General features: G+C 31.6%; 6 protein-coding genes across 10 annotated transcripts; 3 read left to right on the top strand and 3 right to left on the bottom strand.

The window, feature by feature from the left end:
• Positions 1–16710: 16710 nt before the first annotated feature.
• Positions 16711–18420, top strand: LOC139515160 (uncharacterized). The gene has a single exon (XM_071304723.1). The coding sequence runs from the start codon at positions 16711–16713 to the stop codon at positions 18418–18420; it is 1710 nt and encodes a 569-aa protein (XP_071160824.1).
• A 15718-nt stretch (positions 18421–34138) lies between these two features.
• Positions 34139–77975, bottom strand: LOC139515159 (protein O-mannosyl-transferase TMEM260-like). The gene is made up of 21 exons (XM_071304722.1): positions 77892–77975; positions 75845–75934; positions 74117–74232; positions 73635–73666; positions 73114–73265; positions 72140–72314; positions 71282–71395; positions 70186–70365; positions 68841–68881; positions 67816–67899; positions 66770–66887; positions 66495–66568; positions 61630–61711; positions 60602–60732; positions 59605–59659; positions 58774–58925; positions 57998–58177; positions 55099–55152; positions 45095–45182; positions 34680–34914; positions 34139–34212 (listed from the first exon to the last, which is right to left on the bottom strand). Exons 2-21 carry the CDS (start codon positions 75907–75909, stop codon positions 34139–34141), a joined length of 2202 nt encoding a protein of 733 aa, XP_071160823.1. The 5' UTR covers positions 75910–75934; positions 77892–77975.
• LOC139516165 (uncharacterized) lies at positions 63370–65639 on the bottom strand. Its single transcript, XM_071306065.1, has 2 exons — positions 65231–65639; positions 63370–64611 (listed from the first exon to the last, which is right to left on the bottom strand). The coding sequence occupies exons 1-2, from the start codon at positions 65541–65543 to the stop codon at positions 63452–63454; spliced, it is 1473 nt and encodes a 490-aa protein (XP_071162166.1). The 5' UTR covers positions 65544–65639; the 3' UTR covers positions 63370–63451.
• Positions 77976–78236: 261 nt separating the features above from the next.
• Positions 78237–85865, top strand: LOC139516164 (uncharacterized). Of its 2 annotated transcripts, none has more exons than XM_071306062.1 (6): positions 78237–78379; positions 80615–81279; positions 82069–82184; positions 82988–83127; positions 84324–84485; positions 85454–85865. In XM_071306062.1, exons 1-6 carry the CDS (start codon positions 78287–78289, stop codon positions 85487–85489), a joined length of 1212 nt encoding a protein of 403 aa, XP_071162163.1. In that variant the 5' UTR covers positions 78237–78286; the 3' UTR covers positions 85490–85865. The 2 variants fall into 2 exon arrangements, with proteins under 2 accessions (XP_071162163.1, XP_071162164.1); XM_071306063.1 differs by lacking the exon at positions 84324–84485 and adding an exon at positions 84250–84287.
• Positions 85866–89998: 4133 nt separating this feature from the next.
• LOC139516187 (uncharacterized) lies at positions 89999–110577 on the bottom strand. Of its 2 annotated transcripts, none has more exons than XM_071306096.1 (10): positions 110234–110576; positions 107433–107600; positions 105225–105289; positions 101620–101729; positions 101254–101369; positions 100777–100813; positions 97900–99599; positions 93603–93698; positions 92935–93096; positions 89999–91165 (listed from the first exon to the last, which is right to left on the bottom strand). In XM_071306096.1, exons 1-10 carry the CDS (start codon positions 110481–110483, stop codon positions 90510–90512), a joined length of 3360 nt encoding a protein of 1119 aa, XP_071162197.1. In that variant the 5' UTR covers positions 110484–110576; the 3' UTR covers positions 89999–90509. The 2 variants fall into 2 exon arrangements, with proteins under 2 accessions (XP_071162197.1, XP_071162196.1); XM_071306095.1 differs by having other exon boundaries at positions 90367–91165; positions 92134–93096; positions 110234–110577.
• Positions 110578–110587: 10 nt separating this feature from the next.
• LOC139516203 (peroxiredoxin-5, mitochondrial-like) lies at positions 110588–136545 on the top strand. Of its 3 annotated transcripts, XR_011662923.1 has the most exons (7): positions 110594–110752; positions 112018–112152; positions 113850–113981; positions 114637–114675; positions 125160–125215; positions 125650–125857; positions 135844–136023. XR_011662923.1 is itself a non-coding variant. In XM_071306137.1 (6 exons), the coding sequence occupies exons 1-6, from the start codon at positions 110648–110650 to the stop codon at positions 125753–125755; spliced, it is 573 nt and encodes a 190-aa protein (XP_071162238.1). In that variant the 5' UTR covers positions 110588–110647; the 3' UTR covers positions 125756–126572. The 3 variants fall into 3 exon arrangements, 2 of the variants coding, with proteins under 2 accessions (XP_071162238.1, XP_071162239.1); XM_071306137.1 differs by lacking the exon at positions 135844–136023 and having other exon boundaries at positions 110588–110752; positions 125650–126572; XM_071306138.1 differs by lacking the exons at positions 125160–125215; positions 125650–125857 and adding an exon at positions 135160–135215 and having other exon boundaries at positions 135635–136545.
• The last annotated feature ends 4943 nt before the right edge of the window (positions 136546–141488 follow it).

Below are 141488 nucleotides of genomic sequence, written 5' to 3'. Positions count from 1 at the left end.
ATGAGAGTTATTTCCCCTTTTGTATTTGAAATTTTGAAATGTATTTTAAACTGGAACACCATAAGTGATAGAGACCTAGGATCTTTTGATTTGAGGTCCTTGGTCCAAAAAATGAAAATTAGATCAAGGTCAAAGGTCAAGGTCATATTCTAATTTTTTGAATTAGGCTTATTTCCACTCATTTCCAGAAACCGTATAAGATATCGACGAATTATTTTGACTAAATTGTTAGTTGCGACATGTTGTTACTTAATAATTTTAGTTGAAAGGGTGCGTAGACAATGAATGGGAGTTTTTGCCCCTATCATATCTAAAATTATGTGTAAAGTGATATAACTTATTAACCATACATATTAGAGACCTAGGGTCTTTTGATTTGAAATCCTCAGTTTGTGACCTTGAAATTGAGGTCAAGATCATAGGTTAATTTGACGTTCTAGATTTTGACCTTTGCTTTAAATTCATATCTATACATCATAAAGCCATATGAACTGACATTTTAGACTGATTTTTAATATTTTAATATCAAAATAGATATTAACTGGTGGAAAGACCTTCAATTGTTCTCTGAACAATTGGTTTTTAATTTTGATTTATTGATTGTTCGACACTGGTTGCCGTGGCTAATTTGTATTTGTGAAAGAAGCTTCATTGCCTGAAGAGTAGCACCCTATCGAAGTAACCAATAAACACAAATATTTTCGTCAATGAATTATTCACATGTATGTTTTTTAAACATATTAAAACAAAGACCATTCTAAAAAATGGTCCATATGAAGAGGCTATGAAAGACAAGTCCAATAATACAAATCCCTAAGTACCAAACATTACAGTGTTGCTTCAATATGCAATATGTATGAAACGCATCTATACTCATAAATGTAATTGAGCCGCAACTTTTCTGATACTATACTACATAAATAAGGCCGTTAGTTTTCTCGTTTGAATTGTTTTACACTGTCATTTCGGGGTCTGTTACAGCTGACTACGCGGTATTGAGTTTGCTCATTGTTGAAGGCCGTACGGTGACCTATAGTTGTTAATTTCTGTGTCATTTTGGTCTCTCGTGGAGAGTTGACTCATTGACAATCATACCACATCTTTTTTTTGTATAAGTATGACATATTTTTGATGTATGTTTGATGTATTTGCCACAGGCTTTTTTCACAGAAAAACGCCAATTTTTGTGAAAATATCCAAATTCAGAGACCGTTATCGAAGCCTGTCTTATGCACTTTAGCATTCTCAATTGACGAATTGCCCGCGAAGTCCAAGTGAAAGGAAAAAAAGGATAGAAAATAGGACAGTTTTGTCTATAATGATCCTGTTTTGTACAGTCATTGGTCGTTTTGCTTAATTTCCCAAGTGCAGAACTGTCCAAAAAGGAAATGGACTTTTAAATATTCGGCTTTGAGCGTTCCTGATGAAGCCGGTAAATCAAACACTTCGGACGAAGGAAATTTATGCACGTGTTGTTTACATGTTTTGCGTTAACTGTAAGGTATAGGTTTAAGTGAGGCAGACTTGGGTCAATTACATTGGAATGTAATTAATTAAATTACACATTACATTGCAAAATGATCAATTACACTAATCACACATCACACAGTTTTCCAAATGTTATTAATTGAATTACAACTACTTTACTAAAGTAATTAATTAAATTACACATTACATATTACATATTACAATATATATCACGAATATACAACATGTGTAAAATATTCATAGATTTAGCATTGCATTTTAATAGTCATCATTAGTATTTTAAAGGGGCACTAGCTACGAGATATATAAAAAATCTAAAGTTTGATTTTTTTTTGTTCAATCAATAATGAAAGTGAAATAGTGAAATAACAATTCGCTTTTTGCAGCCAAAAAGGTTCAATTTTGTCAAATTACGCTAAGAAACATTGATAATTAGTTATTCACTTGCAAGTGAATGAGTCGACCTTTTTAAATCCGTATCCATGTGAACTTCAATTTAACCCCTAGCTAGAGATAGACAACGCATGCATTGTACGTGTACTGGTTATTTAAAGAAAAAGAATGTCAACAATGATAGTGAAACTACGGTAAATCATTTGATTACTAATTCGATGCACATAAAATCATTCTTATACGGTTAAAAACAACGAGAAACATCTATTTTTAATCTATAAAATAAAATCAAACAGACCTATAAAACTCCAATTGCACGTGTTGGTTTAATCTATTCATATCTTTATTTCTGTTTACATCGCTTATATGGTCATCTGAGGTCAAATCGATAGTTAATTAGAATGCGTCTGGACTAAAATACACACGAAACGAACCTATATATTATCTACCCCATGCTCTGTAAACTGTTTATTTTAGACTTTTGATAGTTTGGAATAATGTTTTACATTGTAATAAATCAAATATGAGAATTTGAGTCAAATCGGTGACCATGAATTTGACAGCTAGTGCCCCTTTAATGTTTTGTCATTTGGTCTGCATCTCTTTGGTCTGAACACTTTGTTCTTTTTCATGTTGATTGGCTGGGAAATTGATTTAAAAACTCTTTAAGTTTTTAGCTCACCTGGCCCACAGGTCCAAGTGAGCTTTTCTCATCACTTGGCGTCCGTCGTCCGTCGTCGTTAAATTTTACAATAATCTTCTCCTCTGAAACTACTAGGCCAAATTTAACCAAACTTGGCCACAATCATCATTGGGGTATCCAGTTAAAAAAATATGTCCGGTGACCCGGCCAACTAACCAAGATGGCCGCCATGGCTAAAACTAGAACATAGGGGTAAAATGTAGATTTTAGCTTATAACTCTGAAACCAAAGCTTTTAGAGCAAATCTTTAATCAAGTCACGATCTATCTGCCCTGAAATTTTCAAATGAAACGGACATCAGGTTGTTGGGTTACTGCCCCTGAATTGGTAATTTTAGGGAACATTTTTCGTTTTTGGTTATTTTCTTGAATATTATTATAGATAGAGATAAACTGTAAACAGCAATAATGTTCAGCAAAGAAAGATCTACAAATAATTCAGAATTACCAAAATGGTCAGTTGACCCCTTTAAGGAGTTTTAGCCCATTATAGTAATTTTTTACCAATTTTTCTTGAATTTTTGTAATCTTTTACAAAAATCTTCTCTTCTGAAACTACTGAGCCTAATTTAACCAAACTTAGCCATGATCATTATTAGGGTATCTAGATTAAAACAATGTGTGTGGTGACGCCCGACAACCAACCAAGATGGCCGCCATGTCAAAAAGAACATAGGGGTGAAATGTAGATGTTGGCTTTAACTCTGAAACCAAAGCATTTAGAGTGAATCTGACATTAGTTAATTTGTTTATCAAGTCAATATCTATCTGCCCTGAAATTTTTAGATCAATTGGACAACTTAATTGGTAATTTTAAGGAAATTTTGCCGATAATATTCAAGATAATAACCAAAAACAGTAAAATTTCCTTAAAATTACCAATTTAGGGGCAGCAACCCAACAACAGGTTGTCCGATTCATCTGAAAATTTCAGGGCAGATAGATCTTGACCTGATAAACAATTTTTCCCCATGTCAGATTTGCTCTAAATGCTTTGGTTTTTGAGTTATAAGCTAAAAACTGCATTTTACTCCTATGTTCTATTTTTAGCCATGGCGGCCATCTTGGTTGGTTGGCCGGGTCACGCCACACATTTTTTAGACTAGATACCCCAATGGTGATTGTGGCCAAGTTTGGTAAAATGTGGCCCAGTAGTTTCAGAGGAGAAGAATTTTGTAAAAGTTAACGACGACGGACGACGGACGCAAAGTGATGGGAAAAGCTCACTTGGGCCTTCGGGCCAGGTAAGCTAAAAAATCAAATGGCAAAAACAAAAAGCTGGAACATCAAACGAATGGATAAAAACTGTCATATTGATATTGTTTTGAAGTTTGGTTGTACCTGTAGAAAACTTATTTCAAACGGGATAGCACATCCTCATTTTTACGGAAATATTGTTAACCGTGCCCGGAAATTTAGAAATGATCCATGTAAACTTGTCGCTCTTTTAAATAAACTTATTCTAAAAGGTTACTTATTCAACACTGTAATAAGATCATTGAATATTGGTTTTATTGGTATAAATATTGATTTTGCTGTCAGTAAATTAAAAGCTAACTAAATATTACTAGTATGTTATATACATATTCATGGATCTACAATCTGTCGATACCTGTAACTTGGCATTGCACAAGGTCATGTTTTTCTCTGGCTGTTTATGACGTCTTTACACTAAATCCATTGGATGATGGATGTGTACGGATTGATTGTTAAGTCTTCGATGCATGATTTTTTTATTAGTTGTTAGTGGCTTTGAACTAGCTGTCAGATAACTGCGAGTACTCTCAGATCTGTTCATTGTGTCTTTTTGTGTCGGGATGTATAAGTACCCGGCCACGTCCACTTGTATGTTTGTCCATCTAATGAGTTAAGTCTTTTTCAACTGATTTTTATAGTTCGTACTTATGTTGTACTGTTATACCACTGTCCCTGGTTAGGGGGATGGTTGGGATCCCGCTAACATGTTTAACCCCGCAAAATTATTTATGTATGTGCCTGTCCCAAGTCAGGAGCCTGTAATTCAGTGGTTGTCGTTTGTTTATGTGTTACATATTTGTTTTTTTCTTTCATTTTTTTTACATAAATAAGGCCGTTAGTTTTCTCGTTTGAATTGTTTTACATTGTCTTATCGGGGCCTTTTATAGCTGACTATGTGGTACGGGCTTTGCTCATTGTTAAAGGCCGTACGGTGACCTATAGTTGTTAATGTCTGTGTCATTTTGGTCTTTTGTGGATAGTTGTTTCATTGGCAATCATACCACATCTTCTTTTTTATATTGATACAGACATTTTCTTATGTAGAAAATGGTGAAATGAACCTGGTTTTAATGCTGAGATAAACCTCTCACTTGCACGACAGTCGCATCAAATTCCATTATATTGACAACGACCTGTGAAAAAAAAACAGACATAAAAGGTAAAAATATCAAAAATAGAGGTACAGCAGTAAACACCGTTTTAAAATCTAAGTCACTAGCATAAAACAAACAAATATGTAACAAAAAAGCACAAAAAGGCATATATTTGCAAAAAATGAAAGGCAACGAGTTTATTTTTTACAATAGCACAACAACACAACGACGGGATGTTTAAGTACAGAGCCACGTCATGTGTATCAAAGAAACTTAAAAAGTCATATAGACAAAGCACATGTAAGACAAAAATACAAAATCATCATAGAATAATAACACAAATAAATACACATTGACGTCAATTGGATATCACCAAAACACAGACTAAACAGTAAAAGTAAAATAGCTCCAATTTAACAGTTAAAGTAAAACAGCCCAAATGTATGGCTTTGTTTTATCTAAAAGAGAGGCGAAAGATACCAGAGGGACATTCAAAAGTCGAAAATCAACTGACAACGCCATGGTTAAAAAGAAAATACCAACAGATAAACAATAGCCCTCAAGACACAACATCAAAAATGATGACTGAGCAACTCGAACTCCACAAAAAATAGGGATGATCTCAGGTGCTCCCGAAGAGATGCTCAACATGTTGCACCCGTCGTGTAGAATAATTATATGGTTTACATTTTTGAAAAAAGTGTACTTAAGTCAGGAATCTGATGTACAGTAGTTGTCGTTTGTTTATGTAATATATACGTGTTTCTCGTTTCTCGTTTTGTTTATATAGATTAGACCGTTGGTTTTCCCGTTTGAATGGTTTTACACTAGTAATTTTGGGGCCCTTTATAGCTTGTTGTTCGGTGTGAGCCAAGGCTCCGTGTTGAAGGCCGTACTTTAACCTATAATGGTTTACTTTTTAAATTGTTATTTGTATGGAGAGTTGTCTCATTGGCACTCACACCACATCTTCCTATATCTATTGATTACTCTTACCAATAGCTCATACTGGTGCTTCGAACTGAATATAAAGTTTAACTGGATATCTTTAATGTTAAAATTTTGATACAGTGTTATATCTTTATTAGGGATGGGGTAATTGAAATTGTAATATATTGTAAAATAGTATCAAGATAAATATTATTTATTTGACCGAAATGTTTGCTAAATATTCTTATAAAAAATCCGAGAATCATAATTATATTGGCGTTGTTAATTTTTAAACAAAGATCTTTATCTTAACAGATTGAAAACATGTATATGTACAAGTTGCGATTTTGTACAGGTTATAACATTTACAAAAATATTGTACATGTTATAACTTGTATAATGCAAAAATACAAGTTATAACATGTACAAAAGTACCTCATACATGTTATAACCTGTACAAAATATTGCTTAAAAATGGTTTTAACTTGTACAAAATCGAAAAATAAGGATATTTTTCTATTATCGCAACAGATGATATTGACCTCAATAACATTTTCATAACTTTTGAATTATTCCTTCATGTTAGTGTGTTTTGTCCTTTTTTTATACAGGTTATGTCCAGGGGTCGGTATTACGAAGCATTCCTAAGTCCTGTCATAAGATATATCGTAGGACATGTCTTATGATCCTCTTATGACTATCTATGGACATATCTTTATTTGATGAACTATAATTGTGGATGTTTACTTTGAAGGCAATAGTAAAATACTTTCTTTTTATTTGACACTAAAAGACATAAGAGGATAGCCAGGATAAAATAAATTCACACTTATTTAAGCCATGATGGACTGCATAAAACATACAATTACATGAAAACACATTTTGCCAAAATAAGTCATGAAACATATATTTCTGAAACTTTGTGATCATTGTCCTCTACAGAAAAAGACACGTTCTGGCCTATTTATTGTCGTTCTTTCTGCATTGGTGAATTTAAATGTATTATTTACTTCATTAACGTTTATTTTAAATTTTGTACAAGTTAAAACCATTTTTAAGCAGTATTTTGTACAGGTTATAACATGTATGAGGTACTTTTGTACATGTTATAACTTGTATTTTTGCATTATACAAGTTATAACATGTACAATGGTTAAACAAATCTGTAAATCTTCCTTAGACAGGTCATTTAGAATTTTAAATCACTGCACACAATCATTTTGTCAAATTAGTATACACAAAAGGATTATAGAAATAAAAGTTAACAGCTGTAAAAACAAATAGCAATTAATTAGACTAACCGTGTAATAAAACAGCATAGGGACAATGCATCTATTACGTGTATTTCATCTAATTAGCAAAATACTTCTTACATTAAGACATTATACATTGTTTGTGCGAAAAATAATTTCAATCTAGTGACAAGAATACTTTTGAATAGTCATGATAACTGTAAATTAAGAAAACATGGACAAATTTTTAATCAATTTATAATTTATTCATTTATATGAGCGTCACTGATGAGTCTTATGTAGACGAAAAGCGCGTCTGGCGTGCTTAATTATAATCCTTGTACCTTTGATAACCATTTACACCACTGGGTCGATGCCACTGCTGGTGGACGTATCGTTCCCGATGGTATCGCCAGCCCAGTAGTCAACATTTCGGTGATGACATGAATATCAATAATGTGGTCTTTTTTCTAAATTTCCTGTTAACAAAACTTTGAATTTTTCGAAAAACTAAGGATTTTCTTATCCCAGACATAGACTACCTTATGGATGTGAAGTTAGCAGCCGGTTCGTTATTCGATATGCAATATCCAACCGGCTGCTAGCAGTCGGTTTGATATTCAAATTTATTTGAAAATCATAAAAAAAAATATAGTATTTGATAACATTAAAAACATGACTTTCATAGATAAATGAGCAAAACGATACTTAGGAAACCGTTTTATGACACAATCAAGTTGTCTCTTAAACTCTTGTTGTCCTCGAATATAAACCCTTATCAATGCTTATGTAAGTAGCATATTTGTCTTTCTGATATAAAGGGTTTTATCAATAAAACGACATCAAAAATGATATTTTATATCTAATATTTCTTAAAACAAAAACAACCAGGTGCTCCGCAGGGCGCAGCTATATACGACCCCAGTGGTCGAATCCTGAACAGCTGGGGCAAATATGGTCACAATATTCAAGCTTGATACTGTCTGAATTTGGATTGTGATCAAATTATTTACATAATATGAGTTTTTGTCACAAAATAATGTGGTCAAAGATCTTACAAATCTATTGCACAATACTGTGCAATTGAATATTTCTTTTTGAAACTTTTCAAAATTTGAAATTTGAAAAATTTGAAAAAAAAGGAATCCCTTAAAAAGATGGTAAACAAAAAATCCCCCCCCCCCACTTTTTGAAACCCCCATTGGAGCAATAACCCTTAAACTCAATCCCATGCTTTCTTTTGTAGTATTGAACCTTGTAGTACAATTTCAGAGAGATCCATACACTTAAACACAAGTTATCATGATTGTTTAGAAACTAGAAACATGCTTCTTTTTGGCCCTTTTTAGGCCCCTAAATCCTACATATTTCGGGCAATTAACCAAAAACTTAATCCCAGCCTACCCTTTGTTATATGGTACGTTGTGGTACAATTTCAGAGAGATCCGTACAATTACACACAAGTTATTGTCTGGAAACTAGAAAAATGCTTGTTTTGGCCCCTTTTTGGTCCTTAATTCCTTAACTTTGACCCCATATCCCTGAAAATGAATCCAAACCTTCTACTTGTGGTTTTAAATATTGCGATATAATTTCAGAGCAATTGAAATACTTGTACACAAGTTATTATCCTGAAACTAGAAAAATGCTTGTTTTGGGCCCCTTTTGGGCCACTAATTCCTAAACGGTTGGGACCATCATCCCCAAAATTAATCCCAACCTTCATTTTGTGGTATTGAACCTTCTGAAAAAATTTCATAAAGATCTTTTCACTTAAATTAAAGTTATTATCCGGAAACCAATGTGTCTTCGGACGACGACGACGCAGACGACGAAGACGACGCAGACGACGCAGACGACGACATCATACTATTATAGAGGGGGGCAAGGGGGTTCCAATAACAGCAAAACAGCAAATTGATTTGGCTCATAACAGATAACAAGGAATTAAAATGGACAAAAACAGATAACAGTAAATGAAATATTAAAATAATTCGGTCTTTGACAAATCAGTATTTTTTATTACGGATATAATCCTTTGTAATGCATTCCATTTTCTATGACTATGTTTTTAGTATTAATTCATGTATCTAGAATGTGTTTAAATTGCTACTCAATATATTATAATATTTTTTATACGCTCGTTTACGGAACGTATTATGGTATACTGTTGTCCGTCTGTTGTCAACATGTCGGACATTAACTCAAAAACTCTTTAACCAATTTGCATTAAACTTTGGGAAATTGTTCATCTATTGACGTGAGCTACCTTTTTGGTTTTTTTTTTTTTATAAATTTTAGATTTTAAGTTTCTGGGTAATGGGTTTTTATTCAATAAAATTGGTGTTGTTTTTTTCAGTTCTCCTATTTATTTATATTGTAGTCCTGTAATGCTGTGTTGTCATTTTAATGTTATATTTCACATTGCCATAAAAGAGGGAGGTTTGGCATGCCACAAAACCAGGTTCAACCCACCATTTTTCCTTTAAAAATGTCCTGTACCAAGTCAGGAATATGGCCATTGTTATATTATAGTTCGTTTCTGTGTGCATTTTAAAGTTGTGTTTCCGTTTTGTCGTTTGTTTTCTCTTATTTTTTAGTGTAAATTCACATTACTATAAGACGTGTCACGGTACTTATCTATCCCAAATTCATGTATTTGGTTTTGATGTTATATTTGTTATTCTCATAGGATTTTGTCTAATGCTTTCTGTGTGTGTGTGTGTTTGTGTATTACATTTCAATGTTGTGTCGTTGATCTCTTCTTATATTTAATGCGTTTCCCTCAGTTTTAGTTTGTTACCCCGATTTTGTTTTTTGTCCATGGATTTATGAGTTTTGAACAGCGGTATAATACTGTTGCCTTTATTTAAGTAATTTATGGTAACAATATACCTGGTTTAATAATTTACCAGTAGTACATAGATTGCTTTAAAATCAAAAAAACGTCACAACAGACACGGGCATAGCGAACGAGCTGTGAAATATAAACACCGTAAGATGGTGCCAAAGGTACATCACCATCTAAAAATGGAAAATTAACAACAGGGAACAAAAAATCGTCTCTTTTGTCGTAAATTTTAGTGTGGATTTTCCCGTTTAAAACCGAAATATCTAAATCCAGGAAAGGACAGTTATTACCGAATAAATTTGATTTATTTGAAGTAATTTCCTTTGGGTAAATTTCAGCAGTATATTGAGAAAATTCTTGATTATTTAACAAACAAATATCATCAAGATAACGGTAAGTGTTGTTGAGTTTATCAATTTAATGCAATTTCGACGGGTCTTTACTGAGTTTAGTCATAAACTGTGATTCTTAACAGTACAAAAACAAGTCTGCTATTAAAGGGGCACAATAAGTGCCCATGGGGATACCTACAACCTGTCGATAAACTTTGTTGCCGAAACGAACATAAATATTATCAGGGAGAAAATTAACAGCTTCAATCATCTAATCACACCTCCAGTAAGTATATCTAGCATATTTACCTTTCTCATTAGAGAAGAAGGCTTTAAATGAGTTGCAGCAAATATATTTGCATTCAGCTTTACCAAACGACCATTTCATAAAATAGGAAAACTTTTGTTTAATAATATAGTGTGGGAGTGTAGTGTAAAGAGTAGAAAAATCAAAACTGTCAACAGACTCAAAAGGACCATCAAAAGCACGTAATTTATCTAAAACATCCAAAGAAATGTTTACACTCCAAAAATGGTTTATACCACTATGTTCATATATTTTATCACAATAGTATATGATAAGCTCTTTAATAGTAGTTAATGAACTAGTTAAGAGCACTGAGAGATTAGTTGTAGAACACTTACTAAAGGCCGAGATGAAACGATATTTAAATGGTTTTTTGTTTAGTTTAGGTAGCCAATACATAGTAGGGACCTTCCAATGTTCAGACGAAGCTTTAAGCTTTGATGTGGTTGTGATATGTTTGTTTACTATTTGACTCTCTGTGGAGCGGATGGACTTGAATGTAGATGAATTTAAAATTTCATTAAGCATTATTATAGAGATGTATGTATAAATACAATGATCCCTGTAAAATTTGACAATATAAAATTAGATAAACGTAGCATTATGTCAACGCTTACATTAACCAAAAAATGTAGATAAGATTAACAAAACATGTATGTTATGTATTACATTTTAAGGTACAAGTTTTATATCAGTAAACAATCATCTTTGAAATTAGAAGATTCCTAGTACTTGCATATAAGATTAAGGACAAGGTTTATTTTCATATTGGGAACATAATTGTTAATAAAAATGGTAAAGATAGCAAATCATTAATAAAATGATAGCAAATCCTAATAAAAGAGGGACGAAAGATACCAAAGGGACAGTCAAACTCATAAATCTAAAACAAACTGACAACGCCATGGCTAAAAATGAAAAAAGACAAACAGAAAAACAATAGTACATGACACAACATAATAATAAATGTTTCTTTTTACGGTTTCCACAATCATCGAAACAAATAAAATCAACAGATCATAAATGTTTCAATTGAATGTGCGTACTGAAGAAATTATTAAAAATAGATCTATCTTGATTTAAAAAAATGTTTGCATGTATTGTCACAGAAAATTTTATTGCGTTTTTTCTTTCCTTGTTCCCATTTTAATGAATCAATGCCAGTATGCTCCTGCTTCAATCCACTTTTGATAACTTTTACAAAATGTTACCATCAAAACCATTTAATTCTGTTTTCATGGAAACCAGAGCTTTCTGGATATCATCATTGTCTGCGTCACTAGGATCTTTCTTCAGAAACCGTACAAAGTGTTGAATAACTTTCTAAAGAATATCCTTCTTGTTGTATTTACTTTCTAGATGCATCATTCTTTCACAAACCAAGGCAAAGTTTTTGTGCCAGTAGCTTGAAACGTTAACATTTCTCTTGATTGCTGAATCATACAGCTAAAATATAAAAAGGTAATAACAATCATTTCAGTCGCTACAATTCATTATCAAATATACAAACAAACATTTGAGTTCTATAATAATTGATTATCATTCCATCACTATTATAGATAATAAGATTTAATCATTCGGCATTAAATCAATTTAATCAATTGAGAGTATCGTCTGCTAAACTAGAGTTAACTTTTCTTTAATTTTGACGGATTTAAGGTTGCACTTTGTAAATACAGCTGTTTCTGACAACACGCCTCTTTTGGGGAGAAATAGAATATTCATAGAAAATTAATTTTGTTTACATCCTGGTTCCCAGTTATGCTCTCTGTGTTCCATATCGCAGAGACAGAACTGGGGAATGTTACCAGTAAATAAACACGTGCATATTGTTTACATTGAAATCTGTGGTAACCTTTCATTCGAGGTAGGGGTAGTTAAGAAAATTAGTGTAAGTTTCAACTCTGAGAAGTTCGGGGCATATAAACGTTGAAAATATGCCGCACAGCCCTATATTTTGACCTTTGAAAAAAATTGTGGTGCAAATGAACTTTCAATTCTAGGATAAGATTTTTTTCAAAACTTCATAGTAAAAGTGGTACAGTTTTAGCCGTAAAAGGAGTTCCTATGGGAAATTGCATTGTCAATATTTACAGAAATGCAACCTATATAGGGTGAAAAAGGGGAACATTCAGAATTTAACCAAATTTGCTTTATTTCACAGATTTTAAAGAAATTAACTCAAATATGAAGTTTTATAAATATTTAATGAAGATTGATAGAATCCTGGGCCTTAGATATGATGACTCAGCATAAATTCACAGTTTACAGTATGCATAGTTTACTTAAAGTCCTGGATACAAAATTAATTCATAACATTTGCATATTTGTAAGTTAAATTGTTAAAAAGTGCTTATATTTACTCTTCGCAGTCATTGAAACTCATAGATCCTTCCTGAATATTATTTATGGAGTATTTGTGTCCTTTCGATAACCCAAAATTAAACTGCAACACCTAATTCTTCTTTTTTGTCACCACGGCATAACAAATACAAGCTAGACAAAAATATCTCAAGAAAACTTACAATAGTGTGTTCTATCCTGAATATGTACTAAATATTTCAAATTGCTAGAAACACCAGATTGATTTAGGAAATTTGAGGCCCAAGGGGCAAAAAACATAGAAAATTGCCTACCCCCTGGGTCATAAAACAAATAATTTAACTTGTAAATGCTATGATTTTCTGATTTTAAAGTTCTTGATATAGAAACAATAACTATGTTTGGAAGTTATGCAAAAATCAGATGTTAGCAGTCATCTCTACAACATTTCAAGTGAATTTATATCTCAGACTGGTATCTGCATACATACAACTATTGCAAATATGGCTTTGTTTGAACAATTCTAGTATATATAGTAGCTAAATTGTGTCAGATATATGGTTACAGATGATACTGTTGTGACAAGAATTCTAAATTGACCATTTGAGGCAGAAAATGTGTTCTTTAATTGACAAATAGGCATACAGTAACATGTGGACTGGAGAAAGAGGCTGTATTGGATACTTTATATAATCTTGAATGTTGTGATGATTGACTGCTAAACATTACATTTATAATATTCTGATATGCTTTCAATATGTTATCAAAACAGTTTTTAACAGGTTCTAGGCATTTTTTATCAGAAAATATGTAAATAGGGTAAGCTGGCAATAATTAAAGTCTTGTTTTCAAATTCTTTAAAAAATTGCAACAGGGGAGGGGGTATACAATGTATAGTAAAGAAAAACTTAGAGTATACACAGTGATTTCTTTAAGACTATAATTCTGATAAATGAGTCATAATGTGAGAAAAACTGATTTTAGAGAGCTTTTCTATTTGAATAAATGTCTGTATAGGTTGCACTTTGTAAATACAGCTGTTTCTGACAACACGCCTCTTTTGGGGAGAGATAGAATATTCATAGAAAATTAATTTTGTTTACATACTGGTTCCCAGTTATGCTCTCTGTGTTCCATATCGCAGAGACCGAACTGGGGAATGTTACCAGTAAATAAACACGTGCATATTGTTTACATTGAAATCTGTGGTAACCTTTCATTCGAGGTAGGGGTAGTTAAGAAAATTAGTGTAAGTTTCAACTCTGAGAAGTTAGGGGCATAAAAACGTTGAAAATAGGCCGCACAGCCCTATATTTTGACCTTTGAAAAAAATTGTGGTGCAAATGAACTTTCAATTCTAGGATAAGATTTTTTTCAAAACTTCATAGTAAAGGGGTACAGTTTTAGCCGTAAAAGGAGTTCCTATGGGAAATTGCATTGTCAATATTTACAGAAATGCAACCTTAAGCGTCTTTTGTTAACATTCATTTTTCATAAGCGGTTTTCCCGCTTTTATTTGGTATAAAATTGCATGCTCTTCGTGATTTTTTCATTGCGTGATTTGAACTCTGAAGGAACACAAAAAACCACCCTATCCCACCCTTTAGAATATTTTTTTGCTGTTTGTTGTATATTTTCAGATATTGTCAAAAGAAGCGTCATGGATTGTACAGAATGTTACCTGAATACATAAGTTTTACTGAAGGGCTGAATGTATCACAGCTGGCGTCTGGTAGCCCAGTTGCCATTTGGAGAAAACATTTGATGGTTACCCTTTTTTTTTTTTTTTATCTTGGACAAAAATGAGAAATTGCCGATGAATGCAAATTCATCGGCCGGTTGATACATAGTTGAACTGTCCTAATAAATCCATGACAAAAAATTTGGCAAAGTTCAAACTTACTATTTGTTGTTTTTTATTATGATCATATATTAGTTTGTCTTGCAATTTGTTTACATTTGTAATCTGGAGTCGTTGGAAATATTACGAAGGATTTCAACGAATTTGGATCTTTTATCTGGTATATCGTATTCCTAAATTGACTTCTGTTGGTTTCTTTCGAATATTTAATAATGGAGACAAACTTGAACACTTTCAATATCTTGACATCCTTGACATTTAGATGCATTTTAATATGTTTTTTTTATATTCAAATTGAAAACCAAATTAAATGGGGGAAGACACATTTTTTTTTTATTACAATGCAACTTTTAATAAAACTCTTATCCTTTTGAAACATTATTATATCAAATATGTTTAAGATAATGTATATTGTTTTATGTATACATGTAAGAGCAGAAGTTTGGGGCTCATCTATAAATATCACAATAAGAATATAATCGAATAAAATATCTAATTAGGCATTAAAATTAGAAATTTCACATCAAAGGGAACATGTTTACTAAGTTTTAAGTTGATTGGACTTCAATTTCAACAATAACTACCTCCACTAAAAACTATAACCTGAAGCAGGACAAACAGACGGACGGACGGACGAACAGACAAACGGACGAACAAAGGGATGAACAAACGGACGAACGGACGGACGCACAGACCAGAAAACACAATGCCCATAACTGGGGCATAAAAATCGTAGGAGGCATATCATGGTAAAATTGACATTTTTACAGATTTTGTATACCTGATAATTGTCAACGTTAAATTTTCTACCCATCTTTTATCATTTTTGAGATAATAGCAAGAACTGATTTTTTTTTTGGTCAAACGCCAGTCATGTATGCACTAACCATTTATCGTCTGAGGGTGCCATGATTTCTTTTTACTGATCTTTTGAAATGTTTTAAAAACACATGCCCCTCCAACAAAATAGTTTGTGCCTTATTATAATCCTGGTACCTTTGATAACTTTTTATGGAAAATCACTCCTGTAAAGAGTATTCTTATGGTTTTTATTAAATTGAAGTTCACATGAATACTGATCAAACGAGGTCAAATTAATCACTTGCACGTGAATAAATAATCTTCAATGTTTCTAAGCTTATTTTGTCAAAATTAAACCATAATTGCTGCTAAAAGCAAATTATTATTTCACTTTTTCACTTTCGTTAACGATTGAACAAAACAATATCCTATTTTAGATTTTCTATAAATCTCGTAGCTAGGGCCCCTTTAAAGGCAATCAGAAGGTTGAATTTGATCATTGATTTCTGTGGTGACAGTTTTTTCAAACCTCTTCTAGGATCACAATTAGATACCAAGTATTACCAAGTTATCTCACATGGCCTATAGGTCAAGATTAGCTAAAAATGCTACTGCATTTTCTATTTGCTTTGGTATAAAGTGAGATTTCATTATTTATCAATTTTTGGACTATTTGAAGTTGGGATAAATATTCACAAACTTAAACTTATTTAAATGCTAAAATTTAATATGACTTAGCTTTTTACACACTTTGAGTAAAACAATAGATAGTTAGAAAATAAAACTGGGATGACTAAATGAAGTCATCTTTAAATAAAATGTCTGGTTTTTCCTTTACTTTCTTTCTGTCATTTCTTTTGTTATTTGTTTTTCTTTCTTTTAATTTTGGGAAGGGGAAATGTTAAGCTAGGTAAAGATAAAATATTATCAGGAAATTCCTTTAAAAATATCTATGTTATGTAACAGTCTATTACCTACAATAAAAATCTAGTTTATCGTTCCATTTAAATCTTTCATTTTATATTTAGCTTTTGTACTAAGTTTTCCTTGACCTTCCAAAGAGGAAATTGTTTACTGGTATCTTATAGTTACAATGATATACATTCAAGTACCTTAAGGATTTTCTGAAATTAGTAAGAAATGGCTTATTCCCAACCTACAGATGAAGCCCAGACACCAGCAGTATGTCAGTTCTGTGAAGAGTCAACAGATCTAAGGTGGAAATGCATAAACTGTGATGTATTTATGTGTCAACTTTGTATAACAAAGATTCATAAAAAAATCAAATCATCCGATCATCATGAATTAATTAATCTTAAAGACTTTGGAACCGAAGATGCTGCAAGGACAATTCATAAGGTGGATCTTAAAAGCATGCCATGTACAATTCATAGTGATCAAATTTGCTGCGCATTCTGTACAGATTGTGACCAACCAGTGTGCTTGGACTGTTTGATAGAGTCCCATCAAAATCATAAGTATAGAAAACTGAATGAAGTTTATGATACTGCTATTTCTGAAATGAAGGACTTACAAAATAAACTTGAATCGTGTCATCAGTTTTATGGAAATGAAAAAGAAAACCTAGAAAAACTTCTTCTACATGGTGACAATAATTTCCAAGTATTAAAAGATCAAATACTGCAAACTGAGAGGAAAATGACTGACACAATATCAAACTATGCAAAAGAACTTTTACATGAACTTGAATCAATATGGCAGCCAACAGAGACAAAAATAAATTTAGAGTTGTCTGACATACATAAGAATATAGAGGAAATAGTAAACAGGGAAGAAAGGTTGAAGAAAACCTTGCTGTCTCCTCAAGCGTCAGAGATATTCTCATCAAGAAAAACGCTGGATCAAACTATTCGGACAAAATCAGTGGAACCAATTAAATGTACCATTGGTAATACAAAATTTTGTTCTGGAAATATATTCCAAACGCAAAACACAAGGAGAACAATATTTGGTGACCTATATGCAATTCCAGATTTGCAGTTAGTCAAAAGCTATCAAACTGACTTAAGAAATATACTGAACATACGTAACTATGGTAAGAACTCAGCAATCATTGCTTGCTTAAAGGAAAAAAAAGTTCAAAAAGTAACATTTGAAGAAAAAAATATCAAAGTAGAAGAAGAGATCAGTATAGCGGTGCGTAGTCTGGCTAGATTAAATAATGATGAAATTCTGTTGTCGACAGGGGGAAGTGACTTAAACGTGTATTCCATTGATAAACAAACTAAACTGTTTAAATCGTTCTTGCCTTTGAAATCAATCAGTGTTCATGTATCCCAAAACGATAAAATATTTGTGGGATTGACAGAATGTCATCCTGTCACATATCCAGCTACAAAAGAGAGTGTGAGAAGAGTGGTGGTTCTAAATGAGCAGAGAGACATACAACATATCTATGAGTATGACAATGATAATCAGAGATTGTTTACCAGACCAAAGAGAATTGTTTCCCTACATGACAGTATTTATGTAATTGACATCATTAATGATAATAAGGAAGGGAGGGTAATAAGGTTAGACCAAGGGGGACAACAATCGTCCATATATTCTGGTTGCTATATGAATTCATATCAAGCAAAGTTTTATCCTAGTGACATAACAGTAACCTCGTCTGATATTATTTTAGTTTTAGACCAAACAAGCAAGTATATGCATGTATTAAATTTTGCTGGAGAGGTTATAACAAGTAAGGATCTAAAAACTTTAGGCATTGAATTCCCGTTTAGTCTCGATATTGATAAAGATGACATTCTATGGATTGGTTGCAATACAAAGAAAATGGACAAACAAGGAAAAGCAAAGATTTTTGCTCTTAAATTAATTTTATAAGCACAATTTAATTGAATGTACATGCATTATGTAAATTGACAATCACAATAGAAAAACATATTTGTTTTCTTAGATTGTTCAATCATTACATATAGTTTAACAGTTCTGCTAATTGTACTTCACAAATACAATGTTTACTCATCATTATTTCTATTTTAGTAGTAGTAAATGGTCTAAATGTCTAATATAAATGAAATTACTAATTTTGATTTATTGATTGTTCGACACTGGTTGCCGTGGCTAATTTGTATTTGTGAAAGAAGCTTCATTGTCTGAAGAGTAGCACCCTATCGAAGTAACCAATAAACACAAATATTTTGGTCAATGAATTATTCACATGTATGTTTTTTAAACATATTAAAACAAAAACCATTCTAAAAAATGGTCCATATGAAGAGGCTATGAAAGACAAGTCCAATAATACAAATCCCAAAGTACCAAACATTACAGTGTTGCTTCAATATGCAATATGTATGAAACGCATCTATACTCATAAATGTAATTGAGCCGCAACTTTTCTGATACTATACTACATAAATAAGGCCGTTAGTTTTCTCGTTTGAATTGTTTTACATTGTCGTTTCGGGGCCTTTTACAGCTGACTACGCGGTATGGAGTTTGCTCATTGTTGAAGGCCGTACGGTGACCTATAGTTGTTAATTTCTGTGTCATTTTGGTCTCTCGTGGAGAGTTGACTTATTGACAATCATACCACTTTTTTTTTATAAGTATGACATATTTGTGATGTATGTATGATGTATTTGCCACAGGCTTTTTCCACAGAAAACGACAATTTTTGTGAAAATATCCAAATTCAGAGACCGTTATCGAAGCCTGTCTTATGCACTTTCGCATTCTCAATTGACGAATTGCCCGCAAAGTCCAAGTGAAAGGAAAAAAAGGATAGAAAATAGGACAGTTTTGTCTATAATGATCCTGTTTTGTACAGTAATTGGTCGTTTTGCTTAATTTCCCAAGTGCAGAACTGTCCAAAAAGGAAATGGGCTTTTAAATATTCGGCTTTGAGCGTTCCTGATGAAGCCGGTAAATCAAGCACTTCGGACGAAGGAAATTTATGCACGTGTTGTTTACATGTTTTGTGTTAACTGTAAGGTATAGGTTTAGACAAGGCAGACTTGGGTCAATTACATTGGAATGTAATTAATTAAATTACACATTACATTGCAAAAATGATCAATTACACTAATCACACATCACACAGTTTTCCAAATGTTATTAATTAAATTACAACTACTTTACTAAAGTAATTAATTAAATTACACATTACATATTACATATTACAATATATATCACGAATATACAGCATGTGTAAAATATTCATAGATTTAGCATTGCATTTTAATAGTCATCATTAGTATTTTAATGTTTTGTCATTTGGTCTGCATCTCTTTGGTCTGAACACTTTGTTCTTTTTCATGTTGATTGGCTGGGAAATTGATTTAAAAACTCTCTAAGTTTTTAGCTCACCTGGCCCACAGGACCAAGTGAGCTTTTCTCATCACTTGGCGTCCGTCGTCCGTCGTCGTTAATCTTTACAATAATCTTCTCCTCTGAAACTACTTGGCCAAATTTAACCAAACTTGGCCACAATCATTGGGGTATCCAGTTAAAAAAATGTGTCCGGTGACCCGGCCAACTAACCAAGATGGCCGCCATGGCTAAAACTAGAACATAGGGGTAAAATATAGATTTTAGCTTATAACTCTGAAATTAGAGCAAATCTAACGGAGGGAAATTGTTAATCAAGTCACGATCTATCTGCCCTGAAATTTTCAAATGAAACGGACATCAGGTTGTTGGGTTGCTGCCCCTGAATTGGTAATTTTAGGGAACATTTTTCGTTTTTGGTTATTTTCTTAAAAATTATTATAGATAGAAATAAACTGTAAACAGCAATAATGTTCAGCAAAGTAAGATCTACAAATAAGTCAGAATTACCAAAATGGTCAGTTGACCCCTTTAAGGATTTTTAGCCCATTATAGTCATTTTTTACCAATTTTCTTGAATTTTTGTAATCTTTTACAAAAATCGTCTCTTCTGAAACTACTGAGCTTAATTTAACCAACCTTAGCCATGATCATTATTAGGGTCACTTGTTTAAAAAATGTGTGTGGTGACGCCCGACAACCAACCAAAATGGCCGTCACGTCAAATAGAACATAGGGGTGAAATGTAGATTTTGGCTTTAACTCTGAAACCAAAGCATTGAGAGTGAATCTGACTTGGGTTAATTTGTTTATCAAGTCAGTATCTATCTGCCCTAAAATTTTTAGATCAATTGGACAACTAGTTGAGGGGTTACTGCCCCCAATTAGTAATTTTAAGGAAATTTTGCCGTTTTTGGTTATTATCTTGAATATTATTATAGATAGAGATAAACTGTAAACAGCAATAATGTTCAAAAGAGAAAGATCTACAAATAAGTCAACATGACAAAAATGGTCAGTTGACTTAGAACTTAAGGAGTTATTGCCATTTATAGTAATTTTTTAACAATTTTAATAACTTTTGTGAAATTTTTTTACAAATTATTTTCCACTGTAACTACTGGACCAAGTTCATTATATAGATAGAGATAATTGTTTGCAGCAAGAATGTTCAGTAAAGTAGGATCTACAAACACATGACAATCACCAAAACACAATTTTGTCATAAATCCTTCTGTGTCATTTGTTTAATATGCACATAAACCAAGTTGAGCCACACATGCTCTTTAGAGCCTCTAGTTACTGCTCAAAATAGACTGCCAATGGTAAACATAAAACTCATTAAAGGTACGATACTCATGATTTTGTTCGCACGGTCGTTGTGCATGTGTCATTCTTTTCATTCATTAACTATACCAACAAAGTTTAGAAACCGTGAAAATAAACAAATGCAGTTACAAACGGATATAAATCATCGATGAATAAAAGTTGGCTTATAGTAATTGAATTCCAAAATGACAGGCGAGGTGGTACCTTTCTATGAGCATCTGGTTTGCTATGCCTAATCGTCACCTATTAGCATTTACAATACTAGAAGATACCCGCTGAGTGTGGGCACAGTTATTAGTTCGACATAGTAAGCATTTGGACAATTTTTTTGTTTGTAATCGATGAACCAGTCGTTTTTTTGCTAATGAATTCGTAAATTTTAAATAATTTCATCTTTTAGTCATCACATTGGCTAGGGGGGCGTAAAAAAATGGGACAACAATTTTCTTGATATAAAAGCAGCATCTATGAAGCAGAATGAACTTGAAAATACCCATCTTAAAACATCAGAAATGCGAAGACGTCATAATTTTGTATGACTTGCTTTTCATTTTAGGAGTCCTTGACAATCCTAAGAGCAACACATTTAATAACGGCTTCCTCGCATAATTCAAATCACAAAACTACTGAACTCTGATTAAATTCAAAACGAAAAGTCAGCCAATGGTAAAAAAAATCAAATGGCAAAAACAAAAAACTGGAACACATCAAACGAATGGATAACAACTGTCATATTGATATTGTTTTGAAGTTTGGTTGTACCTGTAGAAAACTTATTTCAAACGGGATAGCACATCCTCATTTTTACAGAAATATTGTTAACCGTGCCCGGAAATTTAGAAATGATCCATGTAAACTTGTCGCTCTTTTAAATAAACTTATTCTAAAAGGTTACCTATTCAACACTGTAATAAGATCATTGAATATTGTTTTTATTGGTATAAATATTGATTTTGCTATCAGTAAATTAAAAGCTAACTAAATATTACTTGTATGTTATATACATATTCATGGATCTACAATCTGTCGATACCTGTAACTTGGCATTGCACAAGGTCATGTTTTTCTCTGGCTGTTAATGACGTCTTTACACTAAATCCATTTGATGGTGGATGTGTACGGATTGATTGTTTAGTCTTCGATGCATGATTTTTTTATTAGTTGTTAGTGGCTTTGAACTAGTTGTCAGATAACTGCGAGTACTCTTAGATCTGTTCATTGTGTCTTTTTGTGTCGGGATGTATAAGTACCCGGCCACGTCCACTTGTATGTTTGTCCATCTGATGAGTTAAGCCTTTTTCAACTGATTTTGATAGTTCGTTCTTATGTTGTACTGTTATACCACTGTCCCTGTTTAGGGGGAGGTTTGGGATCCCGCTAACATGTTTAACCCCGCCAAATTATTTATGTATGTGTCTGTCCCAAGTCAGGAGCCTGTAATTCAGTGGTTGTCGTTTGTTTATGTGTTACATATTTGTTTTTTTCTTTCATTTTTTTACATTAATAAGGCCGTTAGTTTTCTCGTTTGAATTGTTTTACATTGTCTTATCGGGGCCTTTTAATGCTGACTATTTGGTACGGGCGTTGCTCATTGTTAAAGGCCGTACGGTGACCTATAGTTGTTAATGACTGTGTCATTTTGGTCTTTTGTGGATAGTTGTCTCATTGGCAATCATACCACATCTTCTTTTTTATATTGATACAGACATTTTCTTATGTAGAAAATGGTGAATTGAACCTGGTTTTAATGCTAAGATAAACCTCTCACTTGCATGACAGTCGCATTAAATTCCATTAAATTGACAACGACCTGTGAAAAAAACAGACATAAAAGGTAAAAATATCAAAAATAGAGGTACAGCAGTAAACACCGTTTTAAAATCTAAGTCACTAGCATAAAACAAACAAATATGTAACAAAAAAGCACAAAAAGGCATATATTTGCAAAAATGAAAGGCAACGAGTTTATTTTTTACAATAGCACAATAACACAACGACGGGTTGTTTAAGTATAGAGCCACGTCATATGTATCAAAGAAACTTAAAAGTCATATAGACAAAGCACAGAAACAAAAATGTAAGACAAAAATACAAAATCATCATAGGATAATAACACAAATAAATACACATTGACGGCAATTGGATATCACCAAAACACAAACTAAACAGTAAAAGTAAAATAGCTCCAATGTAACAGTTAAAGTAAAACAGCCTAAATGTATGGCTTTGTTTTATCTAAAAGAGAGGCGAAAGATACCAGAGGGACATTCAAAAGTCGAAAATCAACTGACAAAGCCATGCTTAAACAAAAAATACCAACAGATAATTAAACAATAGCCCTCAAGACACAACATCAAAAATGATGACTGAGCAACTCGAACTCCACAAAAAATAGGGGTGATCTCAGGTGCTCCCGAAGAGACGCTCCACATGTTGCACCCGTCGTGTTGCTCATATTAGTAGAATAATCATATGGTTTACATTTTTGAAAAAGTGTACTTGATTACTCTTACCAATAGCTCATACTGGTGCTTCGAACTGAATATAAAGTTTAACTAGATATCTTTAATGTTAAAATTTTGATACAATGTTAAATCTTTATCAGGGATGGGGTAATTGAAAATGTAATTATAATTGAGAATAATGCATGTACTTTTATAGTGTTAATCATGTTAACGATAAGAAATAGTATCAAGGTAAATATTATTTATTTGACCGAAATGTTTGCTAAATATTCTTATAACTTCTTATAAAAAATCCGAGAATCATAAATTATATTGGCGTTGTTAATTTTTAAAGAAAGATCTTTATCTTAACAGATTGATAAAATGTATATATTCATACGATCAATACCTGTATGTATGGTTAAACAAATCAGTAAATCTTCCTTAGACAGGTCATTTAGAATTTTAAATCACTGCACACAATCATTTTGTCAAATTAGTATACACAAAAGGATTATAGAAATAAAAGTTAACAGCTGTAAAAACAAATAGCAATTAATTAGACTAAACTCGTCGTGTAATATAACCGGCGTTTTGCATTTGCGCCGATCTGCATTTCATTTGCGCCGATTTTTTCTTTCATTTGCGCCGATTTTTTTTTTCATTTGCGCCGATTTTTTTTACAGGTAAATTACAGGTGAATAGATATAAGAAGATGTGGTATGAGTGCAAATGAGAGAACTCTCCATCCAAGTCATGTTATTTTTCATTTATCATTTAAGACCTCTTCCATTAGCCATTTGTACAAATGTAATGAATTGTCAATCATAACATGTATATAACTGTTGTCCCCTACTCACTACTGGGAGATGGAAAAAGACCCACAAGATACACCTCCAGACTTTTTCTTGACAGTACCCGTAGTTCTTTAACCTCTGTCTTTCGGACATGATGCCACATGTTTATGCTCGATCAGAGTTTTGACAATATAATCCGTGGTGACTCTGGGTTTACACGATTTGTGGTACATTCGTAAGATATGTTCTTATGTTTCAGGACACTAACCTTCCGATATGTATGGCCCTCGATGATTAAAGAATTGACTCTTCGGCTCGTTTCAGTGTGTTATATGTCCATCATGTTACAACGAAGTTCCAGAACAATATGAATCAAAATAAACTTAAACATAAATGAACAACAATTATAACCAGATTTTACCAATGGTATAGTACAGTACATGTACAAGTATTAACTTACCTGTAAATCTAATTAGGAGCAAATATAAAATCGGCGCAAATGAAAAAATGAAATCGGCGCAAATGAAAGAATGAAAATTTTCAAAATCGGCGCAAATGTCATACGCCCAATATAACAGCATAGGGACAATGCCACTATTACGTGTATTTTATCTAATTAGCAAAATACTGCTAATATTAAGACATTAGAAACATTGTTTGTGCGAAAAATAATTTCAATCTAGTGACAAGAATACTTATGAATAGTCATGATAACTGTAAATTAAGAAAACATGGACACATTTTTAATTTATTTATAATTTATTCATTTATATGAGCGTCACTGATGAGTCTTATGTAGACGAAACGCGCGTCTGGCGTACTTAATTATAATCCTGGTACCTTTGATAACCATTTACACCACTGGGTCGATGCCACTGCTGGTGGACGTATCGTTCCCGATGGTATCACCAGCCCAGTAGTCAACATTTCGGTGATGACATGAATATCAATAATGTGGTCTTTTTTTCTAAATTTCCTGTTAATAAAACTTTGAATTTTTCGAAAAACTAAGGATTTTCTTATCCCAGACATAGACTACCTTATGGATGTGAAGTTAGCAGCCGGTTCGTTATTCATTATTCGATATTCAATATCCAACCGGCTGCTAGCAGTCGGTTTGATATTCAAATTTATTTGAAAATCAAAAAAAAAATAGTATTTGATAACATTAAAAACATGACTTTCATAGCTAAATTAGCAAAACGATACTTAGGAAACCGTTTTATGACACAATCAAGTTGTCTTAAACTCTTGTTGTCCTCGAATATAAACCCTTATCAATGCTTATGTAAGTAGCATATTTGTCTTTATGATATAAAGGGTTTTATCAATAAAACGACATCAAAAATGATATTTTATATCTAATATTTCTTAAAACAAAAACAAAAAATCGATCACTCTAGAAAGAAACATTTCGAAATATAAATAGAAATAAATATGGAAAGCCCAGAAAAACAGAAATATATTGTGTAAATCTACCTGAGACCGCTAAAATGACGGTCAGACCTCCCTATTCTAAATCTTTCAATGTACATAAAATTGGACAAATTCATAGAATCTATATATAGAAAGATAGTATCAAAAGGATTTTCGAGAATTTATGTAATCTTCGATATATACGGAGGGCTTAGAATGTCACTTTTCAGCTAAAAATTGTCCAAATTTCAGGACAAAAGCCACAGGGCAATGGTAAGAGCCCCCTGATATCTCAATCTGCCTAATGTTAAGCAGACAGTTAGTTAATATGTAGATACAAACGAGACTAAAAGGAAATTGGGTAAACTTCCTGACTTCTATGTTTACGGAGGGCCCAAAGTGCCAGTTGGGTATTCAAAATATATAGCGAAAACCGATTTGAGGCCGCTTAGATGACGGGCAGACCTCCCTATTCTTTCAATATATCTGATGTCAAAATGTCTGAAAATTTTGGACAATTTTTAGATAAAAAGTGACAATCTAAGCCCTCCTCGAAGATGACGTAATTCTCGAAAATACTTTTGATACAATCGTTTATATATACAGAGTCTATGAATTTATTTAATTTCATGGACATTGAAAGACAAGTGGGGTCTCACCCTAATTAAAGCGGTCTCGGGTAGGTTTTCACTATATATTTCTTTTTGGGGCTTTCCATAAATATGTCTATGTATCACAAGGTTTATATTCCTAAATGTTTCTAGAGTGGACGGTTTTTGTTTTTGTTTAAAGAAATATCCTATATAAAAGTACATCTTTGAAGTTCTTTTATTGACAAAAATCTATATTACATAAATACAAAATATATGCAATATATATCAGTCCTCTTAACTATGAAAATCATCCTTGTAATGTTTTTAAGTATTTCTTTTTTTATGACTTTCAACTTTATTTTGAATATCCAACCGTCTGCTAGCCGCCGGTTGTATATTACATATCGAACATCGAATAACGAATCGGCTGCTAACTTCACATACATGACTACCTTAGCAGTTTTTGGCACAACTTTTTGGAATTTTGGATCCTCAATGCTCTTCAACTTTGTACTTGTTTGGCTTGATAAATATTTTGAAATGAGCGTCACTGAATCTGCAGTTCGTTTTTGCTGTAAAATTTTACCTGTATCTACTAACATTCTTCTGAACTTAAAGGGGCACTAGCTGTCAAATTTATGGTCACCGATTTGACTCAAATTCTCATATTTGTTAAACATTTATCCAAACTATCAAAAGTCTAAAATAAAAGGTTTACAGAGCATGGGGTAGATAATATAATAGGTTCTTGTATTTTAGTCCAGACGCCATCTAATTAACTATCGATATGACCCAAGATGACCATATAAGCGATGTAAACAGAAATAAAGATATGAATAGATTAAACCAACACGTGCAATTGGATTTTTATAGGTCTGTTTGATTTTATTTTGTAGATTAAAAATAGATGTTTCTCATTGCTTTTAATCGTAGAAGAATGATTTTATGTGCATCGAATTAGTAATCAAATGATTTATCGTAGTTTTATTTTCATTGTTGACATTCTTTTTCTTTAAATAACCAGTACACGTACAATGCATGCGTTGTCAATCTCTAGCTAGGGGTTAAATTGAAGTTCACATGAATGCGGATTTAAGGAGGTCGACTCATTCACTTGCAAGTGAATAACTAATTATCAATGTTTCTTAGCGTAATTTGACAAAATTGAACCTTTTTGGCTGCAAAAAGCGAATTGTTATTTCACTATTTCACTTTCATTATTGATTGAACAAAAAAAAATCTTTAGATTTTTTATATATCTCGTAGGTAGTGCCCCTTTAAGTTTTACTGTAACTATTGCTGTGGGTTTGTTTATTCTACATTGGCTGAATGTATAAGGGGAGGGTCTCACCAAACATGTTTAACTTCGTCACATATTTTAACCTATTCAAAGTCATGCAGGAGCCTCTGGCATTTCTTTTATTTATGTTTTTTTCTAATATAAGTTAGTTTATATGTTTTGGAGTTTTTTGTGACGTCCATTTTCATTTATATGTTTTGGACTTTAGGGTGACGTCCATTTTCAATGAACTAGTACAAATTTTATTAAATGGTCAGCTGAAGCCCGCCTCTAGGTGTTGAGTTTTATGGCTGTGCTGAAGACCCATTGGTTGGCTTTGGCTGTATTGTGTCCTTTGGTTGGGTTGTTGTCTCTTTGATACATTTCCTATTCACATTCAATCAGTTAAATGTAATAAAAACACACATTAAGAGTATCCAGGGTTATTAAATTTTTACATCGCTTAAACTGTAGATACATTTCTTTTCGTGGGTGTCAATTTAATTTCCGTTGATTGAGGAGAAATGTTCTTTTGTGCATTTTCTGTTTTGTGGTTTTTCCAAAGTCTCCATAAATGCCCTTTAGAAAATATGCACTTCGTTGAATATACAAATGCTTGGTTGGCCTTTATCCATGAAATACACGAACATAGGTATCACACGAATAACAATGAATCCACAGTATTATACTTTGAAATTATGTCACAAATTTACTGATGCCTTATATTCCACTTGTCTATAGGATATGTCATGCAGTTAAACATTGAGGTATCTTTGCACTGACGATTAATAATGGATCCACAGTATTATACTTTGAAAGTATTCACAAATTTACTGATGCCCTATATTCAACTTGTCTATAGGATATGCCATGCAGTTAAACATTAAAGTATCATTGCACAGAAGAAGTGATTTTCTTGTTACATCTGTGAAAAAATTAATATGCTTCAACTACCGTATAGCGGGTTATTTATTTTCGCTGGTTTTGGCATGTAAGGGAAAATCGCGAAATTAAATTCCGTAATAGTATATGCATATTATTGGTACTTTCTTATAGCTAAAGCGTCTTGAAACTTATCTATTTTTCCCGTTCATCAAATCAATAATGGTTTAAATGCGAAAGGCCATTGTTCCCAGACTGTCAGGTATTAATTAGTTAATTGGTTACATGATTAAAATAATTAACAATATTAGAGTTTGAGGTACTCTTTCAGGTATTTTATCCTTGTGAATTAGGGTCAAATTATATAAGAGTCGCAAGTCACTTATGATACCTTTATGATCTAATTAGTACATCAAAGATCCGGTCAATTTCGTGACTTATCAACCGTAACATTTACCAGAGGTTTTTACATGAATAAATATTAAGACGTCATGCAGGTAAAACAATCATTTAGCCATAACAACAGATAATTTTATTATCAATGCGACACTTTTATTTATCTTATCTCTCTATCTCTTGACAATATTTAACTGCAACTATTTTAGTAACCGCTAAAATATTTAAAAGGGATTTCAGAATCTGCCAAAAAAAAAAAATAAACCGCCAACTTTTTTCGTATTTTGTTTCTACATCCCGAAATTTTACAACGGCAAAAATAACCCCCTATACGGTACTTTAATGTTTTCTGAAGCTAACTAAAACTCATTGATCTTGTTCATTGTTGAAGGTCGTACAGTGACCTATAATTTCTACAATCCACGTTATTTGGACTCTGTGGGATAGTTAGTTATCATTCTATAAAAGAACATACCTAGAAATAGTAAATTAAATTAAGGCAACAATAGTATACTGCTGTTCCAGTCATAAATCAATTGAAATAAAAATAAATCCGGGTTACAATTAAACTGAGGGAAACATATCAATTATAAGAGGAAACAACGACACAACAGAAACAATTAAGTGCAACAAAAAACAAACCACAATGCAACATGCATAGAAACAAACTGTTAGATAATAACTGCCATATTCCTGACTTAGTGCAGGACATTTTACTGTGACTTGACTGTTGAGTGTTTCTCTCATCCTTTTGCAATTTATTTAAAATTCTGACCAAATTGCAATTTGTTTTATAAAACCAAACTGTTCAACTGGTCAGAAATTTGAACAAAATGCTGTAGAAAACCACAGGCAAGTCATGAAAGTGCAAGGTTATATTACATATACGCACAGACCAGAAAACATAATGCCCATACATGGGGCATAATAAATGGGGGATTAACAATTATATGAAACCTTAGTTTGGACATTTTTATAGCAATTCAAAATTACAACAGTTCACCTTTAACATGGTAATGCCTATAATATATCTATACAAACTGTAAGACAGATTTTGTCACAACAACATTAAAGTGGACAAAAATCATATAGGAATGTAAATATGTTTTATTTTATCACCTTGCACTTTCACATTTTGACTCAACAGTTTGTTCAAAATTCTAAAACAAATCGCAACTTGATCAGAATTTTGAATGAATTGCAAGAGTTGGAGAGCAACACTAACAGTCAAGTCACTGTAAGAAAACAAGGTGGGTTGAACCTTGCTCTGTGGCTAGATAAGAGTATAATATGGCTAACTACCAGTAGACCAGATGGCAAACAATTCTACTAAGTACGAGAGTTTTATCTTAAACTGTCTTAGAGAAGTTTACAAAGGTCACTATGACAGATGATTTTAGAAACCAGTGCACTGACCAGCCAATTACTAAAGGCCTTCCATTGATTCTTTGGAAGGCCCCCAAATAACATTAAATTTGGATTTAGGGAGTAATTCCTATAAGGAGTAAATCCTAAAACCAGTAATATTTACACAATTATAGATCTATTAAGATTAAAAAAAAAAATCTTACATATTGTGTTACATCAACAATTTTGGTTTCAACAGTTCTTCATTAACTCAAAATAAAGAAGACTACTAGCACCAAATTCGTCTACCTTTTGTTGTAGGCAGTGTATAATAAATAAACAGTGTAAACAGTGTTCAACAACACAGCATGAACTACAAAAGTATAAATTTATTTTAACAAGCTAATACATAAGAAAATGGTGTTATACAAAATATCACAGTTATTGAGACACAATGTTCGAAAAATAAAACATCTTAGAGTCCTCAAAATATAAAATTAAAAGTCTGGTTAATCAGATATTCAATTTGTTGGTATGTTAAACATTGATCTGGTTAACCATTATAGGTTTCTGATAACCTTAAATATCTGGTAAGATTATTTTTGTGGATATATTTGCGTTTATTAATTTGCTTCTAGTTATAGTTGGAGTACTAAAAATTGGACACAACCAAGCAGACATCATTCAAATCTTGGTATCAAATCCATGTCTTTTTATGTCTAAAATATGAGAATAAATGATTTGTTTATGAAAATACAAGTTGAATTGTTAAGAATAAATATAGAATCTTTGACAGTTTCCTTTGCTTCAACTATAACTAATCACATTATTTGGTAATCTTATTTCAAATGGAAATGTTATCTTAATAATACCCCTGTTTTTCGATTAACCAGACATTTATGCATCATATCAATAACTAGGAGCGAATGTGAAACCTAACTGATAAGCTTTTCCACACTGTAGGATCATAAGCAATCCCATAAAAATGCATTAGAAAGACACTATAATTTAAAATTCAATTTACACAGAAAATACTGATATAACATGCTTATATTTACAGAATTATGTATAAATACAACAATCCCTGTAAACAATTTGACAATATAAAATTAGATAAAAGTAGTATTATGTCAACATTCATATAAACAAAACAAAATATAGATAAGATTAAATAAGCATGTATATTGTGTATTACATAGTAAGGAACATGTTTTATATCAGTAACAATTCATCTTTGTCATTCATTTTTTTTTGCATATGAGGTTATTAAGGACAGAATTGTTGAAGTTCCCCCTTTACCTCAAACCGAAGTGGGTTTTTTTTAAACACTTTCACATGACACAATCACAATTATATGTTAATGACCCCATCAATTACTAGAAAATGTATCTCTATATTTAACATACTGGGTATCGCATTAACAAATTATAGAATGAATTTATTAATTTTTGCCAAATTTTGGAACATTTTATTGCTTTCATTTTAGTACCAGTGGTTAGTAGACTTAACACACGTTTGGCGTATTGAATTATAAGCCTAAGTATCAGTTTGAGACTATAATTCTGTTCAATTCATGTAGTCTGTATTAGTTTGAATGAATATTGTGTGCTTGATTAACATCTTAAATATTTTTAGCATATTTAGTAAAGTAAAAGTAAAATTTGAATGATTTTTGGGTGTTATAAAAGCTTCTTAAAATCTTCAGGAAAAAACAAGCAAAAGTCACAAATTTATACTCTAAAGCCCAAATGATTTAAAATTGAAAGGGATTAAAGAAACCCCAAAATACACCAGATAAAAGAAAAAAATATGTGCACAATAACATTTTATGGTCAAAGTTCCGAGAAAAGTTTCAATAAGTTCAATTAATAATGAGTCAACCAGAATGAAGGGCTCAGACTTTGTACTGTCACTAAAAGTAGGGCATTGAGGATAGAGGCAGAGGTTAAGCCTTACAAAAGGCTGCTTATTGTTTAAATTCAAGGGTTTTCTTACTAGAAAGTATAGTATTTACACAAATGTGAGGAATCAGAATTAAGTCCAATTCAGTTCAAATGGCTATTATTGATAAATCATTAAAGGAAATCGATTTTTTAAGACTTTAAAATTATTACAGATTCAAACTAGATGTGTCAAAGTGACATCAATGGCCCCGTCTCAAAAAGTAAAAAAATCTGCAATTTCAATAACACATGTGGACACAAACATGATGGTAGTCTCACGTATCAAAATTCAGCTCAAAATGTGGAGGCGTATAGAAAAAAAGTTTGTATAATTGTGACTTTCAACAATTTTCAAAGTTGTAAACCCTTAATTTTGGCAAAAAATAACAGAGTGGAACAAAACTTAAACTTGATCTGTAACTCATCATGGTTAACTGACATACCAAAAATCAGCCCAATATCTGAAGGCGTTTAGAAAAATGGTTTGTTGCGGAATGACGAAATTACGGAATTTCAAAATTACGGACAAGGGTAAAGTTAATATGGCACCAACAACTTCGTAGTTTAAGTTTAAGAAAAACAGACCAAAACACAAACACTGAGCAATGAACCATGAAAATGAGGTCAAGGTCAAATAAAACATGCATGACTGACATATAGATCATAAAATATTTCCATACACCAAATATAGTTGACCTATTGCATATAGTATTAGAAAAAAAGACTGAAACTCAAAAACTTAACTTTGACCCAGGGGTCGAATTTAAGCTTTTTTGTGTACTGGCTAGCCGGACCAGTGGACTGAAAACTCTACTGGTCCGGCTCCAAATCTACTGGTCCTGCAAAAATGACATTCATTTGACAATCACTAATAAAAAATTGTACAGTTCATTAAATTCCGATCTACTATATAATTCAACCATTTGCGATCGTTTTCCCATGATTTTTGGTATTTGCGTTTCCTTTTGTCAATTTCATATACTTTATTTCGATCTTCCTTTTGATTTTCACTTATTTTATTTTTTTTGTCCGGGGGTTTAACTCCTTCCAAAAATTTCCATATTTTATATTGTTGTGAAGGATGCTCACCCAAGATATTAATTAACTTGATCAATTGTAATACCCCCAGTACCGTGCAATTGATTTCACAGGTAAATTTTTTGTATACAAACGGAGATTGCGATGCAATCAGTGATTTTTATCGACAAATTTCTACTGGTCCGCCGGACCACAAGCTGACAAAATCTACTGGTCCGACGCACATTCTACTGGTCCTGGACCACCGAACCAGCGCTAATTTCGACCCCTGCTTTGACCACTGAACCATGAAATTGAGGTCAAGGTCAGATGACACCTGCCAGCTAGACATGTACACCTTAAAATCATCACACCAAATATAGTAGACCTATTGCACAGTAAAAAGAAAAACAGACCAAAACACAAAAACTTAACTATAACCACTGAACCATGAAAATGAGGTCTAGGTCAGATGATACCTGCCAGTTGGACATGTACACCTTACACTGCTTCCATACACCAAATATACAAGACCTATTGCTTATAGTATCTCAGATATTGACTTGACCACCTAAACTTAACCTTGTTCACTGATCCATGAGGTCAAGTGAAAACTGTCTTACAGATAGGAGGACCTTGCAAGGTATGCACATACCAAATATAGTAATCCTATTACTTATAATAAAAAAATCTGAACTTTTTTTTCAAGTAGGCACTGAACCATGAAAATGAGGTCAAGGACAATGGACATGTAACTGACAGAAACTTCGTAACATGAGGCATCCATATACAAAGTATGAAGCATACAGGTCTTGCACCTTCTAAACTATAAAGCTTTTAACAAGTTAGCTAACGCTGCCGGATCACTATCCCTATGTCGACAAAAATGATTTCTAAATACTAATGAATATAAAAAAACTTCTAAAATCATTAATTAAGAAAAATAAAGGCAACAGATCTAGATTAAATATATCTTATCTGCATTTATTACCAATGTTATTTCAACTGATCAGGCGGAGCTTACGTTTTAGTTTGCATAGGGACAGTCTATTTGAAGATGTTTGTGATAAGGATGATTGCCGTTATAATTATCACTGATTTCTAATCACCTTTTAATGTCATCAAAGGAATTTACAAAAGAATGACTGGACATTTCATTGATGAGTATATCCCAAAACACCTATCTATAGATGGACTGGTTTATTATGAACAAATCGGTTAAACTCTGCCCAGTCAATTGAAATAAATTGAGTAATATATAATATTGAAAATCTGAGAAACAGATCTAACTAAAAAAAATGTTTGCATGAAGAAAAAACACATTTTTGTTTCCTCAATCCACTTTTTATAACTTCACACAATTTTACCATCAAAACTGCTTAATTGTGTTTTCATTGAAATAAGAGCTTTCCTGATAGCATCACTGTCTGTATCACCAGGATCTTTCTTCAGAAACAGTTCAAAGTGTAGAATAACTTTCTTGAGTATTTCCTTCTTGTTGTATTTACTTTCTATATGCATCATTCTTTCACAAACCAAGGCAAAGTTTTTGTGCCAGTAGCTTGGAATGTTACCATTTTTCTGAATTGCTGAATCATAAAGCTGAAAATAACAATCATTTGAGTTGTAACAATTTTATTATCATTAAATTTATGACTTTCATAGATAATTGAGAAGAAAACTGAACAATTTCAATATCTGTTGTTTACATTATCCTTGCCATCATTGACATTTTGAAGCATTCTTTGATGTCTGCTTTTATATACAAATTGATAACCAAATTTAACGGGGAAAACATCAAAATTTTTTGTTCTTTACAATACTAGTTTTAATAAAACTGTTTTGAAATTTAAACATTATTATATCAAACATATGCATACATGTGAACCTCCCGACGGGAGTACAAAACTCCCGTTTTCAGGGGTCCCCTCCCGTCCTCCCGTCGAAGAGAAAAAAAATCCCGTGTAGAAAAAATTTCATGAATGAAAATTTTCAGTCGCCATTTTTACTATTTTGTTTACAAAATTTATCATTGAGATCGTAAAAACCCGAGATTTTTTAAGTCGTAAAAACACGAGGTTTATCGAATGTATCCGGTGTAACTGACATTACCTGATTACGCAACATGTGGAGATTTTAATTCTTGCTAAAGGCTAATTAACAAGTGATAATAGTTTGATTGAACAATCATAAGGTGTTTGTATATCAATTACTCGATGTGGCTTCTGTTTATGGCACACGCCAAGGATGATTAAAGGCAAATACCGATAAATACCGGCATTGATGGAAAATGGAATGTTGTTGTCCAAAAATTTATCGGAAGTTTTTTGATGCCGAGAAAAACACTTATTGTATATGAAAATCTCGAGATGAAAATACTGGAAAAAGGAATGGTTTCAGCTCAATGTGAGCTGTTTGCTACACAAGCTGACTGAAAAATTATATAAGCAAATTGTGTGTTCAAAATGCCAAAACGACAGTTATCTTCAAAGACACCAGTTTCAAAACAACAGAAATATTTGACAAAGTTCAACAATGTTTGTTAATTTATTATTTATTTATTATGTAATAAATGTATAGCATAAATCTCTCTTATATCTCAAGCCAATGCCAATGAAAAACAAATAAAAAAAGATTCTCATCAGCAATCAACAATGTAAAACAAAAGAAAAAAAGATTCTCATCAGCAATCAACAATGTAAAACAAAAGAAAAAAATATTCTCATCAGCAATCAACAATGTAAAATAAAAGAAAAAAAGATTCTTCTCAATTATTCCTTAATATATGCAGACTTTAACTAATGCCATTCACAAGGAAGATTGAAGAAAAAAACACATCATACGGTTAGTTTTACGACGAAAAATATGTCGATAAAAAACCTCCTGATCTGAGGTCCAATCTCCTGACCAAAATTTCCAAATCTCCTGATCTGAATTTTACAGTCCATCACATGTATGCATATGAAAGATAATGTATATTGTTTTATGTATGACTTTAAGAGCAGAAGTTTGGGACTCATCTATAACAAGAGGCTGTCACAACGACAGCAAACCAGATTTATTAACATTTATTTGTGTCCTGGCAATATCACAAGAACCATTACTGATGAATGGTGAAAGTGAAAATCGTCAATATCAAATTTGACCTCCATTTTGTTATCAGTATCAACGGGCGTATGACATTTGCGCCGATTTTGAAAATTTTCATTCTTTCCTTTGCGCCGATTTCATTTTTTCATTTGCGCCGATTTTATATTTTTTCCTAATTGGATTTACAGGTAAGTTACAGGTAAGTTTATACTTTTATATTGGCTGAGCACAGAGTATAAAGACAAATCAAGTGACATTGCAATTGGTAAATGGCTATCCCAATGTTTCAGGTTACCATTCCTTTCCCTAAATGAAATCGATGACTGCTTCACGTTTGACATTGTCTGACGTTCCGCTCCTTCTGATGACAAATGTCATACATTCTTAGACAACGTACAAGTACACATTCCATAACGGTCAACTAATTCGTGATGGCGTCCATAAAATTAACGAAGGGATGATTTCAACTTCACCATTTGGAACTCTTGGTTTAAGAGCTTCCCCGTGAGAAAATGCGAACTCTAAAAATGCCCCCACCAGTACGTATGCCAGACAAAGAAAAAGATGGCCTTCGTTATCGACAACTACGCCAAATATAGAAGATGCGAAATCATAAGAAAGGAATATATTAGATGTGTTGCCTATACATACTCCACAAGAACAGATTTATGATTTGAATGTATTCTGTTTTTATGGATTTGAATGCTGTACATATATTTTTGATTCGTCATTTAAGTATAAACAAAGTGCTTTTATCTTAGGTTTTTACTTCTTGATTTTAAGCAGGGGACAACAGTTTTATACATGTTATGATTGACAATTCATAACATGTGTACAACTGGCTAACGGAAGAGGTCTTTAAAGGGAAACTTCGCAAAAAAATCAAAAATTGATATTATGTTCATTCTGTATAAAAATGCTCAAATTCATAGATATTAAAGTTTTATTCCGCTAGATAAGCGATCACCATCGATTTTAAATTTAGAGTATCAATTCTCCGAGATCCGCCATCTTGTCTTCTTTCCCGATGAATAAAAACGATATGTCTATAAACCACAAAGAAACAAAACTACAGTAACCGATGTAGTCGTAATTGCGTGTCGATATCTTGTCAATCGTACGGTTGTTTAATCCGACTTACTAACTTGATACGGAAAATATTCTTACTTTTTTTTTAAATACCATGGTCTGTTGTTTTTAAACTGTTGATATTGGAATTAGGTGAAAAGTCAAAGTTGAAATCATGTTCCGTGAAAATTGTTTTCGAAAATCAAATTTGTTCATAATTCTTTAAAGTAATAAACTTTTTTCAAATATATTTTGATCTTCCCTCATCTGATCACCAGCATGGCTAAAGGTATTACTTCCAAAGGTATTGTGAGGGGTGTGAGGTGACACGTCCAGGTATTCAAGCGATTTCCTGTCGGGCTTGCAAGTTCCCATGATGCATCGTTTCACTTCTGCAGGTATTGATCAGTGTACACGGCTGATAACTTATAACTTATAACTTTCCATTTTGAACTATCAGATGTATAATATACAACTCTGTCTTACTTGTCATTACTAAACTCAAACGCTTGTTTATAAATAACATTTCTGGTGTAAAGAATATAATTCATAAAAATATAAATAATACCCAAAAAATAAGATTTGATGAAATTAAAATCTATTTAAATATTTTTTCCAAGAGTGAATTTGGGAAAATGTAATATATAGTCATTGTCAATAGTGAAGGACAGATTGGAACAGACCAGAAATATTGATTTAAAAAAAATGTACGCACTTGCCGACGATTCGTTTATACGACTGGATAGAAAGTTACGGAACTATAGCGCAATTTAAAATATATACGTGTATACATTGAACATAAGAAAAAAACATATATTTTGAATAAATAGGGGTAAAAGTGTTGAAAATAGACTAGTCCACGTATGCCAACAGTATGTAATCATCGAATGTCGATAGACTACAGTTGTATACCAAAAGAAGAAGAGAACCAATTTGATTTAAATACAGGTCGATGTATAACTTTTGCTTTGGTTCATTGAAGCTGTGGACCTAGGAAAATCACAGATTTATATTTCAATAAGATTGTTCTCAAACAAAGGAAGGAGTTCGTCATCACAATTGTTATATATGCCACTGGACGAACACTAATTATCCCCAGGGGATGTGAATATTTTGCTGGGAAACTTTTGAGTATCAAAGTTTCAAATTAATTTCGGGATTTATTTTCTTTCTTGGTATTCAATAACAGAAAAAAGAATAAATTACTTGTTCGCTGAATAGGGGTATTCTTGTCAGATAAAAGAATTTAGTTATATTTAAAAAATAGGGAAATATGACATTAAATTGGTTCTGTCTTTTTTTAAACATCGTTAAAACGATGTGTGTCTAAGGTGAACGCCACAAGAACCCTGTAATACTAGTACGAGAGTATAGCATGTAAACATTCCTTCTCAATAATATAGTTGTATTGGAAATCTTTTCATACAGATTGACAACTCATTGTCCGATATGCATGTAATATTTGCCACATGACGCCCATAGTTCTTTCTACCATCTTCACTTTATTCTTTGATATTGCTGTAAACATCGATGGTTCACACCCAAACAAAATGGGAGTAATGAACCTTCAGAGCTTCTCCGTGTTATACACTTGTGAAATATATAGACGAAATTTCTGTATTGAAATGAATCTACATCTCACAAACAGGATTTTCAAATAACGATTTTGAGTAATCACCTTACAAACCAATATAAACGTATGGCAAGATATAACCATGAAGGAATTTAGTTTTTGTCAGACGCAAGAACTCATCACTATATCATAAACGTATACGTATATATATGCATACAGTTTCAAATATCAAGAACAAGCGGTCGATGGCGATAGTCTGTTTTCTAACTGTTCAGAGTTAGACATGTCACTTGTTCATTCTTGGAAGCCTTCATATTCCCCGTCTAACGATGGGAACTCTTTCTGATTGTGTTGACTATAAATGCTTGTATGGTAATTCTGTCGTTTATCTGTACAAGATATCAAACAGATGTACAATGGTATATCAAATTGGGTAATATTGCATTTAGTTTTTATTAAAGATTAAAACTACTATTTTTTGCTTCATATTTGAATCTTCACGCCAATTGCCGCTAAGAAAGTAATCAAAAATTGTTTCCTTTTATTTTTATACACTTTCGGAATTACGAATCGGAATTTTATTTTCAATTAATTTACACAATTTAATTATTGTATCTTTATTCTCATCGTGTATTAAATCTTAGTGTATTAACATCATGGCAGCATATACTCTTTCTAATTCTTTCTGTTTATCCTTTCCAAATAACAACATTTATACCTGTGTACGCTTGAACTCACACCTGCGGCTAAATAGCTACAAGGTAAACGAATTGACCTCAAGCCGAGAAATATACAGTGACCTTTACAAAATAATATACACACTCTGCTCACACATTAGTTGCATTGAAATGATTATCAAAACAATAACGGTCTCGATAACGGTAAAAAGAATTGAAATATTTTCAGTTCAATATCAGTAAAAATGTTCAATAAATATTTTATGAAAAAAATCTCAACAATAATTAATTAAATTTATTCAAAAACATTTACTAGAGATAATTTTATAGGAGTTTAATTCAATCAATACAAAACGGTATATATATGCATATTCACTTTCGTTCATTCTTAAATTGTGGTTAATAACTTCGACCATTCGTCAGCTGTGCGCTTTTAATTACGTATATTGTCGATAAGCTATAAGAGTTAAACAGATTTTATTTTTTCCCAGAATTCAATAAATCGGGCTAATACGTCACGACCCACTCGAGAATTCAACCAAAAAAGTTACAAATACTTGATTTTCTCCGTTATTAGAAGGACTATAAATTTAAAACTTTGCAAATGTGTTTTTTATGTTAAGATGAACATAATTAGATGATAAGTAAAAAATCGCGGAATTTCCCTTTAATGATAAATGAAAATAACATTACTGGGATGGAGAGTTGTCTCATTGGCACTCAAACCACATCTTCTTATATCATTTCACCTGTAATTTACCTGTTATTTACCTGTAAAAAAATCGGCGCAAATGAAAGAAAAAATCGGCGCAAATGAAATGCAGATTGGCGCAAATGCAAAACGCCGGTATCAGCATATTAAAATTTGAAAAGCTTAGATTGAATGGTTCATGAGTAAATGCAACAACATGAATGGAAACGCCATTTTACAATCTTTCAAGAACCATAACTCCTGAACGGTAAAAGTCAAAATCGTCATTATTGAACTTGACCTCTATTTTGTCATCAGTAACAACATATTAAAATTAGGGAAGCTTTGGTAGAACAGTTAATGCGTAAATGCACGGACACGACTGGAAACTCCATTTTTCAATCTTTCAAGAACAATAACTCCTGAACGGTAAAAGTCAAAATCGTCATTATTGAACTTGACCTCCATTTTGTCATCAGTAACAACATACTATAATTTGGGAAGCTTTGGTAGAACAGTTCATGCGTAAATGCACAGACACAACTGGAAACTCCATTTTTCAATCTTTCAAGAACCATAACTCCTGAACGGTAAAAGTCAAAATTGTCATCATTGAACTTGACCTCTATTTTGTCATCAGTAACAACATATTAAAATTAGGGAAGCTTTGGTAAAATAGTTCATGCGTAAATGCACGGACACGACTGGAAACTCAATTTTTCAATCTTTCAAGAACCATAACTCCTGAACGGTAAAAGTCAAAATCGTCATTATTGAACTTGACCTCTATTTTGTCATCAGTAAAAACATATAAAAATTTTAAAAGCTTTGGTTGAATAGTTCATGAGAAAATGCACAGACACGACTGGAAACACCATTTTTCAATCTTTCAAGAACCATAACTCCTGAACGGTAAAAGTCAAAATTGTCATTATTGAACTTGACCTCTATTTTGTCATCAGTAACAACATATTAAAATTAGGGAAGCTTTGGTAGAACAGTTCATGCATAAATGCACGGACACGACTGGAAACTCCATTTTTCAATCTTTCAAGAACCATAATTCCTGAATGGTAAAAGTCAAAATCGTCATCAATGAACTTGACCTCCATTTTGTCATCAGTAACAACATATTAAAATTTGGGAAGCTTTGGTAGAACAGTTCATTCGTAAATGCACGGACACGACTGGAAACTCCATTTTTCAATCTTTCAAGAACCATAACTCCTGAACGGTAAAAGTCAAAATTGTCATTATTGAACTTGACCTCTATTTTGTCATCAGTAACAACATATTAAAATTAGGGAAGCTTTGGTAGAACAGTTAATGCGTAAATGCACGGCCACGACTGGAAACTCCATTTTTCAATCTTTCAAGAACAATAACTCCTGAACGGTAAAAGTCAAAATCGTCATTATTGAACTTGACCTCCATTTTGTCATCAGTAACAACATACTAAAATTTGGGAAGCTTTGGTAGAACAGTTCATGCGTAAATGCACAGACACAACTGGAAACTCCATTTTTCAATCTTTCAAGAACCATAACTCCTGAACGGTAAAAGTCAAAATTGTCATTATTGAACTTGACCTCTATTTTGTCATCAGTAACAACATATTAAAATTAGGGAAGCTTTGGTAGAATAGTTCATGCGTAAATGCACGGACACGACTGGAAACTCAATTTTTCAATCTTTCAAGAACCATCACTCCTGAACGGTAAAAGTCAAAATCTTCATTATTGAACTTGACCTCTATTTTGTCATCAGTAAAAACATATAAAAATTTTAAAAGCTTTGGTTGAATAGTTCATGAGAAAATGCATAGACACGACTGGAAACACCATTTTTCAATCTTTCAAGAACCATAACTCCTGAACGGTATAAGTCAAAATTGTCATTATTGAACTTGACCTCTATTTTGTCATCAGTAACAACATATTAAAATTAGGGAAGCTTTGGTAGAACAGTTCATGCATAAATGCACGGACACGACTGGAAACTCCATTTTTCAATCTTTCAAGAACCATAATTCCTGAATGGTAAAAGTCAAAATCGTCATCATTGAACTTGACCTCCATTTTGTCATCAGTAACAACATATTAAAATTTGAGAAGCTTTGGTAGAACAGTTCATTCGTAAATGCACGGACACGACTGAAAACTCCATTTTTCAATCTTTCAAGAACAATAACTCCTGAACGGTAAAAGTCAAAATCGTCATTATTGAACTTGACCTCCATTTTGTCATCAGTAACAACATACTATAATTTGGGAAGCTTTGGTAGAACAGTTCATGCGTAAATGCACAGACACAACTGGAAACTCCATTTTTCAATCTTTCAAGAACCATAACTCCTGAACGGTAAAAGTCAAAATTGTCATCATTGAACTTGACCTCTATTTTGTCATCAGTAACAACATATTAAAATTAGGGAAGCTTTGGTAAAATAGTTCATGCGTAAATGCACGGACACGACTGGAAACTCAATTTTTCAATCTTTCAAGAACCATAACTCCTGAACGGTAAAAGTCAAAATCGTCATTATTGAACTTGACCTCTATTTTGTCATCAGTAAAAACATATAAAAATTTTAAAAGCTTTGGTTGAATAGTTCATGAGAAAATGCACAGACACGACTGGAAACACCATTTTTCAATCTTTCAAGAACCATAACTCCTGAACGGTAAAAGTCAAAATTGTCATTATTGAACTTGACCTCTATTTTGTCATCAGTAACAACATATTAAAATTAGGGAAGCTTTGGTAGAACAGTTCATGCATAAATGCACGGACACGACTGGAAACTCCATTTTTCAATCTTTCAAGAACCATAATTCCTGAATGGTAAAAGTCAAAATCGTCATCAATGAACTTGACCTCCATTTTGTCATCAGTAACAACATATTAAAATTTGGGAAGCTTTGGTAGAACAGTTCATTCGTAAATGCACGGACACGACTGGAAACTCCATTTTTCAATCTTTCAAGAACCATAACTCCTGAACGGTAAAAGTCAAAATTGTCATTATTGAACTTGACCTCTATTTTGTCATCAGTAACAACATATTAAAATTAGGGAAGCTTTGGTAGAACAGTTAATGCGTAAATGCACGGACACGACTGGAAACTCCATTTTTCAATCTTTCAAGAACAATAACTCCTGAACGGTAAAAGTCAAAATCGTCATTATTGAACTTGACCTCCATTTTGTCATCAGTAACAACATACTAAAATTTGGGAAGCTTTGGTAGAACAGTTCATGCGTAAATGCACAGACACAACTGGAAACTCCATTTTTCAATCTTTCAAGAACCATAACTCCTGAACGGTAAAAGTCAAAATTGTCATTATTGAACTTGACCTCTATTTTGTCATCAGTAACAACATATTAAAATTAGGGAAGCTTTGGTAGAATAGTTCATGCGTAAATGCACGGACACGACTGGAAACTCAATTTTTCAATCTTTCAAGAACCATCACTCCTGAACGGTAAAAGTCAAAATCTTCATTATTGAACTTGACCTCTATTTTGTCATCAGTAAAAACATATAAAAATTTTAAAAGCTTTGGTTGAATAGTTCATGAGAAAATGCATAGACACGACTGGAAACACCATTTTTCAATCTTTCAAGAACCATAACTCCTGAACGGTATAAGTCAAAATTGTCATTATTGAACTTGACCTCTATTTTGTCATCAGTAACAACATATTAAAATTAGGGAAGCTTTGGTAGAACAGTTCATGCATAAATGCACGGACACGACTGGAAACTCCATTTTTCAATCTTTCAAGAACCATAATTCCTGAATGGTAAAAGTCAAAATCGTCATCATTAAACTTGACCTCCATTTTGTCATCAGTAACAACATATTAAAATTTGAGAAGCTTTGGTAGAACAGTTCATTCGTAAATGCACGGACACGACTGGAAACTCCATTTTTCAATCTTTCAAGAACCATAACTCCTGAACGGTAAAAGTCAAAATCGTCATTATTGAACTTGACCTCTATTTTGTCATCAGTAACAACATATTAAAATTAGGGAAGCTTTGGTAGAACAGTTCATGCGTAAATGCACAGACACAACTGGAAACTCCATTTTTCAATCTTTCAAGAACCATAACTCCTGAACGGTAAAAGTCAAAATCGTCATTATTGAACTTGACCTCCATTTTGTCATCAGTAACAACATATTAAAATTTGGGAAGCTTTGGTAGAACAGTTCATGCGTAAATACACGGACACGACTGGAAACTCCATTTTTCAATCTTTCAAGAACCATAACTCCTGAACAGTAAAAGTCAAAATCGCCATTATTGAACTTGACCTTCATTTAGTTGTCAGTAACAACATAATTAAATTTTAAAAGCTTTGGTTGAACGGTTCATGAGTTAATGCACGGACAACATTTGATTGCCGCCCACCCACCCGCCCGCCCAAACCACCCACCTGCCGTACATCCCCAATTCAATAACCGACATTTTTGTCACAAAACTCCGGTTAAAAATCATGATTAAAACAATGTATATGCAATATTTACCAATTTCCACTGACATGCAATGCACTTATGATTCAATTTATAAAAAATCTCTTATTTCTTTTATGTCTTATTTATTGTCTAAAGATTTCCCACATCAAATTCATCATTTGACTTTGACATGAGTGTACCTTTTTCTTTTTTTACCTGATAAGAAACTGTTAAATATTCTGATTTTTTCTTGGCAATTTTTGCCTCTTCAGACATCTGATACAGTTGGAAAGCACTGCTAATTCTGAAAAAAATAGTTGGGTATCAAGTATGATGTTTAACAATGTCCTTACAATCCCTACCTTACTTCTAGTATTACATCTGTATATAAACACTTTTATCTTACAAGAACCTCGTTCAATAATTTATACAAACTCAATAACTTACAATTGTAAATACTATTTTGCAAGTAAACAAGAGGAACCTAATAGACATAATTGCTCATGTATCAAAAATGCAGCTAGCATTGATTTTGTTGTTGTTCATAGTTCCAACCTATCTATTATAGTTATAAAGATAATGGCAAAATCTTTTAAAAATAAATAGGAGGCATATATCATTAAATTGTCAAACTTGAATTTTTGTAGATCTTCTATTCCAGATAATAATTTTAATAATTATCAGCTAAAAAGACGGGAACTAAAAAACATTCTTTTTCTCAAGGCGTACACTTTTTCCAATTGTATAGTTTGTAGTTGACCGACGTTTAGTACTTGTTTAAAGAGTAAAATTAATAATGACTAAGCTATTTACTTGAAAATAACAATAAACGAAAAAATAGATAAATAAAATTATAAAACTGAAATGATGTAATGTTATTATCCTTCAATTTCTCTGGTTTTCTTTTTCTTTATATCATTCTCTGCATCTGTTGTTTTTTATTTATTTTTGGAAAGGGGAAAAGTTTAAAAGTAGTGAAGGAATCAACAATATCAGGAAATTCCTGAACATTTATCTATGCAGTCTGTTACAATATATGTCCTACATTAGATATCTAGTTTATCGCTCTATTTAAATCTCACATTATTTACCCATGAATATCACTTGCACCTTGACCCTCTAACAAGGAAGTAATTTACCTGTAAGTATACCGGTAGATACAGTAATATGCACACAAGTACATTAAGAACTTTCTGAGATCATTAATAAAATGGCACTTTCACAACCTTCAGATGAAGCCCAGACATCAGCAGTATGTCAGCTCTGTGAAGAGTCTTCAGATATAAGATGGAAATGCATAAACTGTGATGTATTTATGTGTCAACTTTGTACAACAAAGATTCATACAAAACTTAAATCAACAGACCAACATGCACTAATCAATTTAAAAGACTTTGGAAGTGAAGATGTTGCAAAGGCAATTCGTAAGGTAGATCTTCAAAACATGCCATGTACAATCCATAATGACCAAATGTGCTGTGCATTCTGTACAGATTGTGACCAACCAGTTTGTATGGATTGTTTGATCGATTCCCATAAAAAACATGAGTATAGGAAACTGAATGAAGTTTATGATATGGCCATTTCTGAAATGAAGGACTTACAAAATAAACTTGTTTCTTGTCATCAGTTTTTTGGAAATGAAAATAAAAAACTAGAAAAACTCCTTCGAGATGGTGATAAAAATTACCAAGAAATAAAAGATAAAATTCTACTGAATGAGAAGGAAATAATAGAAACAATATCAAAATATGCAAAAGAACTTTTACAGGAACTTGATTCAAAATGGAAACCCACAGAGAATAAGATCAAAGCAGAACTGTCTGGCATTCAAAAGAATCAAGAGGACCTAATAACAAAGGAAACTATTTTGAAAAAAACCTTACAGTCTCATCAAGCTTCTGAAATATTCTCTTCCAGAAAAAAGCTGGATAAGACTTTGCCAAAAAAATCAGTGGAAACAATTAACTGTGACATTCATAAAACAAAATTTCTTTCTGGGAATATATTGGAAAAACAAAACACAAGAAGTACGATATTTGGTGACCTTTATGCAGTTCCAGATTTTGAACTATTTAGAAGCTATCAAAGTAATTTTTCAAATGTAAGGGATATACTAAACTGTGATGGCAATTCCACATTCATTTCATGCTATTATGAAAGTAAACTACAAAAAGTTAAATTTCAAGAAAATGATATCAAATTAGAGGAAGACCGTGGTATCCGTGTGACGAATATGGCCAAACTAAACAATGATGAAATTCTTTTTGCAACAGGGGAAAGTGACATAAAAGTGTACTCAATTGATAAACAATTCAAAACATTTAAGTCCTTTTCTCCCTTAACAACTACAAGTGTTCATGTTTCTAAAAAAAATGAAATATTTGTGGGGTTGGCTGAATGCTATCCTGTCACATATCCAGTTACAGAAGACAGTGTGAGAAGAGTTGTGGTTCTCAACCAGAAAGGAGATATTCAACATACATACGAGTATGAAAAAGATAATCAGAGATTGTTTACATTACCACGTAGAATCATTACCTTGAAGAACAATATTTATGTAATTGATAGTGATAATGAAGACTGGGAAGGCAGGGTCATGGTGTTAGACTTTGGTGGACTGCTTCTGTGGACATATAAGGGGTGTGATCTCAATTTAGATACAGGAAAAATCTATCCTACGGCAATTGAAGTAACCAATGATATGCTTTTAGTTTCAGATCAACACAACCATGCTATACATGTATTAAATTTTGCTGGGAAGTTAATTGCATTTAAGGATGTAAAACCCTTTGGGATTGAATTACCAATCAGTCTCAATTTTGATCAAAATGGAGTTTTATTAATTGGTTGCAATAGATGGGCAGTAAATAAAAATCCAAAAGCTAAGATATTTGCTGTGAAATTGGTTTAGAAAAAAAAATATGTACTCTAATTACTTCAATATTGTTTTATTGTTTATTTAGGATGGGAATTTGTCACTTCAATACCAAAAGTAATTAAAAAATTTATAAATATATAATGTGGATTTTATAAATAAAAATATAATTGAGTACTAGATCACCTATGGAAGATGATTTAGTAAATGGCTGAGACACCTATTTGGGTAGCAATAGTATGATTGCCTTCATTATTTTGTACATAGGCCATAATGTATTTTTTTTTTTACATTTTCTTTTTAGAAAACTATGATAAAAAGAGAATTTGATATAAAGTCATATGAAACCACAAATTAAAAAAAATTGAAGCATATGTTTTTTATAAGTAAATGGATAGTTTTCATTATAAAACTTGTGTATATATACTTTTTTTTTAAAGAAAATTCTTTAATTTGTCCAAATTTAGAAGAAGTTTTAAACTTTTTTTTAAGGCGAAGTGTACGTAACTAAACTACACAATGGATTTTTTAAAATTTCACATATGAATTCTGCTTGTAAAATTACACCAGAAAAAAAAATTAAAAAAGGGGGTAACCGTTTTGCGTTTATGAGATACGAGCCGTTGAAATTAACAGCAGGACACTCCTAAAATACAAAGGATATATAGGGAAAATCATCAAAATTAGCAGATATTTTTACATTATCAAGATTTTCTATTTTGTTGGTCAACAGATTTTTTTTTTAAATTGATATACGATTCAAAAATGAAATACAACTCCATCGGTGCAAAGAAAGTCCTTAGCAACCATGCTAGTTTTTACGCTACTTCTTGTTGAAGTTTGTTTTTTTGGCCGGAACATTAAAATTATACGGCGACGTCATTGTCTACAGTAACGTCGCCACAACTTCTAAGTCATAACTCTATTATACCGTACAATGTCGTAGCAATGTCGTGCGTGTGTATTACCCATCTTCCTATGTATTACAAAATATCTAGCATTATAAATTGATAAGGAAATAAACTAACTAATTTTGAAAAATGTTTCTGTCGCAAAAGAAAATGCAAGTTTGTAAATAAATTTACCGCAAATGAAAGAAATTTACCGTGGACTTTAATTTCATCTTTTCTATATTAGAGTGATTTCCGAACCTTTTTTAATGCTTGCATGGATTGTTTAATTCTTTTATGAATCAAATATCGAGTTTGAATTTGTCCCGGGTAACACAGTGTTGTCAGAATGAATTGATCGGTTTTAATATTAGTATCAGATATACACCTCATTTTCAATCTTACTTCTGCATGTTTTTATTTAAAAAAAGTAGACCTATTTTCTGCATATTTTCATGTTTTTCATTTCTGCATGTTGTTAATCTGAGGATCTGCACACAATATATTCTACATTATAATCATTAGTATTGTTTACACACATGCTCAAGACGCATCTCTGTCAAAACATATTTTATTTTACAAAATTTCCCATCTCGATCACTTTCCCTTTTCTTTAAATAAATGACAAAGAATGATGTAATGTTTGATGAATGAAGTTTCAGTAACATAAGAAAATATTTGTTTGTTCCATGCATTATTTGTTAAAAATCCACATATAAGGATTTAAATTGATTGATTGACTGTTGGCTGCTAAATGTCCAGTGGCATATTCAGGACGAGAACACGTTAACAATAAATACAATAGGAAGTTCTGTTCATAACAGAGGCCATCGGTTAAAATTTGTATAGGGAAATGCTTTAAATAGCAATATATATATAGTGTAATGCTTTAAAATTAATGATATAAGAATGTAACCTTATGAGAATGTATCATGTTCGATGCTTAAAAAATTTACCTAATAAAATGTTATAAGAATGTTCTCAGTGTAATGCATGGAGATTATTCATACTGTATTTCTACACGGGGTTTACCTAGCGTAGTGCCGTACGAATATAGCCTCTACATAATGCAAATGCATAGCTTTCCTATTTATATTATATAAAACAACAATCTAATCAAAATTAGATTGATAAAACAATAAGGAGAGGTGGTATGACATCCAATGAGACAACTACCCGCCACTGGTTAAATGAAGTCGATGTAAGCAATCATACTGTTTTCAACAATCAAAGGGACAAAAACATAATGTGTAGGCCACAAAATACTCCGATATGAAAAATGCGAAAAATTTCAAACGAGAAAAAATCAACAACCTTATTCAAAAAAAATAGTTACGAAAAACAAATACCATGTTGTGAAGTGACAGACTTGAACCAAAGTGAATAACAACCAGTAAACCATTAGTCCAATAATACAAAACTTTGGAGTTTAAAATAATTTACATTCAACGATTTTTATTGGATATTGGTTTTTTTTTTTGGGGGGGGGGGGGGGGGTCCAACGTTGATAATACAGAAAGAAATATCCAATAAAAAACTTTATATGTAAATGATATGAAACTCCAAATTCTTATATTATTGGACTAGCACAACACAGGCTTCTCAATTCTTGTATTATCATGAACTAGGTGAAAGCATAGAGCTGACCGAGTGCGAGATCTTCCTCGATCAATGTGGATAATCATTGAGGTTGTTTAAGCATCCCTTGCAGTAGACTTCGGTTAAATTAAAAAAAATAATCTTTAAAATGCTATCGAAAATGTAAAAGTCTGAACTCATTTCACCTCTCATTCCACTTAACATTAAATTGCAGTTTCAAGTGTCACAAAACTTTTCTGACCTCTTTTCTTTAACCGTAATAATATATTCTACTCATTCATAATCTTGAATTGAGACTTGAGAATAAAACGTTACTTCAAAATTACATTCTCTAATTTGAAATGATGCACACAGGCACAATAAACGAAAACAAATTTTGCTATATCTTTGAAACTGGAATTTGATAAAGAAGAAATGACGTGTTATATTTTTATCTTACATGTATGTGTACTTTCAACTTCAATTTGGTTCTAAATTTAGATTTAGTTTTCCCATAAATTGCGGATAGAATAGAAGACACATGTTTATTTTCTGCACATGTAGAAAAAGTTGAAAACTGAGAGTTGAATGACATAGTTTTTACTTATTCTAAGAGAAATGTTTAGAGTGATCACTTTTTAGTTTACTGAGTATTTTTTTGGGGCCTAATTTGTTTATTTTTCGTCTTTGTTCTTTTGACTTGTAAGTGTTGCACTAGTGGTCAAATTATATTCTCTTGGTATCGTCTTATTTTTTAAATGAAATCATGTCCTAAAATTTTCATTTGCACAAAATACGAACATGTCAACGTTTTTTTAATCTGATAATTAATTTCACATGTCATTCATTAAATTGTTCGTAACCTGAAACTTTATGTTGACTACTGTGTGTTTTCGTTCAAAACTATGGCTTTTAAAATGATATTGTTGGGTCAATTCAGGTTTCATTTTAATAAATTTGATATCAATAGAAGTAGAATTGTCACATGTTTATTTGTTTATAATTCTGTTGTGAGGCGTTTTTACAATCTGTTGATATCATAAGTTTTACACGAAATGCCTTCCATGTCCCAAGCGTCTAAAACAAAAACAGTCAAATTGTATTAAAGTCAGGCTGCACGAAACAAAAGAATGCTTTGTTTTCTAACTGGAGTAATTCAGATAATTTCTCATGATTAGGTTTTAAGACAGCACAGGCGTGCTTGTTGGATTCATGATAGGCCACACGAAGTAGTTTCTCTTTCGTGTGTCCTTTCTTGGAGTAAGGGAGATAACTTGAGTAACTAACGACGAACGTTATTAATCCCGTATTACGCTAGGGGCGTGCAATTATGTACACTTTGCCTTAATATGGCCAAATTAAAGAATAAAGAAATTCTTTTAGCAACAGGGGAAGATGATATTAAGGTGTATTCAGTAGATAAAAAAATAAAATCATTCAAGTCATTTTCTCCCTTAAAAACCATAAACATTCATGTTTCCAAAAACAATGAAATATATGTAGGCTTGTCTGAATGTACCCCTGTCACATATCCCCCTACAGAAGACAGTGTGAGAAGTAGTTATCAATCAGGACAGTGAGATTAGAAATAGATATGAGTATGACAAAGATAATCAGAGATTATTTACAGAACCATGGAGAATCGTAACCTTAGATGACAATATTTATATCATCGATTTTGTAAATAAACAGCAAGAAGGAAAAGGTCATCAGTTACAAGAAAATTTGTTCCCATTGACTTGTCAGCAATAGCTACTGGTATGATTTAGTGTCAGATGTACACAACCATGCTTTACATATATCAAGTTCTGCTGGGGAGGTTATTGAATGCAAGGATCTAAAATCATTAGGGATTGAATTACCACTTAGTCTTTGTTTTGCTAATAATGGAATTTTGTGGATTGGCTGCTGTAAAAGGGCAGCTGAAAAGGAGAAGAAAGCAAAAATATTTGCTGTAGGACTAGTCCAGCGTTTTTAGAGTTGGTTCATTTATATTTATATTGAAAATATCAATAAAACATTGTTTCATTAACTGGTTATACATGATGGAATTAACAAATCAAAGGAATCACTTTTATCTGACACAAATGCTCTACATTTCTTTTGTCAAAAATAGTAAAAGAAGAGGTGGTGTATATGTCAATGAGATAGCAACCATAACAATAACAAAAGACATAAAAAGAAGGGCACTATTCTTCTAAAAATGCATGAAATGTTTGCAACACAACATTTTAAAAATAAACAACTTTCAACCAACCAAGAGGGTAAACAAAGAGACAGAAGACAAGAAAGGGAAAATAAAAAAATATCTCTTGACTTGTTCAAGGAAAAACAGACAATACCATTTTAAAAATATGAATGAACAAAAAGACAAACAACAGTCTACAAATAAAACAAAGTAAACTAAATAAAGGCAACAGAAGTATACCGCAGTTCAGAGAAAACAAATCTGGGTTACAAACTCAAACCAAGGGAAACACATCAATATGAGGCATAGGCGGATCCAGGGGGGATGGGGGGGGGGGGGGGGGGGGGGGGGGGGGGGGGGGGTGGGGGGGGGGCTGGGCCCCCCTTTCGTGGGAAAAATTTTGTTGATAATATAGGCAATCACTGATGCATGCCTGGAGTGGACCCCCCCCCTTAGGAAAAGTTCTGGATCCGACACTGTGAGGGAAATAACAGAACAACAGAAACACTAAAGTGCAACAAAAACAAATGCCAACATACATAGAAACAGGCTATTTGATAGCAGCTGCCATATTCTTGACTAGGTAAAGAAAAACTGGTGGGTTGAACTTGGTTTTATGGCTATGCAAACCTCCCTCTTATATGGCGAAATACTAAGCATACAAACCTCACCGAAAACTGAGGGGGGTGATCTCATCTGCTCTGGAGGGTATGTAGATCCTGCTCCCCTAAGGATCTCCATGAATGAAAATTGAACGATGGAGGAACTTTCACCATGACACAATCCCACTACTATAGGGTGGCGTGATCAAAAACCTTTAATTCCTTCATTTCCATGTAAGGAATAGTGATCAGGCTGACTTATTGCTTATTTTATTTACTTCAATAAAGAATAACAAATATTTTCATTAATTGTCATTTGTAACAATTTCAATGTCAAACTACATTGCTTCCCCTTAGGCAAGAATAATGTGCTTTCAGTGGGGATCCCATTTGGTTTTCTTGCTATTTTGGTAATTGAATAGGGCTTAATAATCGGTTGGATATTTTTTTCACTGTCGAAGTCAGAACGTAACTGTATTGACGATTTGCAGCATCAACTACTAGAAGTTTTGTACTCGTTTTGTAATTGCTGAAGAAAATATTTGAAGGGCAAATGTTTAAAACTTTAAATTTTTAATGATAGCTAATTGCATAGATATATACTATGCAACATTCATCTTTCGATGAGAAAGAAATCTGGAAGACCGAATGTATGATTGTAAACTTCAAAATAAATTTGGAAATACCATACTAAATTCCCTATAGATGTTATCAAGTTGCAGTTAATGTTCATGTATTTACTTTTTAACTTGTAAAAATATCAAATATAGTCTTTCAATGGTGTGCTCTTGTTATATGGCATGAATAATGTTCAGTTTAACAACTTATTTTGTACTGGTTTAAAGGGTTATGCTGATTGCGTAAGTCATCAATAAAAGCTGACAAGTATGTGTTTCGACTTTTAAAACTTTTTTCTTTTAAAATTATTGGATTGAACGTTTATTATTTTAAATAAATTTACTTCATCCACAGGCCATTTTAAAATGTTGCAACATAGAAATGGAAGTACACAATATGACAGTTTGATTCATACAAACAGTTTAGTTCTTGACTGACCCTCACTGTCAATACGTAGTAGTCAGTTAAGATGTTTTCTTTATTTTCAAGTTCAACAATGTTCAAAGGGATAAATTAGTTAAATCAAGTACGGAAACTTGGAAATAATAATGATATGAAATTATTGTTATAGCTGAACATGATCAGAAGCTCCAGTATGAGTAATCATGTGCGTAAAGGAACAAGTGTACAAAAATAGATACACAGTTGGTATTTCTTGAAATCGCCAATGTCTGTTAAAATACAGGTCCTTTCAATGTTACAAAAATGTTGTCAATTACAAAACTAGGCATTTTAGTGATTTAAAAAAAAAGCATAACTTCCACCTTATAAAAGACATTTATATCTTCCTTGGCCATGCTTTATTAAGAAACAAAGATGTTGCACTTAAAATTATTTCATTCTGTCTTTAATTTTAGAAGGAATACTACTGTAAATGATAGAGAAGTCAAATATGTAATGCTATGGAAGGAGGAAAGACTTAACATTGTATGTATTCTAACAGATCTTTGGCACCATACCTAGAGTAGGTAGTTTCACAGTTACTCTGAAGACCTGTTCTGATTTATAATGTAATAGATGTTTAAAATTTGGAAAGAAGTTTTTATTTGAGAATTTGGCAGACCCATGCAGCAATATAATATAATAAATTTGAATATTCAGTACAGAAAGATCTTCTTATTCAACTTATGTTGAAATTCTAAAGGAGCATGAAACAAATCAGGATTTCTACTTGGACAAAAGTTGTGGTAGTATATGTTGGTTTTCTATGTGAATTTTCAATATTACCTAATTCATTCCTTTAAAAGTAGTTAAAATTGTTGTTTCAGGGTTTGTGTTAAGGGGAAACAAGACATTAGTCATCATGATATTGAGGATAAGTGTATAGAAACATTTGAGTCTTAAAAATAGATGCAGCATAAATGTTCATAGTTTAACTCAGGTTTTTAATAGGTATAAATAGCCAAGTATTGCTATATGTAGGGAGAACAGGCATGTTACTATCTTTCTAAATACACAATACATACTTTGCATGCCACATTTCATTTGTAGCTACTCTTTCCCAGGATGAGTCTTCAAAGCTGAAAATAAAGATTAAATATTAAAAATATTTAAAAAAAAATGTATATAAAAAATGTATATAATATGGTTTCTTCATTTACAAAACTTTGTTTTTGATAACTGATTCAATCTTCAATGCTGCTAAAGACATTTTTGTGAATTATTAGGAGAAACTAATTATACATCTTGGCCATATTATTCTTTTAATTTTCCACTCTCCAATTTTTAAAATCCAACTTTTTTGAGTGGACGAATATCACAGCTAATATTGTATTTTGATAAAGGTTATATATTACTGTAGCTTTCATGATTCATATATTTTCTTCTTCTCAAAGAAGTAGGTCCAGTAAGACCCCTTTTTGGCCCCAAAATATAGCAGTTTTACAAAATTGTTAAAATGTAAACTTTTAGTTATTCATTGGACAGTAGAATGCTTCTGCTACATAAATTTGGGCTGATTTTGACAATACAATGCACATATATCGGATACTAGCACCATTAAGTCATGCTAAATTACTGAAATCTTCACAATTCTAGCATTTTAGTTAAATTTTAGACAGTTTTCGTGTAAAACGAAAGTGGCCGCATTCGTGTTCATCCTTAATATTGAAATGTTAGTTGTATTTTATGATAATACATAACATATATAAAGGTTGAGGATGAACACGGATGCGTCCACTTTCATATTTGACAAAAACGATTCATTTTTCTGCATATTTGGTAGATTTTTCATATTTCAGCTTGAATCCGTGCGTTTTTTATGACTAAATCAGTTGAAATCTTTCACATAAACTAATTGATTCAAATAAAATAGACACTTAATTTTTAAAAAAGTGGTCAAAATCTTTCGTCAGATGAACATGAAATTTGAGACCAAAAATCTGCAAAACAACAGTACTCCACAAATAAAATAGAATCTACAGTAATCAAATGAAGATGGAAATTTCCTTATTTTTATCTAATCTTCAACTTTTTCTAGTTCATAAATGTCATTTTAAGATTCAATATATTGTTATGCTAAGGCCAGGATTTTTTAATTTATTGGTTTACGGATCCGCCGACCCGATTTTGCTGATTTCCAGAATAAAAATAAAATTCACTTTTCACGCTTTTTTATTCCCGCCGACCTTAACAAATGCATTATCCCTGAAAAATAATTAAAATATTTTTTTTCCTGAAATGAAATGCATTAATCACTAACAAAATTGACAACACTTTCTGGTGTGAAAAAAAAAACCTTCCAGTTTACGTTTCTAAATATAGACAAATCAATTATAACTGACCTTGAAATGTCGTTTGCGCAAATAATTTTGCGGAACGAAACTTGTGTTTAAAACCAATTACACAATAAGTTCGTTTACCTTATTTGTCATCAGTCCGTAAGATGCATCATGTCATAGAATAAAATTGAGAATGGAAATGGACTTGTCCAAATGTGGACAGGGTGAAGGCATCAAATTAAAGAACTGAATATTAACAAATCATTAGGAATTTTCTTGTTTTTATAGGTAATAAAAAAAATGTCGTTCATTTGGATAAAAAAACGGGAATGCAAGACAACAGATTAACCCGATATCGTTTTTCCAGTGGACGATTCTATTAGGTTTTTGACACGTGTGTTGAAACTTATTTTCGTACGACGTTTATGCATTTTTTCTTTATCAGTTTTCGTGCTTGAAGATCATTATTTACCAAGTTTTCTGGAATTGATTATAAGAGCTACGCGAATCTATTTTTCTTGTTTCTGAAATGATGATTTAATTTCATCTTTGTCCGTGCATCCCTTTTTTTTTTACTGTGAATTACTAGACAATGTCATGCGTAGTTTATAACAGCTGAGCAATAATATTTCATCGAACTAAAATGATGATAAAATAGCATAACAAACATATTGCTAGAAAGGTGAAATATATATTGATTTTGCATATTTTTTTGTCTTCAAAGATGATTTTTTTTCTTTTTTTTTCCCGACCGACCGACCCGACTTTTTCATGGGGAAAATCCGTAAACCAACAAATTAAAAAACCGTGGCCTAACTTGTGCCAATCCTTCACTGATCAAAATCTGATAATGATGAAAAATTTCCATGCTTAAAATAATAAAAAAATAGAAATATGGTATCTTATTATAAACAGTCAAGGGCATTCCTTAAACAGGTAACAATTAAAATTACCTATACAAGTAATGTTGAAAACGAGGCTAATTTAAATATAACTTATATAAGTTATTTTTCTGAATATAATTTTTATAGGTGTTCAATAATACAGATTTTACTAGCTTTAAATAATTTTCACAGTCATCTGGTTATTTTTCCTTTGATATATAAAAAATAATTCTTCCGAAACACTAATTAACTTTTTGACACACTTATCTTTCATACCGGGACGCTTCTGGGTCAAAGATTGGTCTTTTGGGACAATTAAATTATCATTTTCCTCTAAAATCTTGAAGGTAGACTGATATAAATAGATAGATACTTGTGAATTAATTAAGACCTGAAGTTATTTATAATTTGTAACCCAAATCAATTCCATATGTGCATTAGATAAGTGTAATTGCCATTTTTTTCAAAAATGTATAAAAAAACTTATTCAAGTAATATTTTTGTCATTATTTTTAAAGTACCCCTTAATCTCTATACTCCTCTAAAATTTGATAAATTCTTTATTCTATGATATAAAATGATGTTTAAAATCATGAAAACTACATTTAGTCTATGTTTCTATTGAAAATTAAAATAACTCTATTAAGTAATTTTATTATTTTTAAAAACAAAAATTACTTATTTAAGTAATTAAAAAAAATAACTTGTTTGAGTAACGCCCCTGACTGATAAAGAAGCAGTAAAATCTACATTAGTCTTACCCATTATAAGGATGAGTCCAGTTTTCCGCTATATCTTGTGTCTGTTTTGAATACTGAGACAGATTAATGCTGGAACCTTTCTTTATAAACTGTGAACATACTCCAAATGGTAGTAAATCATAATTAGACATCCAGGAATTCTCATGGTCTTGTACACCAATGCAGCCATATACTGACCTACTAATAATAAAAAAAGAATATGTGTAAATTTCAAATAAGCAAGTACAAGTAAATGCTTTTAAAAATAAAATCTGCAACAGCTGATTCTGTACCCTCTCTCAGCATTGGATTGATTGTTTTTTTTAATTATAAAGGTGTTAAGTAAGAATGTCTATTTTGTCCACTGTAGGACAATCGTGTTATATTAAAGGAAACAATGATAAATTGAGATTATTGAAGCCAGTAAACCTTGTTTACATAGATTGTTGCATGAGAACAAGACAATGATCTATTTTTTTCAGGATAAGGGTCATTGCTGACCGCCCAGGTCTCTGGTTGTAAGGAATATGCGCAATGAATGGATACAAGACTACAGCATTTAAGATTTCAGTACAAAATTTAAAATAGGACTGGACCTTTGGAATATCATAGTAGAAAATCAGAGACGAAAGATATATAACTACAATATGCTAGTCCTCAAGTTTGCAATGAAATCCAAAGTAAACATTAACTTAGTTCTCTATTTGATCACTTATAGCATGGGTTCTTTGCAATTGCTTCCTTGAAATTCTTTTATTAAAACAAATTCAGAACACAAGTGTATAAAGTATTTATACCTTTGTGAGTTTACATCCAAGAATCTTTTGAAGCTGAATGCAGTCCTTCCATCTGACATTATTGCATCATGTGTATATAAATGATCTCCTGGGAAAACTATATCTGGGTATACTTTCTTCATCATAGAAACTGACCAATCATACGTTAAAACCTGTAACAGTTATTAGAAATACAACTTTTAATGGCAACATGCATACATGGTTCGGTTGCTGTTTGATTTGAATTGCAATTGTAATGTTGGTTTGTGACAACATTTTTATTTTGAAAATGCCAAGTTTTGCCAACAGTCATTCCAACACAAGAAAAAATCTTACTAGTCATTGAGCCATTATTTTTTATACACAGTAAAATGAGTAAAAGAATCTTACAAATAAAAAAAGCAAAAAAGTATAATTGTCAGTACATTTCTAGATTTTCTAAATTGCATGCAAAAGACGCAAAAAAAATATAGCCCTTAAAACATTTTTCTTACAACCAAAATTTCTTATTTTCTAATTCTTATCTATATATCTCTACAACAAAAACTGGGGCCTTTCTTTATCTTCGCTAGATTTGATATATAATATTGTTGTCAACGAATTACCGGTCAAACGACCGAATAGTGAATACCAAAAACACTTAACTGGTTAACTGGACTTTTTTTTCAATTTTGATAGATTTGATATTAATTTGTATATTGAAATCAATAAATAGTTATGTTTTATCTAAAAAAATGTCGTCATAGTAATTAATTTGACAGATCTATTGATTCCCTTTTAATTCAATTTCCTATGACAAATACATATTTCAGTTGGAATTTCGCTCAATAAAACAAAATATGGTTAGCTTACCTCTTGATCAAACAGTAATAAATCTGGCCTTACATTTTCACACAAGTATAAATATCTGTAAAGAATAGTAAAGAAATCATAAAATTACAAGTAATCTCACTATAGAAGTTGACCTATATCAAAGGGATGGAAAAAGAATGTGTCCATAATACAAGGATGCCCTACTCACACTATCACTTTCTTTGTCCAGTACATAGTGAAATTGAGGTCAAAACTTTAATTGGCATTTAAACATAGAGAGATCATATGTACTTAGTTTTAAGTTGATATAATTATAAATTCATAAAAAAATACCTTTAACCTGAAGCAGGACAGATGGATGACTAAGAAACAGACAAACAAACTGAAAAAGATAATGCCCCTTAAGATAAGGCATACAAAAATTGCTATATCAATGTTAAAATGCCACCAATCCCACTAAATTGTACAAAAATTGATATAAAAAAAACCAGTGTATCTTCCTGAAAATATATTGGGTGATTGTTGGTTGCTTAATGTTTAGTGGCAACTATTTCAAGCATGCTAAAGACAAAAACAAATTAAAGTGCTTACATAGAAGGGTTTGGCCTATAAGTATAACAATTGCTTAAAATGTTTAAGCCAATTGCAGCTTGATTCACCTCTACAAACTGATCAACTGGTATGACAAAATACCTAAGGTTGTAAGTGTGTAGTGAGTATTCAGTGAAAAAATAATTATGCTTACCATCCAAGTCCAATAATCTAATGACTGTGTCATGAAATTAAAAGAAAATAATCACTTCTATTCTATAAGGCACTTGTTTTAAAAGGTTGAACTTGAAAAAAACTTTTATACATATTTTCAATGTAAAGATAAATTGTGAGTACGGTATAAGGTTCTACAAAATAAAAAAAAAATCCTCTAGCTTGTATGCAAAATTTGTCAAAACAATGAAGTTAAGCATTCATCAACTAAAAACATTCAATTTATGTTCTGACAACTAAAACAATTGGTTCCCACAAAAATCTGCAATACCTGAGTGTATTAGAAGGTAGATCTCCTTTAGACAAAACAAATGATCCATTTGGTATTGTATTGAGAACGTCCATTCCAAACTCATACACTGCTGTGTTCTGACTCTGATTACAGGAGGGATAATTTCTATTCTGAAAGACAAAATAATGAAACTGACTCCAAGGGCAACATATTTTTTAAGTACCAGAATTTATTCTTCTAATTTTCTAATTTTCTGTAACAAGATTATAAGCCATAAGAAACCATATCACACTCACGCAATAACATTTGGATGTTTAGTGAACTGTTTAATGGGGTTAAAAAATTAATTTACAATATGATTTTAAAAGTACACCTCATGATTACAATGTATTATAAGGTTCAAGATGATAAACTACCCTGACCAAAAACTTTAACCTAATATCAAACAGACAGAAGAACACACAGACCATAAATCATAATGCCTCTACTTTTGTAGGTGGGACATTAAAAAATGCACTCTATATTTTTACCGTTACACTTGACCTCAAATGCTATGCATGCCTCTTCCTAAATATCAGCATTGTCATTGTCATCAATTTAAATTATTGGCTACATAAAATCAGCAAAATGTTAAAAAAAGAAATAGACTTATATGAGAAAATATGAAATTTATATTACAGAAAGATGTAATGAATTTCTATCATCACTAATAAATTCAGAGATTTTTATTAGGAATCAAGTTAGACAGAATGACTGTTGCTCAATAGAAAAGTGTTCACAAGACAATATCACTTCAAGTTATTTGGGGATTGACTTATGTTTTGGTAATATTGATGCAACACAACCTCTTTTGCTTTTATGGGACAGACATTTTCTGTTCAGACATCAAAATTGCATGGGAAAATCAGTGATGACATGTATAGTTTGACTTCAATACAGCAATAAGGTGCATTTTAGTCCTGAAAATGAATGAGCAAAAGAACAAAAATGGATTTTTTTTAGGGTAAGAAAGCTTTCAAAAATACAGTGTATAATAGCATGAAAGATGTTGTCAGTAGTTAACATACCAGTTGAAAAGCAATCAATGCTATCACTATAAGTACATCAATGAGTAATTTTCTGAGTACTGGAAACTGATCTTCAAAATACCTAAAAGGTAATCAGAAAACAAACAATTAATAATATAAATGCAACTTATAGCGTAAAGAGTAAATATTCCTAAAAAAAATCATTCATGCTATAGACATGAAAGGAGCCTTAATATTAAGTGCCAGTCTGCCTAAGAATCAAGCAGTGGTGAAAACATCAGCAAAACAAGAATGTGTCCATAGTACACGGATGCCCCACTCATTTTCTATGTTCAGTGGACCGTGAAAATGGGGTCAAAACTTTAATTTGCCATAAAATTAGAAAGACCATATCATAGGGAACATGTGTACTAAGTTTCAAGTTGATGTAACTTTAACTTCATCAAAAACTACCTTGACCAAAAACTTTAACCTGAACTTTGCACTATCATTTTCTATGTTCAGTGGACCATGAAATTGGGGTCAAAACTATAATTTGGCATTAAAATTAGAAATATCATATCATGGGGAACATGTGTACTAAGTTTCAAGTTGATTGGACTTCAACTTCTTCAAAAACTACATTGACCAAAAAATTTAACCTGAAACGAACGGACACACAGACGGAGGAACAGACCAGAAAACATAATGCCCCTCTACTATCGTTGGTGGGGCATAAAAACCCACCCAATTTGACATTGATTTTAGTTCATAATATGTAGTTATGCACAAAAATAACATTCATTTTTGTTTTCTGTTCTGGTAATAGCAGATACAGTTTGGTTGAAATGCACTAGATATTAACAAATAAGGGGAGATAACTCTGTAATTTACTATCATTCTAACCAATTTTCTAACCAAGTTATTTAAGAAATAATTGATGGCAGCTATACTTTATTGTATTTTTAACATGGGTAGGCATTATATTCGTGATTATTTTTGCCAGAGCGATAGCTACAACAGCCATTGAAGGTTACAGTATGTGTGTTGGCTCTTCCATCAACCTCCCTGTTGATTTTTATTCAACTAGTTCAAACTAGTAATGAGTTGTAATAATTTTAAAATTCAATATTAAGGTAGATAGGGTGTCTTCCTCCATTTTGGATTTTGAAATACTAGAAAACAAGGTCTTGATCTTTGATGAAATGTGCAAATTTTTATAGTAGTAGGTAATTCATGTGTAAGAATTTTCATTATGATATAGAAAATGCCATGTTTGATCATATTTATGATTGTATTTTACAAAAATAAAAATTCTTTTGTTTGATTAATTTTTTTCCAACTTTGTCAAATAAGGGGAGGCAACTCAAATGCAAGGGCAGATAATTCAGATAGTGTTACTTTTACAATAGAATGTGTTAGGAATTTACCCATTTTTACACGCAGCAAGAAAACGAGTCCGGTGACCCCCTTTTTTCTTTTTCTTATCTGAAAGCATAATATTGGAGCTATCTTCTCATATTTTATCTCAAAATTCTATGGTGTGGTTTGCGTTTTATGGCAGAAAAAGGGGTTTTCCATGCATAATCTATACAAAATCTTTACAATTTTGCACAACCTGTAGTGTGAAAATAAGTCCGGTGACCCATTCTTTTTATTAATGTTTTTAAACAAGCAGGATATGAACTACATTTTGGAAAATTATTAAAAGATTCTATGGATTATAATTTAGACACCCCATCTACCTTAAAACAGAAGTTAACAAATTTATTAAATAAAACAATGTTTGAGTCACAAAATAACAGAAACGTTATAAATCAACGTCTTTTCCTTTGAGGTCAATAGTTCAGCTGACACGCACATTTCAGGCCGCATTTTTCAGTCAGTTGAACTTGTCAATGGCGGTGGACGTACTAGGCATGTTGCAAGGAGAATCGGGTAAGTCTTTACTAACTAAATTTATAGTAAATGTTCCCTTGGTTATTGTAGCGTTTGTGAAAATACTCATGTCTGACAGAGGATTCCTGGATATTGTACTGACATGATTTGAGACTTGGCAGGAGGGGCCCTTTGACACAGATTCATTACTGTTACTTGCGGTAGCTACACCCTGAAGAGTTGATGAGAGGGCACGCCTTTGTGCATCTGACGGTCCAGCAACATAACTTTCTAACGATTTAATGTTTCTATGACCCGTAACTGACATGTTAGTTAAATCATCGACCCCGGCGCGTTTCAGCCCAGTACCAACGGTAGCTTTTATACAATGGTTGGTGTATCTGTAGGAAAGGCCTGCTTCATTTGAAATCCTTGGCATCATTTGACTCAATTTGTTTTTTCCCATGGCTTGATTAGCATACCAGCAATTTGGTTTTGGATAAAGCAATGGCTGTTGAAACAGCGCATTACATTTAGGACTCAATTTAGATACATAAAAATCAAAACTTGACACTGGACAGTTTTCATCTCCTGATTTTTCATACATACGCACCTCTTGATGGTTTTCATGGGAATCAACGCCATGGTGAGTTTTATTTGCCTCATTGTATGTCATTTTATAATATGTATGGTCCCTGTCATCCTTGAACTTACCAAAAGATGACTTTGTCAAACTATTTAACCCTTCCTGGCCTTGTCTTCCAAAATTCAACATTAAGTCCCAGAATACTTTGTTTTGTAGTGTTGCTGGTGAATCTGTGTTGAAAACCCCACTTGAATATAAACGCTGTATGTCTCCTTCAGCTACAGGTTTTTTGTGTACCGTAACATCTTTGCCTGCTCTCTTTAGGGTTTTTATCATTCCCGTTAATGCATGATTTGATGTCATGAAGGCATTATCTTTCATTAAATTAACATTACGGTTGTATGGTGGAGATGTGAGATGACGGGATATTGCTGCACGTATTCCAACTAATGGTGATTTAGAGTAATCTGTTCCTTTTTTTGTTTGCAGGCTTGGATAGAAAAAGCATAATCTCTCATTTAATATGGAGCTTTCAAGTTCCTCAAACTTGTCACTGTATTGGTTTTCTGTCAACCATCCTGAAATTCAAATTTATATTTTATCAAGTTTAAATAATATTCACCTTTATAATAAATGCAAATTTAGAAGTATATATGTCCAAATATGATGTTTTAAGGCCTTTATTTTTTATTTTATTGGTTGAATGATTTAATTTTTGTAAATAGTCTTGTTGCGACTCACAGTTCATCATACATGTACATGTACGTCACACGAAATGCATACATTTTTTGCTGATAAATTTTGTTTTTCTAATGATGATTAAAATTCAAACTGAGTGACAATCTTGTTGCATTTGTAAATGGATTGAAAACCTTGGTGGTATATTTGTAATTACGCCTATTTTTTTATAGGAGAATGGGGTTCGATTCCCTGCTAGGGTTAATCTATTTTATCATAAATATGAAACAATTTTGTCATTTCAGTACGACAGTAATACTCATAACCTATTTAGGCTATAATTTATTTTATATTTTATCGTTAGATTATATGTTTCAATGAAATTATTATATATATATATGCCTTTGCAACAGGAAAAGTGAGGACACAATGTAGTCATAATAGCAGGAAAAATCATAATAATAATTACATGTATATGCAATGATAGTTAATTGTTGTGATGTGAGTCAGTTTATTTACCTCTGAAAAGGCGCACTCCCCAATCAGTTTGTTGCTTAGTTGTCTCTTCTACTCTGGCCTGAGCCATTATATCTATGTGCTCTCTGCTTGGCATTTCTTTGAACCTTGGTTTCTTTAGGGGTGGTTCCGGGTCTAAAGCTAGTTCTGGTTCTAAAGCTTTTTCTGGTTCTAAAGCTTGTTCTGGTTCTAACCTTGGTTGTGGTTCTTCTACAGGTTCAGAAACTCCTTCATCAAAATTTGAAAGCTCATCATCTGATTGTGAGCTCTCTTGCTCGAACTGGTATATTGTGGCATCAGTTAGTCTGGCAAACATTGACGTAACTGATGCATCACATATTTCATGTCTAAATACACATTTTGTTTGACCTGATGAAATATTCCTTATTATGTATTGTAGAACAGATTGTTTCTGATTGAAATAGTCAATTGTTATGTAGTTCTGTCCTTTGTGTTCTACCTTAAGTCCAATTTTTAACGGGATTGTTCTCGCATACTCCATTTTGTTTTGTAAACAAGCAGACGATGAAACGTGTTTTAAGAGGGAGGGGTTTTGAAGTTGGAACAGCCAACATGGACGTTGCGGTATCTAGGTCAAATAGTTCAATTTCGAATTGTAACACATTGTTGTCATTGTGAAAGTATTAGTAACACAATGTGTATCATTTTAGAATTTGAAAGTGTTTTAAGTTAATGGAATACATTAAATGCATACCAATTTTGATAAAATTCATTTTTCTACCGTAGTCAATATACGCATGTGCAAACTAATTTTATTGGATAATAAAGTATGGTTTCTTTACAAAGCAAAAGAAGCACGTCATATTAGAATTGATATTACCAGACACACACAAACAAAAAAACATTAATTTTTAACTCAGGATGATGGTTAGTATTAAATAGAATGATTAGCTCGTTGGGTTTTTCCTGATCATGTTTTGATTTTTACCAAAATTGCCTAATTCTTACAAAGACTGGCACTTAACTATCAACTTTTTTATAAAAATATTAAAGGGCACTAACTCTGGAAACATACCTCAATAATGCAAAACAAAATATGGCAATAAATAAATGTTTGTTATACAAAGCTAGTTTTTATACAAAATCACAAATCAGTGAGATTTTTAGTAAGATTTTATATCAGTGGTGGACTCATTTATTCAAAGTAAAATCCTCATCATTCATTTTTACAGCAGATCTGGGACAAATCTAAATTATCAATGATCTATTTCCCCCAAAATGATATATTAACAACAAAAAGACTTACCTTACAATGAAATTAAAACCAAGAGCAGAAATCACAATGACAACTATATCACTCTGCATCCAAAACCTTTCAACCTAGAATACATATGAAAAATTGTTCTGTCAAAAAGATTTTAGGTTGGCAAAAAAATTTCTTAACTTTATATAAGTTACTGATGAATAAGTATATTTTCTATTATTTATCCTATTGATTTCTTTATCTTTATATAGTTACCCAGTCTGTGCCAAAAACTATTTGAAGCACTGCTGATCAATGTATCTATCTTGAACACTTACCACACCATACATCAGAGGATTGTTCACATCTAGATTGGCTCTCCATGAGAAAAATACTGTATACACTAACATCATCAATGCAAATATAAAATAAAGCCGATGTTTCTTATATACAAATCTGAAAAATACAAATTAATATGGTAGAAGTTTCAGTTTTTTAATTTTTGTTCAGATCTACAAAAACATGAGTTTAACAATAAAAAAAATCAGTTAATTTTACACTATATTGGATGGTTATTTTTTAACAGCAATACCCCTTATCTTTTGGATTTACTATGATTTTGTTATAAATATGTATATATATTATTTAATTTTGGATGTAACGCGTCTTCTGATTGGCTTACATTATTTTGTTATGAGCCTTTAGACATAATTTAGTCATGTGATCGTGCCTCATTAACGTTTTTTCATGGTTTTCTACGGTTTAAAATGGAATTTAGAATTAAATTATAAGAAATGACTGTAATATTTTGGATATTTTCATCTTCAATATATATTTACATATGAAAAATGTGGTGCACACTGTTAAGTAACCCGCTACGCAGGTTATTCAGTATGCACAAAATTTTTTAAGTCATTTCTTCATAGACAGAAAAAATATTACAGTCATCCCTTAAATATATAATGAAGATAAAAATATCCAAAATGTAACAACTAACATTATAAATTTCTTACAAATTCATTGATAATCACATGTACAGCAATTTACACACATAAAAGCAAGCCTTTTTTTTTACAACAATTCCAATACAAAGTTCATTTATTTTCTTTCGCTGATAGCTTAGAATATGAAAACATCTTTTATAAAGATTTCAGGAAATCTCTTTTCAGTACATGTAAACTCAATGACATGTCTGTATCTGCATATTATAATTTTTTTGCTCTTTTTTTCCAGAAACTCTTTAATCATTATTTCTTTTAATACAGAATAACTATCTTTACAAGTGTTCTCCCTGTAGTGTACCTTAATATAATGTATTTATTGAGAAGTCTTCAGGTAAGAAAACACTATAAATTATAATGTTAGCATCAGAAAATGTCCTTACCTATAAATAGCCTGTGTCATTCCAAAACAAAATAATATTAATACTATAACAGTCATTTCACTGACCAGATGAAACATGAACAATCTGAAACACAATAAATTTAATTAACTTATATGAAATTAAAAGATTACTGTCGATAATTTTTTCATGTTGGTCTCATTTTTTGTGGTTTGAGAAAAATTTAAATTATCTTTGATAATTTCATCATATGCTCCTATCAACACGATCAAACTATCTTAAATTTGTATATTGTCGAGTGTAAATTCTACAAAGACCACAAAATTGGTATGACACGAATATCAAAGAAAACCCAACCAGTTATTCAACAATAATGAGAGCTTTTTTTTTTCTTTTTTCCTGATACCCTGTTTGAATGACAATTTCAGGCATCCAATGACATCAAAGTATAATTCCAAAGAATATTGAAACTGACTTCTTACCTAGAATATTCAATTTGCCTAGATTTGTGGCAAATAATTGCTCACTGTTGAAGGCTGTACAGTGACCTACAGTTGTTAATTTCTGTTTCTGTGTCATTTTGTCTCTTGTAGACAGTTTCTCTTTGGCAATCATACACACCTTCTTTTTTATATTGACATAAATTCTGGATACTTGTCCACTGCTATAGAACCGTAAACTGACTTCTAGATGGTTTTTTTTTGTGTTTTGTCATTACATTTGTTCTCTCTGCATCTGGTGCCTTGTATTCATACTTACTGTGGTTTATGAATTCTATGTTATCTACTGAGTTTTAATTCCTAAAACTCAATTGTAATTGATCATAGATTTGAAAAAATATTCCAAATTCAAACACTTTCTTTTGTGATAAAATTATTTACAAACCCTTTACTAACATAGCCTTACAGTACACAAGAAATTAAATTAAGATAAAGTATTATAAATCAAAAGCCTATGATTTCAACATCTACATTTTCAAAGATTGTGTGGCTTCCTTGCAAAGGTAGTGAAAAGATGATGTTCTACACACTTTTCTCCTTAAATATTAATTTAACTTCACAACTTACTGTAAAGACTGAAACAATCCTTGTTGAACCCCGTCTTTACCCTAGATAAATAAAAAGACATGATTCATCAACAGACTGAAACAAACTTTTTTTTACATATATTAGGCCGTCAGTTTTCTTGTTTAAATTGTTTTACTTTTGTCATTTATAGACAAGGTTTCAACTGGTGGTTGACATTCTCACAATTTGCGAAAAAATAATAATTGTGGCGATTAAAATTTGTCATTGGCAAAAGAAATTGGCGAAAGAAATATAAATAACAATTTATTTTCAGCCATCATGTTTATTTACTTTTTTAGTTTTTTTTTTGGACTTTAACCGATCAGACAATACTATGAATTCACCTTGAAAACGTTAAGATTTTGACAGAAAATCAATAGTCAGCTTATTGTATTTATAGCTATCGACTTCAAAGGACTAATTAAGGTTTTGATTGTATAATATGACAAAATGATGGTTAAATGGCGTCTGTCACATTTCACAAAAGGGATTTATGAACCACTTTGCGACGCACATGTTTGAAGCAAAATTTTGACGCTTCCTCTCCTTCTTTTAATGATATTCTAGAAAAGAAAACTGTTGTTATGACGAAAAATGTTCAAAAGCAAGAAAGGTCTCTTATTTAAAACTTTTATCATATGACTTTGATATAGATAATTGATTTGAGATGGTACTTCAAAAGTCATTTCAGTGACACACGTGTTTCAAGCATAGTTTTACTTATTTACAATGGTCTAGAAAAGAAAACTGTTGTTATGAAGAAATCTATTCAAAAGGTTGGCATAAGAGTAACCTTTCAATGTAATGACTACACCTTACTCGAGGTATCAATTTCAAGTGATAAAATGATTTATTTTGTTTTAAAAACCACTTCTAATTTAGGGGGTGGGGCTGGAAAAAAAAGGAAAATTTTAAAAGAAAATATATTTGTGTTACTTGGTGAAAAGAATAATAAAATGGTGAAAAATATGTTGTTTTAGCGAAATAGGTGACGAAAAAAACAATTGACCCAGCGGCTATGAGGTATGGGCTTTGCTCATTGTTGAAAGCCGTACTGTGACCTATAGTTGTTAATTTCTGTGTCATTTGGTTTCTTGTGAGAGTTGTCTCACTGGCAATCGTACCACATCTTCTTTTTTTATATATAATGTATGCAATTTACACACTAGAAAAAGCAGTTAGAACCAGAAATTTAAAACAGAACTTATGGAATATTTAAGAAATATTTAATCTATTCAAAATTCTTTCTTATCAATTGAAGGAAAGATCAAAACATATGTACCATTAGGAAAAGAATAGTGTATAAAACACATCAATTCAATTGTTAACAGTAAAGTACACAAACCAAATCAAAAGTTCCATATTCTTTGCGTAGAAGATGCTTTAGAAATCCAGAAATTGTCCTTTGATCACCCCATGTCCATCTGGCTTGGTTGTAATATGCAGACAAAGGTAAGTAAATGTATGGTAGAAGACCAAGTGCAAATGTTAATCCTAGTTTTATTAAAAATGTGACCGACAGCAGCTGAAATACATAAAATAAAAATTAATTTGATTATTTTAACTTTTAACTTTGTAATATTGTTAATTCAGATTTTTTTTTTATGTCCAAGGAGTCATCCATAATGTCAACCTTTCATCAAGTGTGCAAAACCAATCATGTTGAGGGGGGGTAAAATCATCAACAATTTTATTGCATGCTTTTGAGGGTTGAGAAAAATGAGTGATTTGCATGCTTGGGAAAATGGTTGGCAATTTTGGATGACCTCTAAACTATTACAATAATTTCTGAATTTACAGTATTTTGAAATGTTTATTAACGTTTGCAATAGGAAAATAGTAAAAAATTAAACTGTGGGATGATTTCCATAATGTCCTAAAGTAATCCCTTACTTTCTTTGTCCTTCAGTAAAACTTGATATAATGTGTATGATAATTTAGACAAGTGCAATTGGTTGAACCTGTCCTAAGTCAGGAATCTGATGGTCAGTGCTTGTTGTTTGTTGATGTGTCCATAAATGTTTCTCGTTTTTTTTTATAGATTAATTAGACCATTGGTTTTCCCGTTTGAATGGTTTTACACTAGTAATGTTTGGAACCCTTTATAGCTTGCTGTTCGGTGTGAGCCAAGGCTCCCTGTTCAAGACTGTACTTTGGCCGATAATGGTTATCTTTATAAATTGTGACTTGGATGGATAGTTGTCTCATTGGTTCACATACCACATCTTCTTATATCTATGAATATTAAAAGTGTATTTTTTTCTATTATTCACAGCATATCCCCAAAAAAAATGTCACAAAAGGAATTTATTTGCAGCAAATAACTCAACAACAATCTACTTTAATCAAAAATTTCACTATGAGTAAAATGGGAATGTATTTATCTTAAATAAGAATTAGCAAAGTATTAAACTAGAAAAAAGACAATTTTAAATGCCTACCTGATTATGTTTTAATTCTAACAGCACCCATAAAATAAGTATCATATTATAAACCACAATTGTATGTTGATTGCACAGTGATAAACCACACATCAATGCTCCAAATAAAGAAATCTGAAACAGATCAAGCAATTTCATAAATCAACCATTTTGTTATTCAAGGGAAATAAATCTTAAATAACAAAAGTTCAAAAATCTTTTTTAGTAACACAATCTTTTGTTTTGAAAGGCGACATGTTGGAAGTTGGCAATGGTCTATTGCACTGTGCAGTATTTTGGTAATTACTATCATCCCTTTTTATGTACGATGAACTAAGTAATAACTTAACTTTCATGACTTTTTGCAGATTTTTTTTAATTCATGCTTTTAAAATGTATTGCATAGAAAATTTTACTGATCCAACCTGTAGCTTGTGAAACATCTTTACTGACACTTGTTATATACTGCTTTCTTTTTTTCAGAACTGAATTTTTCAATACAGAAATGTTTGTTCTTATTGAAATGACAGCATAAATGCATGCTGCTTAGAAAGCAATTACTGTGGATTCATTAATATTCATTGGATACCAATTTTCTTGTTTTTTTCGTGGATGCAGGTAAACCATGAATTAAAATATTCAAGGAAGAACAAATTTACCATAAGGTTGTATGCAGAATATGGCAAAACCATGAAATCACATATCCACGAAAAGGGAAGTTTTCCGCAATCCACAAAAAATTGGTACCCACAAAAATAAATGAATCCACAATATATTTGTATAAAAACAATAGCTAACTTGCTCTGGAAAAATCCAAAAACCATTGTTTAAACATCACACTTAAAATTGATTTCAAATTGGTCTATTATAAAAACTTACTTTTTGCTTCATTTCACCAGCAGAATAGTTAAAATCGACAGACAGCTTCATGATAATCGTGATAAACAGATTATTTAGTGAAAAGACCTCTGATGTTATTGACCAGGTCCATGTTAATTTGCACCAACACCAAAGTCCTACTGCAAATGCACCACAAGACAGTTTGCCTGTTAATCTTAATAGATATGATGTATAAATTTAGAAAAGATGGTAAACATATATATATATGAACTAGTTCATGCAAGACAGTTGGAAATTTTTAAATGGCCTGTTTGGCTTTATTCAAATTTCATCCTAAACAACAGCAGTTTTAATTTTATCACAGCAAAATCGACAAATTGTTGGCAAATAAGTGATAATACATGATTTGGATTGAGACAACAGTTAAATTGTGAAAGCCATTAATATTTTCATCTCTGATTCTGCGCTAAGTATAGATATATTGAGAATTTTATAATGCTATTGTTTACAAGCACATCATATTAGCATATTATATTGTTTTGTTAGCACATCCTTTTCATTACAAGTGAGAAGTTTACCTTATAGCTAGCAATAAAACCAGGTTCAATCCACCATTTTCTACACAAGAAAATGCCTGTACCAAGTGAGGAATAAGATAATTGTTGTCCTTTCGTTTGATGTGTTTGAGCTTTGGATTTTGCCATTTGATTAGGGACTTTCCGTTTTGAATTTTTATTGGAGATCAGTATTTTTGTGATTACACTTTTTAATAATAAAACTATGTGACTTTATATGATTTTATATCATTAATGTCTATCATGGGCAATGAAACCAAATTCTTTTATTTTATCCTGACACAGAACCAACAAATGAAAATTGGCATCCAAAACTTGGTAATGCCATATTGCATAATTGGTATCCAAAACTAGATACATGTATTGCTATATTGCATTATTGGCATCCAAAGCTTGTAATTGCTTTAAGAATTGTGTAATAATTAATTTTAATAATACCTAATAACTAATTTGGATAAAAATGCTGCAGCCATTCCACCACATACAGCTGTTAGTAAATTTACTCTCCATGCTATGCTCTCAAAGGGTACCAGTCTTATTACACAGTTGGCAAGTAGAGTAAATAATGGGTATCCAGGAGGATGGGCCACCTTAAAAAAGTCAGAAACTGAAAAGTAGTCATAAAATTTCAAAACAACTTTAATACTCTTTCTTATCATATATACCTCTAAAAGACTGCTTTCATAGCTTAGGATAAGATATAGTGAAAGATGAGGCGATAAAATATTATCATATTTTCTGATTACTCAAGAGCATGATCTAGAAATCAAAAATTGAAGTTAACTTCTCTTAAAAATTTTGTAAGTTTGTCAATGTATTGTTTGCATTTTATGAACAAAAGCAAATATCTCACATAAAAAAAAAATATTCATGAAGTTGAAGTAAAATATATCTAAAAATATTTTAAATATTAATAGTTTTCTTGACAATATTGCAATCTACACTTTATTCAAACTTACTCCAAGTTCATATGCAGCTGCAATAAGCTCCCCTGAAAATACAAAATCAAACTGACTAACAAGACAAAATTAATCATTATGAAATACAGGTGGATGCTGAATAAAAAAAAATGAAAATAATGAAATGCATCTCAGGTAGAAAAAAAATCAAATTCATCTAAAAATTTATTCAAAAAAAGAAAATATTTTCCAGACCAATTTTCATTAAACAAACAGCAAATACCAACGGAGATAATTACAACATCATTTGGCAGAAGTATGTGTGTTTTGTATAGGTAATAAACCTCTGTAGATAGACTTTTGACATTTTTTTATCAGACAGTTTGGGAGAAAGCCACTACAATAACATTTTACTAGATGGAGTTCAAATAAAATTAAAAAGAACTTTATGATATCAGTAAAGATAGAGTTGATTTTTTTTCGCAATTGTAAAAACATGATTTTTTTAATTAACAGTACTATTTAGCTATGTAAAATCAAACCTGAATCTCCCCCTGGCACTGATGGATATAAGGTAGCAACATATAATCCTGTGGTCAGTACACCCAAAGCTAACGACAATTCAGAATCATAGTTCTGCGAATGGCTGATTTTACATCTGTAAAGATAAATGAAAAGATTATAGTTAGTGTAAAAAAAATGTGACTAGATTAAAATTTAAAAAGGAATAGTTTTCATAAATCATGTTAATTGATGTAGAAATGCTATTGGATTTAGATTAACAATACACGTTATTATTATAATCATGCATATTTCAATAAAAGATTTATCAGAGCTGCATTGATAATTTATACTTCCTTTCAGTTACAATGTAACTTTTGATGACTCGCAAGTTATATGAAAATACATAATCTGCAATCAACATATTATCCAATATTTTATTATGAATCTTGTATACATCTGAATATTCATGAATAAAATTTGTAAGGGTTCCGCTCACCTACTTTTGCTGTAAATCGCAGGCTCAACAAAATTGAGGAAAAAAATCAATAAAATACTATCTTATGATTGTAAGAAGCTTCTGTCCAAGTTTGGTAAAAATTTAGGATAGTTAATGAATCTAATAAATGTTTTGAAAACTTTAACTGCAGACTGTATGTAATGTTAACTGGAAGAAAATCCAAGTCCATTTAAAAGTAAAATACAGAAAAAACGAAGTTATCTTTTTACAAAATTTACTTCTGGATACTATCTTATGATCATAAACAAGCTTCTGTCCAAGTTTGGTAGAAATCCAGTATAGGTTATGAAGGTTATTAAAATTTCAAAAACTTTAACCACAGAGTGAATATTTGTGGACGACGCCGACGATGACGGAATGTAGGATCGTTTAGTCTCGCTTTTTCGACTAAAGTCGAAGGCTAGACAAAAATGAGATGTGAGGTAAACACATGATAAACATTAAAGAACCTTAGTGAGCACGCTCACATACCCCACGTCCCCACATTGTCATTGGAGAAATTAAATAAGTATAAGAAAAAATATTGAATAATAATTTCCTGTCAATATACATAGTATGTCCTTATTATCTACAAAATTTCATGAAATTCTGTTGTGTGTTTTCAGAGGAGTTGAGATGACAAACTGTTGCAGAAGTACATTGAAGCAAATAAGTTCAAAGGGGCACAACTCCTAGAAAAAATTGAACCGTAATTTCCTGTTGATATGCACATCTACATAGTATGTCCTTATTATCTACAAAGTTTCATGAAATTCTGTTGTGTGGTTTGAGAGGAGTTGCGATGACAAACTGTTGCAGTAGTACATTAAAGTAAATAAGTTCAAAGGGGCATAACTCCTAGAAAAAAAATTGAATCGCAATTTCCCGTCGATATGCACAACTACATAGTATGTCCTTATTATCTGAAAAGGTTTCGTGAAATTCTGTTGTGTGGTTTGAGAGGAGTTGCGATGACAAACTGTTGCAGTAATACATTAAAGTAAATAAGTTCAAAGGGGCGTAACTCCTAGAAAAAAAATTGAATCGCAATTTTCCGTCGATATGCACAACTACATAGTATGTCCTTATTATCTGAAAAGGTTTCGTGAAATTCTGTTGTGTGGTTTGAGAGGAGTTGCGATGACAAGAAACAGGACTGACGGACTGACGGACGGACGGGTCAAAAACATTATACCCTCCGCAACTTCGTTGCATGGGGTATAATAAGGAGTGTGGTGGGGGGAAATGTTTACTAAGATGCAATACTTACTCTGAATCAGATTCTGTTTTGTTGCTCTTTTTCTGTAAACGTTTGTTTCTTTTCTTAGCATCCATTCCACATTACCAAACTTGTTAAAATCTGCTCATATTCAAAAGCAAATATTATATATAGCATATCCTCAAACTTCACCGTCATATGGCTAAATAAATTTTAATATTTAAATGAAAAATCTTTTTGCTGTGAAAAGTATTCCAAAATAATGAAAATATATATAGTCATTATAGTTATGTTCTTCTCATATATTATGGTGGTATAATACTAAACCCCTAACAAGAGGGATTGTGCATGATATTCACATGATGAAGACATAATCTTTCTATCAGTTAAATTGAGGTCTGTAGCTGGCATATCAGTAACTGCTAATAGTCTGTTGTTATCTATGTGCTATTGTCACTATTTTCTTTTGTGACCCATTCTGACATCTGACTCTGACTTCTCTTAAACTGAGTTTTACTGTGCATATTGGTATGTTTTTGTTTTTTCTTCATTGGTTAGAGGTATAAGGGAAGGGTTGAAATCTCAAAAACATGTTTAACCCTGCCACATGTTTGCGCCTGTCCCAAGTCAGGAGCCTCTGACCTTTGTTAGCCTTGTATGATTTTTAATTTTAGTTTCTAGTGTACAATACAGAGTTTAGTATGACATCCATATATACTGAACTAGTTAGTATTCATATTTGTTTAAGGGCCAGCTGGAGGATGTATCCGGGTGCGGGAGTTTCTCGCCACATTGAAGACCCGTTGGTGGCCTTCAGTTGTTGTCTGCTCTATGGTCAGGTTGTTGTCTGCTCTACCATCAAGTTGTTGTCTATTTGACACATTCCCCATTTCTATTTTCAATTTTATCACTATACACTTGTTGCACACATTATTGTGTCTTCTATGTGGTTCCAGTAAATTATTGCACTATTGTAGAAGCAGAAATAATGTATGCCAACAATTTTTTATACAACATCAAACAATCTGTCAGATACATGAGAAAACAGAATGAAAACAGGGAATGTGGCCAAAGAGATAACAACTCCACCAAAGAGCAGAAAAGAGAAAACTGTCCAATAATTTGGCCTTGCACTACAGTAAATTGCCTTAGTGTGGCGGGATTGCTTCCCTTAGAAAACTTAGTAGATACTTAGTCAGCCGTAAGCGGTTGAGCTAAGGAAGTACTTCTTTAGCTCAGTCGGTTAGCGCGCTGCCTTGTAACACAGAGGTTCTGGGTTCGAGTCCCGGTGGAGACAAGCAATTTTGTAATGAAATTCATGCTCTCCGGTTCCATTGGCGCCCAACAATAATAACCCACGGTTAGAAGAATTACCTAGCCAGGTTAAAATATAAATATAAAAAATATGAAGATATCATCATTATAGAGTATAATGACTCTTGAGGTGGGGGAAGTGTGACGGGATTGCTTCCCTTAGAAAAACTTAGTAGATACTTAGTCAGCCGTAAGCGGTTGAGCTAAGGAAGTACTTCTTTATCTCAGTCGGTTAGCGTGCTGCCTTGTAACACAGAGGTCCCTGGTTCGAGTCTTGGTGGAGACAAGCAATTTTGTAATGAAATTCGTGCTCTCCGGTTACATGACTAATGGGGTCCAACACTGCACTAAAGTTTGATTAAACTAGTACTACTGGGGCAAGTACTGACATAGGCGGATTAAGGGGGGGGGGCCCAGGGGGCCCGGGCCCCCCCTTTTTGGGAAAAAATTTGGTTGCTTATATAGGAAATCACTGAAGCGTAACTGGAGCGGGCCCCCTCTTAGGTCAGTCAGTGGGCCCCCACTTATGAAAATTTCTGGATCCGCCACTGACTGAAATAGTGCAGTGGCGTGTCATGTTAATTCCTTCAAATAAAAAACTAAAACCCAAAGATATTATTTCCATTGGAAAAATGTTACAGTAGTTGTAGGACATAAAATATTTGTTCCCACAGCCTCTGGCACAGGCAATGTTTTGATAAAGTTTCCAGGTGAACATCAGTATTGCGGAACAAATATACGTTCACAAACGAAGTAAACAAGTTTCTGAATAAAGAATGCATACTTTCATGCACTGTATAAAGAAGCCCTTACTTATATATACTATATAATAAGTATTTCCCTATTTCGCTTGTATGCCGGCTTTGCAAAACCATGGTAAATACTAGAAAAGTTCCGAAACAGGAAACAGTTAAACTAAAATAAAAATCTAGATCGGTTGACCAGGAATGAATTATTATTTCAATAAAAAACGTGTACAAAATTAACACACTGTTGATTTTTAAGTATAAATTACTTTTATTGATATGAATGTAAGCTAAACTTTTGTTTTTCTTATTCAAATAAATCAATTTTGAATCATTTACAAAGCCGGAATTTCATTCGCAGCTTTTCGAGACTTTTCCACTCAATTTCTTTTAAAAGCAGACGACGCAGTCTTTTTAAACGTCCAGTTTCAAAATGAAAAATTACCTGCCTGGATATTATCTTCGTAGTTTGAGAAATAGGCCTTTAGTTGAAATCGACGCTGAAGAAATCAGTTCCACTATCCAGGTGTGTTTTTCTATCCTATAGACTATAGCAACATATTATTTCTATTCAGACATAGAATATGGAAAAAGTAACATCACAATAATACTGAACCCTGAGGAAAATTCAAAACAGAAAGTCCCTAATCAAACAGCAAAATCAAAAGCTCAAACACATCAAATGAACAAATAACAACTGTCATATTCCTGACTTGAGTTGGAACAGGCATTTTCTTGTGTACAAAATGTTGAATTGAACCTGGTTTTACAGCTAGCTAAACCTGTCATTTGTATGACAGTTGCAATAGAGATTTACTGGTTTTTTTTACCATTTTTTGTACTTTTATTCTTTTTGATTTAATAGTAAATGAACACTTGTCTACTTCTATTTGCTTGATCTCATTGAGTTTGGTACATTAAACCATGTTATTCTGCCTCAATCATAAAATATTTTAAGAGGGTGGTAAAGGATTATTTTCATGCTATGTGTTTTGCCATTTTTATTTCACATGCAACCGTGCAAAAGGTTCATTTTTCACCGTGTTTTGTGAAATCGGTAAAAAGATCCATGTGCAAAACATTTTTAATTGTTTGTTCATCGTGACATAGCAATTTTATTTCAAGTTCTTTCGTGCAGATACCCCTCCCTTTAAGCCCCTCTCTTAAAAGAAGGTTTCAAATTTTTTTCTGAAAGTTCTGAAACCATTTAGTAAAATTGGTATATATGTAAATAATTTTAATATTTTGGAAACAATGTATTAAGCAGTTAAACTAATCCAAGGAATTAACAAATTTAAAATTATATAATCAACTGTGTTTTGTTTTATAGAATATGGTGTTTAAATATATTTCTTTATTTAGCCCTTCCTGCATCATTGAAACTAATCTTCACTATATGTTTTTATAATTTTTTTTGTAGAATTAACTTTTATTTTGTTTTGTTTCCAATTCTAAAAAAAAAAACAAAAAAAAAAACAAGAGTTATTTCCCTTATGAAAATAAATTAATTTGGAATTTTATAAAAACTAACTTGAATTTTTTTATAATCCCAAATAAATAATTGCTACCAAAATTTCAGAAACTTTAAAATTTGAGTATATTATTCCAATCATGGTTTTACTTTTCACATTAGATATCTTTAGGCTGACAGAATAAAGAAAGATGTTTCTTTATTAAGTCCTTCCTGCATCATTGAAACTAATCTTCACTATATGTTTTTATAAAAATTTTTGTAGAATTAACTTTTATTTTGTTTTGTTTCCAATTCTATAAAGAAAAAAAAAATACCCAGAGTTATTTCCCTAATGAAAATAAATTAATTTGGAATTTTATAAAAACTAACTTGAATTTTTTTTACAATCCCAAATAAATAATTGCTACCAAAATTTCAGAAACTTTAAAATTTGAGTATATTATTCAAATCATGGTTTTACTTTTCACATTAGATATCTTTAGGCTGACAGAATAAAGAAAAATGTTTCTTTATTAAGTCCTTCCTGCATCATTGAAACTAATCTTCACTATATGTTTTTCTAATTTTTTTGTTTGTAGAATTAACTTTTATTTTGTTTTGTTTCCAATTCTATAAAAAAAAAACAAAAAAATACCCAGAGTTATTTCCCTTATGAAAATAAATTAATTTGGAATTTTATAAAAACTAACTTGAATTTTTTTATAATCCCAAATAAATAATTGCTACCAAAATTTCAGAAACTTTAAAATTTGAGTATATTTTTCCAATCATGGTTTTACTTTTCACATTAGATATCTTAAGGCTGACAGAATAAAGAAAGATGTTGTCTTTCATAAAGGAGTTTTGTTATTTGATTTTGCCATGTGATTATGGACTTTCCGAATTGATTTCCCCCCCTTAGTTCAGTATTTTTGTGATTTTACTTTTTTCAGTCTTTGATTTTTTTCGTTGCATTTACAGCTTATTCTAAGATATTGGTTTTGCACATTGTTGAGGGAAAATGCTCATTAAAGATACATGGTTATGATTTTGAGTGCCAGTATACACTTTGTTTCAAAAGACTTGTATCAAAAAAGTAAAAAGGACAGCTAAAGTATTTTGACAAAAAGCATTGAGCACCAATGAATTCATATATTTTTCATGTCTACTGCATTTCTATTATAAATGGAAAACTTGTATTTTGTTAAACAATTATATTTGTTGTCAATTTTTGCTCACAAAGTTCACCACTAAAAAAAATATTATGTTTTAGCAGCTCTTTAAACATAATGTGTTAAAATTTTCCAGGTTCATCAATATGAAGTTCAAAAGACAAGAAAGAGAAAAAATCTTAAAGCTTTTGAAGAAATGAGCAAGTCAAATAGAATGGTTAACTATTTGGAAAACAAAAAAGTCAGACCAATTGAAGTACCTCTAGTCCAAGAGTTCATTAGAAATGCAATTGATGAAGAACAATGTGTTCCAGAAACAACAGAAAAGGAAGAATTCAGCTTGACACAGACATTAAATAGTATTCCAGAATTAAGCAGTTCACCAAACTTTGGACAAGAACCCAGTTTTCATGACAAAGAATTCAGTTTTCATGACAAAGAACCCAGTATTCATGACAATGTGTTAAAATCTGGAATGTTTGATTCTGCTCCACGAAATACTACCTCTTTTGATTTGCCCTTAGAATGTCCAAGAGTCCCAACAATACAATCACCATGTGCATCAGTCAGTACACAAACTATTATTTACCAGGAGGTGTATCCTACAAAGGAGTCACATTTGCCAAAAGCTTTCAAAGCAAAACTGAAAAAGAACCTTATGAACTCTCTTTTGAAAAGTCCATGTTACAATTCTGCTAGACTTACAGGTTTAAGTTATAGCCAACCATCAACTCCAAAGACACCAATGTTTAGATCAGTTTTGTGTGCAACACCTAGAATGCAGAAACGGAGAAACTTTGGGTAGATTTATTGTTTTAAAATATGTATTCAATAATTAATAATTAATTCTTATGTTTAATTAGTTATCAAAGGTTCCAGGATTATAATTTAGACGCGTGTTTCGTCTAACATAAATTATTAATGATAATGTATACCATGTAGACATTGCAAACTGGTAGAAATTTCATAAAGGGGGGGAAAAGTGGAAGGGGGGGGGGGGGGGTGCCTAAAATCTGCCTCTGAAAATAAATAAAAAGATTTGATAGCAATAATAAACTTGAGTAAATTGATTATCTCCGATTTACAAAGCAACTAGAAAACTGACATGCCAGCTTGCAAATTTATGTGTGAGGGAAAGAGAATGATTAGGACATGTTGAACTTGCAAGGAACTCATATATACCAAATTTAGTCATCAAAATAGACAAACCAAAAAAATTACACATCTCTTTATCAGTTGCCAAAACATTGAAAATGATCAAGGACAATGGACATTTGACAGGTGGAAACTTGGCAACATAAGGCAACTGCATACAGGATATGTATTAGCATCAAGGTCTTATTCCCTCTAAAATATGACACTTATACAAATATTTTGGGCAGCGGCTAGATTGTAATAACATTCTGCAACTTTCATCACAGACAGTACATTTAACACTCATTTATATAACAAGAGACAACAACTAAATAAAGACATGTGATGGGTTAAACCATTATTTTTGGTAGACAAAAACCCTCCCCCCCTTTTTTTTTTATCTTGGTCATAATATATGTATGTGTGATAAACACAAAACTTAATTTCTATTTTCAGTACTCCATCATTAAGCCAGTATATTCCCTTCACTCCTATGTTACACGAAGCTGTGAAGCTGCTAGACAGCATTCCAGAAAGATTTGAGGAGAATGTTGACCTGTTGAATATCATAGGTAAGTGGCTTAGATATATATGCATATAAAAGGCAAAAAAAATTAAGGTACCCTCCCTTTTTATAAGCCCAAAAATAGCATACCTTTAAGGTTTTTTTTTGTCACTTTTCAATTTTTCAATAAGCGAATGTCCCTCCAATAGACTCAATGTAAAATTTAAAAAAATCCTTGCCTACCTATATAAAAAAGAAGATGTGGTATGATTGCCAATAAAACAACTCAGCAGACCAAATGACACAGAAATTAACAACTATAGGTACTCTGTCACTCTATTTTTTTCAAAGATGTAATAGATAACACACATATTTTTTTTTGTTGGCCTAAATAAAATTGAGAATGGAAATGGAGAATGTGTCAAAGAGACAACAACCCGACCATAGAGCAGACAATAATAAATACATTTATTAACTGCAAAATTTATAAAATATCAGAGATCCTCATCTTAAGAGAGAAAAAAAATAACCTTGATACAAGGTCAAGGAGGAGAAATAATAAATTTATTTGATTAAAATAAAATCTCTTGGAACTTTGACTTAGGAACAGATTAGAATCACAGTTTGTATTTGTTTTTAGATTTTGTGTCCTTGTATCTCCTAATTTTTGTCTCTGATTTTAAAAGTTTTAAAAAAGATGTTAAAACTATGATTTACAAAAATAATGATATATGTCAATATTTTTTTTCTTCTTTTATTCAAGTACCTGTAAATAGATTAAAAAACAGAATTATATCTCTTAATTTGTTAAATCATACTATTACTTATGTCTATAACACACTAAATACAAGGGTCAAATAATAATTACAGATGACGATACTAAACCAGTTGAAATGGTGGATAAAGAAATTGATATGTACAATGAAGTCAACGATGCCAACGTAGCTGATTATGTACTTAATATTGTAAATGACTACCCCATCCAGGAATATAGAGAAATGTTTCAAAAGGTACAGTGAGCTACTCTAAGTTACATAAATAGGTCTTTCTCATCAAATCTTGAAGAAATTCAGTACATAAAAGGTGTCACAAAAAAGACATTATTTCACAAATTATACATCAGAATAGTTACTTCCCTTTGCATATGATTGTATAGGATATATTTTTTAGCCACAAACTATAAAAAACACAGAATTAAACTGTGATGAATAAATCATTAATCAAGATTCAACTACTTTATCAAAATGGACACATTTATCCTCTGCATTACACTTTCAAATTGAATATAATTATAAATTTTCATTGGTCTCCTCAACGAGATTGATTTTCTTGCTTGAGCCGGTACGGCAAAAGTAAGAAACACAATTGATCTGAGATGACCAATGATAATCAGTTTATCGCTATTTTACCTATGACAGCATGGTCAACATCATGTCAATTGCATTGACAATGCATTGACAACGCTGTGTGCCCCCTTAATTTCTTGCAATAATTTTTAATATCACTAGACTTTGCTGAGAAAGGAAATTATCAGTCAGCAAGATCAAAGGAAAATTTCCTAAAATTGTGATTATCTGAAATACAATGTACTGAGTAAACATTAAATAAATAGCGAGATCATGAGGTATGAAACAAGCATTGATTGAAAATGCGTGTATATACTCTAATTTAAAGTATACTTGTTACATGATATTGTGTTATTTTTCAAAAGTTGTAAAACCAACTCCTCTTCAAAATATATTCCCCTTTGTTGCCAAATGATATTGAGATGTTTCCTTTCTTCTCCTGTTATGTATGATTCCGATGAGACAACCCTCCACAAATGACACAGAAATTAACAACTTTTGGTAAACAAACTGCCTTCTTCAACAATGAGCAAAGTTTATGCGGCTTTGCCAGCTAAAAAAGTCCACTAAATGACAAACATAAACAATTCAAACGAGAAAAACTGACAGCCTAATTTATGAACTAACTAATAAATGAAAAACAAATATGTAACACAGAAACAAACAACTAATGAATTACAGGCTTCTGACTTTGGACAGGCACTTACAGAATGGATTTAGAATTCTCAGAATGTTGAAATCATATATATAGGATTCAATTTTTAATGCTGTATTTCTTCTTTGAAGGAATGATGACTCAAAGTCTACAAAAGTCATACTCTGTGGTAAGTAATACATTTATGCTGAAATCTAATTTCTAGGTTCCCAAAGTAGAGTTCAAAAAAAGAAAATGCCAGAGAGCAAAACCAATCTTTTTCGAGGAATCTGAGGCATTCAAAGAAAAAAAACGTGAAAGAGACCGGGAAAGAAGGAAGAAAAAGAAGCAGATGTTTGAAAGAAAGTCACCTCTTGGAACTCGACGGGTAAAAATCTGACAGCAGTTTGCTGACATACATTATAAGGAAGAACTGTCATCTTAAGGGGAAAATAAGACAACTTGTCCTAGTTAACACACCATTGTGGTCACCCTAAAATCATTTACTGATATTATTTAATATATCAGCCTGTTTTGTTTTTAATTCTAAGCTTTGGACCCATGTCCCCTAAAATCATATTATTAATTTATCATATCTGTACGGATTGTGAAGACCAATGCAGTTATTTAATTAAAAGTTAAATGCAATATCATGACAGGCATATACATGTACCCCATCTTGTAACTCGTTATATTTGAACACTGAAGTATGTTTCATCAGACCAAAAATTGCACCCATATTACTATGTATCAGTGTCAAACTGCTGTCACAACAATAATTTTGTATATTGATTTAAAATTTAACATCATAAGGAACTTATTAATTTACAAATTAAGCTATAAAGATACAATAATACAATATATTTGTACCTAGTCTTTGTTTTTAAAAGACAAAATTGATATAAAAAATTAGTAAAAATTCAAGAACTCAGCAATAATGTGAATTTTTCTCCAGAAAGTTAGTGACTGAGTCAACAGAGCAACGACTTTATCCAGTGAGGCATAAATTTCATTTTGTAGAATTAAAAGAACTTTGGATACATTACAGAGGGTTCAATATTATTTGTGGGGTACCAATTTTTGAGAATTTGTTGGTAAAAATTGAAATGGAGATTTTAAATTAAGCATACATTTTCTATAGGCTTTGACAAAACAAAGAAATTAAAATATCCAGGGGGGAAAATCCAAAGAAACTAGTATATATAAACAAAAATAGATGAATCAAAAGTAAGCTAAAATCTTGAATATATTTTCTCCAGAATTTGTTTGAAGAAGGATAAAAATCTATAATTTGTGGTTTTATGTGGCTTAATTTTGTAGATAACAATGATACATTATAAAATATTTTTTTTACAGAGTAATCGAAAGCTGAGACCTCCACCAAGGGTATAGGTAGCTGCAAGAAGGATATGTCATTCTTTATAAAAGGACTGAAGATCAGATCAGGAGATAGTACTACAAGAGGTGTTGTTGTTCCTATGGTTTAAAGAACAGTGATATAGATTTATTTTGGTATCAAAGAGACTGAAATCAAGTACACTTTAAACTAAAGGTGATCCAAATACTTATAATGAAGAGAGAGATTTGTAAGATGGAACTTGTATATTTTTTTCAGACCTCAAATGATTTCTTCATTTCAATTAATAATACATTTTTTTTATTGATTACCTGTACAAGTTTAAGTTGGAAGGAGACTGATATTTTTTTTTATATATTTTTGTATTATTTTGCATCTCAGAAATGTCTATTAAAAATATTTCAAATATTTTATTGCATGTTCTACCATTTATTTCAAGTGAAAGTGATTGAACCATGTTTGTAGAATGACTGATGTAGTCTTATTTTCCCTGGTGATTTCAAATGATTTTCAAGCATTTTCAATGCTTTGTGAAAAACAATTCTGCAAAAATGTTCTTTCGACTAGATGACAAGCAAATAATTAGTACAAGTTTTTCTTAGAAATTATCATATGATAATTTATGACAATAATGTCTTTCACATGTATACAACAAGAGTGCATAAAATGATGTCTCACCTTCTTTACTGTCCAATTGTTTTATGTTGAAAGTCTGAACCATGAAAATGAGGTCAAGGTCAGATGATCCCTGCCGAACAGACATGAACACCTTACAATCATTCCATGCCCCAAATAAAGTTGACCTATTTACCAGAGTATTAAAAAAGCTGACCAGAACACAAAAACTTAACATTGACGAATGAACCTTGAAAACAAGGTCAAGGTCAAATGACACTTGCCGGACTGACATGTACTCTGAATCATTCTCCACAACACATATAATTGACCTACTGGTTGTAGTATATTTCAAGTAAATTGATTGTTGAACCAAGATCAGCTGAAACCTGTCTGACATGTAAATGTTACAAGGAATCCATATACCAAATATAGTTGTCCTATTACTTGTAAGTGAGAAATTCACATAACAAAAAACAGTCACTATAATCATGAAAATTAGGTCAAGGACAATTGACACACTAGGCAGAAACTTTGTCACATAAGTATATGCAAACAGGGTTTGAAGCATCAAGGTCTTCAAACTTCTGATATAGCTTTATACAAATATTTTACACCGCTGATGCTGCTTCCAGATAGTTGTCCCTCCCTATATTGTACATTGGAAATAGAAAAAAAAACATAACCATAATGTCCTACATGATTTGCAACAATATGCTCTTATTAAAAGCTTCCATAAACCATCAAAACAAAGCAAAATATCAAATAGAAAAATCTATCTTGCACAAAAGTAAACCATGAAGATACTGAAGGTTGTTTCATACAAATGCAAGCGACACTTTCAAAATGGAGAAACTAAGTGGCAAATTTGAATTTCCACCAACATCACTGTACTTGACAACCACCATTAGTTAAGATTTCAAAGTGCCTTCTCCGGGTCCCACATACAAATGTATGGTTTGATTGCCAATAAGACAGTAACTCTCCACCAGAGGGTGCATCATAAGACTTTTAAATAGTCATCAGCTAGTTTTTTAAGCAATCAGTCTAATAATAGCTATCATAATATTTTATTTATGTACTGTATATCTATATATATAATTCTTGCCACTCTGGGTAGAATTTTTATCAACAAAAAAAATCTTAATGAAATATACAATTATTTGCAACATATTTTGTTAAAACACCTACAAATACACAATACTATTAAATACTTTTTTGCACCATTTATCATATGAATTCCTTTTTCCCTATCACCAGTAGTTAATGTCCCTCAATCAATAAATGTTAATCTTCTTTGACATTGAACTTCTTTTCAGTTCTAAGACAGATTACCTTAATGCAAGAGATCATGATGACACACTAAAATGTCTCATCCAATTACAAAAATTATCAAAATGGCAATCAACTCGGGTGAAGTCAAATGAAAAGTCTGAATTCATACAAAAAAATAAATTATCAACCGTTCAGGTATAATTTATGATAAATAGAAGACTTAATCCAAAAAATTCAAAACTGACCTTTAGAGCCAAACAGAGCATGAGATTGATATCAAGGCTGTAGGTCATACAGACAAATATTAAAATAAAGGGCTGCGCTTAGGCGCATGATACGCCCGTTGCTCTTTTAACTTGTCTTTTATGCTTTAAATGAATTTATATGATCAACTAGAAATAGTGTGAGCCCTGTCAAATACAAATAATAAAAAAAAAATGCACAAAAAAATTGACACTATTAAGGCTACCTCAAATTTAACTAAGTTTGTTTTCTTAATTTTTCATCCATACATAAAATTTTGTGAAAGTGTTAGTTATTGTCCCAAAATTGGAAAAATCCCCCCTTTTTTAAGCATAAAAATTCATAACATGGAAATGTAAAATCTGAAATTTATAAAAATTGAAAGGGAGCTTACATTAATAGATATAAACAATTCACCAAAGTTTCATGGACATTGGTGAAAGCCTTTTTGAGTTATTGTCCGAAGTGTTAAAAATCACCCTTTTTTTATGAATAAAGCCCCATAAATCCAAAACTTAAAATCTGAAATTTACAAAAATTGAAAGGGAGCTTACATCAATAGATATAAACAATTCACCAAAGTTTCATGGACATTGGTGAAAGCCTTTTTGAGTAATTGTCCGAAGTGTTAAAAATCCCCCTTTATTTATGAATAAAGCCCCATAAATCCAAAACTTAAAATCTGAAATTAAAAAAAAACGAAAGGGAGCTTACATCAATAGATATAAACAATTCACCAAAGTTTCATGGACATTGGTGAAAGCCTTTTTGAGTTATTGTCCGAAGTGTTGAAAATCCCCCCTTTTTTATGAATAAAGCCCCATAAATCCAAAATTTAAAAACTGAAATTAAAAAAAAACGAAAGGGAGCTTACGTCAATAGAAATAAACAATTCACCAAAGTTTCATGGACATTGGTGAAAGCCTTTTTGAGTTATTGTCCGAAGTGTTGAAAATTCCCCCTTTTTTTATGAATAAAGCCCCATAAATCCAAAACTTAAAATCTGAAATTAAAAAAAAACGAAAGGGAGCTTACGTCAATAGATATAAACAATTCACTTAAGTTTCATGGAAATTGATGAAGGTGTTTTTGAGTTATTGTCCGAAGTGTGGACGACGGACGGACGGACGGACAGACGGACGGACGGACAACGGTATACGGCAGATTCCATGTAAGAAATGGAAATGTCTGTCAAAATGAATAAATAGATAAAAATAATAATTACTGTTATTTGAAACATAATCTGTGAATGTTTTGATGAATAATGATGTTAGATGAAATTATAAAAATAATTTTTGGATATGATTGTTTCTGTTTAAAGTAGAAATGATTAAAACAAGTTGAAAAAATGCAAAAAATTTGACAGAATTAACTCCCATTTTTTTACACAATGTTTATGTGTCACAATGCTTTATGTTGACACTTGTATACTGGTATTTAATAGTGTAGTCAGGTTATTCAAACATCCCTGTTCCCAAATCTGTTACTTTTTTTAGTCAAAAACATTTGTGATATATATTTTTTTCACTTTCAAATATCTTGCTTTATAGCTCAGTGTCTGTCAATAAATCTTATGTCAGGAACATCGCTGTAAAATCTTTCAAAATCATTGTTGGTTCCAATTTATGCCAGTTAAAACTGTAAATCATGCTGTGCATAAGAAAAAACACATGTTGATTCTTTTATTTAACTTTATTCAAGCAATAGTTTAAACTTATATGTTTCCTACATAAGATCTGTCAAACTTGTTTTCTTATGTCTGAAACATTTGAATGTGCTAACAGTTAAAATTATTTGACCTGAGGTGAAATCTTGTTAGATGTTAGGCTGCAGTATTTTCCAGGAGTTTTAAAAATGACTTTCAACTAGGATTTGATTTCCAATGTCAGTAAAAAAAAAACAAATATATATTGTCTGGCAAAATATCTTATGTATGAAAAATCTTGTCAGAATCAAGTCTGTCAAAATCTTATGTCAGAAACTCAATTTGTCTGTCAAATCTTATGTATGAAAAAATAAAGTCTGTCAAATCTTATGTATGAAAAAATAAAGTCTGTCAAATCTTATGTATGAAAAAATAAAGTCTGTCAAATCTTATGTCAGAAATAATAAAGTCTGTCAAATCTTATGTCAGAAACAATAAAGTCTGTCAAATCTTATGTCAGAAAAAAATAAAGTCTGTCAAATCTTATGTCAGAAACATAACATTTAAGGCTTCGTTTATTCAAAAAGGATGATGCTCATAATTTTTTTGTTGGTCAAATTGTCTTTATCTTTATTAGTAAAGCATGTATTCAAAAACAGAAGTTCATTGCTTATGATTTATGTCTAACATGCTTATGGGAGTTGTTTCACTTTCTTATATGGAATCTGCCATACCATAATACGTCCTGTCCCGGGCGTATAAAAACTGTCCAAAAATACATATTGTTAATCTTTGTAAAAGTGCATTCAGTACCTTATGAACTGGTAGTTCCAAACAAAATTTATGAAAAGAATTCATGCAAAACTAAGCATTTAAAATTGTATAACCCCTCAAAAACAGAGATGCACCAATTTAATAATACAATATGCTACGGGAGTTTGACCAAGAAAAATCAGTTTACAAAAATATTAACATTAGCAAAACTATCTTAATGATGGCAATCATAGCATAAACAAAAACACAATACAAGTAAAATGAAGTTCATTAAATTTCAACTTTTACATTTTTCAATACAAAAGGTTTTATGAAAAATTATTTCCAATAGCAACTCAAAGCAACAATGGTATACCATAACATCCATCTTTGATGGATATATTAAAACTATGATGCACAAAAATCTAATTCATTAATACAATAAATCACCAAAATTAATGCTGTTTAGCTAGATTTCATGAACAAATGAAAGCACTGTAGATTTCTACAATCACTGTAAGATATCAACTGGAATTTAAGTTTTTAGCTGAATTCATCTTTTCAAGTCTTCTTTGTAAAGCCAGTTGTTTCTTTTTCTCTATTTCCTCCTTGAGAGAATATTTAACTGGACTCACATTTTGAGAACTTGCAATTTTCGTAACATTGGTATTATTACTTATTTTGTTAAAATCGGAAGTCTTAGTATATTTTTTGTCATCAACTGTTTTCTTTATTTCGGAACTCCTTTCAGGATTTTTCTTGTCATCTATATTATCAAATTTCAACTTCTTTCGCATTACAGCATTTTGTTTCTTAAGTTCAATATCTTCTGGAGAACATTTAAAAGGACTTGCATCACATTGACTTTCATTATCTATTTGAGTGTGTGTTTCTTGATGTAATTTTAGCTGTTTACGTCTAAGTGCTTCTAGTCGCTTCTTTTCAATATCATCTGGTGAACATTTTAAATGACTTTTATCTGAAGCTGATTTTGTTGGAGTCTTTGAAACATGTTTAGAGGAACTTTCGTGATCATCCGTACTTTCTGCCAATTTTATATTTTTTGCCGATTTCTGCTGCAATCGTCTTAATGCTTCCTCTTTCTTATTTTTAATGTCTTCCTGTGAACATTTCAATGGACTTGTTTCACTACCATGTCTTTCTGGTTTAGGTTCTGAAACTGCAAACAAAATAAACAATTTATAAAAAAAATGTTACAAATTCTTTGTAGCAAAGAACCTTATTCAAAAATGTCATTTGCCAAAACCAAAGTAATTACAGTATTAACATTCCTCTGTCTAGATTCCTTGCAAATGTTCTTGGACTTTAAAATGGGTCAATGGGCCCAATTTCTTGCCCCCTTGAGGTCATAACGGCTTTTCATCAAGACATAAGATACTAATCTTGACAAAGACTTTTAAGAACATATCTGCATTGTTTGTTTTCAATTACTTTTCTCTGTTCTTAATGGGCAAATTAACTTAGTTTTGACATACGGTATATTTTTTGCAAAAACATTGATATGTTAGAAAAATAATATCCCTGAAGAGTTCATTTAGAAGATGGCCTTGGGAAAATATTTAATTGGTTATCCAAATACTCAAAAATTGCCAAATTCCAATACATTTTTTTTTTTAAATCTTTCAAAATGGTTTAAATTGATTTGAGTTGTTGTTACATGATGTCTAGAGAAAATTTTGTTCTTTGCAAATTATTGGTGTGAATTTAAATTTTGACGTTCAAGTTTTCTTGATTTCTTCGAATTCTGAACTTCCTATTATGAAGTCATGAAAAAAGACGACCATGTCTGGTGACTACATATTAAGAGCAAAACTTTCTGTAAATCTTTGAAGAAGAAGGACAACTTTTGTTTCCATATTGTCTTATACAGATTCCAACAATATTTGTATTGCATTAATAATTATGATATTTCTCCATTCTCAACATATAAATTTAAATATTTCAAATGCTCAATATGCCTCAAGTTTTAAATCTTGAAATTTAACTCATCACCAATGGAGAAGTATCGTAACACTTGATGCAGTGGTGGAATCTATATTTCTAATTTTGTTTACATACAAACAAAAAACAATCATGGTTACCCTGATTCTTTTTGTAATCAGTTGTTCTCTTCCAATCTACTCTTACCTGTCACTGAAAATGTATTCCCATATTTGTTAGTGTTGTATTTGTTTATTTGCTTCTCACAGGATGTTTTTTCAACCACTTTTGTCGGTGAAGCATGGCATCCAGAGATATCAAACTTAAGTTGTCTACGTTTTAATGCTGCCCGTCTTTTCTTTTCAATATCCTCTGGCGAGCATTTAAATGGACTTTGAGTAAGTTGTGACTTATTTGGTGTCCTAGGAGTGCATTTGAATGGACTTTTATCCGAAATGGATGGATTGCTACTACTTTTATTTTGCATGTCAGAATTCCATTGTTTGCGATTAACGGCTTCCATCTGTTTCTCATCGATGAATTCATGAGAACATTGAAATGGACTTCCAACTGTTTGTGAACTGGCTAATTTAGGAGGCCTGCTTTTAATTGGACTAAACTCTGGAAGAGGTTGAGTATTACAAGGTGAACATAATTTATTTCCTGTTTGTGGTTTTTGTTGTTTACGTTTAATAGCCTCAAGTCTTTTCTTTTCAATGTCCTCTGGTGAACATTTAAATGGACTTTTCATCGGCTGAGAATAGGCTCTAGGAGGTGTGCTTTTGATAGGACTGAAGTCTGAGAGAGAATGGATAATACCAGACGTCCCAACTTTATCATGTTTTTCACTGATGTCGGTTTTATGTTGTTTGCGTTTAATAGCCTCTAGTCGTTTCCAATCAATATCCTCAGGTGAACATTTAAATGGACTTTTGAGAGGTTGACAATTATTTCCAATTGGTGTGTGATGTAAATTTGCTGTTGGCTTAATAAATAAATTTGACTGACTTTTATAGTCTTTTCCTGCTTGAGGAAAAGTTGGTTGCTTATTTTTTGTAGTTTCTTCTTTATCTCCCTTTTCGTCTATGTGGCTATCAAAACTGACAGAATTGTTGACCTTGCTTGATGGTAATGTACCTCTAGCATTTGTTGAACTGCAAGACTGTGTCGCTAAAATGAAAAATAAATCTAGATATTTTATGCAAAACAAGAAGTTTATTCTTTAAAATTTTATAAAAATTTAATGATTATTACGGCAAAAACATACATATGATGAATCCATTAACAAACTGGATTCATTATGACCAGTTTATGTTGAGTTCTAATTTCCTTGAATTGTGTAGAATCATTGGCATGTGAAGTGTTGCTGGTATAGATATATGAATAAGAAAGTAGTATAATAACATTAATGGTATTAAATTTATTGCATCAGATGCATATTTTGACAAAATAATATCTTTTAAAGTGATACTCCAAGGCAGATGTTTTCTTTAAAACCTGGAACTTTTCAAAATAACTTACATTCCAAATATTCTCAAAGAGATGTCGTTCAGATGGGGAAAACTTACATTCTACATTTTCTAACAAAGCTAAAAGTTGTGGTTCAGACAGGAAAAACTTACATTCTACATTTTCTAACAAAGCTAAAAGTTGTGGTTCAGACAGGAAAAACTTACATTCTACATTTTCTAACAAAGCTAAAAGTTGTGGTTCAGATAATTCATCATCATCCGACATGAACAAATCTTCACTGGCATTTTCCATTGCATAAGCTGAAAAAAAATGTTAACATTAATTTTTAAAGTTAATTAAACACAATAAATTTAACAATATAACAAATAAAATTGAGAAAGGAAATGGTGAATATGTCAAAGCGACAACCACCCGACCATAGAGCAAACAACAGCCGAAGGCAACCAATGGGTCTTCAATGTAGCGAGAATTCCCGCACCCGTAGGTGTCCTTCAGCTGGCCCCTAAAATATGCATAATAGTACAGTGATAATGGACGTCATACTAAACTCCGAATTATACACAAGAAACTAAAATTTAAAATCATACAAGACTAACAAAGGCCAGAGGCTCCTGACTTGGGACAGGCGCAAAATTGCGGCGGGGTTAAACATGTTTATGAGATCTCAACCCTCCCCCTATACCTCTAGCCAATGTAGAAAAGTAAAAGAATAACAATACGCACATTAAAATTCAGTTCAAGAGAAGTCCGAGTCTGATGTCAAAAGATGTAACAAAAGAAAATAAATAAAATGACAATAATACATAAATAACAACAGACTACTAGCAGTTAACTGACATGCCAGCTCCAGACCTCAATTAAACTGATTGAAAGATTATGTCTTCATCATATGAATATCAGGTACAATCCCTCTCGTTAGGGGTTTAGTATCATACTATCACAAAATATATGAGGAGAACATAACCCGTGTCATGACAACAACTGTTTTTTTTAGAAATAAATGTGTTTAGTTCCGATGCAAAGACCCTATCAGTGAATCAATGTTAAAGCCAAAATATGCAATCTTTAATGACCTGACAACAGTATCGTAACTATATCCCCTTTTAATAAGTCTATTTAAAGGTTTTGTTAGTTTCTGAGGAGAATACTGACATTTTTGTGCTTTATAAAGAATATTTCCATAAAATTTTGGATGTGAAATACCTGAACGTATAAGATGTCTGCATGTTGAGTTATATTTACGAATTATTTCCTTATACCGGTGATAAAATTTAGTAAATGTTTTGACCAGTTTGTGATATCGAAAACCCTGGTGTAATAATTTTTCAGTAATACATAAATTTCTCTCGCTAAAATCTAATACATTGTTACATACACGAGCGAATCGTACAAGTTGAGATATATAAACACCATAAGATGGTGACAAGGGAACGTCACCATCTAAAAATGGATAATTAACAATAGGAAATGAAAAATCATCTCTTTTATCATAAATTTTTGTATTAAGCTTCCCGTTTATGATATAGATATCAAGATCGAGGAAAGGGCAGTGGTCATTGTTATCATTAGCTTTATTTAAAGTAAGTTCTACTTAAGGATAAATTTCTTTAGTATACATACTGAAGTCGTCATTATTTAGAGCCAATATATCATCCAAATATCTAAAAGTATTGTTAAATTTTTGTATCAAATGTTGTTTTGATGGGTCTTTGCTAATTTTAGTCATAAATTGTAACTCATAACAATACAAAAACAGGTCCGCAATAAGTGGTGCACAGTTAGTCCCCATTGGAATTCCAATAACTTGACGATATACGGAATCTCCAAAGCGAACAAAAATGTTATCAAGTAAAAATTCAAGTGCATAAATAGTATCAAAGCATGTCCAATTGACATAGTTCTTTTGTTTATTGCTACTAAAAAATGATCTAAAAGAGTTTGAACATATGTACTCGCATTCCGACTTTTTAAATGCCCAGTTAATTAGGGATGTGAATTTTTTCTTAATAAGAATATGAGGCAAAGTGGTATATAGGGTAGAAAAATCAAAACTTTGAACAGATTCAAAATCACCAATATATGCATGCAATTTATCAAGTACTTCCAACGAGTTTTTGACACTCCAAAAGTAATTAATTCCACTATTTTCAAAGGCCTTATTTGAACAATTTATTATCAGGTTTTTTTATTGTACCAAGTGTACTAGTAAGTAAAACAGACAATTTAGTAGTTGAACAATGGCTGGAAGATGAAATAAATCTATATTTGTAAGGTTTTTTGTGCAGCTTCGGAAGCCAGTACATAGTTGGGACTTTCATTGTGTTTGGTTCTGCTTGTAAAGAAGTAGCTAAAAGTTTATGTTTGTTACAGATGTCGTTTTCTGAAAATGAAGTCAGTTGGAATGTTGGTGAATTCGTGATTTCCTTTTGCAGAACCTCTATATATAATTTACGTCAAACAATAATGATATTATTAGCAGCTTTATCAGCCGGGACAAAAACAAATTCCTTGGCTAGTTCTGTTAGTTTATTTTTGATACGCGAAATAGGGTTTTTATAGTTTTTGTTGAGGGTAAAATGTTCTTTAAAATGTTGTATTCGAATATCAACTATCTTCATTACTGAATTAAAAAAAGAGTCCAAAGATTTTCTGTCAGCTTTTTCCCGTTTTACCCATTTCAAACAGTAGGCGCGGAGTGAGTCGTTGATGATATTACGACACTCATTCCAGTTAATAGTTGATGGGGGACGATATTTAGGTCCTTTACTGAGGAATGATTTTAACTCTCGGTCGCGAACGATGTTAAGGTCTCCTGTTATAACATGGGAAATTGGTCCATAGGTGTATTCTGAATTACTGCAATTACACGACATAGGTGTATTTTCAGTGATATTTACATCTTTACACAATTGGCTATAATTAAACACATATTTTCGGGTAGATTTCTTGTAAATATAACAAATGAGAGGGAGTTCAGTATTATCAAAATATCCAGGAATTTGGTCTTTAACAGAATGGTCGTTAAAAATACCGGCAATATTTACAAAATCAAAACCTTTATTGACATACTTTATTTTAATAAAATGTTTTTTATGATCTTCAGGGCGATCAATTTTTGGAAACAGTTTAGAATAACAATATGCCATTATAATTTGGACAATTTCATACTTAGGACTGTAATATGAAATTGTGTTGCAATCCTCTAAAATTTTATTTAATTTATTTATAGGCAAAGAACAAAGCTTGGTTAACAGATAATGTCTGCCGTTGTTTTTTGAAATGGAAATTAGGTCCGAAATATTTGTATGGTTGGTCCGAAATTTTCTTTGATTGCGATTTGTTCTGCGTCCATGAGAACGATTTTTACGAACAGTTTTAGAAACTATATCCAAAATGTTAACAGAATCGGTTCTTGATATATTGCCAATTCCCATGATATTATCATTAAGACCGAGAGGGTAGACTGTCTGTAATTTTTTAATCCAATTTAATTCATTTATTTTTCGTGATCGTACAAACTTGGAATGAGATTCACGAAGTCATTTTTATTTCAATGTATTTTATCATATTTTTAGCAGTTATTTAGTTCCCTTGTTCATGTTGTTGACCTGTATTCAATAACTTCTATTCATTTGTTTCAGGCTCTGGAGGATAGTTGTCTCATTGGCAATCATATCACATTTTTCTATTTTTATACTCAGTCTGATAGAAATTTGTATATCTATTATTTTATTTATTTCTACCAAAAAAGAGAAACCATAATTGTGCATACAATGTAGTATTTGTTGTTAACTTTTTATACATTGTGACTTGGACGAAGAGTAGTCTCAATGGTACTTGTACACATCTTCTTAAGTTCTTATTTATATAAAGTACATGTAACAGGGATATACATATTCTTGTTTGATTGATGGCTGTACACCTATATCAAAATGAAATCCTAATAAATCAACACTAAATCTATGTAAGCTCAGTACACATCTTCTTATTTATATAAAGTACATGTACATGTAACAGGGATATACACATTCTTGTTTGATTGATGGCTGTACACCTATATCAAAATGAAATCCTAATAAATCAACACTAAATCTATGTAAGCTCAGTACACATCTTCTTATTTATATAAAGTACATGTAACAGGGATATACACATTCTTGTTTGATTGATGGCTGTACACCTATATCAAAATGAAATCCTAATAAATCAACACTAAATCTATGTAAGCTCAGTACACATCTTATTTATATAAAGTACATGTAACAGGGATAAACATATTCTTGTTTGATGGATGGCTGTACACCTATATTAAAATGAAATCCTAATAAATCAACACTAAATCTATGTAAACTCAATACTTATGACTTCAATGACTTTTTTTTAAATCATACTGCAGACCAATGCTTGATTCTGAAATTTTAACTTAGCTTTTCTTTTAAGATTTAGTTGGACATTACTTTCATTTATTACAATTCTACTACAAAGCACAAGAATTTTTACCTGATGCAGAAGATCCAGACATTGTTTTGCTCCTTGGTGTTCTTGACTTGAATGAATATGATTTTGCTGGTTCTTCTACATGTTCTTTTTTCACAATCACATTATTTTCAGTCTTTCTTTCAACTTTGACCTTGACAGCACCAGTAAGGACTTTTGATATTGTATTCACAGTTTGGGAAAAGTTCCCTACACTCGAGTCCTGATTTATTTTAGGCTCTTGTTTAACCAATGTGCATGAGTTCTTCATAGTGTCCACATAGTTTTTCTGGTTTGGTCTAATAGAATTCAAACTTTCCTGTACAGCTTTCTTTGAATTATCTTTTGAAATTTGACTAGATAAATTAGCACCACTACTTGTTTGTTTTCTAACCCCTGAAGTTTTTAAATTTGAACACATTAAAGTTTGAGCGCTTGAATTTGCTTGATTGTTGTCATAGTTTATTTTCGTTTCACTGGCCAACATTTTGGAATTTGGAACCTTTTGCCTGTTTAAAACAGAAGTTGCAGCTCCTGACTTTGATTGAGGAACATCATGGAAAAAACTTAAAGCATCATCAACATGATCAGTTTTGTCACTTCCTGTACAAACTGGTACCTGACTGTCCAAAATTTCATCTGGTTCCACAAGTTGACACAGAAGATCATCTGAAAGACTTGTGTCAAATGCTCCACTAGTTCTGCGAGAACTTGGAGACTGCAAACATGCAGTTTCCTTTAAATGTGTATGACTCACAGCCTTCATCTTTCCAGGAATTTCTGTGCTTGCTATCGTTTTTACAATGTTCCTATTGGACAAGCTAGCAACAGATGAAATAGGCTTTGAAGTGGTAACAAAACTAGATCTAGTTGAGAATGATGTACATGTTGAAATTTTATATGCACTTTGTGTTGAAGTCACCGCGCATTGACTTGAGACAGTTGAATTTACTGAAGGCACTACACCATGATTAGAATTGCTCAGTCTATATGATTGTTTCAAAGTAGGGCATTGACTGACACTTCCTGGTTTAGCCATAGTAAAACTGGGTTTAGAATTGTAGAATGTGTAAGATTTCGTTGATGCAGTTACATTTTCTTTACAAACACTTATCACATTAAGTTTTGTTGTACAAACATTAGTAGAAACTTGAGTAGAAGACTTGCATGGATTAGATAAAACTTTACTAACTTGATAAGAAGTGCTATATACACTACTTCCTTTCGTTGAAATAACAGACGGTTTTGAAGTAACTGTTGAAAATTGTTTTGACACAATTGTATTATTTTGTTTCGATGTTAAGACATAAGATGTCGTATTGACAGGTCTACCAGCTTTACTCTGCACAGCATAGTTGTAATTCTTCTCCTGGGATTTTTGATATTCATGTCTGTCATTGAAGCTCTTGTGTTTTTTAAAGGGTGAAGCTTTAGCAGTAACCCTAGTTAATCTTGCTGTTGAGAGACCAGGTTTAGCAGTTGAAAGACTAGGTTGAACAGATTTCTGATTTTCAATATATTTTCCTAATTTAACAGGTGGTTCATCACTTTTACGAGTTTCCATTTTTCTTTTTTGACATTTTGGTTCTACCTGTATTTGAGTTGCTTTAATAATAAATGAATCATCCTCGAAGAGATCGTCATCGCTCCAACTGTCATTATCGTTATTGTTTCCAGATGTTTCATCAAATAAGTCCTTGGATTCATCTCCCACTGAAAGTGACCTGAAATGATAACATATAAAAAGATTGATTACTTTACCAATCTTTACTGATTTGTCTAGAAAGCCTTTAAAAATAAAAAATTTTCTTTAGTCATCACAAAAACTTAACATTGTCTTTTATGCACGATAATGAAGCCTTCCTTACAGGCATGTACATTTTCTAATAATTTCATACACTAATTACAGTAAAGCTTATGCTTATAGTATCTAAGAAACAGACCTAACCACAAAAAGTAAACTTGACCAACAGATAATAAAACTGGGTCAAAAAGGTCAGATAAACATTGGCATTTGCAAATGCAATGATGTACACCTTGCAATAATTCCAGACACCAAAAATAGTTAACCTTTTGCTTTATATGATAAAAAAAAATCTAACCACAAAAGTTAAAATTAACCAATAAAAATAAATCTATCATCCTTATAAATACCAAACATCTAATATACACATTTGTGTATTCAATTATGAGGTCAAATACTTGTGTATTAAGAATTATATGTATATTGAGTGTTATGTATAATTATGTAAGACTGAGGTTGATAGGTAATGTGGTCAATTTGATTGGCAGTTTAGGAGGTGGGGCATTGTAATTTAAGGTCCACCTTGTCTCTGACTGTTTACTGATATTGACAGTTGTCAATCATACTAGTTGAATCAATACCCAGTTACCTAATCAAAATGTTTTTTAAAAAGCCTGCACATCAACACACCTTAATGACATACATTTTTGAATGAACTGCTCCAATAATATACCCAGTTTTTTTCAGTTTATATGTGTAGGATGTGCACATACATGAGAACCATCGGGAACTATATTTCAGTGTGAATACATTTAGTAACAATAGCTAACCTGTCCTGTTGTTAGGGAGGCCGGTGCCTAAGTAAAGATTTAGAACAAGTTCTAATCTTTCCAAAAAAAGACAATACAGGCAAGATGTGCCAACTCTGAGTCTCTTAATGTTGAGTTTCCAATAATTCCATAAACAAGTGAGAAAATATGAACAAACAGACAAACAAATAAGGTGAATGCAATTTAGCAACCACTTTTAGTGCATGAGTAGAATAAATTGACAAATATACTTTCCAACTAGAGGTATAATATAGTGGTTATTCCCTATCAATCTTTTAACAGCATAAAAAGACAGTCAAATTTATGTTCAAAGACAAACAAACTTACCTTTTCCTACAATCCTTCTTTTCATTTCCTTCATTATCTGAAGAAGAAAAAAAGCGAATTATGATTATTAAGTTAGATAAAATTAAAACTTAAACATTCATATTGACAGAATATATACGACATGGGAGCATGAATGGAACAGCCCAAACAAATTGTTTAGAAGACTTTCACATATGTGCATTTCCCCCTACATATATATCCTATTTCACAGTTAGTCAATGTTCAATGATATCATTTACAACAATTAACCTAATTCTTGTTAAAATCTCTCCTATTTCAAATAAAAATTGTATACTGCCAATGTCCATTATGTATGTCATTCTCAAATACTGTAAAATCAGAATTTTTTGCAAAATTGTTTTTAGTGCAAAAATTTCTATCAGAATGGTTGCAAAAATATAAACTCATATTGTTTTTTTTATATTATTATTTGGATACAGCATTTTCTGAAAATATATATTATCTCCCCTTACATACCTTCACATTTTTCCAAAACATGCTGTAACTTTTCTAACAAAGCTTCAGGTGCACCATCATTTCCTTTCTTAGATTTGACAGATTTTGACTTGGTTTTATTTTTCTTTCTTCTATCTCTGAAAAATATAAAAATAAATTTTAAGTATCAAAATTTTATCAAAACAAACATGTGTACAAATTTAAATTTTAAATTCATGGAATGACATCACTGCAGTCTCTTTTTTAGTTCAAAGTTACAAATCAAATAAACAAATAATGTAACAATGAAAACAAACCAGAAATGTCCTCACAACAATTTTTACAAGAAATGTAATAATTGCAAAATTTTACTAGATGCTGAATACTTATTGCTAAACACTGTAGTACCTGTTTGGTTGAGGGTCTGGTAGATTGTTATTACTAAAGCAGTTTCCATCATTTATCCATAATCCCAACAAAGGAGTTGTACTGGATTCTGGTTTTTCCTCGTGTAAATCCTACAAAATTACAAATATAGATCACAACATAAGCACAAGCTCAGATTTTTATTTTTATTTTTTTTATTTTTAAAGAATGAAATATCTGAACAATTTTTATGACCAAGCCATTTAGAAACAAAACCTAAACTATCACCATACACTATTCAATAGAGTGAATTCATTTTTTTGTGCATACCAATTTTTGTGGATGAGCAAAAAACTGTTTAATTGAGTATACATGTCAGTGTTCTCCCCTGGCTGTTTTATTGTCGCGGTACCGCAACGCTATATTTTCGTACCGTGACGCTATAATAATATCTGCGACGCTATAATCATTTTCAGGATGTTATTTTTCTCATTTCTGAGCGTATGGCAAAGCCATGTCCTAAATTGTGAACTTTCATCTAATTACCGCTTATGATCATAAAAAAAATATATCACCGTTAATTGTAATCCCTTCAAGTCGGACAATAGAGGCAATTTAAAGTGATTACATAGGTGTAAATTGCCCTTAGGGTGATAACTGGTTGGATACTAATACCCCAAGCTGTCACTTGTGACATGATTAATACCATGTGCAAATTTCGACAAGGAGAAAATGTAATCCGAAAATCATAAAATAAATCAAAATATATGTTTGCAAAATGAAAATTCAAAGAAACAAACATTTTTTCTCTTTAAAAAAGAGATTGAGTCTTATCTTTTTATGACTTTCAAAATATTAGTATTACTTTCTTTCTCTTCCTATTACTAGTTGTAAATCGAGAGTGAAAATTTTGATTTTGAACTATATAAGTTTTGTACTTTCTTTAGAAAGTGATCATAATTGGCTTAAGTTTATGTTTCATCCATTTAATGCATTAAAAACACCATATTCATTCCCAATCTCTTGTCAAACATTGTTTTATTTTTGTATTTTTCATTGCTTTCGGCGGCCATTTAATATTTAAGTGTAACTACTGATCGGAATCGGACCAGATATGACAAAAATCTGCATTTTACGATAATAACTACATATCCACAAATGGCACAGTAGACAGAAAACAATACCCAAAGAGAAAACTAAGCATTAACAGACTATCTATTAGATAACTTTGTTAAAAATATATATCATTTTGATAAAGAGAAACAACTGGGACCATGAACCAATATATTTGATAGACATGATAAAGAAAGTTTTATAATTTAGATTTTATTGCTATTTGATACTTTCTCTTTCCTTTTTTTTTATTATAAGAACCCGTGTTTTTTCCTACACATTTAGTGCAATTGTATCTATACACATATGTTTATTTGGCCCAAGAGGAAAAAAATAATTCTGGAACTATAAATGAATATAGAAAACATAAACTGAAAATACTGTTATCATGGTTTTAGTTTAATTGTATTCTCAGTTATGAATTCAACAATATAGATACAAAGAATAGGGTGGAATAGAATATTTTATTCACCAAAAAAGGGCCTATAGCATACAAATAATATAATACATTTTGTAATAAACAATAACGTATATAACATAAAGGAAATAGAGCATCACCACGACGCGACAAATTACATTGAAAAAAATACATTTATTTTTTACGCCAGATGTGATGCTATCCAAAATTTCTAGGGAGAACACTGCATGTACTTGATTTTGAAGTTTTGCTAATGTCTGTGTAAGCCTATGGAAAATTTAGACTCTGTTAAAGGTTTTTATTCAGGATCTACAAATTAAATTCACAAAATTGGTAATGATATTCCCAGAATAACAAGTATTCTGTGAGTATTGCATGGCAATACATAGTCCCCTACGGGTTAAAAATTCATTGTAATGGAACGAAATTCTAACTTGATCTATAACTTGTCATGGTGTAAACTACATGTATATAAAATAACAAACAAATCTACCACTTAATTCTTCAAACAATTTACTAAAGAAAAGAAAATAAACAGCTGCGCCATGAGCGCATGATATGCCCATCGTCTTGTGTGTGAAGTTTTATGCGATAATCAATAATTTTTTCTGAGATACAGCGCGACGTGTGAAAACCCCCCCTTTTTTTTTTTACAAAAACCCTCAATTACTTTAAAATAAAATTTTGAATCATCTCAAAACTGTATACAGATTTTAAGATTAATATAACTAAAAAGTGTGTAAAGTTTTAAGCAATAATCATAAATAGTTTTTGAGATACAAATGTACGGTGCAACGTTTGAAAAAACACACCCCTGTTTTAGCTATAAAGTGCTGTATCTCATAAAGTTTAAATCTTATTTTCACCAAAAAGTATACATATCATTTGACCAACATAAGAAACAACTTTATTAAGTTTCATGAAATTTGGATAAGTGGTTTTCAAGTTACGGTGTGACATGTTTACGCCGGACAGACATACAGACAACCTTTGTATACCATAATACGTCCCCGTCAAATTTTTACAGGCATCTAAAAAATCCAAAATGTCATTTATCTTTATACAATGTCTATTACAAATCTTTAAAAAAGAAGAGTTATTACCCTTTAAACAGAAATCTACTAATAAATAAGTATTTCATCAAAAAATTAATTCTAGGGTAAGTTTTAAAAATATTTTATTCCCCTTTGAACAGAAATCTGGTAATTAACAAGTATTTCATTAAAAAAATAATTCTAAGGAAAGGTCTTTAACTGAGAAAGAGAAAAGCTAAAAGTGTCAAAATCGAACTAGTCATTATTAAACAATAGACTAAATATCAAATCAATATCTTCAAGCATGAATAAAAAAGTCCGGAAAACTGATAGATGGACAGAGTGCAAACCTAAATAATAATGAACTCAGAGTACTTACTTTCTAATTAATTTTTTTTAAGAAGAAACTATTTCCTAATCTATAAAATAAATATTTCATTAAGGGTAAATAGTTTTCCTGGCAAAAAGACATTGAACACTTATGTTGGAATGGAAAATGGTCAATTGAAAAACAAAAAAGTTACCTTATGAGACTTTAGATGCCATATCAGTAATTCACAGACTCAATTTAGAACATATGTAATAGTAGCCTTTCCCTAACAAAAATAAGTGCTTTTCGTGTCATTGTATTTTGTAATTTACCTCTTGAGTATTTTCATAAATAAAGCATATTGTATTGTATTGTATTGTTTCCTAAACTTAACTAATAGATTTGCAGCAATGAAAGTTGGTGAAAGAGAAATATGTTAAGGCCATTTCGAGAATTGTTTTTCTCCTCAATGATTTTGCATTTAAAATTGAGGACGAATGTGCCCAATAGTATACTTATTTAAGATTTCCAGAATACCAGGGATTATCTTTAGCAACAGTTGACTTCTGAACGTTTATATTTCACTATAACATTTCAAACATTGGTTGAAAATTGGCATATAGAAGGGCGGTACATCATCATGTACAATTCAGGAGCTGGTTTTTATGAAGTTGAACTTACGACAAAATATTGAGAAAGATGTGAAAATTGAAAAAATTGTGTGTTTATATAATTTTTTGATTTGGTGGTTTGACACCTTTACTTCACATACCTCTGTATTGACATGAAGCTGAGTAATAATGTCGGACACATCACTATAATGCCTCCTTCTTCTGCCTGAAAAAAAATCATCAAATACAAGTCATGTATTACAGAAAATGATTTTACTCTGCTAAGACAGTTCTTTCTTTAATTATAGATATAAAGTATATATTACAGTCGATTTCAATGAGTGTGTATATAAGTAGGCAAGGAAATATCTTTGGTTAGGTTGCTTGCTAGCTAATCCGTGAAGTCATTGTTAGGTTAGGTAAACTACCCTCCTTTTGGAGTAGACTAGTTTGACAGATAACCAATCTATCTGTATGTAGGACTATGCTACTTCAAAAGGAGGTTAGTATACTTATAACTAGTGTTTCCTACAGGTGGTTTTGGCGTGTCATGGCGCCCTGCCGCGATTTCTCGACGCCCTGCCCTTTTTGGGAAAAAAATTTGGCGCCCTGCCCTAATTTTGTCGAAATTCCTGACGCCATGCCTTTATCAGTTTATCGTCGTAATTAACAACCGGTACTGAAAGACATATTTTATGAATACCGCTCGAGTTATTTCCCTTCAAACGTAAACAAAAGTTCACTAGGACGCCATTTTGTAATCGATTTCGTAATCAGCTGATTAGCAAACTGCAATAGATTGAATAGTGAATACAGATACTAATCATGCCATCAACAAATCGGATAAAGCGAAAACGTGAGGAAGAAAATGAGAAACAGGCCGCAAAATGCAGAAAGCTTTTATCATTTTTTCAAAGGTTTGTAGATTTTTATTACAAAATGGTTATGCACTTGCAACGGTGTCATTTCGGGGGTAAAAATAAACTTCTGCCAAAGGGATAATTTAAGGTTAAAGTTGAGTTAGGCCAAGGATCTCATGAAATCACTTGCATATTAATTACTTTCAATTAATTCATTTTTTCATCAAATAATTTTTTTTAAATTTACTTCAGAAATCTTCAGTTTTTAATTTGAATTAATTTAAGAAAGGAACAATTTATGAAAAAACTTCCAGATTATTTAAGATATTCTTGTTTTATGTGTAATTTATTTATTTTCAGCACCAAATGACAGTTTCACAACGCAGAAATAGACTGAATGTTTCAACTGTAAACAATCTTGTTCTAGTGTCAGCAATATACCAAATCAATAGATGATTTGGATATCAGGGAATGTGTCAACCTGTTTTTAGGGGAAAAGGAGGATTTGTCAATGACAATTGATATGACCAAAGCAATATTTTTATATATATGAAATACATTTGTACAATGTAGTTCTTTCTTGTTTTTAAACATTTTTAAAGAACTGATTTTGTTTTTAATTGTGTTTATTGTTTTAAATATTTCATATATATGTTTTAAACACTTTTTCTTGTTTAACAATTTGTTTTAATGATTGATTGCAGATGTAGCCTATATGTCCTTTTTATAGCATTAAACTAGTATGTTTTAAATGAATCCATTTTATAGTAATTGCCTGTTTATATTACATGTTAAGTACATTGTAAGTGCCCTAAAATTGTTGTCCATCGCGCTTAATGTGCCCTCTGAGCTAACAATTATCCTGCCCTTTTTAAAAGCTGCAGGAAACACTAATAACATGTATAAACCTAACAATGACTTCACGGTTCAACTAGCAAGCAAACTAACCAAAGATTTTACCTGTAGCTACACACTTATTGAAATCAGCTGTAATATACAGTTGATTATTGTTGGGCAATCAAACTATGATCAATTATAAAAAAAATAATCAGAATTATAAACTTTTTTCCTGCAAAAGCATAATTAAGGAAGTTATTAAACCTGTGCATGCATGTGTACATTAATACAATGTAGGTCATCTGTAAAAAAAATATGGGAAATGTGGTATAATTGTAAATTTGTTTCTTCATTTATTAAAAATCCTTCGCATATAATCAGAAACATACATGTAGTTGTCTCATTGACAATCATACCAAATCATCTTTTTCTATTTACTGTGGAGAGATTGATTATTATTTGTTGGATACCAATATTTGGTGATTTGGTGATTAAAGGTAAATTATGAATTTAAATGTTCAACGAAGTGTAGATTTCCTGTATGCAAATTTTAGCAAAAATATGAAATAAAAAATATTAAATATCCAGTAAAAAGCTTTTTTTTTCTGTATTAATTTTTTTTGGGATATCCAGGTTTAATCTACAGCATGTGATATAAATAAACTAATATACTTTTTCTCAAGAAGTTAACAGCATCTGGTGATCTACAATCCCAACCAACGTCTTGCTGTGGGTCAAAATGTTGTGAACAGATTAATAAATCCTCCTTGTATGGTGTATTTTCCGTAAATGAATAAGTCTTGCTGCTCTTAGGGGTGGCTATTTCTGCTGCAGGTTGACCTAAAATAAAACCAAAATTGAGAGAATTTTTAAATTAATACATTGTCCTCCTTAGCACTACCCTTCTACATGTACATTTATAATAAATTTTCTGAGCATAATTTCTTGAAAAATTTACCCACTGAAAAAAATCAACTGATCTTGATCCATGTGTCTGCTTAATGCTACATGTATATCATTAATATAAGAGGACTGAAAATTCATTGTAATGACAGGAATCTCTCCTCAGATGAGTGCAAAAGTCCTGGACTATTGAAAATCAGAAAATGAAGAAAAAAAACATTACCTGAAGATAATGTTTCTTTGTTTGCATTGAAAAAAAACGCACAAATTGGGTGCAAACGAAACCAAGCTGTCAAAAGGGTAGGATGAGAATGTGTTGTGGGAGTGAACAGACCTGATACCTTAAAAAATTTGTAAGGGTTCCACGGAACCCAGTGTCTCGCCTACTTTTGCTGTTAATCGCAGACTCAACAAAAATGAGGAAAAACATCAATAAAAATTTCCCTCTCGATACTGTCTTTTGATTGAAAGAAGCTTCCGAGTTTGGTAAAAAAAATCCAGGATAGTTTATGAATCTAATAAATGATTTATAAACTTTAACTGCAGACTGTATGTAATGTTAACTGGAAGAAAAACTAAGTCCATTTATAAGTAAAATACGGAAAAAGTGAATTTTTTTTTTACAAAATTTACTTCTGAATAATATCTTATGATCAGAAACAAGCTTTTGTTTAAGTTTGGTAGAAATCCAGGATAGTTTAAGAACATTATAAAAATTTTAAAAACCACAGAGTGAATGTTTTGTTTCTGGCAAAAAAACTAAGTCCATTTATAAGTAAAATACGGAAAAGTGGAAATTTATTTTTACAAAAATTTCTTCTTGATACTATCTTATGATCATAAACAAGCTTCTGTCCAAGTTTGGTACAAATCAAGGATAGTTTATGAAAGTTATTAAAATTTTAAAAACTTTAACCACAGAGTGAATGTAATGTTTCCTCGCAGAAAAACTAAGTCCGTTTATAAGTAAAATACGGAAAAGTGGAAATTTATTTTTACAAAATTTTCCTTTTGATACTATCTTATGATCATAAACAAGCTTCTGTCCAAGTTTGGTACAAATCAAGGATAGTTTATGAAAGTTATTAAAATTTAAAAAACTTTAACCACAGAGTGAATGTAATGTTTCCTCGCAGAAAAACTAAGTCCATTTATAGGTAAAATACGGAAAAAATGGAATTTTATTTTTACAAAATTTACTTCTGGATACTTTTTTATGATCATAAACAAGCTTCTGTCCAAGTTTGGTAGAAATTCAGTATAGTCTAAGAAAGTTATTAAAATTTCAAAAACTTTAACCACAGAGTGAATATTTGTGGACGCCGCCCGCCGACGACGGAATGTAGGATCGCTTAGTCTTGCTTTTTCGACTAAAGTCGAAGGCTCAACAAAAAGATTAGATTTGAGTGCACCTGCAAGATTTAAACTCACAACCTTAGTTGTCACATGCTAGTGATAAAGCAGTTACAATACTTCTCCAATAAATTTATATATGTTATACTTCTTAAATGATTTGCATATCTATAAATACTTGAATTGGATTGGTCAATTAGAAGTTACTTTCGTAATCTATTCATGCGTGATACACAAGCTTGCAGGGCTCACAGGATTTTCAGCAAATTGAGATTAAAAAACAAATTTATGCATAATGTCATACGAATGAAAACTTTCATTGGAAAGATAAATCGTTACTTGAACACTTCAAATTCGGATAATATCGCATTAAAATGTTGTTTTGGAGGTAGGTGCTATTTTATTTTAGATTCCATCAAATTTTTCAAACATTTACGGATTTTAGAAAGTCAATATGGCGCCCAACTCCTTAGTTACGACATGTCAGTTGTGCATTTGATTGTTATTATGGTAGCGTTTACACAACAAATTGTGAATTAAAAATCATGATTTTTTGGTTTAAAAATTATAAGGATTAAACACATTTTTCAAGAGGTTATTGATGTAATATTAAAATTGCCAATGGTAATAGGGAATATGTCAGAGTCTCAGAGACAACAGGCCGACCAAAGAGCAGATACATGTAACAGTCAAAAGGCCCCAATGAGTCTTCAATGTAGAGAGAAAGAATTATATATTTAGAATTTAGAAATATTTGTATTAAATAGATGTCATTCAGTTATATATATGTTTTTACAGAATTGTACAAGTGATGTCCAGAAACGTCTTTATGTTAGCTAGTTCCAAATTGAATACTTCAGTTAAAAGACGAGGCCCATTTCGTCACAGGTGAGCCTCAGCTGGCCCCTAAATAAAATTGTGAACTAATTCAGTGAAAATGGACATCATACCAAGGGGGGTGGTTACTATTTGCCAGGTATACTATCAATACTTTAATATGCATAACCGTATGGATAGCATACCCGTAGCATGGGGGTTTGGACTTTGGACTAACCTCCCCTTGAAAACAAATAAGCACTGGTAGTCAACATTCTGTTCGAATTGTGGCTGTTAACATCCCTTGGAAATTCCTGGCTACCGGCCTGGATAGTAAACCGGCAAATAGTAAAAACTCCTATGCCTAAACCTATAAAGTCCTCTAACATTCATTATCATACCGATTGAACTCTGTTGTTGACATATTGAAGGCGATTCAAGAATGACTGGTAACTGTTGTTTTTTTGGTGAAACAGTTTTATGCAAAATCTCTATACTCTGATTTTGTAAACTTATGGTCTTTTCAGACTCGGGGACACTCTTCGACTTCGCATTACGTCTTCTTGAAAGTTTGTTGCCTGTTGCGTTCCTAGAAGAACGTCTCAACTCTATATTTGTTTGTTCAATTGCATCTGGGTGTTGACTCTTCATTACTACATTTTAGGCAACAAATGTTTACGATTATTTTCCACCGCTCCAAATCGTAAGTTTAACCGGAAGTTGTGTCTCCTAACCAAATCGAGGCAAAGTACAATGTAAATACAAAACTAAATCCGGTCCAAGCGTGTTATTTATCCGATTGTGATTGGCTAACTATGTTTGCTACAAGGTCAACGAGACAACTAAGAAACCTTATCAGTTGTAACGTGGTTTTTCAACGAGCAATTAGCAAAAGTTGTCAAGCAGCCATGCCAATCAAGGTAGTTATGTGTTTTAGCTAGCTCTTAGTATCATAAGTTGACAAGGCATTGAATTTTGAAAAAAATATTTTTTTTCTATACAGGTGTGACCCCATTTACACAGTTGAAATAGAAAGTAGATAGAGACAATCACTTATTGTTCAGATAATTGCGTTAATTGCATGTCATTATGATTCACAACTCAAAAGGTGACATACCACCTATAAACACTTGTACATGCTGTACTTGTCTCTGTTTTTAAAATAATTACATATAGACATACATGACCACATGTAATAATTAAAGATATATATAGAGAAACAATAAACATGCTTGAATTTTCAGCGTATACTGTCAACTAGTCCGAGATTACTCTGACTTCCAACGGCTGTTTTGCCAGACAAGCCAGACAAGTCCCACGGCCCATGCTTGTCTGGCAAAACAGCCGTTGGACGTCAGAGTAACCTCGGACTAACTAATAACTGTCAACATCCTAGACGTTAATTAACTTCTACAGACTCTGGCATTTCTTGTAGCAAATGGTGCAATCTATTTATTTATCAGAATATAGGTGCTTGACTGAGCTTCTAGGTCCTTGTGAAAGTTTTTGACAATTTGAGGACCGTTGGTACAAATCACAAGTTATCAACAAAATATAATCATGATAAATGGGACCAGAAGAGTTCACACCTGTAGCCAGAGGGGGTTCAAGGGGTTCACAGGAAACATATTTTCCAGATGTACATCATTAAGATTAAAATCCAGGTTAAACATGTTAAAATTAGAGAATGCTTTAAAGGGATCAAGTGTATTGTACACTTAATTTTAAAATGAGAAGCCTGTATAATGGTATAATTGTATATAACTTAGAAAAATTTGACACAGTTGTATTCGATCCCTTTCCCTTCCTCTTGTATGTCTTGAGTTTATATATATATGCTATTTTATATACATATAAACAAGCCATGCACAGGCATGACAGGGGGGAATGTAAGCTAGGGCTTATTGTCTGTCATGTGTGGGCAAGGCTAAACTAAAATATGAACACCAAAAAGTTGTTGGCTTTGGTTTGGCCAGAATTATTTGACTTCAATAGTATACCATGTATACAGAACTCAACTAAAAAACTGGTAGAATCAAAAAATCATTTAGAATGAGTACTTTTATGTTTGTTCTTGCTGACTAGCTTATTGTTTATATATGATTGGAAAAGTATGAAAAGGGTTTAAAATGAACTACAGTTGCTTTTAAATATTCAGATTTTAAAATCTTTGTTTATGTTGCAGGTCGGAGATAAGTTACCTGCAGTTGATCTGTTTGAGAATGATCCTGGAACTAAAGTGAACTCTGGCGAAGCTTTTGCTAAAGGAAAGCATGTCATATTGGCTGTGCCTGGTGCTTTTACACCTGGATGTTCTATGGTATATTTATATCCCAACTTTAGAATTTGGGGCTATTTTGCAATTTTTGTCATAGTCCAACAAACATTTGGTCAGTTTTCTCTAGTAAGGGTAGATGTACTTAATATTTGGTAAGCAGCTTGACAGTGATTAGCTGTAATGTTTGTAAGGTGTTAGCACTATTCAGAGCTGTTAGATATGTCTGTACCTCAAAATGTACCTACTTCCTATTTGCCAATGCTTTCAATTTTTTCAATATTTTGAATGAATTTAAACTTTAAAGTGATTTTTGATTTTAGAGAGATACTTGGTTTCGGGACCGTTTCCTCCTTTGTTCCTAAGAGCAATAAAGAAAATATTACTAAACAATTGTATTTTGTGAAGTAGATGAATTAATGATTTCCCCTTCCAATGAAAGTCATGCACATTGTCAAGTTAATGCAATTAAACTTGGCTGAAATAGTGAATCTTTGAAAAAAAAAATAAAGTAGGATGAGAAATTGAATACGGCTCTCAATATTCATATATGAATTATAAGATATGTTATATAATGAAATAGTATACTATATGAGTTTAAGTCTAACACTTTGAAGCTTTAATCATGAATGTTAATTGAGTTGGGAGGAAAGGAAAAAAAGATTTTAGTTGACATTAATTTTTTTAAACAAAGGCAGACAACCACCGAGTCAAAGATGAATGTGAATGCTCCATATATAAGTATGATGGTTTCCAGTTTTCAATAATCCCATCATAATTTTTTGAACTCATTCAAGATAGGTGGAAATAATTTTTTAGTCAGATCCAGAACCATTTTTATTCCCAGGTTGATAGCCTAGATTCAACTGTTTAAAAGTTGGTGCATCTGGTCCTGTTTCTTATATAAAATCATGAGATGGTATGCAGAGGTGGATTTTGAGGGTTTTCCAGGGGCTCAGCCCCTCCACCCCTGTTTTGGGAAAAAACGATTGATTGTTTATGAAATCACCAAAGCATGACTTGAGGGGCCCCTAGTAGGCAGTCAGTGGGCCCCCTTAATGAAAATTTCAGGTTAAGCCACTGGTATGACATTTAATGAGCTTAGAATATAGCCAGTCCATCATCATTATTACTGTCATTATTATTGTAGTAATATACAACAATAATATATATATGAATGGAAATTTGTGATCAAACATGTCAAATATCATGAATATGAAATTAATAAAAAAAAAAAGATTTAAATTACATAATCTTTATAAAACGTGTACAATATATCATGTCACGATTTAAACCAAATTCAGGAAGTGCGTAAAGTGCAGATTTTGGATTAAATCAATAGTTTAAAATATGTCTGTAATACTGAGTCATTTTAAATAAACTCCTAGAATTGTTTTACATTTGATAGAGACATTAAAACTGAAGAAAGCTATTTTTTTTTCAGCCTTAATATTTTTCAATACAATTTTATCATGTTTATATCAACTTCTTCATACATGTATTATAAATTGCCATCATATATTAGTATCATTGTGCCATTTTAACTTTTGTAATTTCCCCCCATATATTTGCACAGTATTGCCTTTTCTTGACAATCCAGTACATAATTAAATTTCTGGTTGGTCTTTTCTTATAGACTTCTGATATACTTCTACATTTAAAATTAAGAATGAAAAAGGGGATTATGTCAAAGAAACAACCCCTTCCAAATATATGTATAACATATGTTTTATTTTTGACAGACTCATTTACCAGGCTATGTATCAAACTTCGACAAGATGAAATCCAAAGGTGTCGACTCTGTAGCATGCATTTCTGTCAATGATCCATTTGTAATGGGGGCATGGGGCAAAGAACAAAAGGCTGATGGCAAGGTTTGTATATTTGTTAAGTTATAGCAGTAAACAGTTTGAACTGGACAGGAAGTCCTAGTAACGGCGACTGACCATATTACTACTCCCTGTCACTTTCTAATACTGCGGATTCATTGTTATTTGTAATTTTAGTGGATTTCATGGAAACAGGTGAACCATTGATTTAAATTTTTTTTAACAAAGTACAAATTTCTATAGACTTGAGGACTTGTTTGAGGACGTTTGTGTAAACACAAATTTAAATATATCCAAGAACACAATTTTTCTATATTCCACAAAAATTGGTAACTACAAAAATATATGAATTCACAGTATGGATGTTTTAACTACTAGGGGGTATTTAACCTTGATTACCCATTAGGGTCTCGCATGGTTGGTGGGTGTTAAATTGGATGTTGTTGATGTTTTATAGAAAAACGAAATTGTGATGTTTCCATGTATATTCTACTTATACTGTATATTTAAACCAGTTTGCACTTTTAATAAATCCTTTTTAGTCTGACCAATTTAAAATTTGTTGATGTCAAATTAGACTTTTTGGGAAATATCTTATTTTCATAGTAATAAGAATCTAGCTATCTATAGTGAGCTCTCTAAATTGTGTTTAACTAACTGTACTTTAAATATATGTAACATGATTTCTTTTTAATTTTAGGTTAGGATGTTGGCAGACACATGTGGAGCTTTTACAAAGGTAAAGTTAAAAAATATTTGGTCTATTTCTTTTCATACATTTTAGTCAGTCAGGCTTGTAGAAGTGTCTTTTATATAGTCATTGTAGTGGTGCAGGTAAATTATATCCAAGTTAGTGTTACATTCCGTAGATATTAAGAATGTTTTTATTTGTACAAAAAATGTATAAGTAAAAAAGTCTCATTTTCTTCTTTTCTTCAATTGAATTTCTCTTGACAACTTTGCTCTAAAAGAGTGTTTTACTGTCTGTCATTTATAATTGTCTTGACTATTCATAAAACTTTAATTTCATGGACAATGAAAATCTCTTTTGTCTATTAAAAAAACTTATTTACAAGCCTCCAGGAAGAAATTTAGAAGGCCTTGCACACTTACTTAACAAATTAACAGAAGTTCAAGAAAAATGAGTGACCAAAATTTTTTATTTAGCATAATGGAAAATGCTAAGTATCTGCAAAACACAAAGTCTGATAGATCCTACAAGTGCTCACATATTCCAATTGACCATTTCAGAATCTAAAGGACTATGGGTAATAAAATTTTTCGTTTTCTCAAAATAAGAATAATGTCAAGTCATTGATTGAAATTCAATTGTTTATGGTGTTTATAACCAATCACAACGCTTTGGTGTACACCTTTGAAAATATTACCCAGAATGCATTAGATTCTGAAATGGCAAATTCTCAACTGTCATGCTGCTGATCAAGTATGAAGTCATACTGTTCAGTGGTTCCTAAGAAAATTGCGACAAACACTTGCAGTGAGGTGAGAGTGTGTTTGCTACTTGTGTCATAGAGATGAAGAACCATAATAAAAGCATTATTCCTTTGCTCTTTGAATGTGTTGTATTTTTTTTTGTGCCCATACTGATTTTGTGTCATGGGGGAGTATCCATATCCTTTCGTTTCTATTATAATAATTGATGGTCAAGATAATTGCAATATAGGGGCCCCTATTAAACATGTTAAAATGGGGGTATAAAAATTGTATTCTACAAATTCAAAAATGTTTATGTGCATTTATTATAGTTATAGTGTTTGTTGAACGATTTACAAATATATGATGTTAATTATTTAATTTCTGGACATGAGAAAAATGCTGCATATGCACAAGGCTATCAAATTTTAGAATGCAAGCTTTTATTTTTGCAAAATTTATGGAAGTAGTAATCTTATGGCAATGAAAATAAATTATCATAAACATTTGGAATATGCTGTAAAATGTGCTATGCCTATCTCCATTTATTAAATTTATATATGATGTAAAATAGAAAACCCTTATCTTAATTTGGTAATTTCCTGTAGACAACTGTACTTCTACTATTGCAGAATTTATACTAATAACTTCCTGACCACATGACCATGTGTGGGTAGAAATTTTCACAGCCTTTCTCAATAGGTAAATGAAACTAGTGGGACCTTAGGAATCATAAACATCTGAAAGTATGAGAATTCATCACCTTTCCAAATTTTGAAGCATTTTAATATTCAAACATGGGGTACACAGTACTATATTGCTCAAGTTTTCTATATTCTTCAATATGAAATGTTAAATTTCTTTGATGTTTAATATCCTTTATGTTTTAATTTTCCTGTTACTTTATACCAGGTATTTAAACTTCAAGTATCTAAAGTTTTAAGTTGTGTAATTCCTAGAGAAAACTATCCCAATATCAGCTGTCTATTGAAAACTTTTTCATGATGTTTAGTTATCCAGATGTATTTTATTGATGTTACTCTGACGGCTTTGTTCTTTAATTCACAGTTGTGTCGTGATCACCATTTTGCATATAGCAAAAAGCTGCTAGAGGCTGTCTTAAACTTTCAGTTTGGTGAGAGTTTTCGCTTTGTGTTGAAGGCCTCACTGTGATTGAAGACTTAGAACAGCATTAAAAGCACTTTGCTTTTAGTGTTTTTTACTGTGCATGTACTGATTTTGGGTCATGCTTTTAGTGTTTTTTACCGTGCATGTACTGATTTTGGGTCATGCTTTTAGTGTTTTTTACTGTACATGTACTGATTTTGGGTCATGCTTTTAGTGTTTTTTACTGTGCATGTACTGATTTTGGGTCATGCTTTTAGTGTTTTTTACTGTGCATGTACTAATTTTGGGTCATGCTTTTCGTGTTTTTTTACTGTGCGTGTACTGATTTTAGGTCATGGATGGATACCCTGTACATGTGTATCCTTTCTTATCTACTGTACACAATGTGTAAAATTCAAAAATTCTCAAATTGGTTTCATTCAAACTGTTTACTGTTTTGGTTTCAACTAATATGTATAAAGTCTATGCAGGAGCTAAAGCACTGTTCAATAGTGTAGCTGAGCTCCAAATACAAAATTGTATTGCCAGTTACCTGATGCATAGCAGGTTATTTAAAAGTGGGCACCATATTTTTGATGTTATTTTGAATAGACAGAAAAAATAATGCATTCTTTCCTTATTGTTTAATTCTGAATTCCATTTTAAGCTGGAATAAATCAGGAAAAAACATTGATGGCATCAAAGTCACATGACTAAATTATGTCTAAGAGCTTAAAGACAAATTACTGTCAGCCATTTACAAAAGTGTTACATCCAAATTGATATTATTAAATATAAATGGAAAATAAGAATAAAGGGGCACCAACTATGCATGACCCTCACTGGTAGTCAAGGTCATTTAATTTTTTTTAATTCAAAAGTCGAAAATTGTAAATCATTATGCAAGTATTGCACTTAATTTACCCGGACTTAGTTTGTTTTATTACCAATAAATTGTAATGTGTTTGAAGTGCTGGTTTCCTATTCCTTAGATTGATTTAAGTGATTGGTTATTGCATAATGTTGTCACAGTGCAAACTATGCATTGAGTGACAATGACTAACTATTTAAGCACTGTTTTAGCAGAAGAGTTACTTGTAAAAAATCAGATGAAAAGATGTACCTGGCAGATTAAAAATATTGTGCAAGACATTATCGCTATCCTAGAAATTAAATTTAAAATCATTTAAAAATATAATTGGTGTTTGCATCAGTTTTAAAGTTGAATAATAACGTACAATTTTATAGTAAATACGAAAGACAGGACATATTAACATGATTAATCTTAACTTTCCACCTGTGGTATTTTTCCTTTGTGGAAAACCCTATTATTTTTTAACATATCTTATGAAACTGTGTAGATAATTATACATGTTATATTTTTCATTGTCATGTCCCTGTAGGTTATATACAACATTTGGGACACCAATCTTTAATTTACAATTTTATAGATGACTTACGGTTTAGGTTTCAACAAGTTTTAATGTTTCATGTTCAAGTGAATGCCCTGAATTGTATAGATATGAAAACTTTGTACCATTTATTGACTTTTTTCTGGCTCTTAATTGAGTTATATATTTATTTTAAACTTAAAGTCTTTTTCTTACACCTATTAATTTTATTTTGCAAAAGTAGCTTATAAAATAATATTATACAATGTCATTATTATAGAAGTTTTCGTATCCAACTAAAAAAAAATGTATACCTAGTGTGCCTTCAAAGTAGGCGTTTGATTTTTCTAACCTTTTAGGTCATTGGAACTGGAATGAAAGAAAATTTTCCTTATACTCCTATACCTTTTTGAAACTTCAACTTTTAGAAGCACAAAAATTTCTTTGTAGTTTTAAGTAGGAAAAGAAAACAAAAGACAACAAAAGTTTGAAACATGAAACTTAATAATTTAAAGGGCTTTGTAATACTAAACATAATACACGGTAATATTTCAGTATAGAAAAAAGTTTGTGTAAAATGATAAATTCCATGGTGTCTGCTTTACGCCCCTTTGTTACAAAGGTGAGGTTTTGTAAATGAAGTTTTGATGTTACTTATTTCCTAAAAGGAAATTAAGTGAATTTTTGTAATGTTTATATCTGAAAAGGAAAAAGAAACACAAGAAGACTTTTGTTATTTCTATTTTATATAATTTTTCAATTTTGTACAATATTAGAATCAAAACAAAACTGATAGACTGTTATAAAGTTTATTAAGTTCATTAATTCCAAGGAATAAACTTAACCAGAACCTAAATCACTATATTCCAGCAATTTGGATTTTATAAATCTTTCCAACCCTGTCTCTTGAATTGGCTTCACACAGACAGCCTACCCATAAATGCCCAGTTTTATCAATGTTCAAGCTACAAGGCATCTGTATTCCTAAATGAATAGATGATTGATGGAAGATAAGATCACCAGTATTGTTAAGAACATGAAATGCATTGTTCGCGGCATCTGACACAATAACGTTCTGAGAATTTGTGATCTCTAGATCAGATGGATTAAATGGGCGCTCACTAAAACTTGAATGAAGATCGGTGTAGATCCACATCAAGTGTCCATCCTCATCAAGGGAAATAACTCTTCCAGCAGTTTGACTGACTCTGTCAATGACACAGATTCCTTTGTCTTTATTGTTTTTAATTGTCCATGGCAATGTAAAAAGTTTTCTTTGTGCTTTTGAAAATTCCAACTTGTTACACAACTTTCCATTCTGATTTAAGGCAACAACTTGACGAATGCTGTTTTTTGTAATTTCAAAGTCAGAATCTCCTTCGGTAAGACCTATCCAGATTTTTCCATTTCTGTCGTTTTCGCAGTGAATACAGATTGGTTCCAGAGGATGAAAGCTACGAATGTCAGACACTTGTCTTTTCCCTTGAGAGTTTTTTGTTACGGATTTAAGACATTTATCAAACCTTGACAAAAAGAGTACATCTCCATTGGAATTAACTGTGATATCAATTGGCTGGAAGCCTTCAGTTTGCTCCAACTGTTTTGATTTAGAACGCTTTAGCTTCTTGTTTAAAAATCCAGTTGAGTTCAGTTTTAATTTCACTATACTGTTTCTGTCAATACTGCAAACATAAGCCTCGTCACCATTTGATATGATCATTTTATTAATTGATGGTAAATGTGTGCTGACGGTGTGAACAACTTCAAAATCTTTCATCAGCATGCAAAAAGTATTGTCCGAACTACCTTGACTTTCCAATTGGTGAATGATTTGATCGCCATATCCAGAATCTGTCAATGACTTTTGTTTTGTGTCTTCTTCTGAAGTGTTTGTGTCATTTGAAAAATTTTCACTTACGAATTTTGAAATCTCTGCAAAGTTGTGATCTGAGTGGATTTCACCAAAAATACAGTTGGTGCAAACCAAAAAGTTGCATGATCGACAAAAGAATGTGTAAGTCTCTTTGTTATGTTTCTTACATGTCATTTTCTTGATTTCTTCCTCTAAACGTAATTCCATATTACATGTAGAAATGTCTCCAAATTTCACTACCATATGTTCTGAACCAAAAGGGATTCGGGAATGAACTAAGCTGCAGCTATCACAAATAGTAATCCTACAGTCTATGCAGCGCCATTTGAGATTTTCTGATCTGTCGCAAAGCTGACATGAAATTTTCACTTGTGAGTTGCATCTCTCCATAGTTGCATATGAAATTTAGTCACCTGGAAAAATTCCTTTTATAATCACACGAGATTGAGGTTGGTATCTCTTCTATGATTACAATCCTAGCATCTTACAATTTATGACTGAAAATTGTCTTTGTTTGTTTGTTTATATATTTTTAGGGTAGAATTCCAAAAGTTTAAAAATAGTGTATGTAAATGATTCATGCTTGATAGCATCATCAGATAATAAAACTTATGACTAAATATTACAGTAGTGACGTCTTTAAAAATGAGGCTCTAGATGGCATTTGCTTAATATAGAACTTTAGTAACTATATCAAATAATGACCTTTAATATTGATGAATTAGAAATAAATAGTTAAAGAATGAAAATATTTTTAAAGAGGTTAATAAGTTTAAGATAATTAAAGTTACAAGACTTGAATATTAACAAATTAATATACAGAAAAATGTACAAATGATTAATGAACCTAGAACAGAAGATTTCCTCATCCAGGTCCTGAAAGAGTATGACACTGAAAATAAACCACTGAACCCATTATATGTCTTTATAAAGAAAAAGCACTTGACTAAAGGAAGGAGCAATATTTTGTAAATACTTCCAGTTTCAGTCTTTATTTCCTTGTCATGATCAATATATACAATGTACAACATGATATTTACGTCACATGTCTAGATATCAGTCTATATCATATATGGTATACAAATTAAAAATAGACAAATAAGTTGCAAAATGCAAACTTATTTTTGAACATACTTCATACGTCTATTTCACAAGGTTAAAATTGACAGATGAGTTGCAAAATACAAACTTATTTTTAACATACATCACATGTATATTTCATAAAATGAAATGACAAATAAGTTGCAAAATGCAAAATTGATGTTTTTTTACAATCATTACATGTCTAATTCACATGGTCAAATGGAAAATTAGTTGCAAAATGCAAACTCATTGTTTTATATACATTACATCATTCACATGTACATTTCATAAAGTAAAAAAAAAATTCATGCAAAATTGTTTTTATTTATACAGATAAAATTCATTTAAGAAACAGTCCTTTTTGTAACTATTATTGTCTAGCCAAATGCATATATGCTTTGAATAACATCCTTATAAGATAAAAAAGAAAAGCATGTAGTAAGGGGTACACCAGATAACCTTACAAACACGAATGTACTATTTTTTACTCTTTAAAAAATAACATGCATACTTGAATTGAATATAACGGTAGTTCTTTATTTTGAATTTTTTTTAAGTTCTTTGTTGTTATTTAAATGTTATAGTCTAAACATCTACATTATATGCTTTGACTACCTCATACATCCTTATAAGATAAAAAAAAAAAAAAAAAAAAGACAATGTAGAAAGAAGTAGATTAGATAACCTTTCACTTACGAATGTTCTGTTTTATGGTCTTTAAAAAACATCATGCCTACTTGAATTGAATATACCGGCAGTTCTTTGTTTTTATGCTTTCTTGCATCCTTATTAGATAAAAGAAAACATGTAGTAAAAGGGGCAGATCAGATAACCTTACACACATGAATGTACGTTTTTTGTGGTTTAAAAAAATATCATTCCTACTTGAGTTGTATAAAGTTATATATTTGATTTTCCATGTTGAAGTGGGTATGTTGGCATTAGTCATCAAAGTTATCGTGCAAATGTTCTCCCAAGAAGGATCAAAGCTTTGTGTTCTTATAATTTTATTTGCTTAGTACAAACGTAGTTGTTCTGGATTTATATCACTATGGTAAAGGATTGAAAAAATAATAAAAATCAATTGTAACAGTGGTTGCTAGGAAGTATTTGGATATTTTAGTCAAATAAGAACCACTTATTCAAATTCTCTGACGTCATACATCAATAGATGTTAGACTTTGTCAATTTGTTTCCATGGAAACCAAAGTGTAAACACATAGAAAAAGACAAAAAAATTCTTCTATTTTCTACAGAAAAAGAAAAAAAAATCCTTCCATTTCTACTGTTTTGGCTCAAATGTGGGGTAGTATTTTTCAGGGGAAAATGTTGTACCCTTACATTAAAAACCCCTTTCAAGGAACACTGGAAATAAAATTGTTAAAATGGGCAGACTGTTCAAGATTTGATTTGGAAATGACCTTGTAATCTTTTTTGAAGATTATTAATAAAGATAATAAATTATGATGACATGTATGGGGGAAAAGGAAAAATTGATTTTCAGCATAGATGTTTTCTTAGTTTTGTATGTTGCTACAACTGAAACTTATCAAAATCAAATTGATTACTTTGTAATGTCAATTCATAAGCACTGTTTGGCCAATACGTGTGTAGACAATCTGACACGTTATGCTGAATTTAAGAAATATCTTTTGCACTAAGAGGACATACAGTGAACTTACGGTGGTTGTTGATTGTTGTGGTTTATCATATTTGTTTATTGTTTTGTTCTCAAGTCAGGCAGTTAATTTTCTCTTATGAATTGTTTTACATTTGTCATGTCAGGGCTTTTTTTAACTTACTATGCAATATGCCAGGGTTTTGCTCATTGTTGAAGGTTGCTATAGACCTGTAGTTGCTTACTTCTACGTTTTATGGTCTTTGGTTAAAAGTTGACCCATTGGCAATCATACCAAATCTTATAATTATATCAATCGATCAAATGTTCAACAATTTAGCATGACCTTATGTTATTTTCATATTCCTTCAAACTTAGTACATGTATTCCATTTTGGATGCATGTAACTCAGATACAGATTTTGCACTTTTTGCATGACATTTGTTAATTTTGATCAGTTTGTAAAATTGATGTAGCTTTTTGACATTTTTGTATTACTATATCCATATTGATTGATACCTTGGGAATATTGATTCTTTAAAAGGCATTTGTTTAATACATGTATCTCATATTTGGTTTGTTATTTGCTCATGTTTTGTATTTTTAATGCAATTTGGTTCACTGATTTGAATTGATGTTGTTGCCTTTTAACACTTAAAATGCCTTTACGTCCAAAATAGACATCATGATAGATTAAGAAAAAAGTAAAAATTATAATTTAATTTCTAAAATATAGATTATCTTCTTGCTTTCCAGATATTTGGAGAAATATATACACAATATACTGTTATTTTATAAAGATTGTTAACGGAAATTTTGTTTTATATATGAAACAAAACTTGATAATTTTTTTAGGATGAGATTACTGTTGTCAACCATTTTAAGGAAGTATGAAGAAAAAAATTAGGATATATCTATTTATTTTTTCCTGATATTTTACAGAATACTGGGATAACTAGTTGCTCTTTAGTCAAATCCAGTTTGATTAATTCCCCTGAATTTGACATATAGTTTTAGGAAGAAATCTTCACAAATCTCCAGGCAGTTCCCTTCCAAAAATATTTTTTGTGATTGATAAATAATTCCATAGCTCTGGTACATCTTAATTTTCCAAGTTTCATTATTTTTGCAATTGTAAGTTTAAATTAGCTTATGAAAACTTTAATTGATTCTAAGTTTCCTCTTTATGCTTTAAAGATGAAAGATTACTTATGATTCATCTTATGTTTATTACAGTTACAATCAATATACCCAGGTGGGGTTCATGAATATTGATAAAAGGGGATTCTCCAGTAGATAGTTTAGATAGTTTATTCTCATAAAACCATGCAAGTAAGTTAGGAAATGAACTTCAGACTTTTAAAAAGTCTATGCGTAAATCCTATGAATAGCTCCATCAGCATGATCAAGAGGCATTTTTTTAACATTCTTACATTCTTTTGATAAGAAATTGCACTGTCATTGCATCCCTTTATATTAGATGAATTGATATATGAGCTGTTAAATGTCCAGTTGCAAGTATTACATAAAATTCAGGAGATTAACACAATTGTGACATATTAGATTATACAGTCGTGCCAGTACTTATGTTAATACACTTCCTTTTGTCTTTATTTTCTGTATATAGTAACTAAAGATACGTCAACTCATACAGTTTCAGTTTCATTTCACTTTCATTCACAATTGTGGGGTTTATTTAGGTTTTATTTTTGTTTCAACACATTAGGATTGACAGTTAATTTGACACATAAGGGTATTATTTGGAATATTTTATCCTCTTTTTTTTTAGATTTATACAAGAACATGTTTCTGGTTTTTTGAAAATCACAATTAATTGAAATGGTATTTAAAAGTTTTTTATAAGTTTGAAATAGCAATGAATAGTTCACATTTGGGATGGGTCCTTTTAAACACTTAAAAAAAAACTGCTTTTAATTTTGAATTTGTTAAAAGAACTGTATCTTTGTGGGGACCTTGTGGTCTTAGTAGTTTCTCTAGTTTTCATTATAGCCAGGAAGCACTGAGGTGAGTTTCCAACCTGCTGTTGCAGGTTGGATTATCTTTGCTAGCCAAAGGATATGATCCATTCCCTTTTTGTTGTGGAGAAGAGTGGACTGGATCCTGACCCTTGGCTTGCAAAGATGAGGTATGCTTGACTCCAGTCTTAATTGACAAGGATTTACAGTTTTCTATCTGAAGATTGATGATTCTCTCCAGGCACTCTGGTTTCCTTCACCAATAAAAACTTACAGCCACGAAAATATGGGATTTTAGCACCAGCAATCAATAAATCAAAAGTGTTTGTATCCATTTATTATTGTCATAGTTTAACATTTGGCACAAGAAAACAAGATTGATATTTAGGATTTCTTGAATGCTGCCTACAAATAGATTTCAGATAAATTTTTTTGAGGGGATTAATATTCAACAGCGGAGCATCTGGTTCAAATTCCACATGAATTCTATAATGGCAGTCTGCACCGAAATCTTTTCCAACTGCTTGAGTCCAAACAAAGACTAATATTCCAACATTTTTCTTTGCATAAACAAATTTTATTTAAATACTTACTCGTCTGATTACAATTTTACTAGTCAGGGGCATCAGACAAGTGGCTAGCGGTGCAGAGTGTAATGGAAGTAACCCATGTTCTGTTTAATAAAATCATTAGAAATTACCGGGGTATCATGTGATTGAATATGATATTTTTGTTTTTCAGGCTGTAGACTTGGAAGTTGACTTGAGTGGTCCATTAGGAAGCATGAGATCTAAGAGGTTAGTATATAGTATGTAAAAGAAAAACATTTAAAATTTTATCGAAAGGTCATGAACATGGTGCATAGATTTTGAGAATCCAAATGGGGAATGTGTCAAAAGAGACATCAGCCTGACCAAAGAGCATAAAACAGCCAAAGGCCACCAATGGGTCTTTAACATAGTCATAGAAAGAAAATCCTGCACCCTGAGGTGGACTTCAGCTGGTCCCTAAACAAAAATGTGTACTAGATCAGTGAAAATTGACATCATACTAAACTCCAAAACATATAAATGAACTAAAATTAAAAAACATTAGACTTACAATCTATCTGTTCTATTGAAACTGAAATTGTCAGGTATTAAAATTTATTTAAACATTAAACATATGGTCTTAGTTGTAAATCTTTCAGGTAAACCTGAAGAATGAACATGTCTTATATTTATTTTGTCAGATATTCAATGGTAGTGAACGATGGTGTAGTAACAGCACTCAACATTGAACCCGACGGAACTGGTCTTACTTGCAGTCTCGCCCCAGAAGTTCTCAAACAAGTCTAGTCTGAATGAACAGTCGTGTGTAGTGCATTAATACATTTACCTTTTATAGACATGAATCTGTACGCATGGTTTTGCATAGACCTTGGATTTGAATGGACCTAGGTTTTACAATATCTTTTCTGCTAATAGACAAATAACTCAAGCCACACAAAATGCATTTTTTCAATTTTTTACAATACTCTTGGATCAGAGATATAAATAGTTACTATTGTGTAGCTACTTTTTACAATACTCTTATGTCAGAGAACTAAAGAGCTGCGATTGTGTAGCTGGTATTTTTTTTACAATACTCTTGCTTAGGCAAAGAGCTTTTTTAAACTAATCAACAATTGCTTTTTTTCTAAAAAGAATCAATTTAGAAGGGCTTGCTTTTTTTCTTTGATAATTTTATATGCATTGTTTTTATGCACAAGAGCTTTCTTTTACTTTTCATTTACATCATATTTTGAGTTCAAATTTTGCCATATTGTTAAGTTTGTTTCATTTTATAAATTGTTTGCAAGAAGTTGCTTTATAAATGTCAGCATTTCAATCATTCCATTTTTAAAGGACCTGTACCATATATTTTGATGAAATTTGTGTTAAGAATAAATTTAGACCATAAATCTAAGTAATGTTATCAGTTAAAGGGTCAGAGTCTCTTGTTATTGCATAGCTTTAAAAAAAAAAAAGAGACTTATTCAGCATTATAGTAACTGGTTGTTAGTTTTATCTCAAATTTTTGAAAAAAACTATATATGGTAAAATTTAATGTTTACATGTGGTTATTAGTTCTCATATTTAGTACAATAAGTGTAATAAAGGTTTTATAAGCAAATGTTGTTTTATGTCCTTGCAAGGAAAGGCAGAGAATGTGAAAAATATGAATATGAAAATAAGAAGATTTGGTATTGAAGACCTATTGGTGACCTTCTGCTGTTGTCTGTTCTATGGTCGGGTTATTGTCTCTCTGACATATTCCCCATTTCCATTTTCAATTTTATGATTTCCAATGAGACAAATGTCCACTAGAGACAAATTTAAGTAGAAGTTCACAACTATATGACCTGTATGAGCAAAACCCATATCACATAGTACGATATAAAAGGCCAAAAATTGATGCTTATCTCATTCTTGCAGTAGCAATCTTAACATTTTTGTAAAAAAAAAATAATGTATAAGTATTTGCTGCTTTTCCACTAATTAAGCAGCATTCAAGAATATGAGCAAAGACTAGTTGGTTTCTGGTCAGGATAGCATGTCCCAGTAAGGTCATGTTTCTACCTAATGACTAATCTTATACTCTAGCACATTTAAAAATCCAGCTCAGTGTGATGATCCAGTACAAATAGAAATAAGGAGATGTCTTATGAGTGCCAATGAGACAACTGCTTCCAAGTCACAATGTTTTAAAAGTAAATTATAGGTTAAAGTATGGCCTTCAACACAAGAGTATTGTTCATATGCATATAATAATAACGTATTATTATCCCTTATATGCATGAAATATTTGCTACTGGACCTTAAACAGTATATTAAAAACACAACATCAGCATCATTTTCAGAGTTCAGTCCTGTATGATTATTGAAGAATAACAAGAACAAGATAAAGGCCAACTACATTGATACAGACAAAAAATTCATAATGAATATGACAGTAAATTAAGGCAAATCAGAAGCAAATAGCATACACAAGTACAACTGCCACAAAAATCAGAATTGACAGCAGGAGCTACGGAATAATAAGCAAATTCTTCTGTATATGTGACATCAAAATTGTTGCACACGCTGATAACAGAAAAGGTGATAGAAAATACCAAGGGCATTATAACAAAAACAAAGTCAAAGAAATAAAACAATAGCCAAAAATAAAGAATGATGAATAGCATGATGCTCTTGAAGGGTAACCAGATCTTTATAACTGTGCTGCTCATGAAAAGTAAGAAGTGGTTAATGATGCTCTTGAAGGGTAACCAGATCCTAATAACAGTGCTGCTCATGAAAAGTAAAAAGTGGTTAATGATGCTCTTGAAGGGTAACCAGATCCTAAAAACAGTCCTGATCATGAAAAGTAAGAAGTAGTTAAACTGACTGGAAAAAGACTTGTTAGAGGCTACAGATATTTTTTTGTTCTTTTGGGAGATTTTGTACAAGAAGAGAAACACCCACAAAATCAAAGAACTAGAATAAAAATTATTTTATTGCATGAATGAGCTAGTCAAATAAGAACTAGAAGTGAAATCACAAAAGGATACCCCTACATCACAAATTCAATTATCTCTACTATAACACGTAGGAACAGGATTATATTGCTTAATGTCCATCCTTCGTACCATTCTAGAACTAGATTTAAGCTTATCAGAGACTATTATTACATATTGCAATAATGAGGTACATAAATATGATTATCTGACCACTTAGACATGTTTGACTATGAGTAAACTCACAAAAAAATACATCTGAATCACAAATTTGATTATCTCCCTTAGATGAAGGGTTTGGACTCTTTTCCTCTATGTACATTCTCAGATAGTATTCTACACATGTGTAAAGTTTATTATTACCTGTCCAGCCTCTATGTGCAACTTGGCATATTGACAGAAAAATAGATTTCTAAATACCCCTCCTTCCATAAGCTCTCTTAATTCAATTACTCAGCTCGGATGCAAGAAATTTAAAGTAAATAGACACCAAATTTTAATACTTCAGCTATAAAAGGACAGTCAAATATGTTTCAAGAAAAAAAATTATACAGATAACATTCCAAAGAAAGTTTAGTACAGGAGCACAACACTAAAAACAGGGTTGAGCTCACAAGATTTTTTTTTAAAGTGTTATAATTTGAGATACTATTTTTAATTTCAGAACAAATGCTGACTTACACTAAAAAAAAGGAATTATTTGAGTTTGAAATCATTTTTAATTCTTGGAAATTGATAAGCAAATGTCTAATAATTCCTTGTCCTTGTTATTTCCATTTCTTACATCCTAAATCTTATATAAAAGATATAAAAAATGTAAAAGATTTAAAAGGCTTCAACCTGAAAAAAATGTATAACATTTCAAATGAAAACACAATCTGTCTGATTTCTGTCTAAATGATATATGTAACAAACCATAACTACAAAATAACATGCTCCCGACTCTGAAAAGGCATGTACAGAAAGTGGTTTGGTAATAAATGCTTGCAGGCTCACAGCCCAGCCTTCCCCTAACCTGGGACATTGGTGAAACAGCAAGACATAAAAAAACACCACTAAAATCATTAAAAAGGGCTTAACTTATCAGATCAATAAATAGCACAAAAACAACTAACAAAACACAATACACATCTGAGTGTGGTCCCAGTTACTGACGTTTAGTTCAAAGCCAATAACAATTTATTTTAAGAGTGCACACACTTAAATATATCTCCTGTTTTACTTATCAATGAATATATGTTGAAAGTAATATGAAGGTTTAACCATATCACATAAACTCTGAACATGTAGCAATGTTCTATGAAAATGAGGTCAAAGTCAAATGAACAATGCCAGTCAGTTTTATACACCTTACAGGAGAAACAGAGCAAACCACAAAATCTTAGCATTGACCAATGAACCATGAAAATACGATAAAAGTCATATGAACCTTGACACACAGACATGTACATCTTACAATCATTTCATACACTAAATATAATTGACCTATTGCTTAAAGCATCTGATTCTTACAAAATTATGAAAACTTATCCTTCACCAATGAACCATGAAAATGAAGTCAAGGTCAGATAAAACTGCTAGATGAACATTTTATTAACTTACAATCATTCCATACACCAAATATAGTAGCCCTAGTATAGTATCTGAGATATCCAAAAAAAATATACATTGTCCAATGATCCATGAGAATCATACCTGAAAGACCTGAAAAAGTGGCAAGGAACCCCTATATCAAATATAATTATCCTATTACTCATAATCAGTGAATTTGTTTTTAATTGACGAGAAAACTTAATTTCAGTCCCTAATGAGGTTGACAATGGAGAGAAAGAAACTTCGTAACATACGTTATCTGTAAACAAGGTATGCATAATTCAGGTCTCCTAGTAACCTGATGAAATATATAAAGCTTTCTGCAAAATAGTTCATTCCAACACCGCCTTTGTATTGTAATCATTAAATCTTGTATTCTGGCAAGACAACAAACATGTATAAGACTAAAATATCAATTGGTACACATTCAATGGATTTAGTATGAAGACATCATCAACAGAGACTGAAAAAAAATTGTAGTGTGCAATGTCAAATTATAGGATCTATATTGTAGGGACTGTGATTTTGTTTTGCTGTATAGCAATATCTAGCAATTTTTTAATTTATTGATCAACATTTTTACATAGAAAAAAAATATCCAAAGATTTAATTACAGGGTTAAATTGGTAAACTTTCAGAATACGTCTATCTAAAGGATCTAAAATTTTAGATGTGTTGTATATAAATCTATGGCCAAATAAGTAGCATACTAGAGCTAGTGCAAGATATTTAAAACTGCCTTTTATTTATCCATACAGTCAAAGTCCCATAAACTCTGGAATGACTTATTGGATCTATTTATAATCAGATGTTGTGTTTGGGTCACCCATTCCAACAATTATGTAAAGTTTTGAGTAAATCTATCAAAAAAAACTCATGTTAAAGTACTAAGTATGAAAGTTTTACCTAAATCTGACCATTAAAGTTCTGTGAATCTGGAACAATAAATCATGAAAATTAAAATTATTGCAAAAAAACTTCCTTTCATCAACTAAAACAATAGTGTCAATTGTTGGGCAGATTAATCCAGGCATTATAAATGTGTGTTACATTTTAATGTTGTGTCGTTGTTCTGCTCTTATATTTAATGCGTTTCCCTCAGTTTTAGTTTGTTACCCCGATTTTGTTTTTTTTGTCCATGGATTTATGAGTTTCGAACAGTGGTATACTACTGTTGCCTTTATTTATTCTAGATTTATTTTCAAATATGAGAAAAATTGCTTAATTCAAACGTTTAAAATCCGGTCACTGTGGAACTACAAATCGAAAGGGAGTTTTCTTCCAGCAATCCTATTGTTGTGATGAAATTTCATGAGAATTGGTAAAAACAAATTTGTCAAACACACTGACACTAAAAGACGGACATTGATATACCATAATACATGCATACATTAATAATAAGAATAAAAACAAACAAATAACTTGCGAAATGCAAAATTGTTTTTATTGATACAGATTTATTTTGATTAGAAACAGTTTGATTGTTAATTTATTAGCCTGTTTAAAAACTATTATAGTCTAGCCAAATGCATATATGCTAAATTACAACATCCTTATAAGATAAAAAGAAAAATAATGTAGTAAGGGGTACACCAGATAACCTTACACTCGAATGTACTATTTTGTGGTCTTTAAAAAACATCATGCCTACTTCAATTGAATATACCGGTAGTTTTTTGTTTTATTTTAATGTTATAGTCTGAGCAACTACATAAATGCTACATAAATGCTTTCTCACATCCTTATTAGATTATAGAAAAAACATGTAGTAAGGGGTACACCAGATAACCTTACACACATGAAAATACTTTTTTGTGGTTTAAAAAACGAAATTCCTACTTGAGTTGACTAAAGTTATATATTTTGTTCATATTTGAATTTCCATGTTGAAGTGGGTACAGTTGGCATAAGTCATCATGATTCGCGAAAATGTTCTCCCAAGAAGGATAATATACTTCTGTACTTGCATTTTATTTGCTTAGTACTTGTAGATTTATATCACCATGGTAAATGATTGACATGAAATAAATAATCAATTGTAATATTGGTTGCTTTAAAGTACCTTGATTTTTCAATCAAATAAAAACTACTAGTTTATATTCTCTGACTTCATACAATTACAGATTTTAGTCTTTGACAATTTGGTTCCATGGAAACATAAGTGTGAACATAAATGAGGCCATAAGTTTTCTCGTTTGAATTGTTCTACATTGTCATTTTGGGTACTTTTATAATTGACTATGTGGTATGGGATTTGCTCATTGTTGAAGGCTGTAGGGTGACCTATAGTTGTTAATTTCTGTGTTATTTTGGTCTCTTATGGAGAGTTATTTCATTGGCAAATCATACCACATCTTCTTTTTTTATATGAAGAGAAGGATGAATTTTTCGTGCATTTGCTACTGTATTCACTTACCAAAGCTTCTTTTTTTTGGTAGAATTTTTCAGGAAAAAATTGGAAATGAAATTGTTAAAAAGGGCAGAAGACTGTTAAAGATTTGATTTAGAAATGATCTTGTAATCTTTATCAAAGATTATTAATAAAGATGATAAATTACATGATGACATGGGGAAATTCAAAATCAATATTTCAGGATTATTTTCAGCATAGGTGTTTTTTTTAGTTTAGTATGTTGCTACAACTGAAACTTATCAAAATCAAATTGATTACTTTGTAATGTCAATTCATAAGCACTGTTTGGCCATTACGTGTGTAGACGTTTTGACACGTTATGCTGAATTCAATAAATATCTTTTGCACTAAGAGGACATGCAGTCTTCCAAATTCGTTTGTTGTTGATTGTTGCTGTATATATCATATTTGTTTTTCGCTGTAAACTTGTATTTTATTTTAAGTCTGACTGCTATTTTCTCATTTGAATAGCTTTCAATTGCCATGTCGGATCTTTAAATATATAGCTTGCCATTGGGTATAGGTTTTGGTAATTGTTGAAGGCCTAGCAGTCACCTATAGTTGCTTATCTTCTGTGTCATTTGATCTCTTGTTAATAGTGATCTCATTAGCAATCATTCTGCATCAGCCATCTTATTTTTATATCAATCAATCAAAGGTTCAACAATTTAACAGTACCTTTTGTTATTTTCAAATACCTGTAAACTTAGTATAATCTTTAGGATGCATGTAACCCAGACACAGATTTTGTACTTTTTCATGACATTTGTTAATTTTGATCATTTTGTTACCATGGTTACAGCTAATTTACATTTGTGAATGACTTCATTTGTATATTCAAATTGATTGATACCTTGGGAATATTGATTCTAAATGCAATTATTTAAATATCTCATGATTGGTTTGAAATATTTGCTCCTGTTTTGTATTTTCAATGCATTTTGGCTCACTATGTTTTTAAATTGATGCTGTGTCCTTATTCACATTTTAAATGCCTTTACATCCAAAATAGACATTCTAAATGATAAATTTAGAAAAAAGTAAAAAATTAAAATTTCTAAAATATAGGGTATCTACTTGGTTTTTTTTTTTGGTTTTTTTTTGTTAGATATTTGGAGAAACAAATACTGTTATTTTATAAAGATTGTACAAGAAATTTGGTTTTAGACTTGATGAATTTTGAGGATGAGATTACTGTGGTCAAACACTTTAAGAAAAAATAAAGAAAAAAGTTAGGATTTATTTATTTATTTTTTCCTGATATTTTACAGAATACTGGGATAACTAGTTGCATTTTAGTCAAATCCAGTTTGATTAATTCCCCTGAATTTCACATGTATTTTAACAAGTTATCTCCACAAAAGCTCCAGGAAGTTCCCTTCTAAAAATGTATTCTGTGATTCATAAATAATTTCATAGCTCTGGTACATTTTCCAAGTTTTAATATTTATGCAATTTTACTTTTAAAGCTTACGAAAATGATAATTGATTCCAATTTTCTCTTTCTTATTAGGAGATGAAATATTATGTATGTTTTTAGGTGCGCATAAGCAATATTACCCATGATCTTGATGAATGGGGACCCTGCAGTAAGTTAGGAGATGGACTTTGGACTTCTAAAATGTCTATGCATAAACCATATACAGTGGCGGATCCAGAAATTTTCATAAGTGGGGGCACACTGACTGACCTTAGAGGGGGCCCGCTCCAGGCACACTTCAGTGATTCCCTATATAAGCAACCAATTTTTTTCCCCTGCCCCCCCCCTAAATCCGCCTCTGATATAAACAATTCCGGTCAAGGGCATTTTTTTTTACATTCTCACTCTCTTTTATATAAGATTTACACTTTTATGTTAGATGAATTGATATATGAACTGTTAAATGTCCAGTTGCAAGTATTACATAAAATTTAGAGGATTAACACAATCGTGACATTTAAAATGATCAGTCTTGTCAGTACTTATGTTAATAGTCACTTCCTCTTTATCTTTATTTTCTAAATATAGTAACGAAAGAAATGTTATATACAGTATCAGTTTAATTTCAATTTCCTTTTCAATCAGGAGGATATTTAGGTTTTATTTTTGTTTGATCACATAAGGATTGATAGTTTGACACAATAGGGTATTATTTTGAATAGCGGGTTTTTAACTTTTTTTTAAGAATATATATCTTTTTATTTTAAAATCATGATTAGTTCAAATGGTTTTTAAAAGATTTTCAAAATTATTCATAAGCTTGAAATCATGTAGCAATAAAAGATTCACATTTGGGATGTGTCCTTTTACATAGCATAAGCTGAAACACTGCAAGAAAAAGTGCATTTACAGCTGATTCCACTGAGTGTGTAGCCAAATGTGATATGTTTGGTTAGCTTGTTGTTAGCTGATCAGTGAAGTCATTGTTAGGTCAGGTAAACGCCATGGTTCTGCTAGCATGCCTGCTAACCAAAGATTTAACCTTTGCCTACACACTCAATAGAATCGGCTGTAATTATATTTTTTTAAAGAACTGTGAATTTAGAAATTTATGGAGATGTGTTCTTAGCCATGTTATCAGTCAATCTACAGTTATCACTGAGGTTGGGAGTTTCCACACTGCTGTTGCAGGTGTTCTCATATTTTGCTAGCCAAGGGTTATGATCCAGTCCCTTTCTCTTGTTGAGAGGAGGGGTCTACATCATAACCCTTGCCTGGCTAAGATGAGGTGTGCTTGTTTCTAGTCATATTTGACTAGGATTGCCAGTTTTCTTTCTGAATGTCTATGATTCTCTTCAGGCACTTATGTTTCCTCCACCAATGAAAACTTAAGCCAAGATTTGGCCTAGAGTCCTATTGGGGATTAATTTAGCACCAACAATCAATCAAAAGATTTTTTATATCAACTTATAATTGTGATTGTTGTATATTTACTATAGAAAAAAATATCAAATTCTTTTTAATGAATTATTAGCTATTACAACTCTTCAGTCAGTATGGCAGTTTGACTGTCCCTTTGGTATCTTTCGTCCCTCTTTCTTTTGCATTCAGTTTTCCAAATACTAGTCCAAAGACCTATCTTCCATCATTTTTATTATTTGTCAATTTTTTGGCAAATACTTATTGTCTGGGGCATCATACTAGTGGCTAGTGGTGAAGACTGTTATGGAACTATGTTCTGTCCAATGAAATCATTAGAAGTTATCATGTGATTGAATATAACATCTTTGTTTTTCAGGCTGTAGACTTGGAAGTTGATTTGAGTGGTCCATTAGGAAGCAAGAGATCTAAGAGGTTAGTATATAGTATGTGAAAGAAAAACCTTTAAAATTTAATCCGAAGGTCATGAACTTGGTGCATAAATTTGAGAAAGAAAATGGGGAATGTGTCAAAGAGATAACAACACGACCAAAGACAAAAAAACAGAAGGCCACCAATGGATCTTCAACACAGCAAGAAAATCCTCCACCTGGAGGCGGACTTCAGCTGGTCTCTAAACAAAAATATTATCTAGTTCAGTGAAAATGGACGTCATTACTCCAAAACATATAAATGAACTGAATTTAAAAAAACCCCATACAAACCTAACAATTCATCTGTTCTTTTCAAACTGAAATTGTCAGGTATCAAAATTCAAATTAAACATATGGTCTAAGTTTGTAAACATTAAAATAAACCTGTAGAATGAACATGTCTTATATTTATTTTGAAAGATATTCAATGTTAGTGATCGATGGTGTAGTAACAGCACTCAACATTAAACCAGACGGAACTGGTCTAACTTGCAGTCTCGCCCCAGAAGTTCTCAAACAAGTCTAGTCTGAATGAACAGTTGTGTGTAGTGCATTAATACATTTACCTTTTATAGACATGAATCTGTACGCATGGTTTTGCATAGACCTTTGATTTTGAATAAACCAAGGTTTTACAATATCTTTTCTGCCAATTAGACAAATAACTCAACCCACACAAAATACATTTTTGCAAATATTTACAATACTCTTGGATCAGAGATGTAAAGAGCTACTATTGTGTAGCTACTTTTTACAATACTCTTATGTCAGAGAACTAAAGAGCTGCGATTGTGTAGCTGGTTTTTTTTTACAATACTCTTGCTTATGCAAAGAGCTTTTTTAAACTAATCAACAATTGCTTTTTTTCTAACAAGAATCAATTTAGAAGGGCTTGCTTTTTTTCTTTGATAATTTTATGTGCAGTGTTTTTATGCACACGAGCTTTCTTTTATGTTTCATTTACATCATATTTTGAGTTCAAATTTTGCCATATTGTTAAGTTTGTTTCATTTTATAAATTGTTTGCAAGAATTTGCTTTACAAATGTCAGCATTTCAATCATTCAATTTTTAAAGGACCTGTACCATATATTTGATGAAATTTTATAAATTTAGACCATAAATGTAAGTAATGTCATCAGTTAAAGGGTCAGAGTCTCTTGTTATTGCATAGCTTTTAAAAAAAAAGACTTATTCAGCATTATAGTAACTGGTTGTTAGTTTTATCTCAAATTTTTGAAAAAACCTATCTTTGGTAAAGTTTAATGTTTACATGTGGTTATTAGTTCTCATATTTAGTACAATAAGTGAAATAAAGGTTTTATAAGCAAATGTTCTTTTATGTCCTTGCAAGGAAAGGCAGAGAATGTGAAAAATATGAATATGAAAATAAACAGATGTGGTATTGAAGACCTATTGGTGACCTTCTGCTGTTGTCTGTTCTATGGTCGGGTTATTGTCTCTCTGACATATTCCCCATTTCAATTTTCAATTTTATGATTTCCAATGAGACAAACTGAAGTAGAAGTTCACAACTATATGTCACTGTATGGCCTGTATGAGCAAAACCCATATCACATAGTACGATATAAAAGGCCAAAAATTGATGCTTATCTCATTCTTGCAGTAGCAACCTTAACATTTTTGTAAAAAAAAAATGTATAAGTATTTGTTGCTTTTCCACTAATTAAGCAGCATTCAAGAATATGAGCAAAGACTAGTTGGTTTCTGGTCAGGATAACATGTCCCAGTAAGGTCATGTTTCTACCTAATGACTAATCTTATACTCTAGCACATTTAAAAATCCAGCTCAGTGTGACGATCCAGTACAAATAGAAATAAGGAGATGTCTTATGAGTGCCAATGAGACAACTGCTTCCAAGTCGCAATGTTTAAAAAGTAAAATATAGGTTAAAGTATGGCATTCAACACAAGAGTATGGTTCATATTCATATAATAATAATGTATTATTATCCCTTATATGCATGAAATATTTGCTACTGGACCTTAAACAGTATATTAAAAACACCATTCCAACATCAGCATCATTTTCAGAGTTCAGTCCTGTATGATTATTGAAGAATAACAAGAACAAGATAAAGGGCAACTGCATTGAAACAGACAGAAAATTCATAATGAATATGACAGTAAATTAAGGCAAACCAGAAGCAAATAACATGCACAAGTACAACTGCCACAAAAATCAGAATTGACAGCAGGAGCTACGGAATAATAAGCAAATTCTGCTGTATATGTGATATCAAAATTGTTGCCCAGGCTGATAACAGAAAAGGTGATAGAAAATACCAAGGGCATTATAACGAAAACAAAGTCAAAGAAATAAAACAATAGCCAAAAGAAAAGAGTGATGAATAGTATGATGCTCTTGAAGGGTAACCAGATCCTTATAACTGTGCTGCTCATGAAAAGTAAGAAGTGGTTAATGATGCTCTTGAAGGGTAACCATATCCTAATAACTGTGCTGCTCATGAAAAGTAAGAAGTGGTTAATGATGCTCTTGAAGGGTAACCATATCCTAATAACTGTGCTGCTCATGAAAAGTAAGAAGTGGTTAATGATGCTCTTGAAGGGTAACCAGATCCTAAAAACAGTGCTGCTCATGAAAAGTAAGAAGTGGTTAAACTGACTGGAAAAAGACTTGTTAGAGGCTACAGATAATTTTTTGTTCTTTTGGGAGATTTTGTACAAGAAGAGAAACATCCACAAAATCAAAGAACTAGAATAAAATTATTTTATTGCATGAATGAGCTAGTCAAATAAGAACTAGAAGTGAAATCCCAAAAGGATATCTCCTACATCACAAATTCAATTATCTCTACTATAACACGTAGGAACAGGATTATATTGCTTAATGTCCATCCTTCGTACCATTCTAGAACTAGATTTAAGCTTATCAGAGACTATTATTACATATTGCAATAATGAGGTACATAAATATGATTATCTGACCATTTAGACATGTTTGACTATGAGTAAACTCACAAAAAAATACATCTGAATCACAAATTTGATTATCTCCCTTAGATGAAGGGTTTGGACTCTTTTCCTCTATGTACATTCTCAGATAGTATTCTACACATGTGTAAAGTTTATTATTACCTGTCCAGCCTCTATGTGCAACTTGGAATATTGACAGAAAAATAGATTTCTAAATACCCCTCCTTCCATAAGCTTTCTTTATTCAATTGCTCAGCTCTGATGCAAGAAATTTAAAGTAAATAGACACCAAATTTTAATACTTCAGCTGTAAAAGTACAGTCAAATATGTTTCAAGAAAGAAAAAATATACAGATAACATTCCAAAGAAAGTTTAGTACAGGAGCACAACACTAAAACAGGGTTGAGGTCACAAGATTTTTTTTAAAGTGTTATAATTTGAGATACTATTTTTAATTTCAGAACAAATGCTGACTTACACTAAAAAAAAGGAATTATTTGAGTTTGAAATAATTTTTAATTCTTGGAAATTGATAAGCAAATGTCTAATAATTCCTTGTCCTTGTTATTTCCAATTCTTACATCCTAAATCTTATATAAAAGATATAAAAAATGTAAAAGATTTAAAAGGCTTCAACCTGAAAAAAATGTAAAACATTTCAAATGAAAACACAATCTGTCTGATTTCTGTCTTAATGATATATGTAACAAACCATAACTACAAAATAACATGCTCCCGACTCTGAAGAGGCATGTACAGAAAGTGGTTTGGTAATAGATGCTTGCAGGCTCACAGCCCAGCCTTCCCCTAACCTGGGACATTGGTGAAACAGCAAGACATAAAAAAAACCCCACTAAAATCATTAAAAAGGGCTTAACTTATCAGATCAATAAATAGCACAAAAAACAACTAACAAAACACAATACACATCTGAGTGTGGTCCCAGTTACTGACGTTTAGTTCAAAGCCAATAACAATTTATTTACAAGAGTGCACACACTTAAATATATCTCCTGTTTTACTTATCAATGAATATATGTTGAAAGTAATATGAAGGTTTAACCATATCACATAAACTTAACATTTAGCAATGTACTATGAAAATGAGGTCACAGTCCAATGAACAATGCCAGACAGTTTTATACACCTTACAGGAGAAACAGAGACAACCACAAAATCTTAGCATTGACCAATGAACAATGAAAATACGATAAAAGTCATATGAACCTTGACATACAGACATGTACATCTTACAATCATTTCATACACTAAATATAATTGACCTATTGCTTAAAGCATCTGATTCTTATAAAATTATGAAAACTTATCCTTCACCAATGAACCATGAAAATGAAGTCAAGGGCAGATAAAACTGCTAGATGGACATTTTAAAATAACTTACAATCATTCCATACACCAAATAAGGTAGCCCTAGTATAGTATCTGAGAGATATCCAAAAAAAATATACATTGTCCAATGATCAATGAGAATCCTACCTGAAAGACCTGAAAAAGTGGCAAGGAACCCCTATATCAAATATAATTATTCTATTACTCATAATCAGTGAATTTTTTTAATTGACAAGAAAAATTAATTTCAAGCAGTCCCTAATGAGGTTGACAATGGAGAGAAAGAAACTTCGTAACATACGTTATCTGTAAACAAGGTATGAATAATTCAGGTCTCCTAGTAACCTTCTGAAACATATAAAGCTTTCTGCAAAATAGTTCATGCCAACACCGCCTTTATATTGTAATCATTAAGTCTTGTATTCTGGCGAGACAACAAACATGTATAAGAATAAAATATCAATTGGTACACATTCAATGGATTTAGTGTGAAGACATCATCAACAGAGACTGAAAAAAATTGTAGTGTGGAATGGCAAATTATAGGATCTATATTGTAGGGACTGTGATTCTTTTTTTATGTATAGCAATATTTAGCAATTTTTTAATTTATTGATCAACATTTTTACATAGAAAAAAAATATCCAAAGATTTAATTACAGTGTTAAATTGGTAAACTTTCAGAATACGTTTATCTAAAGGATCTAAAATTTTAGATGTGTTGTATATAATTCTATGGACAAATAAGAAGTAATTTGATCAAAGCATACTAGAGCTAGTGCAAGACATTTAAAAATGCCTTTTATTTATCCATACAGTCAAAGTACCTTAAACTCTGGAATGACTTATTGGATTTATTTTTAATCAGATGTTGTGTTTGGGTCACCCATTCCAACAATTATGTAAAGTTTTGAGTAAATATATCCAAATAATCTGAAACAAACAAATCAAAGAGCTGATAGCTCTGAAGTGGAAGAAGGTGAATAAAAGGTAACTTGAATTACCATAAAAGCAGCCCCACTTACCCAGGCTGCTTTGTTCCATTATCGTTAAAATGTATTTTTTTTCTTCAAACAAGAAAAGGTCATAAGTACATGGATTTCCCATCCGTACAATCATTTTCTATGTTCAGTTGACTATGAAAATTAGGTAAAATCTTTAATTTGGCAGTAATTAAGAAGATCATATCAAGAGGAACACATGTGTACTAAGTTTCAAGTTGATTGGATTTCAACTTCATCAAAAACTACCTCGACCATAAACTTTATAACCAGAAGCAGGACGGACGGACAGACTAGAAAACATATTGCCCATAAATGGAGCATAAAAATAGTAAGACTTGTTACATACCTGCCAACTTTTGAAAGTTCCCATATGGGTTTTTACTGCACAACAATTTTAAAGGTTACAATTTTTAGCGACGTATTTTGCAAGATCTGGATTGTCTAGAAAAAGTGTCATATTTGTATGATGAACTTACATGCCTTTTCCTTAAGTCTGTTTGCATGATTCTAGTTATATATTAAATCGGTAGAAAAAATATACATGAAGCTAGCAGACCAGGGTTTATTTTCCAGATTAAGAATATTAGATGCTTGTTGAAATTTCCAATTTTGAATTATGCACAAAGATAGACCTTTAACAGGTTGGGAACAACACTCCAAATGAGGGTAACCTAACTGGAAGATCATCACAACCCACTGTAAAAAATGAACACAAAATAGAATTTTTCAATAAAATGCTGAAAATAGGCTTTAAAGTATTAAAATGCATTGCAAAAAACAAATATTTCATTAAATAAATTTAAGTAGAATATTCCTATGATATTCCTTTTCATATTGGATACAAATTTTATTGAGTCTACTGCAGACACTTTGTAGTCAAAGTGTTTCAACTGAGGTACTACACAGGCGTCAAAAGGCGTCATTATGGAGTAAAGGGGTTGGCGTCAAAAAGCGTCATTATG

This window comes from Mytilus edulis, chromosome 3, assembly GCF_963676685.1.
Source record: "Mytilus edulis chromosome 3, xbMytEdul2.2, whole genome shotgun sequence".
Taxonomy (NCBI): Eukaryota; Metazoa; Mollusca; class Bivalvia; order Mytilida; family Mytilidae; genus Mytilus; species Mytilus edulis.
Note: the sequence above shows the minus strand (reverse complement) of the source record. Positions and strands in the feature narration are given on the sequence as shown.

Excerpts from the sequence above, each read along its gene's own strand:
- LOC139515160 (XM_071304723.1), top strand. The coding sequence starts at position 16,711 with ATGGCTTATTCCCAACCTACAGATGAAGCCCAGACACCAGCAGTATGT.
- LOC139516165 (XM_071306065.1), bottom strand. The coding sequence starts at position 65,543 with ATGTTTGCCAGACTAACTGATGCCACAATATACCAGTTCGAGCAAGAG. Across the intron at positions 64,612-65,230 it reads GGGAGTGCGCCTTTTCAGAG|GATGGTTGACAGAAAACCAA; the intron begins GTAAATAAACTG and ends TTTGAATTTCAG.
- LOC139515159 (XM_071304722.1), bottom strand. The coding sequence starts at position 75,909 with ATGGATGCTAAGAAAAGAAACAAACGTTTACAGAAAAAGAGCAACAAA. Across the intron at positions 66,569-66,769 it reads ATCCTCTGATGTATGGTGTG|GTTGAAAGGTTTTGGATGCA; the intron begins GTAAGTGTTCAA and ends TATGTATTCTAG. Across the intron at positions 59,660-60,601 it reads CTACCTTCTAATACACTCAG|ATATTTATACTTGTGTGAAA; the intron begins GTATTGCAGATT and ends TATTCTTTACAG.
- LOC139516164 (XM_071306062.1), top strand. The coding sequence starts at position 78,287 with ATGAAAAATTACCTGCCTGGATATTATCTTCGTAGTTTGAGAAATAGG. Across the intron at positions 78,380-80,614 it reads AAATCAGTTCCACTATCCAG|GTTCATCAATATGAAGTTCA; the intron begins GTGTGTTTTTCT and ends AAAATTTTCCAG. Across the intron at positions 81,280-82,068 it reads CAGAAACGGAGAAACTTTGG|TACTCCATCATTAAGCCAGT; the intron begins GTAGATTTATTG and ends TTCTATTTTCAG.
- LOC139516187 (XM_071306095.1), bottom strand. The coding sequence starts at position 110,483 with ATGAAGAGTCAACACCCAGATGCAATTGAACAAACAAATATAGAGTTG. Across the intron at positions 99,600-100,776 it reads AAGAAGGATTGTAGGAAAAG|GTCACTTTCAGTGGGAGATG; the intron begins GTAAGTTTGTTT and ends TTATCATTTCAG. Across the intron at positions 93,699-97,899 it reads GTCTGGATCTTCTGCATCAG|CTTATGCAATGGAAAATGCC; the intron begins GTAAAAATTCTT and ends ATTTTTTTTCAG.
- LOC139516203 (XM_071306138.1), top strand. The coding sequence starts at position 110,648 with ATGTTTGCTACAAGGTCAACGAGACAACTAAGAAACCTTATCAGTTGT. Across the intron at positions 112,153-113,849 it reads TTACACCTGGATGTTCTATG|ACTCATTTACCAGGCTATGT; the intron begins GTATATTTATAT and ends TATTTTTGACAG. Across the intron at positions 135,216-135,634 it reads GGAAGCAAGAGATCTAAGAG|ATATTCAATGTTAGTGATCG; the intron begins GTTAGTATATAG and ends TTATTTTGAAAG.